This window comes from Ranitomeya variabilis, chromosome 5 (assembly GCF_051348905.1).
Source record: "Ranitomeya variabilis isolate aRanVar5 chromosome 5, aRanVar5.hap1, whole genome shotgun sequence".
Lineage (NCBI taxonomy): Eukaryota > Metazoa > Chordata > Amphibia > Anura > Dendrobatidae > Ranitomeya > Ranitomeya variabilis.
The window spans coordinates 39,975,880-40,096,788 of record NC_135236.1 but is presented as its reverse complement, the minus strand read 5'-3'; the positions used below and the strand labels follow the sequence as shown (position 1 = coordinate 40,096,788).

General features: G+C 47.6%; 2 protein-coding genes and 2 non-coding genes across 4 annotated transcripts; 3 read left to right on the top strand and 1 right to left on the bottom strand.

The window, feature by feature from the left end:
• Window positions 1-45,010: 45,010 nt before the first annotated feature.
• TRNAS-GCU (transfer RNA serine (anticodon GCU)) lies at window positions 45,011-45,092 on the bottom strand. Its single transcript has one exon. It is a non-coding gene; the product is annotated as a tRNA-Ser (tRNA).
• A 433-nt stretch (window positions 45,093-45,525) lies between these two features.
• LOC143777264 (U8 small nucleolar RNA) lies at window positions 45,526-45,659 on the top strand. Its single transcript, XR_013216060.1, has one exon. It is a non-coding gene; the product is annotated as a U8 small nucleolar RNA (small nucleolar RNA).
• A 433-nt stretch (window positions 45,660-46,092) lies between these two features.
• On the top strand, window positions 46,093-52,204 carry AURKB (aurora kinase B). The gene is made up of 9 exons (XM_077261681.1): window positions 46,093-46,304; window positions 46,570-46,606; window positions 46,693-46,762; window positions 46,879-46,933; window positions 50,054-50,251; window positions 50,407-50,545; window positions 50,890-51,038; window positions 51,118-51,292; window positions 51,376-52,204. The coding sequence occupies exons 2-9, from the start codon at window positions 46,571-46,573 to the stop codon at window positions 51,544-51,546; spliced, it is 993 nt and encodes a 330-aa protein (XP_077117796.1). The 5' UTR covers window positions 46,093-46,304; window position 46,570; the 3' UTR covers window positions 51,547-52,204.
• An 18,274-nt stretch (window positions 52,205-70,478) lies between these two features.
• On the top strand, window positions 70,479-101,240 carry VAMP2 (vesicle associated membrane protein 2). Its single transcript, XM_077261682.1, has 5 exons — window positions 70,479-70,666; window positions 97,846-97,960; window positions 98,055-98,213; window positions 99,221-99,272; window positions 99,841-101,240. The coding sequence occupies exons 1-5, from the start codon at window positions 70,479-70,481 to the stop codon at window positions 99,855-99,857; spliced, it is 531 nt and encodes a 176-aa protein (XP_077117797.1). The 3' UTR covers window positions 99,858-101,240.
• The last annotated feature ends 19,669 nt before the right edge of the window (window positions 101,241-120,909 follow it).

Genomic DNA, 120,909 nt, shown 5'->3' with positions numbered 1-120,909 from the left:
GGACAGGATTAGATACACGGCTCAGCAGACAGTATCACACAGGAGAGGATTAGATACACGGCTCAGCAGTCAGTATCACACAGGACAGGATTAGATACACGGCTCAGCAGACAGTATCACACAGGAGAGGATTAGATACACAGCTCAGCAGTCAGTATCACACAGGACAGGATTAGATACACGGCTCAGCAGTCAGTATCACACAGGATAAGATAAGATACACGGCTCAGCAGACAGTATCACACAGGAGAGGATTAGATACACAGCTCAGCAGACAGTATCACACAGGATAGGATTAGATACACAGCTCAGCAGACAGTATCACACAGGATAGGATTAGATATACAGCTCAGCAGTCAGTATCACACAGGATAGGATTAGATACACGGCTCAGCAGTCAGTATCACACAGGATAAGATTAGATACACGGCTCAGCAGACAGTATCACACAGGATAGGATTAGATACACAGCTCAGCAGACAGTATCACACAGGACAGGATTAGATACACGGCTCAGCAGTCAGTATCACACAGGACAGGATTAGATACACGGCTCAGCAGACAGTATCACACAGGAGAGGATTAGATACACGGCTCAGCAGTCAGTATCACACAGGACAGGATTAGATACACGGCTCAGCAGACAGTATCACACAGGAGAGGATTAGATACACAGCTCAGCAGTCAGTATCACACAGGACAGGATTAGATACACGGCTCAGCAGTCAGTATCACACAGGATAAGATTAGATACACGGCTCAGCAGACAGTATCACACAGGATAGGATTAGATACACGGCTCAGCAGTCAGTATCACACAGGACAGGATTAGATACACGGCTCAGCAGACAGTATCACACAGGATAGGATTAGATACACCGCTCAGCAGTCAGTATCACACAGGATAAGATTAGATACACGGCTCAGCAGACAGTATCACACAGGATAGGATTAGATACACAGCTCAGCAGACAGTATCACACAGGACAGGATTAGATACACGGCTCAGCAGTCAGTATCACACAGGAGAGGATTAGATACACGGCTCAGCAGTCAGTATCACACAGGACAGGATTAGATACACGGCTCAGCAGACAGTATCACACAGGAGAGGATTAGATACACAGCTCAGCAGTCAGTATCACACAGGACAGGATTAGATACACGGCTCAGCAGTCAGTATCACACAGGATAAGATTAGATACACGGCTCAGCAGACAGTATCACACAGGATAGGATTAGATACACGGCTCAGCAGTCAGTATCACACAGGACAGGATTAGATACACGGCTCAGCAGACAGTATCACACTGGATAGGATTAGATACACAGCTCAGCAGTCAGTATCACACAGGACAGGATTAGATACACGGCTCAGCAGTCAGTGTCACAGGAGAGGATTAGATACACGGCTCAGCAGTCAGTATCACACAGGACAGGATTAGATACACGGCTCAGCAGACAGTATCACACAGGACAGGATTAGATACACGGCTCAGCACACAGTATCACACAGGACAGGATTAGATACACAGCTCAGCAGACAGTATCACACAGGACAGGATTAGATACACAGCTCAGCAGACAGTATCACACAGGACGGGATTAGATACACTGCTCAGCAGACAGTATCACACAGGATAGGATTAGATACACGGCTCAGCACACAGTATCACACAGGATGGGATTAGATACACTGCTCAGCAGACAGTATCACACAGGATGGGATTAGATACACTGCTCAGCAGACAGTATCACACAGGATAGGATTAGATACACGGCTCAGCACACAGTATCACACAGGACAGGATTAGATACACGTCTCAGCAGCCAGTATCACACAGGAGAGGATTAGATACACGGCTCAGCAGACAGTATCACACAGGATAGGATTAGATACACGGCTCAGCAGTCAGTATCACACAGGACAGGATTAGATACACGGCTCAGCAGCCAGTATCACACAGGAGAGGATTAGATACACAGCTCAGCAGACAGTATCACACAGGACAGGATTAGATATACAGCTCAGCAGTCAGTATCACACAGGAGAGGATTAGATACACCGCTCAGCAGTCAGTATCACACAGGATAGGATTAGATACACAGCTCAGCAGTCAGTATCACACAGGATAGGATTAGATACGTGGCTCAGCAGTCAGTATCACACAGGATAGGATTAGATACACAGCTCAGCAGTCAGTATCACACAGGATAGGATTAGATACACGGCTCAGCAGTCAGTATCACACAGGATAGGATTAGATACACGGCTCAGCAGTCAGTATCACACAGGACAGGATTAGATACACGGCTCAGCAGTCAGTGTCACACAGGAGAGGATTAGATACACGGCTCAGCAGTCAGTATCACACAGGAGAGGATTAGATACACAGCTCAGCAGACAGTATCACACAGGATAGGATTAGATACACAGCTCAGCAGACAGTATCACACAGGAGAGGATTAGATATACAGCTCAGCAGACAGTATCACACAGGAGAGGATTAGATACACGGCTCAGCAGTCAGTATCACACAGGAGAGGATTAGATACACAGCTCAGCAGACAGTATCACACAGGATAGGATTAGATATACAGCTCAGCAGTCAGTATCACACAGGATAGGATTAGATACACGGCTCAGCAGTCAGTATCACACAGGATAAGATTAGATACACGGCTCAGCAGACAGTATCACACAGGATAGGATTAGATACACAGCTCAGCAGACAGTATCACACAGGACAGGATTAGATACACGGCTCAGCAGTCAGTATCACACAGGACAGGATTAGATACACGGCTCAGCAGACAGTATCACACAGGAGAGGATTAGATACACGGCTCAGCAGTCAGTATCACACAGGACAGGATTAGATACACGGCTCAGCAGACAGTATCACACAGGAGAGGATTAGATACACAGCTCAGCAGTCAGTATCACACAGGACAGGATTAGATACACGGCTCAGCAGTCAGTATCACACAGGATAAGATTAGATACACGGCTCAGCAGACAGTATCACACAGGATAGGATTAGATACACAGCTCAGCAGACAGTATCACACAGGACAGGATTAGATACACGGCTCAGCAGTCAGTATCACACAGGACAGGATTAGATACACGGCTCAGCAGACAGTATCACACAGGAGAGGATTAGATACACGGCTCAGCAGTCAGTATCACACAGGACAGGATTAGATACACGGCTCAGCAGACAGTATCACACAGGAGAGGATTAGATACACAGCTCAGCAGTCAGTATCACACAGGACAGGATTAGATACACGGCTCAGCAGTCAGTATCACACAGGATAAGATTAGATACACGGCTCAGCAGACAGTATCACACAGGATAGGATTAGATATACGGCTCAGCAGTCAGTATCACACAGGACAGGATTAGATACACGGCTCAGCAGACAGTATCACACAGGATAGGATTAGATACACCGCTCAGCAGTCAGTATCACACAGGATAAGATTAGATACACGGCTCAGCAGACAGTATCACACAGGATAGGATTAGATACACAGCTCAGCAGACAGTATCACACAGGACAGGATTAGATACACGGCTCAGCAGTCAGTATCACACAGGAGAGGATTAGATACACGGCTCAGCAGTCAGTATCACACAGGACAGGATTAGATACACGGCTCAGCAGTCAGTATCACACAGGAGAGGATTAGATACACGGCTCAGCAGTCAGTATCACACAGGACAGGATTAGATACACGGCTCAGCAGACAGTATCACACAGGAGAGGATTTGATACACAGCTCAGCAGTCAGTATCACACAGGACAGGATTAGATACACGGCTCAGCAGTCAGTATCACACAGGATAAGATTAGATACACGGCTCAGCAGACAGTATCACACAGGATAGGATTAGATACACGGCTCAGCAGTCAGTATCACACAGGACAGGATTAGATACACGGCTCAGCAGACAGTATCACACTGGATAGGATTAGATACACAGCTCAGCAGTCAGTATCACACAGGACAGGATTAGATACACGGCTCAGCAGTCAGTGTCACAGGAGAGGATTAGATACACGGCTCAGCAGTCAGTATCACACAGGACAGGATTAGATACACGGCTCAGCAGACAGTATCACACAGGACAGGATTAGATACACGGCTCAGCACACAGTATCACACAGGACAGGATTAGATACACAGCTCAGCAGACAGTATCACACAGGACAGGATTAGATACACAGCTCAGCAGACAGTATCACACAGGACGGGATTAGATACACTGCTCAGCAGACAGTATCACACAGGATAGGATTAGATACACGGCTCAGCACACAGTATCACACAGGATGGGATTAGATACACTGCTCAGCAGACAGTATCACACAGGACGGGATTAGATACACTGCTCAGCAGACAGTATCACACAGGATAGGATTAGATACACGGCTCAGCACACAGTATCACACAGGACAGGATTAGATACACGTCTCAGCAGCCAGTATCACACAGGAGAGGATTAGATACACGGCTCAGCAGACAGTATCACACAGGATAGGATTAGATACACGGCTCAGCAGTCAGTATCACACAGGACAGGATTAGATACACGGCTCAGCAGCCAGTATCACACAGGAGAGGATTAGATACACAGCTCAGCAGACAGTATCACACAGGACAGGATTAGATATACAGCTCAGCAGTCAGTATCACACAGGAGAGGATTAGATACACCGCTCAGCAGTCAGTATCACACAGGATAGGATTAGATACACAGCTCAGCAGTCAGTATCACACAGGATAGGATTAGATACGTGGCTCAGCAGTCAGTATCACACAGGATAGGATTAGATACACAGCTCAGCAGTCAGTATCACACAGGATAGGATTAGATACACGGCTCAGCAGTCAGTATCACACAGGATAGGATTAGATACACAGCTCAGCAGTCAGTATCACACAGGACAGGATTAGATACACCGCTCAGCAGACAGTATCACACAGGATGGGATTAGATACACGGCTCAGCAGTCAGTATCACACAGGATAGGATTAGATACACAGCTCAGCAGTCAGTATCACACAGGATAGGATTAGATACACGGCTCAGCAGTCAGTATCACACAGGATAGGATTAGATACACGGCTCATCAGTCAGTATCACACAGGAGAGGATTAGATAAACGGCTCAGCAGTCAGTATCACACAGGAGAGGATTAGATACACGGCTCATCAGTCAGTATCACACAGGAGAGGATTAGATACACGGCTCAGCAGTCAGTATCACACAGGATAGGATTAGATACACGGCTCAGCAGTCAGTGTCACACAGGAGAGGATTAGATATACCGCTCAGCAGTCAGTATCACACAGGATAGGATTAGATACACGGCTCAGCAGTCAGTATCACACAGGATAGGATTAGATACACAGCTCAGCAGACAGTATCACACAGGAGAGGATTAGATACACGGCTCAGCAGTCAGTATCACACAGGAGAGGATTAGATACACGGCTCAGCAGACAGTATCACACAGGATAGGATTAGATACACGTCTCAGCAGCCAGTATCACACAGGAGAGGATTAGTGTCACGATATGGTATGAAATATCATAAGTTTAGTTCTCTTGTCAGCCCAGGATGTGGGCTAAGAAACCCCCCTTGTCTTTTACTTCAGAGTAGAGCTGCCTTGCCAATGTATGTGAGAGGGGAGTTTTATTGAAGAAAGGCATTTATGACCGGCATTTCCTGCCGCGTACGCTCTTGTCCAGCTATCCGTGGACTAGAAGCTTCTAGAATCATGAAAGTCTTTTGTTCTGTTTTTGGAAGATATTAGGCAAACGATTTAAAATACGAACACAAAAATATATCGTCATAATCACACTCGGAGGATCTACCCATCCCTCGAAACACAGGTTTCTAGCTCCATCTGGTACACAGGTAGGGATTTCTGTTATGACCCCAGTGGACAGGGTCTCAGAGGAACGTGTAAGTCTGCAAGATACAAAAATCCAGCTCATAGGACTGTGGTAACTGGGTTGACCAAATAGCTACTCCTAACGCCAACACTAGAAGTAGCCGGGGATCATGCCTACGGTGATCGCTAGATGACTCGCGCCAGCCGGAGAATCTAACTACCCCTAGGAGAAGAAAACAAAGACCTCTCTTGCCTCCAGAGAAAGGGACCCCAAAGCAAGATACAAGCCCCCCACAAATAATAACGGTGAGGTAAGAGGAAATGACAAACACAGAAATGAACTAGGTTCAGCAAAGAGAGGCCAGCTTACTAATAGCAGAATATAGCAAGATAACTTATCTGGTCAACAAAAACCCTATAAAAATCCACGCTGGAGATTCAAGAACCCCCGAACCGTCTAACGGTCCGGGGGGAGAACACCAGCCCCCTAGAGCTTCCAGCAAAGGTCAGGATACAGATAGGAACAAGCTGGACAAAAATACCAAACAAAACAAAAGCAAAAAGCAAAGAAGCAGACTTAGCTTGAACAACAGGAACCAGGATCAGAGGACAAGAGCACAACAGATTAGCTCTGATTTCAACGATGCCAGGCATTGAACTGAAGGTCCAGGGAGCTTATATTGCAACGCCCCTGAACTAACGGCCCAGGTGAGGATATAGAAAAAGACAGACGCTCCAGAGTCAAATCACTAATGACCACTAGAGGGAGCAAAAAGCAAAATCACAACAGTACCCCCCCCTTAGTGAGGGGTCACCGAACCCTCACCACGACCACCAGGGCGATCAGGATGAGCGGCGTGAAAGGCACGAACTAAATCGGCCGCATGAACATCAGAGGCGACCACCCAGGAATTATCTTCCTGACCATAGCCCTTCCACTTGACCAGGTACTGAAGCCTCCGCCTGGAGAGACGAGAATCCAAGATCTTCTCCACCACGTACTCCAACTCGCCCTCAAAAAACTCCGGAGCAGGAGGCTCAGCAGAAGGAACCACAGGCACAACGTACCGCCGCAACAAGGACCTATGAAACACGTTGTGGATAGCAAACGACACAGGAAGATCCAGGCGAAAGGATACAGGATTAAGAATTTCCAATATCTTGTAAGGACCAATAAAACGAGGTTTAAATTTGGGAGAGGAAACCTTCATAGGAACAAAGCGGGAAGAAAGCCACACCAAATCCCCAACACGTAGTCAGGGACCCACACCGCGGCGGCGGTTGGCAAAGCGCTGAGCCCTCTCCTGTGACAACTTCAAGTTGTCCACCACAAGATTCCAGATCCGCTGCAACCTATCCACCACAGAATCCACCCCAGGGCAGTCAGAAGGTTCCACATGACCCGAAGAAAAATGAGGGTGGAAACCAGAGTTGCAGAAAAACGGCGAAACCAAGGTGGCGGAACTAGCCCGATTATTAAGGGCAAACTCAGCTAACGGCAAGAAGGTCACCCAATCGTCCTGATCAGCAGAGACAAAACACCTCAAATAAGCCTCCAAAGTCTGATTAGTTCGCTCCGTCTGTCCATTAGTCTGAGGATGGAAAGCAGACGAAAACGACAAGTCAATGCCCATCCTACTACAAAAGGATCGCCAGAATCTGGAAACGAACTGGGATCCTCTGTCTGACACAATATTCTCAGGTATGCCGTGCAAACGAACCACGTTCTGGAAAAACACAGGAACCAGATCGGAAGAGGAAGGCAGCTTAGGCAAAGGAACCAAATGGACCATCTTGGAGAAGCGATCACATATCACCCAGATAACAGACATGCCCTGAGACACCGGAAGATCAGAAATGAAATCCATGGAGATATGTGTCCAAGGTCTCTTAGGGACAGGCAAGGGCAAGAGCAACCCGCTGGCACGAGAACAGCAAGGCTTAGCTCGAGCACAAGTCCCACAGGACTGTACAAATGACCGCACATCCCTAGACAAGGAAGGCCACCAAAAGGATCTGGCCACCAGATCTCTGGTGCCAAAAATTCCTGGGTGACCTGCCAACACCGAGGAATGAACCTCGGAAATGACTCTGCTGGTCCACTTATCAGGCACAAACAGTCTGTCAGGTGGACAAGAATCAGGCCTATCAGCCTGAAATCTCTGCAACACACGTCGCAGATCTGGAGAAATAGCTGACAAGATAATACCATCCTTAAGAATACCAACAGGTTCAGCGACTCCAGGAGCATCAGGCACAAAGCTCCTGGAAAGAGCATCGGCCTTCACATTCTTTGAACCTGGTAAATACGAGACAACAAAGTCAAAACGGGAGAAAAACAATGACCAGCGGGCCTGTCTAGGATTCAGGCGTTTAGCAGACTCGAGATACATCAGATTTTTGTGATCAGTCAAGACCACCACACGATGCTTAGCACCCTCGAGCCAATGACGCCACTCCTCAAATGCCCATTTCATGGCCAACAACTCCCGATTGCCCACATCATAATTTCGCTCCGCAGGCGAAAACTTCCTAGAGAAAAAGGCGCAAGGTCTCATAACAGAGCAACCAGGGCCTCTCTGCGACAAAACGGCCCCTGCTCCAATCTCTGAAGCATCCACCTCAACTTGAAAGGGAAGCGAGACATCAGGCTGGCACAAAACAGGCGCCGAAGTAAACCGACGTTTCAACTCCTGGAAAGCCTCCACGGCAGCAGGAGCCCAATTAACCACATCGGAGCCCTTCTTGGTCATATCCGTCAAAGGTTTCACAATGCTAGAAAAGTTAGCGATAAAACGACGGTAGAAGTTAGCGAAACCCAAGAACTTCTGAAGACTCTTAACTGACGAGGGCTGAGTCCAATCAAGAATAGCTCGGACCTTGACTGGGTCCATCTCCACAGCAGAAGGGGAAAAAATGAACCCCAAAAAGGGAACCTTCTGTACACCAAAAAGACACTTTGAGCCCTTGACAAACAAAGAATTTTCACGCAAAATTTTAAAGACCATCCTGACCTGCTCCACATGCGAGTCCCAATTATCAGAAAAAACCAGAATATCATCCAGATAAACGATCAGAAATTTATCCAGATAGTTCCGGAAAATGTCATGCATAAAGGACTGAAAAACTGAAGGGGCATTAGAGAGCCCAAAAGGCATCACCAAGTACTCAAAATGACCTTCGGGCGTATTGAATGCGGTTTTCCATTCATCCCCTTGCTTAATGCGCACAAGGTTGTACGCACCACGAAGGTCTATCTTGGTAAACCACTTGGCACCTTTAATCCGGGCAAACAAGTCAGACAACAGCGGCAAAGGATACTGAAATTTGACAGTGATCTTATTTAAAAGCCGATAGTCAATACAAGGCCTCAAAGATCCGTCCTTTTTAGCCACAAAAAAGAATCCCGCACCAAGAGGGGAAGAAGACGGACGGATGTGTCCTTTCTCCAGAGATTCCTTGATATATGAACGCATAGCGGTATGTTCAGGTATCGACAGATTAAACAGTCTTCCCTTAGGAAACTTACTGCCTGGAATCAAATCTATTGCACAGTCACAGTCCCTATGAGGAGGCAATGCACTGGACCTGGACTCGCTAAAGACATCCTGATAATCAGACAAGTACTCCGGAACTTCCGAAGGCGTAGAAGAAGCAATAGACACAGGCAGGGAATCCTCATGAATACCACGACAGCCCCAACTAGACACTGACATAGCCTTCCAGTCAAGGACTGGATTATGGGTCTGTAACCATGGCAGCCCCAAAACAACCAAATCATGCATTTTATGTAGAACGAGAAAACGTATCACCTCGCGGTGTTCAGGAGTCATGCACATGGTAACCTGTGTCCAATACTGCGGCTTATTTTCTGCCAATGGCGTAGCATCAATACCCCTAAGAGGGATAGGATTTTCTAATGGTTCAAGAATAAAACCACAGCGCTTAGCAAATGAGAGATCCATAAGACTCAGGGCAGCACCTGAATCTACAAACGCCATGACAGGATAAGATGACAGTGAGCAAATCAAAGTTACAGACAGAATAAACTTAGGATGCAAATTACCAACGGTGACAGGACTAACAACCTTAGCTATACGTTTAGAGCATGCTGAGATAACATGTGTAGAATCACCACAGTAGTAGCACAAGCCATTCCGGCGTCTATGAATTTTCCTCTCATTTCTAGTCAGGATTCTATCACATTGCATCAAATCAGGTGTCCGTTCAGACAACACCATGAGGGAATTTGCGGTTTTTCTATCACATTGCATCACATCAGGTGTCTGTTCAGACAACAACATGAGGGAATTTGCGGTTTTGCGCTCCCGCAACCGCCGGTCAATTTGAATAGCCAGGGACATGGTATCATTCAGACCTGTGGGAATGGGAAAACCCACCATAACATTCTTAATGGCCTCAGAAAGGCCATTTCTAAAATTAGCGGCCAGTGCACACTCGTTCCAATGTGTCAGCACGGACCATTTCCGAAATTTTTGGCAATACACCTCAGCCTCGTCCTGGCCCTGAGACATAGCCAGCAAGGCTTTCTCTGCCTGAATCTCAAGATTGGGTTCCTCATAAAGTAAACCGAGCGCCAGAAAAAACGCATCGATATCAGCCAATGCCGGATCTCCTGGCGCCAACGAAAAAGCCCAATCCTGAGGGTCACCCCGTAAGAATGAAATAACAATTTTTACTTGTTGAGCAGAGTCTCCAGACGAACAAGGTTTCAGGGACAAAAATAATTTACAATTATTCCTGAAATTCCTAAACTTAAATCGGTCTCCTGAAAACAGTTCAGGAATCGGAATCTTGGGTTCAGACCTAGGATTTCTGGTAACATAATCTTGTATACCCTGCACACGAGCGGCAAGCTGGTCCACACTTGTAATCAAGGTCTGGACATTCATGTCTGCAGCAAGCTTAAGCCACTCTGAGGTAAAGGGGAAAAGAAAAAAAAAAATGAGAGAGGGGAAAAAAAACCTCAAAATTTTCTTTCTTATAATCCCACTTCTGCAATGCATTAAACATTTAATACTGGCCTGGCATACTGTTATGACCCCAGTGGACAGGGTCTCAGAGGAACGTGTAAGTCTGCAAGATACAAAAATCCAGCTCATAGGGCTGTGGTAACTGGGTTGACCAAATAGCTACTCCTAACGCCAACACTAGAAGTAGCCGGGAATCATGCCTACGGTGATCGCTAGATGACTCGCGCCAGCCGGAGAATCTAACTACCCCTAGGAGAAGAAAACAAAGACCTCTCTTGCCTCCAGAGAAAGGGACCCCAAAGCAAGATACAAGCCCCCCACAAATAATAACGGTGAGGTAAGAGGAAATGACAAACACAGAAATGAACTAGGTTCAGCAAAGAGAGGCCAGCTTACTAATAGCAGAATATAGCAAGATAACTTATCTGGTCAACAAAAACCCTATAAAAATCCACGCTGGAGATTCAAGAACCCCCGAACCGTCTAACGGTCCGGGGGGAGAACACCAGCCCCCTAGAGCTTCCAGCAAAGGTCAGGATACAGATAGGAACAAGCTGGACAAAAATACCAAACAAAACAAAAGCAAAAAGCAAAGAAGCAGACTTAGCTTGAACAACAGGAACCAGGATCAGAGGACAAGAGCACAACAGATTAGCTCTGATTTCAATGATGCCAGGCATTGAACTGAAGGTCCAGGGAGCTTATATAGCAACGCCCCTGAACTAACGGCCCAGGTGAGGATATAGAAAAAGACAGACGCTCCAGAGTCAAATCACTAATGACCACTAGAGGGAGCAAAAAGCAAAATCACAACAGATTTCTCTGTCAGTGTGCGTGACAAATAGGACATATTTGATCTCATCGGAATGCCCACGATACTACGAGATGAATGATGGGTATGGTGCGATTATTTTATGTTCTGTAGCGAAGTTACGGGCATCAGATATATTTAATGCCCAGTGAGTAATACTGAAGAAGTAGGAGGGGTTGGAAAAACCAGCCCTTTCTGTGAGGTCACAGGCTGTAGGTTATAAAGTTGCTGGCAGGCTTCCAGGGGGGAGTTGTGAGTTTTTACCTGAAGCGACCAGACTGCGAGTGCAAATGCACTGGGATAGATGGAAAGCTATCATAGCCTGTTGCCTGCAATGCAATGATCTGAGAATATGTGAGTGTTACCTTTTCTTCATTTAATCCTTTTATTTTTATAATTACCTTGTACATATTTGCAATTGTCTCATTTGTAACATCTTTGTAAAATATTTTATAAACACTGCCTAAAAATCATTTATGGGGTATAATATTTAATACCAGTTCGTTCTTCCTGCCCTAAACCGTACCCTGTCTCTGAAGGGAATTACGCTACTGTTTTGGGGTTGGCTCCAGACCCGTTCAATTGGAGCTGGTGGCAGCGACCGTGTGCCGGCTTTTGGGGGTCCCTGTAGCGACTGCGGCTTGATAATTATTGTTCCTGCCTGAGTGGGAGTAGTTATCGCGTCGCTGCAGCGCACCCAATAGCCAGTACATAGCAGGCAGCCATTCTGGCGACTAATTACCCTAGGTGCAGTACCTAATCTGACCTGAGAGTAAGGGGGGCGCCAGAGAGCTGCAAGTGTTAAGGGGAACTGTAAGCGGGATACACAAATCCCTGCAGTTCATGGTATATTGGAGAGCAGTGGGATACCTAAAATAAGCCCCTGCTGTAACCTAAGAGGTAAATAAACTTGTGTGTGTTCTTCTCATCACATTGTGGCAGTGGAGGGATAACTAGGATAAGCCCCCCCTGCACCTGTGATAGCCGTCTGCTGGTCTAAAGTCACCCCAATCCGTGACATATTGTGGGCAGCGGCTAAGGGATCTTGACAAGTGGTGACAGTCACGGTGTGAATCGTGACATATTGGTGGCAAGGCGGTGGGATATTAGAGCATTAGTGATTTGGTTTGAGCAATCATTCCTCTCACTAAAAACTTGCAGAAAGTTCTTGTGAGAACTCTGCGCAAATAAGTTTGGAGAACGAACTCAGTGTTAATTAGTTGTGAGACAATTGTGTACTGGTAATTATCCCTTCCCTTTCTCTTCGTTTTTCTATCCTATCTTTTATTTGGCAACCATGGCTACGAAAGGAGAAGCCTGGTACACCCAGCAGAAGAAAGACACTCTTGCTGGGATATGCATGTACCATGGCCTGAACCCCCAGAACAAGACCAAGACTCAAATGGTCGCTGAACTGGTGCAATGGGAAGCCGCTCTAGACCACTCAGAGCGCCCAGAAGCCGCAGATGCCAGCACCAGCGAACATGGTGCTGCAGCAGAGGTCCAACCACTGAACGCTGGCCCTGTTAGCAATCTGGGCGAATTGGACCCCCACCTGCAGGCGGCCTTGAAAGAATTCCGCACTGACGACCATGAGGGACGGCGGCAGCTGATTCAGCAATACCGGCAGGAGGCTGAGGCCCGAGCTGAGCGAGAGGCCCAGCGAGAGGCAGAGAGAGCCGAGCGAGAGGCCCAGGCCCAGCGAGCCGAGCGCCAAGCCCAGCGAGAACATGAACTGGAGATGCTCCGGCGGGGGGGGACGCCTTCCACTGCCCAGAGCCGTGAGCCCAGCAGCGCTCAGACACCAAAGCCCCGGCCCGACCACTTTCCTGTTATGGAAAAGGATGGGGACTTGGACACTTTTCTGCGGGCCTTTGAGAAAGCCTGCAGACAGTACCAGCTGCCTACACAAGAATGGGCCCGATACCTGACACCAGGGCTGAGAGGAAAAGCTCTGGAGGCGTTTGCTGCCCTCCCTCAAGAACAAGATGGTGACTATGAGGCTATCAAGCAGGCCCTCATAGCCAAGTACCAGCTTACACCCGAGGTGTACCGTAAAAAGTTTCGGACCCTCCAACGTGGCCCACACGACAGTTACAGTGATGTGGTGCATGGACTGGGGACCCACTTTGACCAGTGGACCCAAGGACTGTCAGTGACCACCTTTGCACAGCTGCGAGACCTGATGATCAAAGACCAGTTCTTCCGTCTTTGCCCAACTGAGGTGCGACAGTTCGTGATGGACAGAGAACCCAAAGACGTGACGAAAGCAGCGCAGATTGCCGATGCCTATGAGGCCAACCGTAGATCGGAAGTGCGGAAGCCAGTCACCTCCAGCTGGAGAGGGGGTAAGCCTGCATCCAACGCCAGTACCCCTGCCAGCCAACACACCAGAGGTCCTGTCCCCGTGGCCAACAGCCCCAGACCTACCACCGAACTTCGCCAGTGTTACCACTGCAGGCAGACTGGACACCTCAGTCACCGATGTCCAGCCAAGCAGAAGAACCCCTCATCCCAGGCCCCAGGGCCTAATGCAGCAGTTCTTTTGGTGGGTGGTGTGGCTGGGAGGGGGTGTGATAACGTACAGCATGTCATTGTGGGAGGTCATGTTGCTACAGGCCTCAAAGACACCGGGGCTGAACGAACCCTCATCCGACCCGAACTGGCGGCCCCTGAAGAAATCATTCCGGGGAAAACCCTAACTGTCACTGGGATTGGGGGCATCAGCTGTCCCTTACCGATGGCCCGGGTTTTTATTGATTGGGGTGCCGGGAGCGGGGTGAAGGAAGTGGGGCTGTCTGATAATTTGCCCACTGATGTTTTGTTGGGGACTGATTTGGGGAGGTTGGTTGCATACTTCGTGGATGACCCTCCTCCCCAATCTACTAATGAGGGTAAAGTTAACCCTAATGATGATGATGATGATGGGAAATCGCATGTGTTACCTGACCATGCTTTATCTCGTAATGATGCATCTCTTAACCATTTTTTCCCTAGGATTGATGGTGAAAATGTTGTACCTGTGCCAACTGTACCTGATAATGATGTTTCTGTGAAAGTTGATGTGTCCATAGGTACAGGAGTGCTCAGCCCAGTCGCTCTGCGGAGTGAGACGGCTGAGGAACCCCTAGCAGGGGCAAGTGTCGGTGCTACAAGAAATGGGGAGATACATGGGAACCGTGAGCAAGGTGATGCCATGCAATTGACCAGTGCCACCGAGGAAGGTAACTGGCCCATAAGTAGCAATGCTCCTGAGGTAATGGGGGTGGATGGGGAGGTAGAGCCCATAGCAGCGTCGGCTGTTGGGTCTGTAGAAATCCCCAGGGAGACAGCCTACGTAGCTGCTGTCACCCGCAGTCAGAGTGCCCAGAACGCAGATACCTGTCTGCCTTCCGGACCCTCCTCAGTCATCAGTGTGACTGAACCAGAGGTGGACCCAGAGCAGGTCCCAGAGGGCTCCCGTGGGGAAGGGACCCTGACGTCGCTTCTGGCTTCCCCTAGCCAGGAGTTTCAGGCCGCTCTGCACACAGATGCGAGCCTAGAGAGTTTGAGACAACTCGCCGGGACGTCATTCTCCGAGACCGATAAGGAGAAGGTGTTCTGGGAAGGAGGAAGGTTGTACCGGGAGACAGTACCCGGAGAATCACAAAAGGAGTGGTTGAGGGAAAGACAGCTGGTCGTCCCGCAGCAATTCCGGGGTGAGTTGTTGCGGATTGCCCATGAGATCCCGCTAGCTGGACACTTGGGGATCAGCAAAACTAAGGCCCGGCTGTCTCAACAATTCTATTGGCCTAAGATGGGGACAGATGTGTCAAACTACTGCCGCTCCTGTGTCACCTGTCAAAGAGTGGGGAAGGCGGGGCCTGCTCTTAAGGCTCCCCTGATCCCTTTGCCAGTGATAGAGGAGCCTTTCCAGAGGATTGCGGTGGACATTGTGGGCCCGCTGGCCGTCTCCAGCCGCTCTGGAAAGCGATATATTCTTACTGTGGTAGACTACGCTACCCGGTACCCAGAGGCAGTAGCTCTGTCGTCAACTAGGGCAGATAAGGTGGCGGATGCCCTGTTGGCCATCTTTTCACGTGTAGGATTTCCCAGGGAAATGCTTACTGATCGAGGGACCCAATTTATGTCTCACCTAATGGAGGCTCTCTGTAAGAAAATGCAGGTGAAGCACCTGGTATCGAGTGCGTATCACCCACAGACCAATGGCTTGTGTGAACGCTTCAATGGTACCCTCAAACAGATGCTACGCATGCTGGTTGAGACACAAGGGCGCGACTGGGAGCGGTACCTCCCACACCTGCTATTCGCTTACCGAGAGGTTCCGCAGGCCTCGACGGGGTTCTCCCCCTTTGAGCTCCTGTATGGCAGGCGAGTCCGGGGACCCCTTGGGTTGGTAAGAGAATCCTGGGAAGAGGAGCCGAACCCTTCTGAAGTGTCCATAGTAGAGTATGTCATGCGCTTCCGTGACAAGATGCAGACCTTGACGCAGTTGGTGCATGACAACATGACGCAGGCTCAGGCTGATCAGAAGCACTGGTACGACCAGAACGCCCGTGAGCGGACCTACCACGTGGGTCAAAAGGTGTGGGTGCTGGTTCCTGTACCAACGGATAAGCTTCAGGCAGCCTGGGAGGGCCCGTACGTCGTCCACCAACAGCTCAACCCGGTCACCTATGTGGTCACACTTGACCACACTCGGGGTAGGCGAAAGGCCTTTCACGTCAACATGATGAAGGCTCATCACGAACGTGAACCTTTCGTCCTACCGGTCTGCAGCGCACCCGAAGAAGGGGAGGAAGACACCCTCCTGGACCTGCTGGCCCAAGCCAAGGCCCATGGGTCCATTGAGGACGTGGAGGTAAGCGCCTCGCTAGATGAACCACAGCGGTTGCAGTTGCAAACCATGCTGGAACCCTTCCGGGTCGTGTTCTCCAACCGGCCTGGAAGGACTGAGTTAGCCGTCCACGAGGTGGACACCGGAAATCACGCCCCACTACGGCGAACACCCTATCGAATCTCTGACCAGGTGCAGCAGATTATGCGCCAGGAGATCGATGAGATGTTACAGCTGGGAGTGATTCGACGGTCAAAGAGCGCGTGGGCCTCACCTGTAGTTCTCGTGCCAAAGAAGGACCGGACCACACGGTTCTGCGTGGACTACAGGGGGCTCAACGCCATTACAGCCTCTGACGCGCACCCAATGCCGCGCATCGAGGAGCTGCTTGAGAAGTTAGCTGGCGCAAAATACCTGACAATAATGGATCTGAGTCGCGGATACTGGCAGATTCCCCTGAGCCCCGAGGCGCAGGAGAAGTCCGCCTTTATCACACCCTTTGGACTGTACGAGTCCACGGTCATGCCCTTCGGCATGAAGAATGCCCCTGCCACTTTCCAGCGGATGGTCAATCTCCTGCTTCAGGGACTGGAGAAGTACGCTGTGGCGTACTTAGATGACATTGCCATCTTCAGTCCTTCCTGGGATGAACACCTGCAGCATCTCGAGGAGGTGCTCGGGCGAATTCACCGAGCAGGACTGACTATCAAGCCGGGAAAGTGCCAGATGGGCATGAGGGAGGTTCACTACCTGGGGCACCGGGTAGGTGGAAACACCCTAAAGCCAGAGCCTGACAAAGTGGGCATGATCGTGAACTGGCCCACTCCCAGGAACAAGAAACAGGTGATGTCCTTCCTGGGCACTGCAGGGTACTATAGGCGCTTCGTGCAGCACTATAGTAGCCTGGCAAAACCTTTGACGGACCTCACCAGGAAGAAGCTACCCCACATCGTCAACTGGACAGATGGCTGTGAGGGGGCCTTCCAGGCTTTGAAGACAGCACTGTGCAACGCCCCTGTGTTGAAAGCAGTCGACAGCAGTCGACCATTCTTGGTACAGACCGACGCCAGCGAGTTTGGCCTTGGTGCTGTGCTCAGCCAGGTTGACTCGGAGGACCAAGAGCACCCCGTGTTGTACCTGAGCCGGAAACTTTTGCCGAGGGAAGTGGCCTACTCCACCATTGAGAAGGAGTGCCTGGCCATAGTCTGGGCCCTGCAGCGCTTGCAGCCCTACTTGTACGGTCGCACCTTCACGGTGGTGACCGACCACAACCCTCTGCGCTGGCTAAGCACCATGTGTGGAACCAATGGCAGGTTGCTACGCTGGAGCCTTGCCCTTCAGCAATTTGACTTCACCATTAAACACAAAGCGGGCAAAGAGCATGGGAATGCAGATGGACTCTCCCGCCAGGGTGAACCCACGGAGGTGCGCATGGAGGCATACCGAGAGGTTCTGCCACCGTAGCGCACGCAAAAAGGGGGAGGTGTCACGATATGGTATGAAATATCATAAGTTTAGTTCTCTTGTCAGCCCAGGATGTGGGCTAAGAAACCCCCCTTGTCTTTTACTTCAGAGTAGAGCTGCCTTGCCAATGTATGTGAGAGGGGAGTTTTATTGAAGAAAGGCATTTATGACCGGCATTTCCTGCCGCGTACGCTCTTGTCCAGCTATCCGTGGACTAGAAGCTTCTAGAATCATGAAAGTCTTTTGTTCTGTTTTTGGAAGATATTAGGCAAACGATTTAAAATACGAACACAAAAATATATCGTCATAATCACACTCGGAGGATCTACCCATCCCTCGAAACACAGGTTTCTAGCTCCATCTGGTACAGAGGTAGGGATTTCTCTGTCAGTGTGCGTGACAAATAGGACATATTTGATCTCATCGGAATGCCCATGATACTACGAGATGAATGATGGGTATGGTGCGATTATTTTATGTTCTGTAGCGAAGTTACGGGCATCAGATATATTTAATGCCCAGTGAGTAATACTGAAGAAGTAGGAGGGGTTGGAAAAACCAGCCCTTTCTGTGAGGTCACAGGCTGTAGGTTATAAAGTTGCTGGCAGGCTTCCAGGGGGGGAGTTGTGAGTTTTTACCTGAAGCGACCAGACTGCGAGTGCAAATGCACTGGGATAGATGGAAAGCTATCATAGCCTGTTGCCTGCAATGCAATGATCTGAGAATATGTGAGTGTTACCTTTTCTTCATTTAATCCTTTTATTTTTATAATTACCTTGTACATATTTGCAATTGTCTCATTTGTAACATCTTTGTAAAATATTTTATAAACACTGCCTAAAAATCATTTATGGGGTATAATATTTAATACCAGTTCGTTCTTCCTGCCCTAAACCGTACCCTGTCTCTGAAGGGAATTACGCTACTGTTTTGGGGTTGGCTCCAGACCCGTTCAATTGGAGCTGGTGGCAGCGACCTTGTGCCGGCTTTTGGGGGTCCCTGTAGCGACTGCGGCTTGATAATTATTGTTCCTGCCTGAGTGGGAGTAGTTATCGCGTCGCTGCAGCGCACCCAATAGCCAGTACATAGCAGGCAGCCTGTTGTGATTTTGCTTTTTGCTCCCTCTAGTGGTCATTAGTGATTTGACTCTGGAGCGTCTGTCTTCTTTTTCTATATCCTCACCTGGGCCGTTAGTTCAGGGGCGTTGCTATATAAGCTCCCTGGACCTTCAGTTCAATGCCTGGCATCGTTGAAATCAGAGCTAATCTGTTGTGCTCTTGTCCTCTGATCCTGGTTCCTGTTTTTCAAGCTAAGTCTGCTTCTTTGCTTTTTGCTTTTGTTTTGTTTGGTATTTCTGTCCAGCTTGTTCCTATCTGTATCCTGACCTTTGCTGGAAGCTCTAGGGGGCTGGTGTTCTCCCCCCGGACCGTTAGACGGTTCGGGGGTTCTTGAATCTCCAGCGTGGATTTTTATAGGGTTTTTGTTGACCAGATAAGTTATCTTGCTATATTCTGCTATTAGTAAGCTGGCCTCTCTTTGCTGAACCTGGTTCATTTCTGTGTTTGTCCTTTCCTCTTACCTCACCGTTATTATTTGTGGGGGGCTTGTATCTTGCGTTGGGGTCCCTTTCTCTGGAGGCAAGAGAGGTCTTTGTTTTCTTCTCCTAGGGGTAGTTAGATTCTCCGGCTGGCGCGAGTCATCTAGCGATCTCCGTAGGCATGATCCCCGGCTACTTCTAGTGTTGGCGTTAGGAGTAGCTATTTGGTCAACCCAGTTACCACAGCCCTATGAGCTGGATTTTTGTATCTTGCAGACTTACACGTTCCTCTGAGACCCTGTCCACTGGGGTCATAACAGCAGCCATTCTGGCGACTAATTACCCTAGGTGCAGTACCTAATCTGACCTGAGAGTAAGGGGGGCGCCAGAGAGCTGCAAGTGTTAAGGGGAACTGTAAGCGGGATACACAAATCCCTGCAGTTCATGGTATATTGGAGAGCAGTGGGATACCTAAAATAAGCCCCTGCTGTAACCTAAGAGGTAAATAAACTTGTGTGTGTTCTTCTCATCACATTGTGGCAGTGGAGGGATAACTAGGATAAGCCCCCCCTGCACCTGTGATAGCCGTCTGCTGGTCTAAAATCACCCCAATCCGTGACATATTGTGGGCAGCGGCTAAGGGATCTTGACAACTGGTGACAGTCACGGTGTGAATCGTGACAATTAGATACACAGCTCAGCAGACAGTATCAGTGTTCTCCCCCCGGACCGTTAGACGGTTCGGGGGTTCTTGAATCTCCAGCGTGGATTTTTATAGGGTTTTTGTTGACCAGATAAGTTATCTTGCTATATTCTGCTATTAGTAAGCTGGCCTCTCTTTGCTGAACCTGGTTCATTTCTGTGTTTGTCCTTTCCTCTTACCTCACCGTTATTATTTGTGGGGGGCTTGTATCTTGCTTTGGGGTCCCTTTCTCTGGAGGCAAGAGAGGTCTTTGTTTTCTTCTCCTAGGGGTAGTTAGATTCTCCGGCTGGCGCGAGTCATCTAGCGATCTCCGTAGGCATGATCCCCGGCTACTTCTAGTGTTGGCGTTAGGAGTAGCTATTTGGTCAACCCAGTTACCACAGCCTTATAAGCTGGTTTTCTGTGTTTGCAGACTTAGCAATTATTCCTGAGACCCTCTGCCATTGGGGTCATAACAGTATGCCAGGCCAGTATTAAATGTTTAATGCATTGCAGAAGTGGGATTATAAGAAAGAAAATTTTGAGTTTTTTTTTCCCTCTCTCATTTTTTTTTTTTCTTTTCCCCTTTACCTCAGAGTGGCTCAAGCTTGCTGCAGACATGAATGTCCAGACCTTGATTACAAGTGTGGACCAGCTTGCCGCTCGTGTGCAGGGTATACAAGATTATGTTACCAGAAATCCTAGGTCTGAACCCAAGATTCCGATTCCTGAACTGTTTTCAGGAGACCGATTTAAGTTTAGGAATTTCAGGAATAATTGTAAATTATTTTTGTCCGTGAAACCTTGTTCTTCTGGAGACTCTGCTCAACAAGTAAAAATTGTTATTTCATTCTTACGGGGTGACCCTCAGGATTGGGCTTTCTCGTTGGCGCCAGGAGATCCGGCATTGGCTGATATTGATGCGTTTTTTCTGGCGCTCGGTTTACTTTATGAGGAACCCAATCTTGAGATTCAGGCAGAGAAAGCCTTGCTGGCTATGTCTCAGGGCCAGGACGAGGCTGAGGTGTATTGCCAAAAATTTCGGAAATGGTCCGTGCTGACACATTGGAACGAGTGTGCACTGGCCGCTAATTTTAGAAATGGCCTTTCTGAGGCCATTAAGAATGTTATGGTGGGTTTTCCCATTCCCACAGGTCTGAATGATACCATGTCCCTGGCTATTCAAATTGACCGGCGGTTGCGGGAGCGCAAAACCGCAAATTCCCTCATGTTGTTGTCTGAACAGACACCTGATGTGATGCAATGTGATAGAAAAACCGCAAATTCCCTCATGGTGTTGTCTGAACGGACACCTGATTTGATGCAATGTGATAGAATCCTGACTAGAAATGAGAGGAAAATTCATAGACGCCGGAATGGCTTGTGCTACTACTGTGGTGATTCTACACATGTTATCTCAGCATGCTCTAAACGTATAGCTAAGGTTGTTAGTCCTGTCACCGTTGGTAATTTGCATCCTAAGTTTATTCTGTCTGTAACTTTGATTTGCTCACTGTCATCTTATCCTGTCATGGCGTTTGTAGATTCAGGTGCTGCCCTGAGTCTTATGGATCTCTCATTTGCTAAGCGCTGTGGTTTTATTCTTGAACCATTAGAAAATCCTATCCCTCTTAGGGGTATTGATGCTACGCCATTGGCAGAAAATAAGCCGCAGTATTGGACACAGGTTACCATGTGCATGACTCCTGAACACCGCGAGGTGATACGTTTTCTCGTTCTACATAAAATGCATGATTTGGTTGTTTTGGGGCTGCCATGGTTACAGACCCATAATCCAGTCCTTGACTGGAAGGCTATGTCAGTGTCTAGTTGGGGCTGTCGTGGTATTCATGAGGATTCCCTGCCTGTGTCTATTGCTTCTTCTACGCCTTCGGAAGTTCCGGAGTACTTGTCTGATTATCAGGATGTCTTTAGCGAGTCCAGGTCCAGTGCATTGCCTCCTCATAGGGAATGTGACTGTGCAATAGATTTGATTCCAGGCAGTAAATTTCCTAAGGGAAGACTGTTTAATCTGTCGATACCTGAACATACCGCTATGCGTTCATATATCAAGGAGTCTCTGGAGAAAGGACACATCCGTCCGTCTTCTTCCCCTCTTGGTGCGGGATTCTTTTTTGTGGCTAAAAAGGACGGATCTTTGAGGCCTTGTATTGACTATCGGCTTTTAAATAAGATCACTGTCAAATTTCAGTATCCTTTGCCGCTGTTGTCTGACTTGTTTGCCCGGATTAAAGGTGCCAAGTGGTTTACCAAGATAGACCTTCGTGGTGCGTACAACCTTGTGCGCATTAAGCAAGGGGATGAATGGAAAACCGCATTCAATACGCCCGAAGGTCATTTTGAGTACTTGGTGATGCCTTTTGGGCTCTCTAATGCCCCTTCAGTTTTTCAGTCCTTTATGCATGACATTTTCCGGAACTATCTGGATAAATTTCTGATCGTTTATCTGGATGATATTCTGGTTTTTTCTGATAATTGGGACTCGCATGTGGAGCAGGTCAGGATGGTCTTTAAAATTTTGCGTGAAAATTCTTTGTTTGTCAAGGGCTCAAAGTGTCTTTTTGGTGTACAGAAGGTTCCCTTTTTGGGGTTCATTTTTTCCCCTTCTGCTGTGGAGATGGACCCAGTCAAGGTCCGAGCTATTCTTGATTGGACTCAGCCCTCGTCAGTTAAGAGTCTTCAGAAGTTCTTGGGTTTCGCTAACTTCTACCGTCGTTTTATCGCTAACTTTTCTAGCATTGTGAAACCTTTGACGGATATGACCAAGAAGGGCTCCGATGTGGTTAATTGGGCTCCTGCTGCCGTGGAGGCTTTCCAGGAGTTGAAACGTCGGTTTACTTCGGCGCCTGTTTTGTGCCAGCCTGATGTCTCGCTTCCCTTTCAAGTTGAGGTGGATGCTTCAGAGATTGGAGCAGGGGCCGTTTTGTCGCAGAGAGGCCCTGGTTGCTCTGTTATGAGACCTTGCGCCTTTTTCTCTAGGAAGTTTTCGCCTGCGGAGCGAAATTATGATGTGGGCAATCGGGAGTTGTTGGCCATGAAATGGGCATTTGAGGAGTGGCGTCATTGGCTCGAGGGTGCTAAGCATCGTGTGGTGGTCTTGACTGATCACAAAAATCTGATGTATCTCGAGTCTGCTAAACGCCTGAATCCTAGACAGGCCCGCTGGTCATTGTTTTTCTCCTGTTTTGACTTTGTTGTCTCGTATTTACCAGGTTCAAAGAATGTGAAGGCCGATGCTCTTTCCAGGAGCTTTGTGCCTGATGCTCCTGGAGTCGCTGAACCTGTTGGTATTCTTAAGGATGGTATTATCTTGTCAGCTATTTCTCCAGATCTGCGACGTGTGTTGCAGAGATTTCAGGCTGATAGGCCTGATTCTTGTCCACCTGACAGACTGTTTGTGCCTGATAAGTGGACCAGCAGAGTCATTTCCGAGGTTCATTCCTCGGTGTTGGCAGGTCACCCAGGAATTTTTGGCACCAGAGATCTGGTGGCCAGATCCTTTTGGTGGCCTTCCTTGTCTAGGGATGTGCGGTCATTTGTACAGTCCTGTGGGACTTGTGCTCGAGCTAAGCCTTGCTGTTCTCGTGCCAGCGGGTTGCTCTTGCCCTTGCCTGTCCCTAAGAGACCTTGGACACATATCTCCATGGATTTCATTTCTGATCTTCCGGTGTCTCAGGGCATGTCTGTTATCTGGGTGATATGTGATCGCTTCTCCAAGATGGTCCATTTGGTTCCTTTGCCTAAGCTGCCTTCCTCTTCCGATCTGGTTCCTGTGTTTTTCCAGAACGTGGTTCGTTTGCACGGCATCCCTGAGAATATTGTGTCAGACAGAGGATCCCAGTTCGTTTCCAGATTCTGGCAATCCTTTTGTAGTAGGATGGGCATTGACTTGTCGTTTTCGTCTGCTTTCCATCCTCAGACTAATGGACAGACGGAGCGAACTAATCAGACTTTGGAGGCTTATCTGAGGTGTTTTGTCTCTGCTGATCAGGACGATTGGGTGACCTTCTTGCCGTTAGCTGAGTTTGCCCTTAATAATCGGGCTAGTTCCGCCACCTTGGTTTCGCCGTTTTTCTGCAACTCTGGTTTCCACCCTCGTTTTTCTTCGGGTCATGTGGAACCTTCTGACTGCCCTGGGGTGGATTCTGTGGTGGATAGGTTGCAGCGGATCTGGAATCTTGTGGTGGACAACTTGAAGTTGTCACAGGAGAGGGCTCAGCGCTTTGCCAACCGCCGCCGTGGTGTGGGTCCCCGACTACGTGTTGGGGATTTGGTGTGGCTTTCTTCCCGCTTTGTTCCTATGAAGGTTTCATCTCCCAAATTTAAACCTCGTTTTATTGGTCCTTACAAGATATTGGAAATTCTTAATCCTGTATCCTTTCGCCTGGATCTTCCTGTGTCGTTTGCTATCCACAACGTGTTTCATAGGTCCTTGTTGCGGCGGTACGTTGTGCCTGTGGTTCCTTCTGCTGAGCCTCCTGCTCCGGTGTTGGTTGAGGGCGAGTTGGAGTACGTGGTGGAGAAGATCTTGGATTCTCGTCTCTCCAGGCGGAGGCTTCAGTACCTGGTCAAGTGGAAGGGCTATGGTCAGGAAGATAATTCCTGGGTGGTCGCCTCTGATGTTCATGCGGCCGATTTAGTTCGTGCCTTTCACGCCGCTCATCCTGATCGCCCTGGTGGTCGTGGTGAGGGTTCGGTGACCCCTCACTAAGGGGGGGGTACTGTTGTGATTTTGCTTTTTGCTCCCTCTAGTGGTCATTAGTGATTTGACTCTGGAGCGTCTGTCTTTTTCTATATCCTCACCTGGGCCGTTAGTTCAGGGGCGTTGCTATATAAGCTCCCTGGACCTTCAGTTCAATGCCTGGCATCGTTGAAATCAGAGCTAATCTGTTGTGCTCTTGTCCTCTGATCCTGGTTCCTGTTTTTCAAGCTAAGTCTGCTTCTTTGCTTTTTGCTTTTGTTTTGTTTGGTATTTTTGTCCAGCTTGTTCCTATCTGTATCCTGACCTTTGCTGGAAGCTCTAGGGGGCTGGTGTTCTCCCCCCGGACCGTTAGACGGTTCGGGGGTTCTTGAATCTCCAGCGTGGATTTTTATAGGGTTTTTGTTGACCAGATAAGTTATCTTGCTATATTCTGCTATTAGTAAGCTGGCCTCTCTTTGCTGAACCTGGTTCATTTCTGTGTTTGTCCTTTCCTCTTACCTCACCGTTATTATTTGTGGGGGGCTTGTATCTTGCTTTGGGGTCCCTTTCTCTGGAGGCAAGAGAGGTCTTTGTTTTCTTCTCCTAGGGGTAGTTAGATTCTCCGGCTGGCGCGAGTCATCTAGCGATCTCCGTAGGCATGATCCCCGGCTACTTCTAGTGTTGGCGTTAGGAGTAGCTATTTGGTCAACCCAGTTACCACAGCCCTATGAGCTGGATTTTTGTATCTTGCAGACTTACACGTTCCTCTGAGACCCTGTCCACTGGGGTCATAACAGCAGCCATTCTGGCGACTAATTACCCTAGGTGCAGTACCTAATCTGACCTGAGAGTAAGGGGGGCGCCAGAGAGCTGCAAGTGTTAAGGGGAACTGTAAGCGGGATACACAAATCCCTGCAGTTCATGGTATATTGGAGAGCAGTGGGATACCTAAAATAAGCCCCTGCTGTAACCTAAGAGGTAAATAAACTTGTGTGTGTTCTTCTCATCACATTGTGGCAGTGGAGGGATAACTAGGATAAGCCCCCCCTGCACCTGTGATAGCCGTCTGCTGGTCTAAAGTCACCCCAATCCGTGACATATTGTGGGCAGCGGCTAAGGGATCTTGACAAGTGGTGACAGTCACGGTGTGAATCGTGACAATTAGATACACAGCTCAGCAGACAGTATCACACAGGATAGGATTAGATACATGGCTCAGCAGTCAGTATCACACAGGACAGGATTAGATACACGGCTCAGCAGCCAGTATCACACAGGAGAGGATTAGATACACAGCTCAGCAGACAGTATCACACAGGACAGGATTAGATACACTGCTCAGCAGACTGTATCACACAGGACAGGATTAGATACACGTCTCAGCAGCCAGTATCACACAGGAGAGGATTAGATACACGGCTCAGCAGACAGTATCACACAGGATAGGATTAGATACACGGCTCAGCAGTCAGTATCACACAGGATAGGATGAGATACACTGCTCAGCAGACAGTATCACACAGGATAGGATTAGATACACGGCTCAGCAGACAGTATCACACAGGATAGGATTAGATACACAGCTCAGCAGTCAGTATCACACAGGATAGGATTAGATACGTGGCTCAGCAGTCAGTATCACACAGGATAGGATTAGATACACAGCTCAGCAGTCAGTATCACACAGGATAGGATTAGATACACGGCTCAGCAGTCAGTATCACACAGGATAGGATTAGATACACAGCTCAGCAGTCAGTATCACACAGGACAGGATTAGATACACCGCTCAGCAGACAGTATCACACAGGATGGGATTAGATACACGGCTCAGCAGTCAGTATCACACAGGATAGGATTAGATACACAGCTCAGCAGTCAGTATCACACAGGATAGGATTAGATACACGGCTCAGCAGTCAGTATCACACAGGATAGGATTAGATACACGGCTCAGCAGACAGTATCACACAGGAGAGGATTAGATACACGGCTCAGCAGTCAGTATCACACAGGAGAGGATTAGATAAACGGCTCAGCAGACAGTATCACACAGGATAGGATTAGATACACCACTCAGCAGACAGTATCACACAGGATAGGATTAGATACACGGCTCAGCAGACAGTATCACACAGGATGGGATTAGATACACGGCTCAGCAGACAGTATCACACAGGATAGGATTAGATACACGGCTCAGCAGTCAGTATCACACAGGAGAGGATTAGATATACCGCTCAGCAGTCAGTATCACACAGGATAGGATTAGATACACGGCTCAGCAGTCAGTATCACACAGGATAGGATTAGATACACAGCTCAGCAGACAGTATCACACAGGAGAGGATTAGATACACGGCTCAGCAGTCAGTATCACACAGGAGAGGATTAGATACACGGCTCAGCAGACAGTATCACACAGGATAGGATTAGATACACCACTCAGCAGACAGTATCACACAGGATAGGATTAGATACACGGCTCAGCAGACAGTATCACACAGGATAGGATTAGATACACGGCTCAGCAGACAGTATCACACAGGATGGGATTAGATACACGGCTCAGCAGACAGTATCACACAGGAGAGGATTAGATACACGGCTCAGCAGACAGTATCACACAGGATAGGATTAGATACACAGCTCAGCAGTCAGTATCACACAGGATAGGATTAGATACACAGCTCAGCAGTCAGTATCACACAGGATAGGATTAGATACACGGCTCAGCAGTCAGTATCACACAGGATAGGATTAGATACACGGCTCAGCAGTCAGTATCACACAGGATAGGATTAGATACATGGCTCAGCAGTCAGTATCACACAGGATAGGATTAGATACACAGCTCAGCAGTCAGTATCACACAGGATAGGATTAGATACATAGCTCAGCAGTCAGTATCACACAGGATAGGATTAGATACACGGCTCAGCAGTCAGTATCACACAGGAGAGGATTAGATACACGGCTCAGCAGACAGTATCACACATGATAGGATTAGATACAGGGCTCAGCAGACAGTATCACACAGGATAGGATTAGATACACAGCTCAGCAGTCAGTATCACACAGGAGAGGATTAGATACACGGCTCAGCAGACAGTATCACACAGGAGAGGATTAGATACACTGCTCAGCAGACAGCTTCACACAGGATAGGATTAGATACACTGCTTAGCAGACAGTATCACGCAGGATAGGATTAGATACACAGCTCAGCAGACAGTATCACACAGGAGAGGATTAGATACACAGCTCAGCAGTCAGTATCACACAGGATAGGATTAGATACACAGCTCAGTAGTCAGTATCACACAGGATAGGATTAGATACACGGCTCAGCAGAGAGTAAGACAGGATAGGATTAGATACAAAGCTTAGCAGACAGTATCACACAGGAGAGGATTAGATACACAGCTCAGCAGTCAGTATCACACAGGAGAGGATTAGATACACAGCTCAGCAATCAGTATCACACAGGATAGGATTAGATACACGGCTCAGCAGTCAGTATCACACAGGACAGGATTAGATACACGGTTCAGCAGTCAGTATCACACAGGATAGGATTAGATACACGGCTCAGCAGTCAGTATCACACAGGATAGGATTAGATACACTGCTCAGCAGACAGTATCACACAGGATAGGATTAGATACACAGCTCAGCAGTCAGTATCACACAGGATAGGATTAGATACACGGCTCAGCAGTCAGTATCACACAGGAGGATTAGATACACCGCTCAGCAGTCAGTATCACACAGGAGAGGATTAGATACACGGCTCAGCAGTTAGTATCACACAGGAGAGGATTAGATACACAGCTCAGCAGACAGTATCACACAGGAGAAGGATTAGATACACGGATCAGCAGACAGTATCACACAGGACAGGAGTAGATACACCGCTCAGCAGTCAGTATCACACAGGATAGGATTAGATAGGTCTGGGGGGCAGTGATAATGTTCAAATGGATGGGCGACGTGCTGAACGGAAGAACAGCATGGAGAAGACCCCTGGAAGCCTCTCTGACCCCCAGATCGCTGCTGAGAACAATGGGGTCACAGTTTTACTTCACTTTAAGGAGGGACAATAAAACATCTCAAACCCATGAGAAATGTGAGGAAAAAAATTGTTTTTTTTATTTTCACGGCTCTACGTTTTAAGCTTCTGTGAATCACTTGTGGGTTCAAAGTTCTCACCACACATCTAGATAAGTTTCTTGGTGGGGTCTAGTTTCCAAAGTGGTGTCACTTGAGGGGAGTTTCCACTGTGTAGGCACATCAGGGGCTCTGCAAACACGACATGGCGTCCGCTAATTGCTTCAGCAAATTTTGCATTCAAAAAGTAAAATGGCGCTCATTCCATTCTGAGCCCTGCTGTGCGCTGAAAAAGTAATTTTCCCCCACATACGGGGTATCGGCATGCTCAGGAGAAAGTGCACAACAAATTGTATGATTCAATTCCTCCTATTAGGCTGCCGTCCCACTAGCAGTATTTGGTCAGTATTTTACATCAGTATTTGTAAGCCAAAACCAGGAGTGGGTGATAAATACAGAAGTGGTGCATATGTTTCTATTATATTTTTCCTCTATTTGTTCCACTCCTGGTTTTGGCTACAAATACTGATGTAAAATACTGACCAAATACTGATAGTGTGATGGCGGGGGGGGGCAGCCGGGGCATGTGTCCCGGGCACAGCCGACAGGGGGGCGCCAGCGGGCCGCCTGATGCGGCGGTCCAAGGAGGCTCCTCGTCCTGTACTGAGCGGTCACATGGTACCGCTCATTACAGTAATGAATATGTGGCTCCACCTCCCATATGGGTGTAGCCGCATATTCATTACTGTAATGAGCGGTAACGGTGACCGCTCAGTACAAGAAGAAGCTGCCGGCGCTGGGGAAGCAGGGACTGCACCGCGCCAGGAGCAGGTGAGTATAAAGGGGAGGGGAGCGCAGCGCGATATTCACCTGCTCCTCGTTCCAGCCGCCGCTCCATCTTCAGCAGTGACGCTCAGGTCAGAGGGCGCGGTGACGTAGTTAGTGCACGCCCTCTGCCTGAACGCATACCTCTCAACTTTTGGGGAAGGGAAACAGGGACAGAGATAGCGGCGCAGCGTGCCGCGGCAAATTTTAGGCCACACCTCTGACCACACCCATTTCACAACTAGTCACGCCCCAACCACACCCATTTAGCACTTCTGATCGCAATGTTTCATAAACAATAATTATAAACAAAAAAAATATGGCCACACAGTGCTCCATGCTGTGTAATGGCCACACATGACGCTCCATACTGTATAATGACCGCACATGACGCTCCATACTGTATAATGGCCACACAGGATGCTCCATACTGTATAATCACACTACCTTGAGAAAGCGGCCTCTAGCTGCCGCGAAACGCACGTCGGGACCCTCCATCCACCCCCCTCCTTGTTTCCACTCATCTGTTGGTAAGCGCTGCATTTCTTGCCATGCACTATTGCACCTTAGATGTTAGATAGACGGGTGTAACTTTATTCCCGATCATCTGGTTCATGCATGCTGCTTCCCTGACATCCATGTTTGGACGCACTATCTTTTCCTTGAGTTATGGTCTTTGGACCTTTATTTATTTATTTTTCCAGGGATTGAAGTGTATATGTGGGGTGGGGATAGGTGTGGGTGGGGTTCATAACAGTCTGCATTGTTTTTTGGTGTTCTATATATTGTTGGGACCTTTTACCTTTTCTATGATATAATAAAATGATATGACATTTTTTAGATATAATCAGTTTGCTCTTTTTGTCCTCCTGTTGTTATCTGATACTGTTTGGAGCTGATTTTTGATTTGGGTTTGCAGACAGATATTCTCTGCCACCCTGGTCTCTAAGTATGTACATGGTATTTTGGTTGCTCCATACTGTATAATGGCCACACATGACGCTCCATACTGTATAATGGCCACACATGATGCTCCATACTGTATAATGGCCACACATGATGCTCCATACTGTATAATGGCCACACATGATGCTCCATACTGTATAATGGCCACACATGAATCTCCATACTGTATAATGGCCACACATGACGCTCCATACTGTATAATGACCGCACATGACGCTCCATACTGTATAATGGCCACACATGATGCTCCATACTGTATAATGGCCACACATGACACTCCATACTGTATAATGGCCACACATGATGCTCCATACTGTATAATGGCCACACATGACGCTCCATACTGTATAATGGCCACACATGACGCTCCATACTGTATAATGGCCACACAGTACCCCATACTGTATAATGGCCACACATAATGCTCCATACTGTATGTGTATAATGGCCACATTATGCTCCATACTGTATAATGGCCCCACATGATGCTGCGTACAGTATACTTGCCCCACGTGATGGTCCATACAGTATAATGGCCCCACACAATGCTGGGTACAGTATAATGGCCACACATGGTTATCCCACCCCCATCATTGCCTTCTCCATCACTACACACACACCTTTCACCGCGCACCCTCGCAGCAGCCGGCAGCTTCCACTCCCACAGCGCTGAATGGTGTCATCCAGCTGCGCCGCTGACTGCTCACGTTGCTGCAGCTGTGATACGCCACTGATAAAGACCTCTCCGTGTCTCCTGTGCCAGTCAGTGTCAGAGCGAGGAGCAATATCTGCTCCGATCCGATACAGCCAGCGTCCGCTCCGTACACCTCGTACACATGCGACTCCGCTCAATACGCCTCATACACACACAACTCCGCTCCGTACACCTTGCACATGCGGCTCCGCTCCGTACACCTCGTACACACACGGCTCCGCTCCGTGCACCTCATACACACACGGCTCCGCTCCATAAACCTCCTACACACACGGCTCCACTCCGTACACCTTGCACATGCGGCTGCGCTCCATACACCTCGTACACACATGGCTCCGCTCCGTACACCTCATACACACACGGCTCCACTCCGTACACCTGGCACATGCGGCTCCACTCCGTACACCTCGTACACACACGGCTCCGCTCCGTGCACCTCATACACACACGGCTCCGCTCCATAAACCTCCTACACACACGGCTCCACTCCGTGCACCTCGTACACACACGGCTCCGCTCCATACACCTTATACACACACGGCTCCGCTCCATACATCTCGTACACACACGGCTCCGCTCCATACACCTCATACACACACGGCTCCTCTTCATACATCTCGTAAACACACGGCTCCGCTCCATACACCTCGTACACATACGGCTCTGCTCCATACACCTTTCACACGCTGCTCCGATCCATACACCTTGTACACACATGGCTCTGCTACATCCACACTGTAAACACCTCCTGACCTCACACATATGCTTACCCTCCTCCAGCGCCATGACAACCAGCAGAGTCCTGTACACGGAGGTCCTCCCGATCATGTGCCCCCTGACTCCTCCCATCCTGTGACCTCTTCACAGGTCCTGTGCGCACAGAGCAGCCAATATGTGGTGTGCTGGTGCAGGGACTCAGGGAGCTGACCGGGTGATATATACACCTCCCAACCAGTGCGGGACAACTAATGTCCCGCCCGGGATCACGGGGCTGACTGTCAAAATCGGGACAGTGCCGCTGGATCTGGGACGGTTGGGAGGTATGCTGAACGTCAGTGCTGAAGATGGAGCGGCGCCGGAATGAGGAGCAGGTGAATATTGAAAGTGCCGGGGGCCTCAGCGACCAGAGGTGAGTATGTGATTTTTTTTATCGCAGCAACAGCAAATGGCGCAAGTGTCTGTATGGAGCATCTTATGGGGCCATAACATTTGTGCAGCACTATAACGGGGCAAATGTGCCTATGGAGCATCTTATGGGGCCATTATTAACCTTTATGCAGGATTATATGGTGCTCCTGATTCAATATGGATATTCAAAAACACTTAACCTACTGATGTCTCAATTAATTTTGCTTTTATTGGTATCTATTTTAACATTATTGGGATTCAGGAATGTACCTTGGCTGGGTCATACAGTTTCAATAGAGCTAAGGTTCAAATGGGGGGGGGGGGGGGGGGCGCCAAACTGATCCTTTGCCCCGGGTGCAGGAAAGGCCAGATACACCTCTGCAGCAGCCTAACTCTTGTGAAAGTTTAAAAAAGATGAATCTGAAGAAAATTGTTGTGAAAAGAGTTAAATGTTTATTTTTTCCTTCCACATTCCATTAATTCCCATGAAGCACCTGAAGGGTTAATAAACTTCTTGATTGTGGTTTTGAGCACCATAAGGGGTGCAGTTTTTAGAATGGTGTCATTTTTGGTATTTTCTGTCATATAGACCCCTCAAAGTCACCTCAAGTGTGAGGTGGTCCCTAAAAAATGGTTTTGCAAATTTTGTTGCAAAAATGAGAAATCGCTGGTCAACTTTTAACCCTTATAACTTCCTAACAAAAATAGTTATGTTTCCAAAATTGTGCTGATGTAAAGTAGGCATGTGGGAAATGTTACTTATTAACTCTTTTGTGTGACACCACTCTCTGATTTAAGGGCATAAAAATTAAAAGTTTGAAAATTGCTAAATGTTCCCCAATTTTTTCACAAACAGAGAAGTCATATCAAAGAAATGTTACCACGGTCATGAAGTACAATATGAAACTAAAAACCATCTCAGTGGAATCCGTTGAAGCGTTCCGGGGTTATGACCTCATAAAGTGACAGTGGTCAGATTTGAAAAAAAATTGACCTGGTCAGGAAGGTGAAAACAGGCTTCAGGATGAAGGGGTTAAAGCTGTATGGATGAGTCATTAAATCCATAACAAGATTTTGAATGAAAATATTTTGAAAGTGTGGTTTAAGTACTGCTACACTCATAAAGGCTTTGCGGAAAGTGCAAAGCCAGACAAAAAATTGAGAGGAGGGTCATCCATTGACCCCTGAAAGGCAACAACTGACATGCCTCATTCAAATATTTTAAAAGTGTGCTTGCAGTACTCCTACATAAAGGCTTTGCCCAAAGTATCATGCCAGGAAAAAATATAAGCAGGGCAGTATGGTAATTCTCTTCAGATGTCTGCTTCTTCTCCTTCCTACTGAGGCTGGGGGACTGCCTCTACCTGCTTCCTGGAGCCCAATTCCCAGGTGTCTGGGCTGTAAGTGACCTGGCTTCAGGTAGTGCCAGAGTGACAGATATAGAAATGGGCAACAGCCCCCTGTGTCACATGCATCATTGGCTGCTCACGCATAAGATGTAGCCCTATCTCAAGCCACCTCAAGGAGCCTCTCCCAGACCCATTCATTTCTCAAGAAGGGTTCATCATGCTCCATTCCTTCTGGGATCACACCCACTGCATAACATAGATGTTGAGCCTCCATTTTGAGAAATGTGACCCATACTTTCAGCTGTCCTCTTTTGCAGCTTTCAAGGCAAGTGGACCCCTTCTTAGTTACTACCACCCCCCAAGATGCTAACTCTCGGTACCTTGCAGCTAGGAGGCCCGATAACATTTGCCCAGACCTAGTCCTGATTCGCCTCCTTGTCGCTTCTGATCAGCCTAGGCCCCCCATTCCATTTTATAGATTACAGGAAATGTACCCCAGACTACAGAATAGTGTATGGAGGAGAACTGTAATCCAGACAATTTTTTTAATGCTTTTTTGGAGTGTTAGATAATATCCCAGAAATTTATCCCAGACCACGGAATAGTGTATGGGTGAGGAATGTAATCCAGCTACTTGTATTAACACTTTTTTTGAGTGTTAGATATCACAGAAAAGTACCCCAGAAAACGTGAAACTGTATGGATGAGAAATTTAACCCTGAAATATTTTTGAATGCTTTTTTAAGCTTTATAGATCACAGGAAATATACCCCAGACCACTACTGTATGGCTGACAAATTTAGCCCTTCCAAATTTTTAAATGCTTTTTTGGAGTGTTATATATAAACTAGATGGTGGCCCGATTCTAACACATCGGGTATTCTAGAATATGCATGTCCACGTAGTATATTGCCCAGGCACGTAGTATATTGCCCAGGCACGTAGTATATTGCCCAGTGACGTAGTATATAGCCCAGTGACGTAGTATATTGCCCAGTGACGTAGTATATAGCCCAGTGACGTAGTATATTGCCCAGTGACGTAGTATATAGCCCAGTGACGTAGTATATTGCCCAGCCACGCAGTATATTGCCCAGTGACGTAGTATATTGCCCAGTGACGTAGTATATTGCCCAGTCACGTAGTATATTGCCCAGTGATGTATATTGCCCAGCAACGTAGTATATTGCCCAGTCACGTAGTATATTGCCCAGCCACGTAGTATATTGCCCAGCCACGTAGTATATTGCCCAGTTACGTAGTATATTGCCCAGTGACGTAGTATACAGCAGAGAGCCACGTAGTATATTGGCCAGTCACATAGTATATTGCCCAGCCACGTATGTCACAGGTTAAAAAATAAAAAATAAACATATACTCACCTTCCGAGGGAGCCCTTGTAGTTCTGTCGCCTGTGTGTGGTGCAGGCAGCAGCTCCCGTTCCCAGGGTGTGATGGTGTCGCGGTCACATGACCGTGACGTCATGGCAGGTTCTTGTCGCACACCATCCTTAGCACTTGAACCAGCCGCTTGCATGGAGCGGTCACCGGAGCGTCGCGAGGAGCGGGAAAGGCGGTGGAAGGTGAGTATATAATGATTTTTATTTTTTTTATTATTTTTAACATTAGGCATAGGCAGCATCAATAGTAAAAACTTGGTCACACAGGGTTAATAGCGGCGGTAACGGAGTGAGTTACCCTCAGCATAACGCGGTCCGTTACCACTGGAATTAACCCTGTGTGAGCTGTGACTGCGTGGAGTATGGAGCGGGCGCTGGGCACTGACTGCAGGGAGTAGGGAGGGACTAATCGGACTGGATTCTGTCTCTCTCCCTGCTCCTGCCACTCTCTCTCTTCCTCCCTAGACTAAATGCAGATTGTATGTGATACAAGCGATTAGCCCTTAGAAGGACTGTTAGTATGATGGCTCAGCCTCAGCACCAGTATCTACACTACAGGCCTCTGAATCGTTATACTGTGCACACACAGGCCTAGACAAGCACTCTGTCCATCCAATACAAAGTGTCACAGCGCTGTACAAATCCAGTGACCAGACCAGTGCCGATTTCATCCAGTGGTGACCGGTGCGGCGCTGGTGCTCATACCTGGTGATCACTCACTGGTCGTTAATGTGATCTAAGTAGAGTCGTCATGTCATTCTGGTGCTCAGATCCCAGTAGTGACCAGTGAGTGCTCACCAGATCTGGGCACCAAACCTGCCCTGAGATCCCAGTAGTGACCGGACTATATCCGGACACCAGTCCTGTACCGATTTCAATTAGCAGTGATTCCACATTACTGTATGATGTCACTGCCGCAGCGCTGATGCTCATACCTGGTGATGACTCACTGGTCATTACTCTGATGGGAGTAGAGCCATCATGTCATTGTGGCGCTTAGATCCCAGTATTGACCAGTGAGTGCTCACTAGATCCGGGCCTCAGATCAGCGCCAATTTCATCCAGTGGTGAATCCACGTTACTTTATTACGTCACCGTTGTAGCAATGGCGCTTACACCTGGTGATCACTGACTGGTCGTTACTGTGATCAGAGTAGAGCCGTCATGTCATTCTGGCACTCAGATCCCAGAATTGACCAGTGAGTGCTCATTAGATCCGGGCACCAGATCTGCGCTGATTTATTCCTGCGGTGAGTCCACATTACATTATGATGTCACCACCGCAGCACGGGCGCCTACACTTGGTGATGACTCACTGGTCATTACTGTGATCAGAGTAGAGCCGTCATGTCACTCTGGCTCTCAGATCCCTGTATTGACCAGTGAGTGCTCATTAGATCCGGGCACCAGATCTGCGCCAATTTCATCCAGTGGTGAGTCCACGTTACTGTATGACGTCACGGTCGCAGCGCCGGTGCTCACACCTGGCGATCACTCACTGGTCGTTACTGTGATTGGAGTAGAGCCGTCATGTCACTCTGGCTCTCAGATCCCAGTATTGACCAGCGGTGAGTCCACGTTACTGTATGACGTGACGGCCGCAGCGCCGGTGCTTACACCTGGCGATCACTCACTGGTCGTTACTGTGATTGGAGTAGAGCCGTCATGTCACTCTGGCTCTCAGATCCCAGTATTGACCAGCGGTGAGTCCACGTTACTGTATGACGTCACGGTCGCAGCGCCGGTGCTCACACCTGGCGATCACTCACTGGTCGTTACTGTGATTGGAGTAGAGCCGTCATGTCATTCTGGCTCTCAGATCCCAGTATTGACCAGCGGTGAGTCCACGTTACTGTATGACGTCACCGTCGCAGCGCCGGTGCTCACACCTGGCGATCACTCACTGGTCGTTACTGTGATTGGAGTAGAGCCGTCATGTCACTCTGGCTCTCAGATCCCAGTATTGACCACCGGTGAGTCCACGTTACTGTATGACGTCACGGTCGCAGCGCCGGTGCTCACACCTGGCGATCACTCACTGGTCGTTACTGTGATTGGAGTAGAGCCGTCATGTCACTCTGGCTCTCAGATCCCAGTATTGACCAGCGGTGAGTCCACGTTACTGTATGACGTCACCGTCGCAGCGCCGGTGCTCACATCTGGCGATCACTCACTGGTCGTTACTGTGATTGGAGTAGAGCCGTCATGTCACTCTGGCTCTCAGATCCCAGTATTGACCACCGGTGAGTCCACGTTACTGTATGACGTCACGGTCGCAGCGCCGGTGCTCACACCTGGCGATCACTCACTGGTCGTTACTGTGATCGGAGTAGAGCCGTCATGTCACTCTGGCTCTCAGATCCCAGTATTGACCAGCGGTGAGTCCACGTTACTGTATGATGTCACGGTCGCAGCGCCGGTGCTCACACCTGGCGATCACTCACTGGTCGTTACTGTGATTGGAGTAGAGCCGTCATGTCACTCTGGCTCTCAGATTCCAGTATTGACCAGCGGTGAGTCCACGTTACTGTATGACGTCACGGTCGCAGCGCCGGTGCTCACACCTGGCGATCACTCACTGGTCGTTACTGTGATTGGAGTAGAGCCGTCATGTCATTCTGGCTCTCAGATCCCAGTATTGACCAGCGGTGAGTCCACGTTACTGTATGACGTGACGGCCGCAGCGCCGGTGCTCACACCTGGCGATCACTCACTGGTCGTTACTGTGATTGGAGTAGAGCCGTCATGTCACTCTGGCTCTCAGATCCCAGTATTGACCAGCGGTGAGTCCACGTTACTGTATGACGTCACCGTCGCAGCGCCGGTGCTCACACCTGGCGATCACTCACTGGTCGTTACTGTGATTGGAGTAGAGCCGTCATGTCATTCTGGCTCTCAGATCCCAGTATTGACCAGCGGTGAGTCCACGTTACTGTATGACGTCACCGTCGCAGCGCCGGTGCTCACACCTGGCGATCACTCACTGGTCGTTACTGTGATTGGAGTAGAGCCGTCATGTCACTCTGGCTCTCAGATCCCAGTATTGACCACCGGTGAGTCCACGTTACTGTATGACGTCACGGTCGCAGCGCCGGTGCTCACACCTGGCGATCACTCACTGGTCGTTACTGTGATTGGAGTAGAGACGTCATGTCACTCTGGCTCTCAGATCCCAGTATTGACCAGCGGTGAGTCCACGTTACTGTATGACGTCACCGTCGCAGCGCCGGTGCTCACATCTGGCGATCACTCACTGGTCGTTACTGTGATTGGAGTAGAGCCGTCATGTCACTCTGGCTCTCAGATCCCAGTATTGACCACCGGTGAGTCCACGTTACTGTATGACGTCACGGTCGCAGCGCCGGTGCTCACACCTGGCGATCACTCACTGGTCGTTACTGTGATCGGAGTAGAGCCGTCATGTCACTCTGGCTCTCAGATCCCAGTATTGACCAGCAGTGAGTCCACGTTACTGTATGATGTCACGGTCGCAGCGCCGGTGCTCACACCTGGCGATCACTCACTGGTCGTTACTGTGATTGGAGTAGAGCCGTCATGTCACTCTGGCTCTCAGATTCCAGTATTGACCAGCGGTGAGTCCACGTTACTGTATGACGTCACGGTCGCAGCGCCGGTGCTCACACCTGGCGATCACTCACTGGTCGTTACTGTGATTGGAGTAGAGCCGTCATGTCATTCTGGCTCTCAGATCCCAGTATTGACCAGCGGTGAGTCCACGTTACTGTATGACGTGACGGCCGCAGCGCCGGTGCTCACACCTGGCGATCACTCACTGGTCGTTACTGTGATTGGAGTAGAGCCGTCATGTCACTCTGGCTCTCAGATCCCAGTATTGACCAGCGGTGAGTCCACGTTACTGTATGACGTCACCGTCGCAGCGCCGGTGCTCACACCTGGCGATCACTCACTGGTCGTTACTGTGATTGGAGTAGAGCCGTCATGTCATTCTGGCTCTCAGATCCCAGTATTGACCAGCGGTGAGTCCACGTTACTGTATGACGTCACCGTCGCAGCGCCGGTGCTCACACCTGGCGATCACTCACTGGTCGTTACTGTGATTGGAGTAGAGCCGTCATGTCACTCTGGCTCTCAGATCCCAGTATTGACCACCGGTGAGTCCACGTTACTGTATGACGTCACGGTCGCAGCGCCGGTGCTCACACCTGGCGATCACTCACTGGTCGTTACTGTGATTGGAGTAGAGCCGTCATGTCACTCTGGCTCTCAGATCCCAGTATTGACCAGCGGTGAGTCCACGTTACTGTATGACGTCACCGTCGCAGCGCCGGTGCTCACATCTGGCGATCACTCACTGGTCGTTACTGTGATTGGAGTAGAGCCGTCATGTCACTCTGGCTCTCAGATCCCAGTATTGACCACCGGTGAGTCCACGTTACTGTATGACGTCACGGTCGCAGCGCCGGTGCTCACACCTGGCGATCACTCACTGGTCGTTACTGTGATCGGAGTAGAGCCGTCATGTCACTCTGGCTCTCAGATCCCAGTATTGACCAGCGGTGAGTCCACGTTACTGTATGACGTCACGGTCGCAGCGCCGGTGCTCACACCTGGCGATCACTCACTGGTCGTTACTGTGATTGGAGTAGAGCCGTCATGTCACTCTGGCTCTCAGATCCCAGTATTGACCAGCGGTGAGTCCACGTTACTGTATGACGTCACGGTCGCAGCGCCGGTGCTCACACCTGGCGATCACTCACTGGTCGTTACTGTGATTGGAGTAGAGCCGTCATGTCATTCTGGCTCTCAGATCCCAGTATTGACCAGCGGTGAGTCCACGTTACTGTATGACGTCACGGTCGCAGCGCCGGTGCTCACACCTGGCGATCACTCACTGGTCGTTATTGTGATTGGAGTAGAGCCGTCATGTCATTCTGGCTCTCAGATCCCAGTATTGACCAGTGGTGAGTCCACGTTACTGTATGACGTCACGGCCGCAGCGCCGGTGCTCACACCTGGCGATCACTCACTGGTCGTTACTGTGATGGGAGTAGAGCCGTCATGTCATTCTGGCTCTCAGATCCCAGTATTGACCAGTGGTGAGTCCACGTTACTGTATGACGTCACGGTCGCAGCGCCGGTGCTCACACCTGGCGATCACTCACTGGTCGTTACTGTGATTGGAGTAGAGCCGTCATGTCATTCTGGCTCTCAGATCCCAGTATTGACCAGCGGTGAGTCCACGTTACCGTATGACGTCACCGTCGCAGCGCCGGTGCTGACACCTGGCAATCACTCACTGGTCGTTACTGTGATTGGAGTAGAGCCGTCATGTCATTCTGGCTCTCAGATCCCAGTATTGACCAGCGGTGAGTCCACGTTACTGTATGACGTCACGGTCGCAGCGCCGGTGCTCACACCTGGCGATCACTCACTGGTCGTTACTGTGATTGGAGTAGAGCCGTCATGTCACTCTGGCTCTCAGATCCCAGTATTGACCACCGGTGAGTCCACGTTACTGTATGACGTCACGGTCGCAGCGCCGGTGCTCACACCTGGCGATCACTCACTGGTCGTTACTGTGATCGGAGTAGAGCCGTCATGTCACTCTGGCTCTCAGATCCCAGTATTGACCAGCGGTGAGTCCACGTTACTGTATGACGTCACCGTCGCAGCGCCGGTGCTCACACCTGGCGATCACTCACTGGTCGTTACTGTGATTGGAGTAGAGCCGTCATGTCACTCTGGCTCTCAGATCCCAGTATTGACCAGCGGTGAGTCCACGTTACTGTATGATGTCACGGTCGCAGCGCCGGTGCTCACACCTGGCGATCACTCACTGGTCGTTACTGTGATTGGAGTAGAGCCGTCATGTCATTCTGGCTCTCAGATCCCAGTATTGACCAGTGGTGAGTCCACGTTACTGTATGACGTCACGGCCGCAGCGCCGGTGCTCACACCTGGCGATCACTCACTGGTCGTTACTGTGATTGGAGTAGAGCCGTCATGTCATTCTGGCTCTCAGATCCCAGTATTGACCAGTGGTGAGTCCACGTTACTGTATGACGTCACGGTCGCAGCGCCGGTGCTCACACCTGGCGATCACTCACTGGTCGTTACTGTGATTGGAGTAGAGCCGTCATGTCATTCTGGCTCTCAGATCCCAGTATTGACCAGCGGTGAGTCCACGTTACTGTATGACGTCACGGCCGCAGCGCCGGTGCTCACACCTGGCGATCACTCACTGGTCGTTACTGTGATTGGAGTAGAGCCGTCATGTCATTCTGGCTCTCAGATCACAGTATTGACCAGTGGTGAGTCCACGTTACTGTATGACGTCACGGCCGCAGCTCCGGTGCTCACACCTGGCGATCACTCACTGGTCGTTACTGTGATTGGAGTAGAGCCGTCATGTCACTCTGGCTCTCAGATCCCAGTATTGACCAGCGGTGAGTCCACGTTACTGTATGACGTCACCGTCGCAGCGCCGGTGCTCACACCTGGCGATCACTCACTGGTCGTTACTGTGATTGGAGTAGAGCCGTCATGTCACTCTGGCTCTCAGATCCCAGTATTGACCAGCGGTGAGTCCACGTTACTGTATGACGTCACCGTCGCAGCGCCGGTGCTCACATCTGGCGATCACTCACTGGTCGTTACTGTGATTGGAGTAGAGCCGTCATGTCACTCTGGCTCTCAGATCCCAGTATTGACCACCGGTGAGTCCACGTTACTGTATGACGTCACGGTCGCAGCGCCGGTGCTCACACCTGGCGATCACTCACTGGTCGTTACTGTGATTGGAGTAGAGCCGTCATGTCACTCTGGCTCTCAGATCCCAGTATTGACCAGCGGTGAGTCCACGTTACTGTATGACGTCACCGTCGCAGCGCCGGTGCTCACATCTGGCGATCACTCACTGGTCGTTACTGTGATTGGAGTAGAGCCGTCATGTCACTCTGGCTCTCAGATCCCAGTGTTGACCACCGGTGAGTCCACGTTACTGTATGACGTCACGGTCGCAGCGCCGGTGCTCACACCTGGCGATCACTCACTGGTCGTTACTGTGATCGGAGTAGAGCCGTCATGTCACTCTGGCTCTCAGATCCCAGTATTGACCAGCGGTGAGTCCACGTTACTGTATGACGTCACGGTCGCAGCGCCGGTGCTCACACCTGGCGATCACTCACTGGTCGTTACTGTGATTGGAGTAGAGCCGTCATGTCACTCTGGCTCTCAGATCCCAGTATTGACCAGCGGTGAGTCCACGTTACTGTATGACGTCACGGTCGCAGCGCCGGTGCTCACACCTGGCGATCACTCACTGGTCGTTACTGTGATTGGAGTAGAGCCGTCATGTCATTCTGGCTCTCAGATCCCAGTATTGACCAGCGGTGAGTCCACGTTACTGTATGACGTCACGGTCGCAGCGCCGGTGCTCACACCTGGCGATCACTCACTGGTCGTTACTGTGATTGGAGTAGAGCCGTCATGTCATTCTGGCTCTCAGATCCCAGTATTGACCAGTGGTGAGTCCACGTTACTGTATGACGTCACGGCCGCAGCGCCGGTGCTCACACCTGGCGATCACTCACTGGTCGTTACTGTGATTGGAGTAGAGCCGTCATGTCATTCTGGCTCTCAGATCCCAGTATTGACCAGCGGTGAGTCCACGTTACTGTATGACGTCACGGTCGCAGCGCCGGTGCTCACACCTGGCGATCACTCACTGGTCGTTACTGTGATTGGAGTAGAGCCGTCATGTCATTCTGGCTCTCAGATCCCAGTATTGACCAGCGGTGAGTCCACGTTACCGTATGACGTCACCGTCGCAGCGCCGGTGCTGACACCTGGCAATCACTCACTGGTCGTTACTGTGATTGGAGTAGAGCCGTCATGTCATTCTGGCTCTCAGATCCCAGTATTGACCAGCGGTGAGTCCACGTTACTGTATGACGTCACGGTCGCAGCGCCGGTGCTCACACCTGGCGATCACTCACTGGTCGTTACTGTGATTGGAGTAGAGCCGTCATGTCACTCTGGCTCTCAGATCCCAGTATTGACCACCGGTGAGTCCACGTTACTGTATGACGTCACGGTCGCAGCGCCGGTGCTCACACCTGGCGATCACTCACTGGTCGTTACTGTGATCGGAGTAGAGCCGTCATGTCACTCTGGCTCTCAGATCCCAGTATTGACCAGCGGTGAGTCCACGTTACTGTATGACGTCACCGTCGCAGCGCCGGTGCTCACACCTGGCGATCACTCACTGGTCGTTACTGTGATTGGAGTAGAGCCGTCATGTCACTCTGGCTCTCAGATCCCAGTATTGACCAGCGGTGAGTCCACGTTACTGTATGATGTCACGGTCGCAGCGCCGGTGCTCACACCTGGCGATCACTCACTGGTCGTTACTGTGATTGGAGTAGAGCCGTCATGTCATTCTGGCTCTCAGATCCCAGTATTGACCAGTGGTGAGTCCACGTTACTGTATGACGTCACGGCCGCAGCGCCGGTGCTCACACCTGGCGATCACTCACTGGTCGTTACTGTGATTGGAGTAGAGCCGTCATGTCATTCTGGCTCTCAGATCCCAGTATTGACCAGTGGTGAGTCCACGTTACTGTATGACGTCACGGTCGCAGCGCCGGTGCTCACACCTGGCGATCACTCACTGGTCGTTACTGTGATTGGAGTAGAGCCGTCATGTCATTCTGGCTCTCAGATCCCAGTATTGACCAGCGGTGAGTCCACGTTACTGTATGACGTCACGGCCGCAGCGCCGGTGCTCACACCTGGCGATCACTCACTGGTCGTTACTGTGATTGGAGTAGAGCCGTCATGTCACTCTGGCTCTCAGATCCCAGTATTGACCAGCGGTGAGTCCACGTTACTGTATGACGTCACCGTCGCAGCGCCGGTGCTCACACCTGGCGATCACTCACTGGTCGTTACTGTGATTGGAGTAGAGCCGTCATGTCACTCTGGCTCTCAGATCCCAGTATTGACCAGTGGTGAGTCCACGTTACTGTATGACGTCACGGCCGCAGCTCCGGTGCTCACACCTGGCGATCACTCACTGGTCGTTACTGTGATTGGAGTAGAGCCGTCATGTCACTCTGGCTCTCAGATCCCAGTATTGACCAGCGGTGAGTCCACGTTACTGTATGACGTCACCGTCGCAGCGCCGGTGCTCACATCTGGCGATCACTCACTGGTCGTTACTGTGATCTTAGCGCCGCAGTGATGTGACAGCTCTGCTCAGATCCCGGCCATTACAGCTCCTGGCTACAGTAACATGGTGCCAGGCTCCACCTACAGCTGTCACCTGGCTGCACACCATGACGTGCCTGCATAGGACACAGCTCCTATGGTACAGGGGCGCCCACCTTTGCTACGTCACACTCTGCCATTTATACACCAGCAACTAAAAATGTCCGCCCCAGGCAGCCGAGAAGAAGGAATGCAATTCCATAGGTGTACAAATCAACTTAACATTAAAATATGTAGTGCGGCCTCCTCTGCACTGTCTGGCGGAGTGATCCCACTGCTGTATGTGACGTCATGGCACTCTATACAAAGGTGGAAGGATAAAATGACGACGAGGATGGGATTCGAACCCACGCGTGCAGAGCACAATGGATTAGCAGTCCATCGCCTTAACCACTCGGCCACCTCGTCTCCTTATATGGTGAGGCCTCTGGTGCTGCTATTTCTAGGGGGAGCTCAGGCTACGACAAGATGGCGGCCCAAAGCAAGAGAAATACCCACGTCCGACGCCATTTTGCTTTTCGCGCCGACCATGTTGTGCTGGTGACGTTGTAGAGGCGTGATTATGTGAAGGAGCAATCTAGCCGTCCAATCGCTTGTCTTCTACAGCCAGCCAATCATGGCCCTGTATGCTAATGAGCGCCGCAGTGCATCCTGGGTGAAGCACAATCGCTAGTCACAATCGAGGAATTAGTAATATTCTTATTACTATTATAAGCGCCGGCGTCACGTGGGCGCCTCATTAGCATAATACACATATTAATGAGCCGGTGCCGCAGCGCTCTCCCTCAGGTGGTCCGGGTGAGGCCGCGGGGTGGGCGCCGGTGGTGACCGTCACTCACTATCGTCAGTGAGGTTAATCCTTACCTGTTCCTCCTCCGGGAGAAACAGACATGATGAATGGAGGAGGCTGAGTGTGTGATTACACCGAGCTCCGCACCGCCCTGACCGACAACTCAGGGTGCGTGACATTCTGAGACGATCACAATTTGTTTACAAAAAGCAGTAATAAAGTTATGAACTTTTGAATGGTTTGTTGTTTTACTTAGCAATAAAGTTGCATTCTCTTGAATTGTGCAAGGCATGATGGGACATGTAGTTTTATTTCACCAGCTCCCCGTACTACGCCGCTGATTTATCTGGTTGTTCTGCGGCCCTGAGTCATCGGCGCGCCGTGTTTACTTTCCTCAGCCCCGCCGCTACACGTCCTCTCACTCCCCCGCCCCGGACTAATAACCTCCATTTCATTCAGCAACAAAATGGCGGTCAGCGCCTCCTTCCCCCCATCCTCCCATCTCTATAACAACAGCAGCGTCACAAGCCCTATCGACCAATCAAGGCAAGAGAGCGCATTAACCAATCAATACTCGCCTTGTTTCTGCCAAAAAAAACACGCCGGCCAATCAGAATTGTTGACGTCACGGCCAATGATGAGATGAGCGGCGGCTTTTAAACTGCTGTCCACCAATCCGCGGGTAGTTTAGCTGTCCTCCCTTCTTGACCAATCAGAGGCGGGAGCGTGGGTCAGGTGACCGGTTGTGGCGGTTTTTGTTTGAATTGAGCGAGGGAGCGTTCAGTGCAGCAGAGGTGCGCGGAGGGAGAGGAGCGAGCGTGGACGAGCAGGTAACCGGCGGGGGCGGCCTTTCTGGGGGCGCTCAGGACGGGACGTGGCGGCTGCTGTGTATTGTGCGCATAGCTCCCCGTATTGCAGCATTTAGCGTTACTTTATGGCAGTGGTGTTCAGCCGCTGCTATAGACTACACCTCCCAGCATGCACTGACACCCCACAGAGCCGTTCAGGTGTGTGTGGCTGTCTGGGCATGCTGGGAGTTGTAGTTCTGCTTCTCTAAGCTCCTGACTGCCCTTTGTCCCTTTGTGCTCCTCACAGGATGTCTTACAAGGAGAACCTGAACCCTTACTCCAAGGTGGGTCCCGGGGCGGGGGGCGCGTTCCTGCACCAGCTCCTGTCCCCCATCCTTCTTATTAACCCCATGTGTCCTGCTTTCCACAGTTCGCCACCCCGACCACTGCGTCCGGGCCCCACCGTGTCCTGCGGAAGGATCCCGGCTCCTCCATCTCAGGTGTGGTATGCGGGGCCAGCTCTTCTCACAGCTGAGGCTTCGTAACAATGTATCCAGCCTACACAAGTCCGACCAAGCTGTGCGGGGTCAGTAATGGCTGCTGTTCTCTCCTGCAGTGATGGCCGGCCGAGTGACAGCGACTGACAGCCAGGGGGAGAAGGCGATGGACTGGTGAGTGCTCCTGGCCGTCCATACTCCGCTATGTGGAGCAGATTAGTGGGCGAGGCACTGACACGGGGGCAGCGGGACCCTTCTGGCTGCACCCTCTCTGAGGTAGCCGTCACTTCATCTTCTGAGTGCCCGTCTAATGCACAAGAATGACGTGTGCGGGTACTAGCGGTGTTCCTCTGCCAGCACTGCTGTGATCGGGACTAGCGCTGAGTGCTACAGTTTAGCGCCTCAATCGTTCCTGCAGCATCTAAGTGGTTAGGAACAGAGGTGGAGGGGGCGTCTGTTTACCGCCCATTGTTTCGCTCTCTCCCATGTTGCATTGCCGGGTGCCTAAAAATTGCAGTCAGCCAATTTCACATGACCGCCTCCCTTAAAGGGAACCTGTCACCCCCAAAATCGATGGTGAGGTAAGCTCACCGGCATCAGAGGCTTATCTACAGGATTCTGTAATCTTGTAGATAAGCCGCTGATGTATCGTGAAAGATGAGAAAAAGAGGTTAGATTATACTCACCTGGGGGGGTGGTCCGGTCCGGGGCCTCCCATCTTCTTGCGATGACGTCCTCTTCTTGTCTTCACGCTGCGGCTCCGGTGTACTTTGTCCTGTTGAGGGCAGAGCAAAGTACTGCAGTGCGCAGGCTCCGGGAAAGGTCAGAGAGGCCCAGCACCTGCGCACTGCAGTACTTTGCTCTGCCCTCAACAGGATAAAGTACGCCTGCGCCGGAACCGCAGTGTGAAGACCAGAAGAGGACGTCATTGTAAGAAGATAGGAGGCCCCGGACCGCGACACCATCGGATCGGACCGCCCCTGGGTGACTATAATCTAACCTTTTTTAATTATCTTTTAGGATACATTGGGGGCTTATCTACAGCATTCCAGAATGCTGTAGAGAAGACCCTGATGGCGGTGGGCTTGGCTCACCCTCGATTTTGGGGGTGACAGGTTCCCTTTAAACCAAGCTCCCCTCATCCAGGAGAATTGAGCATGATGGGAGGGCTGAGCGTGCGTGTGTGACTGGAGGGAGGGGTGAGCGTGCGTGTGTGACTGGAGGGAGGGGTGAGCGTGCGTGTGTGACTGGAGGGAGGGGTGAGCGTGCGTGTGTGACTGGAGGGAGGGGTGAGCGTGCGTGTGTGACTGGAGGGAGGGGTGAGCGTGCGTGTGTGACTGGAGGGAGGGGTGAGCGTGCGTGACTGGGGGGAGGGCTGAGCGTGCGTGACTGGGGGAGGGCTGAGCGTGCGTGACGGGAGGGATGAGCGTGCTCACTGAATAAAATGGTATAAAATATATATTTGAAACAAATGTAGATACTCCAGCTCCAGCGGAATAGGTAAAATAGTATAAGCTTTATTTGTCCATAATGATAGTAAAAACAGAAAAAATATTCCTTACATAGGTGAATCAAAACAGGGAATTGTGCATATACGGCTACGCGTTTCGACCTGTAGTGGTCTTACTCATGCCTATATCACTCTAGGAATGAGCGAGATATATATCCTTGATCGGCCCAAAAAAAAAAAAAAAAAAAAGAGGCCCGCCCCCATGTCACATGACAGATTTGTAAGGTCCTAGAGCTACATATAAAGAGACATTTAAAATATTAGAAAAAACATGTTAAAACATTAACAATAATGATACATAATTTCATTTTTCTTGTTCATGCCTGCAGGATAGCGAGTATTTAGGTTATAGATCCAAAACGCCTCTCGTGAGTAGGCGTCTCCTTGAATCTCCTCCTCTGTGCGACATATATACTTTCTCAATACCATGTACCTTTAGATTAGTAATATCCCCGTTGTGTTGTATGTTAAAATGTTTTGATACCATGGAAATGTTTTTATTTCTCATGTTGAGATTAGTGGCATCTCTAATGTGTTCAGTTAGACGGGTTTTTAATTTTCGTGACGTACATCCTATATATGAGATGCGGCATTCCATACAATCCACTTTATATATTACGTTTTTTGTGTGGCAGTTTATAAAACTATTTATTTTATACTCTTTAGTGTTATTTGAGTTTTGAAAACTATTAAATTAAATTAAAAACCCGTCTAACTGAACACATTAGAGATGCCACTAATCTCAACATGAGAAATAAAAACATTTCCATGGTATCAAAACATTTTAACATACAACACAACGGGGATATTACTAATCTAAAGGTACATGGTATTGAGAAAGTATACATGTCGCACAGAGGAGGAGATTCAAGGAGACGCCTACTCACGAGAGGCGTTTTGGATCTATAACCTAAATACTCGCTATCCTGCAGGCATGAACAAGAAAAATGAAATTATGTATCATTATTGTTAATGTTTTAACATGTTTTTTCTAATATTTTAAATGTCTCTTTATATGTAGCTCTAGGACCTTACAAATCTGTCATGTGACATGGGGGCGGGCCTCTTTTTTTTTTTTTTGGGGCCGATCAAGGATATATATCTCGCTCATTCCTAGAGTGATATAGGCATGAGTAAGACCACTACAGGTCGAAACGCGTAGCTGTATATGCACAATTCCCTGTTTTGATTCACCTATGTAAGGAATATTTTTTTCTGTTTTTACTACCATTATGGACAAATAAAGCTTATACTATTTTACCTATTCCGCTGGAGCTGGAGTATCTACATTTGTTTCAAGTACTACTGCTGGACGTTGTGATCAGGACGGGTCTCCGTGCTTCGTGGTGAATTGTCTGGTTGGTGAGCTGGCTGCGACTTTTATAGTCGCTTACTTTTTTTCATTCTATAAAATATATATGTCATGGACACAAATAGCGCGTGGTTGGTGGTGACTGCAGAGCTTGGTGCGAACGTCCATCGCTGCTGTTATCTGCCCGGAGCGCTGTGCACGGCAAACCACCCTCCATGATGTAGGGATCACTCTTGGAGCATTGCGGGGTTTAAGAATATAAAATTACCATTTTTGTAAAGGAAGAAGCAAAAATAAAGAAAAACCCCAAAGTAAAATGCCGCTGGTCTCTCAGGTTCTGTGTGTGGCCACAAAATAACATTCCGGGTCTTGGAGGAAAGAGCCAGGACAATCCCAGAGGTGGAGCCCGGCAGATCAGGGCGCGTCTTTCTCTTGCTCCACAGCTCACACAATGTGTTTCTTGTCTGAACAGCCCCAAGAGGAAATTCACCATCGAGGACTTTGACATCGGACGACCTCTGGGCAAAGGGAAATTTGGCAACGTGTACCTGGCCCGGGACAAGCAGAACAAGTTCATCATGGCCCTGAAAGTCCTGTTCAAGTCGCAGCTGGAGAAGGAAAGCGTGGAGCATCAGCTGCGGAGGGAGATCGAGATCCAGTCCCACCTCCGGTACGTCGCCCCGGTGTATCACGCGCCCACCCCGGGGAGCTGCTGTAACTCTCGCCTGCAGCCATATTACATGATGGGAGTGACACCGTCTGACCCCGAGTTTGGGGCAGGAGTTATCGCCATGTCTGATCTCCCTCTGCCGATTCCTTCCGCAGACACCCGAACATCCTGCGCATGTACAACTACTTCCACGACAAGAAGCGCATCTACCTGATGCTGGAGTACGCCCCCCGAGGGGAGCTGTACAAGGAGCTGCAGAAATATGGCCGCTTTGATGAACAGAGAAGTGCCACGGTGAGTTCTCCTCCATGTTGGAAGCCTGACGCCATCAGGGGTTGTCCATTGATGATCTATCCAAAATAACGGTGGTGTGTATCAGATCAGGGGTGTTTCCATCAGCTGCTCTCATAGTGTGTGTAACATGCGGTCTAGTGGCCGTTCATGGGTACTGCAGCTCTGATCCCGTTCACTTCAGTACGAGCTGAGCTGCATTGTTCAGCCTCTATAGCTGCAGCAATGTGGTGGAGGCGTCGGACCCCCATTGATCTGGACAACCCCCTTAATATCCATCCTATTGGTCGTCGTTAAGGTCTTTGTGGGTCCCTGATGTAGAAATGAAGGCTTCTGGTTCTTTGCAGTTCATTGAGGAGCTGGCGGACGCCCTCCATTATTGTCACGAGAGGAAGGTTATTCACAGGGACATCAAGCCTGAGAACCTGCTGATGGGATACAAGGGGGAGCTGAAGATCGCGGACTTTGGCTGGTCTGTCCATGCCCCCTCACTCAGGTATGTCGGCCGATGGGTACTGATGATGGGTGGGCCGCTCGCGGGTCCCGGTACTGATAATATGGTTTATGGCCACCAGGCGTCGGACAATGTGCGGGACTCTGGACTATCTACCCCCGGAGATGATTGAGGGGAGGACCCATGATGAGAAGGTGGACCTGTGGTGTGCGGGGGTCCTCTGCTATGAGTTCCTCGTGGGTGTGCCCCCATTCGAGAGCCCCTCCCACTCAGAGACCCATCGCAGGATAGTGAAGGTATCTGGACCTCATTTCTACATGTGTTTTTAGTCCTCCGTATGGAAGATGGAGATCACAACTTTCTGTTTCTGGTCCCTTAGATCGACCTTAAGTTTCCGACTTTCCTATCAGAAGGATCCAAAGATCTCATCACCAAACTGTTGCGGTACGTTCCAGCGCAGCGCCTCTCGCTCAAGGGCGTCATGGAGCACCCATGGGTGAAGGCCAACTCTCGCCGGATCTTGCCTCCCGCCTACAGCCAGACAAAGTAATCCCGGGCCTGGGCTCTACTGTGAGCCCACACACCTCCGAGCGACTGTACGAGTGCACCTGGAAACTCACGTCTTCAGCCCTCTGAGCTTTGTGTCCTTGTTTCACCCCTGCCGGGGAGAAATGACGACACAGGGCCGAGAAGTCCGTGGTCGCAGTTTAGAGCCATAATGACAGGCTCCTCTTGAAGAGGCGGTCTACTCCTTGGACAACCCCTTAACTTTTACAGCCCCCCCCCCTGTGTAACAAACAGCCTTCCACACCGCCACTGATTGTCTGCAGGGCTCATGTGGCAAGGCCTGGGGAAGGGGGGTGCGGACACCTTCTGTCTTGCACTGGAGACTTCACCTATGGGGCTGTCGGAGTAGTGGACAATTACCTTTAGTCGTGTCTGTGACTTACTCCTCACCATCTTCTATCCTGTCACTACACGTCAGGAGCTGGACAGACGCTTATAGCAAGAGCTCGTCAGGACTGCTTCTGGTTGGAAGGCCATGCTGGGAGTTGTAGTACTTCCTGGGCGGTGTGTAAATATGCTGTGTTGTATAAAGGTCTTGTTATGGGGGGTCTATTTATACACTCGGGGTTTTAGGGTCTCATCCTCACTAATATTTGTTTTTGTTTTTTCTTTTTCTTGTAAATAAATTGTGTATTTTTAACCATTGTATTTTTATTACTGAAGCTCCTTTCATCCCATCCCAACTAATATAACGTTTTGTGAGTGGGGGTCTGTTGCCTGTCGGGGTGGGATTTCTTGCCTCGTCCCCACAAACTACTCTTTGCAGCTGCCATAAAGTGCACTGTACAGCCCGATGCCAGGAGATCAGGCACGGACGAGCTGGGGGTCTGTCCACGTGTTTACAGAAGGGGGAAGATGCTGAGCTCCCGTCCAAAGTGTTCACAGCCAACCTTCCCTGCGAAGAGGTATTCTCTTGTTTGGGCGTTCTCCCCTATCCTCGGCTGCTCTTCTGCCCTCCCATGAGTGACTGGAGCAGCGGTCTGTGTGATCGATCACTGCACTACACAGACGTGCTGAGTCTTGGGGTTGGTGGGGGTCTCTGCAATCGGGAAGTGGTCCCTCATCAATACCTCTTTATCTGGCAAGTGAGTGTTCAGGGCTGATACCTTGTCATTAGGGATGAATATCTGGTGATGGTGCAGGCTGTGGTCATACAGTCAGCATCGCTAGAGGGGGCTGCACCCTGGATGTTACCATCCCATGTACTACCCCCAGTCCTCGTGTCCAGCATATAACCTCTGCTGACAGCTAAACTCCCACGAATATTTCACTATCCAGGAGCGATTGCCAGTTTCTCCTTCACCAATCATCCTCAAAGCTTCTCTCATCGATTTCTGATCATCCAGCACCACCATCGATCAGTTGTTATTGGTGTCGGTGGTCACTGCTGGAAGTGCTTACTTCTGGAGCTTGTGTGGAGATGGCGGCACAGCGGAGTTTAGCTGTATCACATCACAAACCCTCCGCCAGCTCCTCTGACACATCTCTGTACATGTAGTGTTGGGGATGGGCAGTACAGTAGAGGTGACAGTGTAATGAGAGGAGGAAAGCTGATAGAAGGGTTTGTAATGTGATACAGCTAACCTCTGCTGTACTGCCCCTGCCTTCTACGAGGTCGACATCAGAAAAGTGTTTTCTGTGCTGTCTAATCGTGCAGGAGGTGAGACCAGGAGATCAGAGCGGTGTCCTTACGTCTCGCACACACTGAGAAATCTGCTTTCTGCTATGGTGGGTGTGTTCTTTGCTACTTGCTTGCCTATGATTGGTCATTATCATACAGGGGTAACATAAGACCTATAAATATGATACACAACTAAAAAAAAAAAAAGAGAGAACAAGGGGAAGACCCAAACAGGTGGAAAACGTACAGGAAAGTGCAGAGTAAGTATAGGCACAAATCTATTGATACAACACCAACATGATCCAATAGTGAGCATCGTACCGGGTACAGAGTCAGTGTGACTGTCTTCACAGATAATTAAATATGATTATAGGAAGAGAACAAGACGGGTAAAAAGAGCATCAAGGGAACAGCATCTATGTAGATAAAAAAATTCAAGGTGTATAAGGTAAATGTGCAAAGTTGGCAATAATCAATCAGCTGCTGTAAGGGCAGCTAAATAGCCTATGTGTAGCAGAGGCAACGGTGTAGCAGATGGTTAGCAAAGTCCGACTCCATTTGAATAGGAACCCATGATCGCAAAAAGCATCTCTGGGTAGCCAGCTAGGAAGAAAAACTACTATATAATTGTCTAAGGGTCACTTCTGTCTGTCATGGAAATCCCAAGTCGCTGATTAGTCGCGGCAAAACGGCTGCGACCAATCAGGGACGGGCACAGTCCAGCGGCAAAATGGCCGCTCCTTCCTCCCCGCAGTCAGTGCTCACAAAGGGTTAATGGCAGTGGTAACGGACCGCGTTATGCCGCCATGTAATGCACTCTGTTAACGCTGCTATTAACCCTGTGTGACCAACTTTTTACTATTGATGCTGCCTATGCAGCATCAATAGTAAAAAGATCTAATGTTAAAAAAAAAAAAAAAAAATCATTATATGCTCACCCTCCGTTGGCCCCCTGGATCCAGCAGAGGCCTTTCCCACTCCTCGTTACACTCCGGTGACCGGTCCATGCATTGCGGTCTCGCAAGATGATGACGTATTGGTCTCACGAGACCGCTACGTCATAATCTTGCGAGACCACAATGCATTCTTGGGACTGGAGCGTCTCGAGGAGCATCGGTAAACGCCTCGGCTGGATCCGGGGCCAACGGAAGGTGAGTATGTAACTATTTTTTATTTTAATTTTTTTTTTTTTTAACAGGGATATGGTGCCCACATTGCTATATACTACGTGGCTGTGTTTATATACTACATCTCTGCTATATACTATGTGGTATATATTACGTGGCTGGGCAATATACTACATTGCTGTGCTCTATACTACGTGGCCTGGGTTATATACTGCATAGGCAGTGTTATATACTACATCTCTATGTATTACGTGGCTGTGCAATGTATTACGTGGCTGTGCAATGTATTACGTGGCTGTGCAATGTATTACGTGGCTGTGCAATGTATTACGTGGCTGTGCAATGTATTACGTGGCTGTGCAATGTATTACGTGGCTGTGCAATGTATTACGTGGCTGTGCAATGTATTATGTGGCTGTGCAATGTATTATGTGGCTGTGCAATGTATTACGTGGCTGTGCAATGTATTACGTGGCTGTGCAATGTATTACGTGGCTGTGCAATGTACTACGTGGCAATTTGAACCACGCTTCGCTAATTAGTCGCGGCCGGCCGTATCCTATGTGTAAATTCCATTATTCTGAAAACTTCATAAATAAACTACATACAGATTCTAGAATACCCGATGCGTTAGAATCGGGCCACCATCTAGTAGCCTATAAAGTGCATATGCAAGGAAAAGCAGCAGTATACTAAGGAGCCCCGTAACAGCCTGCACCTGCCCCGACGTGCGTTTCGCTGAGCTTTGACGAGGGGCTTTCCCTTGTTCTTTCTTTTAAAATTTTTATATAGAATAATATCATCAATTTAGTTGTGTACCATATTTTAGGTCTCATGTTTATTCTAGTGGAGACACAACCCCTATAATATCGGTTCTGAATTTTATAATGTCATACAGGGGGGGGGGGGAAGTACAAGCCCCAAGTGAAAACTGTCTCACACCCACTTGGACCTAACAAAATGTAACTCATAAGGTGCCAAATACTCATGTCTTCATTGTGGTGATATTGGCAGGAACATTTTTTTTTTTTTATAGCTCTGGGGCTACTAATACATCGTGTTTCAGTTCAACATGAAAAATTTGTCTAGGTCGTCAGTCACCAAAGTCTTCTCTGGTGCTGCCTCTTCTTATCTCTTCTTCATCTCTACCACCCTCGGTTGATGTATTATGCTCCCTCACCAGTCTTTCTCGCATCCCCAAAGGCTTCTCTCGTGCTGCCCCTTCGTATAGCGCTCTTCCTTCTCTCACCCTACACGTGCTGGCTTATTCCCATTATTCTCTATCGCAGCCTCTTACATTCCTAAAGACTTCTCTTGTGCTGTGCCTCTCACGCCTGTCTACCACTCTAAGCATGTTATTCCATTATCCGACAACCGGTCACTAGTTTCACCCTCGTCCGATACGTTTAGAGGAGGCCATCTGTTTTGCAGGATCTTCTGTCGTCGTAAAGGAAATATGGGAAGAATGGCCATTCTGGTTGTCAACTCTATGGTGGAATGGGAATAAATCCATGGAAGGGTCCATCATTCTATGCTGGATGGACACCTGGAGATTTTTAGGCCTTCTCAGACTGTTACCTAAATTATCGCATCCTGTGTTGATGATCTCCATTGTCTCACTGCTCTTACTGGAAAGAATCCCATCTGTGATGCTGGTGAAACCTTCAGTGATACGCTGAGATATGTCGAGGCCTTAGACATACTGACTTTACGAGAACATAAGTCGGCCTGTTGCATTTATGTTTCCCTTTGATCGGCCTCTTACACTATGGGGCTGAGTTACGTTGGAAAATTAACTCTCTTCACTATCGCAACCAATCGTTTTCAAGAGCACTACAAGAAATGGAAGCTGGGGTCGGTTTCTACAGCACAGTAGTTTCTTTTAAACATCTTTATAACTTTCCTCCATTATTTCATGTGTGATTGTCGTAGAGAAAACGTAAAAACCTTTCCAGATAGGGCACATATGACCCTCACTGTGCATATGTGATTAATTATAACTGGGGAAGTGAGAAAGCTGACATTTCAACCTCCATTGAAGTAGGACCTCCTGCAGTGACCCCATAATTACAGCTGGAGATTTGCTCTGAGAACCAGATGCTAAGCCTAGGATTTATATATTCAGAAGCAGAGAAGTACACTTCCGAGGCAAAAGTTTCTGCTGTTCAAAAGACTGAGGCCAGTGGAAAGTGATGAATATTGGGGTTTGCATCTAGCTGATATTTATGGGCGATATGTTTTTGGCATCACAGCGAAGGTACAAACCTAACTCATTTACTCACATCATCGTAAGGTCATTCTAGCCCCTCCAACTTAATATCGGTCACATGGATGATGCTATCCATGCCATGTTACCTCTCTATAGCTAGGTAAATTCGCAATAAGAAATTTGAAGACAACATTCCTCGCCTCGGACCTCCAGGGGCGAAGATATTTTTCCTTGGCAGAAGCTGCCTGGCATCGGTTGGTTCATTTATATACTGTGATCTAGAGGAACCAGCGCTGTGTGGTTTTAGGATGCACTGGGCCAGGCAAGCGTCTACTCGGACATCCTTCATGCACCTACTGACCATTACCATGGGCTTCTAAAGTTAGGGTTCATAAAGGGAATTTCTTTTTATCTTTTTAATTGTTCCTGTGGTTTATATGCTTATATCAGGGTGAGGATTGTCATAATGTGTAAATATACAGTTAGCGTAACTGCCCTTTAAGTCTCCTCAACCTACTGAACCGCCGCCCAACCAGCTCTACCCTCTCCTAGTGTATCCTCACCCATCCCCTGCAGACTGTGAGCCCTTGTGGGGCTGTGTGCCTTGTTTTTTTTGCTCATGTTTAATGTATTTGTCTATATTTTTTCCCCTTTTTCACATGTAAAGCGCTATGAAATAAATGGTGCTATATAAATGTGTAATAATAACAATAAATTGGTACAAAAGTAAAGTTGGGGTATTGCCTTTAGCAGCTAATCAGAATTTTGTTTTACTTTAGTGTAAGTAATAAAACTACTATTCAATGTATAAAAATATAAATAATATTGCTATACAATGTATGCAAATAAATAATATTGCTATACACTATAAAAATATAACTAATACTGGTATACAATGTATAAAAATATAAAACAGCTATACAATGTATAAAAATAAATAATACTGCTATACAATGTATAAAAATTAATACTGCTACACACTGTATAAAATTATAAATAATACTGCTATACACTGTATAAAAATATAAATAATACTGGTATACAATGTACAAAAAATATACATAATACTGCTATGTGATGTCTAATAATATAAATTATACTGTTATGCAATGACTGATAATATAAATAATACTGCTATATAATGTCTAGAAATACAGTGAATATAAAAAGTCTACACACCCGTTAAAACGCCAGGTTTTTGTCATGTAAAGAAAATCCTACCAAGAAGAGACATTTCAGAACTTTTTCCACTTATACTGCCTCCCATAATTAAAAATAAACTAAAATCTTTTCAGGTGGATAGAGAAAAAGTAAAATTATGTGATTGCATAAATCTGCACACCCTTACACAAATGCTTTATTGAAGTTATGACCGCATTCAGTCTTTTTGGATACAAGTTGATCATCCAGAATTGGTGATGATTGCGGGGACATCTCCTGTGTACAGCGCCCTCTTCAGGTCACCACAGATTGACACTTGGATTCAGATCTGGGTTTTGGGTAGGCAAGTAAAAAACACTGATCTTCTGGTGAAGCTGTTCTTTTTGTGATTTGGAGGTCGTTGTTTTTCTGAAAGCTGAAATTCATCTTCAGCATTTTAGCAGAGGCCTGAAGATTTTGTTTGTGCGAAACTGACTATTTGGAAATGTTCATAATTCCCTCCAACTTTGACTAATGCCCCAGTTCCAGGTGCCAGAAAAGAGTCCCAAAGCACAATGCTGCCTCCGCCGTGCTTCACTGTGGGTATGATGTTCTTTTGTTGTTGGCTTTTTTACCTATTGAAATTATAGCCTAAAAAGTTCCATCTTGGTCTCAGCAGATATAACACGTTTTCCCGCATATTTTTGACCGACTTAATATAGATTGTGGTAAATCATAGCTGGGCTTGGATGTTTTCTTTGTAAGAAAAGGCTTCCATCTTGCCACCCAACCTCACAGGCCAGACATGGGAAGCATATTGGAGATTGTTGTCACATGTAATACACAGCTAGCACTTGCCAGAAATTCCTGCAGCTCCTTTATTGTTGCTGTCGGCCTCTTGAAAGCCTCCTAGACCAATTTTCTTCTTTTCATCAATTTTTGAGCGATGTCCAGTTCTAGGTAATATTACCATTACGCTAGAGTTAAGCCCCTTCTTGATGACATCTTCACAGTTTTCCATGGTATATGTGGTATATGTAATATCTTGGAAATTTTTTTGTACCCTTCTCCTAAATGATAACGTTCAACAATAAGATCCCTTTGCTGTGTTGTCGGCTGTTTACATCTTTTACTGTAGAATGCAGGTAAGAAATGTCAGGAAAATCCTCATAAAACAGCAAAACTTTCTATGGGGGTTAATGCGAATAATTGTAACTAATGGTGACTGTGCACTGACTACTATGTAACATGAGTGTAAATGTGATTGGTTAATTCTGAATGCAACCACATCCCCAATAGTAAGAGGCTGTTCATACTTATGCAACCACATTATTTTAGTTTTATTTCAATGGATTTATACAAATTATGGGTGATATTAAATGTGGAAAAAGTTCTGACATTATTTTTCTCGGAATTATTTTTTTTTTGCAGGACAATAAAAACTGGAATTTTAGCATGGGTGTATAGATTTTTTGTGTCCACTGTATAAATAATACTGCTATACAGTGTCTGATAATGTATAATACTGTTATACGATATTTATTAATATATATACTAATGCTATAAAATGTCTAATAATATAATACTGCTATGCAATGTCTGATAATAAAAATAATACTGCTGTAGAATGTCTAATAATATAAATAATGCTGCTACGCAATGTCTAATCAAAGTGTTGTATAACATAAACCCACAGCGACCGCGAAGGAACAATACGATCAAAATAAAGTAGAATGACAATTTTATTGTAAATATATTACAAAAGATTGATTATCCACAATGTAGAAGATTACAAGAAAACCATGAAAACATTATTACTGTGTTATAGCAGATGTATAGGTAACAAGGTAATATTACTATACAAGGTATAATAATATAAATAATACTGCTATACAAGGTATAATAGCAGACCCAGATTAAAAAAAACACACCACAAAATGTTACTTTTTCATCGTACTGACTCACAAAAAAAGCGATCAAAAAGTCGTATGTACAATAAAACGGTATAAATGAAAACGCCAAACCGTCCCACAAAAAACAAGCACTAATATGGCTCTTTCGACAAAAAAATAAAAAAGTTACAGTTCACAGAATATGCAAAAACAAATTAATTTTTCTAAAATATTGTTTTTAGTGTGTAAAAATAGCAAATCATAAAAAAATAGATAAACCTGGTATCGCTGTAATCGTATCAACATGATGAACAAATCCGTCTTATCACTTTTGGTGTACGGTGAACCGCACAAAAAAAAAATAAAAGAAAAACAATAACGGAATTGCTGGGTTTTTGTTCATTCTGTGTCTGAAAAATCTGAATAAAAAGTGCTATAAAAACTTATGTGCCCCAAATTGGTACCCAAAAAAATCTGCAACTCATCCTGCAAAAAAATAAGCCCTTGTACAGCTCTGTTCGACAAAAAAATAAAAAAGTTACAGCTCTAATAATAATAATAATAATAATAATTTTTATTTATATAGCGCCAATATATTCTGCAGCACTTTACAATTAAGCGGGGACTTATACAGACAAATTCAATACAAGTTAAGACAATTTACACAGTGACATTAGGAGTGAGGTCCCTGCTCGCGAGCTTACAATCTACAAGGAAATGGGGGGACACAATAGGTGAAAAGTGCTCGTTATTTCAGGTCTGGCAATTATAATAAATAGGGATATTCATGTAAAGCTGCATGATCCGGTCATCAGCCCGTGTGTTTAAGTGCAATAGTCAAGTATCAAGTGCAGTTATCATGTGCACGGAGGGTGTGGAGACAGATGAATAGTAGGGTGCAGATTTAGAATAATATTTGGAAGGAGGGAACAGGGCAAAGTTAGTTTACTGAGTAGTTGATGTGGTAGGCTTGTTTGAAGAGATGGGTTTTTAGAGCGCGCTTGAATAGGTTGGGGCTAGGTATCAGTCTGATCGTCTGGGGAAGTGCATTCCAGAGAGCTGGCGCAGCATGAGAGAAGTCTTGGAGATGGAGGTGTGAGGTTCGGATTATGGGGGATACTAGTCTTAGGGGGTTTGTAGAACGGAGGGCACGTGTAGGGCGATAGACAGAGATGAGAGAGGAGATATAAGGCGGTGCAGAACTGTGGAGAGCTTTGTGGGTGAGAGAGATGAGTTTATACTGGACCCTGTAGCGAATGGGTAGCCAGTGTAATGACTGGCACAAGATGGAGGCATCAGTGAAGCGGCTGGACAGAAATATGACCCTGGCTGCCGCATTCAAGATGGATTGGAGAGGAGAAAGTTTGGTAAGAGGGAGACCGATCAGAAGAGAGTTGCAGTAGTCCAGACGAGAATGAATAAGAGCGACAGTAAGAGTCTTAGCAGTTTCAACGGTGAGAAAAGGTCGGATTCTGGAGATGTTTTTAAGATGCAGGTGACAAGAGCGAGTGAGTGATCGGATATAGGGAGTAAAGGAAAGTTCGGAGTCGAATATGACCCCAAGACAGTAGGCATGCTGCTTGGGAGTTATGGCTGAACCCTCCAGGGTAATTTCGATGTTGGGTAGAGAGAGGTTAGTAGAAGGGAGAAACACAAGAAGTTCAGTTTTGGAGAGAATTAGTTTCAGATAGAGGGAGGACATGATGTTAGAGACAGCAGACAGACAATCCTTGGTTTTTTGAATTAGGGTAGGGGTGATGTCGGGGGAAGAAGTGTATAATTGGGTGTCATCAGCATAGAGATGATACTGGAACCCAAATCTGCTGATTGTTTGTCCAATAGGGGCCGTGTAAAGAGAGAAGAGGAGGGGGCCTAGGACTGAGCCCTGCGGAACCCCGATAGTTAAAGGGACGAGGAGAGGAAGAGGAGCCAGCAAAAGATACAGTGAAGGAGCGGTCAGAGAGGTAGGAGGAGAACCAGGAGAGGGCTGTGTCCTTGAGGCTTATAGAGCGGAGCATAGTGAGGAGGAGCTGATGATCCACAGTGTCGAATGCGGCCTAGAGATCCAGGACAATCAGCAGAGAGCAATGACCTTTGGATTTAGCTGTTATTAGATCATTAGAGACTTTAGTGAGGGCAGTTTCAGTGGAGTGTAAAGAGTGGAAACCAGATTGTAAGGGGTCGAGAAGAGAGTTATCCGACAGATAGAGGATTAGACGGGAGTGGACCAAGCGTTCCAGGAGGTTAGAGATGAAGGAAAGGTTAGAGACAGGTCTGTAGTTAGCAGTGCAGTTCTGGTCCAGGGATGGCTTTTTAAGTAAAGGGGTTATGATGGCATGTTTAAATGAGGAGGGAAAGATACCTGAAGAAAGAGAGAGGTTAAATATTTTAGTAAGGTGAGGGGTGACCACTGGTGAGAGAGACTGCAGGAGATGTGAAGGAATGGGTCACTGTTGCAGGTTGTAGACCGAGCAGAAGCGAGGAGCTTGGAGACTTCTTCTAATACAGGCTCAAAGATGTCTAGTGAGCTTGAGGTGCGGCAGGGAAGGGGATCCAGGCACTGAGCACTACGGAGGACACAGCATGAACATCAACCAAATATTGCGGCCAGCATGCAGCCAGCGGGTAAGGAAAGGGTGAATCAAACACCCGAAAACCCCGCCCATATGACGGCAAACCTGTCCCGCCAAATTCAGGTGACAGGTTCCCTTTAAGGGACTAATAGACAAATATTGGCCTAGCTAAATAAAGGCACTTCCAAACCTAAATATCATCCTTAACACAAGGAAGCACATGCCAAGTAAAAACAAAATATTATAATTTTTATTAAACAAGTTAAATACACTCAAGTTAAAATTCCTTGGGATACAAAAATACAAAAAGGAGCTGCAAACCCAGGACAAAGTAAACCTTATACACTCATCTAAACCTCCAAGATCATAAACTGCTCTTTAAGAGATGTGCAAAATGCTATAGTCAGGATTAAAAGAGCCGATAATACATAAGAGGCCAAAAAAATGGACCTATGCTTCACAAACTACAATTAGAGAGGGCCAAAGATAGTTTCAATCCTAGTTCCAAATGGAATTGTAACAAGGAGTAGTCCCTGGGATAAAGCCCAACTAGCCTGAGATATGAGGTGTGCTCATAAAGGGACTATCAGTGCTACCACCAAATAAAGTAATGGGAGAGAGGAGGAGAAAGCTCTAAGGTAAAGAGGAATACATGACCTGGTTGCAGGATGACGCCCCGACGCGCGTTTTGCGTTAGCTTCTTCCTTAGGGAATATTGCAAACGTCATATCGAACAAATGTTACCACTATTATGAAGAACAATATGTCATGAAAAAAACAATCTCGGAATCAGTGGGATCTGTTGAAGCGTTCCAGAGTTAATAACCTCATAAAGTGACACTGGTCAGATTTTTTAAAAATTGGCTCGGTCACTAAGAGGTTAAATTAAGGTTCTTTATTATTAAGAGAAAAAGAAATCCAAACCTACAGGGCCCTGTGTGAAAAAGTGATTGCCCCCTAAGCCTAATAACTGGTTGGGCCGCCATTAGCAGCAACAACTACAATCAAGCGTTTGTGATAACTGGCAGTGAGTCTTTTACAACGCTCTGGAGGAATTTTGGCCACTCATCTTCACAGAATTGTTGTAATTGAGACACATTGGAGGGTTCCTGAGCATGAGCCGCATTTTAAAGTTCATGCCACAGCATCTGAATCGAATTAAGGTAGGTCAGGACTTAGACTAGTCTACACCAGAGTCTTAATATTGTTTTTCTTAACCATTCAGAGGTGGGCTTGCTGGTGAGCTTTGGATCATTTTCCTGCTGCATAACTGAAGTGCGCTTCAGCTTGAGGTCACGAATAGATGGACATTCTCCTTCAGGATTTTTTGGTTCCATTTACCACAGCAAGTCTTCCAGGTCCTGAAGCAGCAAAACATTTCCAGACCATCACACTACTACCACCATATTTTACTGTTGGTATGATGTTTCTTTTCTGAAATGCTGTGTTACTTCACCAGATATAATGGGACATACACCTTCCAAAAAGTTCAACCTTTGTCTCATCAGTCCACAGAGTATTCTCCCAAAAGTCTTAGGTATCTCCAAGATATTTTCAGGTAAAAAACTGAGATGAGCCTTTATGTTCTTGTTGCTCAGCTGTGGTTTTCGTCTTGGAACTCTGCCACACAGGCCATTTATTCCCAGCCTCTTGCTTATGGTGGAGTCATGAACACTGACCTGAACTGAGGCAAGTGAGGCCCGCAGTTCTTTTGATGTTGTTGTGGGGTCTTTTGTGACCTTTTGGATGAGTCGTCTCTGTGCTCTTGGGGTAATTTTGTTCTGTAGACCACTCCTGGGAATGGTAACCACTATCCATGAAGGCAAAAACATGGAACAATGGCTCTCACTGTGATTCGCTGGTGTCCCAAAGCTTTAAAAATGGCTTTATAACGTTTTCCAGACTGAGAGATCTCAATTACTTTGTTTCTCATTCGTTTCAGAATTTCTTTGGATCGCGGCATGATGTCTAGCTTTTGAGGATCTTTTGATCTACTTTACTTTGGCAGGCAGGTCCTATTTCAGTGATGTCTTGATTCAGATCACGTGTGGCAGTAATCAGGCCTGCGTGTGGCTAGGGAATTTGAACTCAGCTTCCCAAATATGTGATCAACCACAGTTTATTTATGTTTTTAAAACTGCATTTTGTGATTACTTGTGGCATCTTTGTCTATTATTTACATTTCTTTGGTGATCTGAAACATTTAACTATAACAAACATGCAAAAGAATAGGAAGGGGGCAAATACTTTTTCACACAACTGTAAACTCTAATCAGATAAATACTGCTATATAATTTCTAATGATATAAATAATACTGTTATACGGTATTATTTATATTATATTATTAGACATTGTTATACTATGTCTAATAGTATAACATAAACAATACTGTTACATCAAATTTGATCATATAAAACATACTGCTATACAATGCCTAATAATATAAATAATGCTGTTATACATTGTCTAATAATATATAGTACTGCTATACAATATTCATATTATTAAACATTGTATAACAGTATAATTTATCTTATAAGACATTACAGTAAATAGCAGTATTTATATTATCAGACATTGTAAGACACTGTATAACAGTATTATTTTTATTGCTAGACATTTTATAATAGTATTATTTATATTATTAGACATTGTATCACAGTATTATTTGACAATGTTTAATAATATAATATAACATAATCATGCTATATAAGGTTTATTCACTGAAAAAATCTGCTATGCAATGTCTGATAATATAAATAGTACTGTTATACAGTGTCTGATATAAATAATACTGTTATACATTGTCTGATAATAAAAATAATACTGTTATACAGTGTCTGATATAAATAATACTGTTATACATTGTCTGATAATATAAATAATACTGTTATACAGTGTCTGATATAAATAATACTGTTATACACTGTCTGATAATAAAATAATACTGTTATATATTGTCTGATAATATAAATAATACCATTATACATTGTCTGATAATATAAATAATACCATTATACATTGTCTGATAATATAAATAATACTGTTATACAGTGTCTGATATAATACTGTTATACATTGTCTGATAATATAAATAATACTATTATACATTGTCTGATAATATAAATAATACTGTTATACAGTGTCTGATATAAATAATACTGTTATACATTGTCTGATAAAATAAATAATACCATTATACATTGTCTGATAATATAAATAATACCATTATACATTGTCTGATAATATAAATAATACCATTATACATTGTCTGATAATATAAATAATATGGATATACAGTGTCTGATAATATAAATAATACTGTTATACATTTGTCTGAGCAGTATTTATATTATCAGACATTGTAAGACGCTGTATAACAGTATTATTTTTATTGCTAGACATTTTATAATAGTATTATTTATATTATTAGACATTGTATCACAGTATTATTTGTCAATGTTTAATACTATAATATCGTCGTGTTACAGCAGTTATTTCATGGCAGTTAGTCAGGGCAGGAGTCAGGTAACCCACACTCTGCTCTCCCTTCTCACCATGTGCTTTATTCCTATCCTCCTATGCTCCCTTGCAATCCACATTCACCGCCCAATCCTCCCTCCATCACGACTCATATACATCAGCTCCTCTCTCCTTCCCTCTCCCATGTTCAGCTCTCATGCACTTCTCACCTTCCAGAAAAACCTCAGCCCATCTTCCTCAAACACACTGCACAAAAAAACTTCATACACTTCCAAAAACTATTTGCTTTTTATCTTCCTACTCCTACTGATTTCGGGGGACATCTCCCTCAACCCCGGTCCCCCATCCCCCAACCTCAACCGCTACCCTACCTCATATCAAAACCGTACTAACCTTATTAATATTACTTGCACTCCCTCATCTCTCTCTTTCAATTGTGCCCTTTGGAATCCACGGTCTGTATGTAACAAGCTTCCTTTCCTGCACAACTACTTTCTGAACAACTCTCTGAATCTGTTGGCCCTCACTGAAACCTGGATCCAGGACTCTGACACTGTCTCCCCTGCTGCCATTTCCCATGGTGGCTTACAATTCTCCCATTCCCCAAGACCCACTAAGACCTGGTGGTGGAGTCGGCATACTCTTGTGCCCACAATGCACGTTCCAGGTTATACCCCCAGTCCCATCACTCTCATTCCCTTCTTTTGAGGTCCACACCATCAGGCTCTTCCGTCCCCTCTCCCTCAGAGTAGCGGTCATATACCGGCCCCCAGGCTCACCCACCCACTTCCTGGACCATTTCTCTGCCTGGCTGCCGCACTTCATGTCCTCAGAACTCCCAACCCTTATCCTGGGAGACTTCAACATCCCCATTAACAGCCCCAATTCAACATCTGCATCCCAGCTTCTATCACTAACCACTTCTCTAGGCCTCTCACAGCTGTCAACCTCTGAAACACACAAAGACGGTAACACCCTGGACCTGGTCTTTGCCCGACTCTGTTCAATCTCCTACCTAGATAACTCACCGCTTCCCCTCTCTGACCACAACATTCTCTCCTTCACACTCACAATTCCTCGCTCACCCCAGCACTCTCCTACCTACCACACATTCAGAAATCTACATGCCATTAACCCTCATACACTTTCAGACTCCTTACACTCATCATTGTCCCCAATCTCTTCTTTTTCCTGTCCTGATCTGGCTGTACATCACTACAATGACACTCTTAGAAGCACCCTAGACCAAGTAGCGCCCCTCACCCTCAGAATCTCCAAACACAGAGTGAAACAGCCCTGGCTCACATCGCAAACCCAATTCCTCCAGTGATGCTCTAGGAGTGCTGAACGCTTATGGAGGAAAACACGCACACCAGAAGACTTCATCCACTTCAAATTTATGTTAAGGACCTATAACTCTGCCCTTCACCTCGCCAAACAGACCTACTTCACCACCCTCATCTCCTCACTATCCAACCCCAAGAAACTTTTTAACACCTTTCACTCCCTCCTCAGGCCAAAAGCACAAGACCCTATCACAGACATTTGTGCTGATGACCTGGCCTCCCACTTTATAGAGAAAATAGACAATATCCGTCAGGAAATCCGCTCCCAGCCACTAAGTGCAGTGACTCCCATTCCTCCCTGCATCTCCCCTGGCTCACTTTCCACATTCGATCCCATCACAGAAGAAGAAGTCTCCAAGCTCCTCTCCTCTTCTCGTCCGACTACATGCACCACCGACCCCATTCCCTCACACCTCCTCCAGTCTCTCTCTCCAGTCGTCACAACTCACCTAACTACAATTTTTAATCTCTCCCTCTCCTCTGGCATTTTCCCCTCCTCCTTCAAACACTCTATCATTACTCCATTACTAAAAAAAATCACCCTCGACCCGTCATGCACAAACAACTACAGACCGGTCTCCAATCTCCCATTCATCTCTAAACTCTGGGAGCGCCTAGTCTTTTCCCGACTTACCCGTTACCTCTCCACTCACTCCCTCCTAGACCCTTCACAGTCCGGTTTCTGCCCCCTACATTCGACAGAAACTGCACTCATCAAGGTGACCAATGACCTTCTGACAGCAAAATGTAACGGTGACCACTCTCTGCTCATTCTCCTCGACCTTTCTGCAGCTTTCGACACTGTTGACCACCCTCTCCTACTCTCTAGGCTCCAGTCACTAGGCATTAAGGACACTGCTCTCTCCTGGTTCTCCTCCTATCTTTCTGACCGCTCCTTCAGTGTTCTGTTCTCTGGCTCCACTTCATCTCCTCTTCCTCTCACTGTCGGGGTACCTCAGGGCTCAGTCCTTGGCCCCCTTCTCTTCTCCCTCTACACGGCCCCAATTGGACAGACCATCAGCAGATTTGGCTTTCAGTACCATCTTTATGCTGATGACACACAGCTATACACATCATCCCCTGACCTTACCCCCGCTGTGCTACAGAACGCCACTGACTGTCTGTCTGCAGTCTCCAACATCATGTCCGCTCTCTATCTGAAACTCAACCTCTCCGAAACAGAACTTCTTCTGCTCCCGCCATCTACTAACCTCCCTAAACCTGACATTTCCCTCTCCGTGGGTGGCACCATAATAACACCCTGGCAGCAGGTGCGCTGTCTGGGTGTTATGTTTGACTCCGATCTCTCCTTTACATCCCATATACAATCTCTTGCCCGCTCGTGCCACTTACACCTAAAGAACATCTCTAGAATCCGGCCTTTTCTCACCATGGAGACAACAAAAACTCTCACTGTCGCCCTAATCCACTCCCGCCTGGACTACTGTAACACTCTATTAATTGGCCTCCCCCTTACTCGACTTTCCCCTCTCCAGTCTATCCTTAATACAGCAGCCAGGGTCGTCCATCTGGCTAATCATTACTCGGACGCGTCCGCTCTTTGCCAGTCAATACACTGGCTGCTCATTCATTACAGGATACAATTCAAAGTACTTGCTCTCACCCACAAAGCTCTCCACAGTGCGGCACCCCCTTACATCTCCTCCCTCATTTCTATCAGCCTAGCCGACCGCTGCGCTCTGCAAATGACTTTCGACCTCTGCACTAATCCGTACCTCCCACTCCCGACTCCAAGACTTCTCCCGTGCTGCACCAATCCTCTGGAATGCTCTACCCCAAGATATTAGGACCATCCACAACTTGCATAGTTTTAGGCGCTCCCTCAACACACATTTGTTCAGAGCGGCCTACCACGTTCTCTAATCAGTCATTTTATATTTGTGTGTGTGTAGCCCATTCACTATCTCCATCTACCCCCCACCCCCTGAAGATGGCTGGACCATCATTGTAAATACATCATTGTAAATACACACCTGTACTTTGTATCTCCCCACCTTACTGTAGATTGTAAGCTCTCATGAGCAGGGGCGGCTTATTGTGCTTTAATTATTGTATTGTTAACGTTGTTACCTATGACTATTGTGTTTGAAACTGTTAAACTGTAAAGCGCTGCGGAATATATTGGCGCTATATAAATAAAGATTATTATTATTATTATTATTATTATTATAATATAACATACTCATGCTATATAAGGTTTATTCACTGAAAAAATCTGCTATACAATGTCTGATAATATAAATAGTACTGTTATACAGTGTCTGATAATATAAATAATACCATTATACATTGTCTGATAAGATAAATAATACCATTATACAGTGTCTGATAATATAAATAATACTGTTATGTATTGTCTGATAATATAAATAATACCGTTATACATTGTCTGATAATATAAATAATATTATTATACATTGTCTGATAATATAAATAATACTGTTATACATTGTCTGATAATATAAATAATACCATTATACATTGTCTGATAATATAAATAATACCATTATAAGTTGTCTGATAATATAAATAATACTGTCATACATTGTCTGATAATATAAATAATACCGTTATGTATTGTCTGATATAAATAATACCGTTATGTATTGTCTGATAATATAAATAATACCGTTATGTATTGTCTGATAATATAAATAATACCGTTATGTATTGTCTGATATAAATAATACCGTTATGTATTGTCTGATAATATAAATAATACCGTTATGTATTGTCTGATAATATAAATAATACCGTTATGTATTGTCTGATAATATAAATAATACCGTTATGCAGTGTGTGATATAAATAATACCGTTATGTATTGACTGATATAAATAATACTGTTATACATTGTCTGATAATATAAATAATACCGTTATGCAGTGTCTGATATAAATAATACCGTTATGTATTGACTGATATAAATAATACTGTTATACATTGTCTGATAATATAAATAATACCGTTATGTATTGTCTGATAATATAAATAATACCGTTATGTATTGTCTGATAATATAAATAATACCGTTATGTATTGTCTGATAATATAAATAATACCGTTATACATTGTCTGATATAAATAATACTGTTATGCAGTGTCTGATAATATAAATAATACCGTTATGCAGTGTCTGATAATATAAATAATACCGTTATACATTGTCTGATATAAATAATACCGTTATGCGCTGTCTGATAATATAACGAATACATTATAATGCTAGCTGATGTAACATGATATAATATTATCTGACGCCGTGGAATCACGGTAGACGGTTAAGCCCAGTGATGAGCCCAGGAGCTGACGGTCCACCCTGAGTGACACGGGTGACTGTACGGTGTAATGTGCTGCTATCAGGCAGCCATTTACTGCCATGTCGCTGATTTCTTCCTGACGTGGGGCTGAGGGGTGCAGTGATGGGTCACAGCCTCTGCCCCGCAGGGACCCCATCCCCAGCACTGTACAGGGGCGCCTGCTATGGTATAATAGTGCTATAATGTGTATACATCGTATGTCTGATAATACATGGCTGCCGGCCTCCGCCCATCCCCCTCCGTCATCCCCTCCCGGCCCCCTCCCCCTCTGCAAAGCCCCGGATGTTGGTGACGTCATTGAGAGCCATCTTTTGTCAGAAGCTGGTGAAGAAGGAACTGCAGCAGCACCAGAGCAAGCGACCTGCAAGATGTGAGTGTCCTTCCCCATCCCCCTCCCTGCACCCCGCACCTGCACGCTGCACCCCCACACACGGCCACGCACCCCGTGCACACTGCCGCACACTGCACCCAGCCCGGGTCCCAGCCCCGCACCCACCGCAATGTGCTGTGTGTCACCCACTGCAGGGAAGCACCACAGGCAGGAGACACTGCACCCACAGGGGCCACACATGGACCCACGGTATACACCCACGGTGTACACCCACCCTGCAATCTACAGATACGTGCACTGCAGCCGGCGACAGGCCCGAGTCACCCCGGCCGCACTGCAATCTGCTGCTGTCACATGCTGCAGCCGGCCGGGAGGTTGTGTGACACACACCGTCACTGCACCCCACCACTGACACACACCGTCACTGCACCCCACCACTGACACACACCGTCACTGCACCCCACCACTGACACACACCGTCACTGCACCCCACCACTGACACACACCGTCACTGCACCCCACCACTGACACACACCGTCACTGCACCCCACCACTGACACACACCGTCACTGCACCCCACCACTGACACACACCGTCACTGCACCCCACCACTGACACACACCGTCACTGCACCCCACCACTGACACACACCGTCACACACTGCACCCCACCACTGACACACTGCGCCCACCACACACCGTCACACACTGCACCCCACCACTGACACACACCGTCACACACTGCACCCCACCACTGACACACACCGTCACTGCACCCCACCACTGACACACACCGTCACTGCACCCCACCACTGACACACTGCGCCCACCACACACCGTCACACACTGCGCCCCACCACTGACACACACCGTCACACACTGCACCCCACCACTGACACACACCGTCACACACTGCACCCCACCACTGACACACACCGTCACACACTGCGCCCCACCACTGACACACACCGTCACACACTGCACCCCACCACTGACACACACCGTCACACACTGCGCCCCACCACTGACACACACCGTCACACACTGCGCCCACCACACACCGTCACACACTGCGCCCCACCACTGACACACACCGTCACACACTGCACCCCACCACTGACACACACCGTCACACACTGCACCCCACCACTGACACACACCGTCACACACTGCGCCCCACCACTGACACACACCGTCACACACTGCACCCCACCACTGACACACACCGTCACACACTGCACCCCACCACTGACACACACCGTCACACACTGCACCCCACCACTGACACACTGCGCCCACCACACACCGTCACACACTGCACCCCACCACTGACACACTGCGCCCACCACACACCGTCACACACTGCGCCCCACCACTGACACACACCGTCACTGCACCCCACCACTGACACACAGTCACACACTGCACCCCACCACTGACACACTGCGCCCACCACTGACACACTGCGCCCACCACACACCGTCACACACTGCGCCCCACCACTGACACACACCGTCACACACTGCACCCCACCACTGACACACACCGTCACTGCACCCCACCACTGACACACACCGTCACACACTGCACCCCACCACTGACACACACCGTCACACACTGCGCCCCACCACTGACACACACCGTCACACACTGCGCCCCACCACTGACACACACCGTCACACACTGCGCCCCACCACTGACACACACCGTCACACACTGCACCCCACCACTGACACACTGCGCCCACCACACACCGTCACACACTGCACCCCACCACTGACACACTGCGCCCACCACACACCGTCACACACTGCGCCCCACCACTGACACACACCGTCACTGCACCCCACCACTGACACACAGTCACACACTGCACCCCACCACTGACACACTGCGCCCACCACACACCGTCACACACTGCGCCCCACCACTGACACACACTGCACCCCACCACTGACACACACCGTCACTGCACCCCACCACTGACACACACCGTCACACACTGCACCCCACCACTGACACACTGCGCCCACCACACACCGTCACACACTGCGCCCCACCACTGACACACACCGTCACACACTGCACCCCACCACTGACACACACCGTCACACACTGCACCCCACCACTGACACACACCGTCACACACTGCGCCCCACCACTGACACACACCGTCACACACTGCGCCCCACCACTGACACACACCGTCACACACTGCACCCCACCACTGACACACTGCGCCCACCACACACCGTCACACACTGCACCCCACCACTGACACACACCGTCACACACTGCACCCCACCACTGACACACTGCGCCCACCACACACCGTCACACACTGCACCCCACCACTGACACACTGCGCCCACCACACACCGTCACACACTGCGCCCCACCACTGACACACACCGTCACTGCACCCCACCACTGACACACACAGTCACACACTGCACCCCACCACTGACACACACAGTCACACACTGCACCCCACCACTGACACACTGCGCCCACCACTGACACACTGCGCCCACCACACACCGTCACACACTGCGCCCCACCACTGACACACACCGTCACACACTGCACCCCACCACTGACACACTGCGCCCACCACTGACACACTGCGCCCACCACACACCGTCACACACTGCGCCCCACCACTGACACACACCGTCACTGCGCCCCACCACTGACACACACCGTCACACACTGCACCCCACCACTGACACACTGCGCCCACCACTGACACACTGCGCCCACCACACACCGTCACACACTGCGCCCCACCACTGACACACACTGACACACTGCGCCCACCACGGTCACACTGTGCCCCACCACTGACACACACCGTCACACACTGCGCCCCACCACTGACACACACCGTCACACACTGCGCCCCACCACTGACACACACCGTCACACACTGCGCCCCACCACTGACACACACCGTCACACACTGCGCCCCACCACTGACACACACTGACACACTGCGCCCACCACGGTCACACTGTGCCCCACCACTGACACACACCGTCACACACTGCACCCCACCACTGACACACACCGTCACACACTGCGCCCCACCACTGACACACACTGACACACTGCGCCCACCACGGTCACACTGTGCCCCACCACTGACACACACCGTCACACACTGCGCCCCACCACTGACACACACCGTCACACACTGCGCCCCACCACTGACACACACCGTCACACACTGCGCCCCACCACTGACACACACCGTCACACACTGCGCCCCACCACTGACACACACTGACACACTGCGCCCACCACGGTCACACTGTGCCCCACCACTGACACACACCGTCACACACTGCACCCCACCACTGACACACACCGTCACACACTGCGCCCCACCACTGACACACACTGACACACTGCGCCCACCACGGTCACACTGTGCCCCACCACTGACACACACCGTCACACACTGCACCCCACCACTGACACACTGCGCCCACCACTGACACACTGCGCCCACCACACACCGTCACACACTGCGCCCCACCACTGACACACACCGTCACACACTGCACCCCACCACTGACACACACCGTCACACACTGCACCCCACCACTGACACACACTGCGCCCCACCACGGTCACACTGCGCCCCACCACGGTCACACTGCCCCCCACCACGGTCACACTGCGCCCCACCACGGTCACACTGCGCCCCACCACGGTCACACTGCGCCCCACCACGGTCACACTGCGCCCCACCACGGTCACACTGCGCCCCACCACGGTCACACTGCGCCCCACCACGGTCACACTGCGCCCCACCACGGTCACACTGCGCCCCACCACGGTCACACTGCGCCCACCACGGTCACACTGCGCCCACCACACACCGTCACACACTGCGCCCCACCACTGACACACACCGTCACACACTGCGCCCCACCACTGACACACACCGTCACACACTGCGCCCCAACACTGACACTGCGCCCCACCACGGTCACACACTGCGCCCACCACTGACACACAACAACACACACTGCACCCCACCACTGACACACACTGTGCCCCACCACTGACACTGCGCTCACCACATACCTTCGCACGCTGCGCCCCACCACTGACACACTGCGCCCCACCACTTACACACTGCGCCCACCACACACCGTCACACACTGCGCCCCACCACTGACACTGCGCCCACCACATACCATCACACACTGTGCCCCACCACTGTCACACTGCGCCCCACCACTGACACTGCGCCCACCACATACCGTCACACACTGCGCCCACCACACAATCCGACCCACCACCGACACGCTGTGCCCCACCACCGTCGCACACTGCGCACCAACTAGTCCCTAATGTCACCATCTATGTACAGTGCTCCCAACTAGGCCTAATGTCACCATCTATATACAGTGCACCCAACTAGAGCCTAATGTCACCATCTATATACAGTGCACCCAACTAGGCCCAAATGTCACCCATCTATATACAGTGCACCCAACTAGGCCCTAATGTCACCATCTATATACAGTGCTCCCAACTAGGGCCTAATGTCACCATCTATATACAGCGCACCCAACTAGGCCCTAATGTCACCCATCTATATACAGTGCACCCAACTAGAGCCTAATGTCACCATCTATATACAGTGCACCCAACTAGGCCCTAATGTCACCCATCTATATACAGTGCACCCAACTAGGCCCTAATGTCACCATCTATATACAGTGCACCCAACTAGGCCCTAATGTCACCATCTATATACAGTGCACCCAACTAGGCCTAATGTCACCATCTATATACAGTGCACCCAACTAGGCCCTAATGTCACCATCTATATACACCGCACCCAACTAGGCCCTAATGTCACCATCTATATACAGTGCACCCAACTAGGCCCTAATGTCACCCATCTATATACAGTGCACCCAACTAGGGCCTAATGTCACCATCTATATACAGCGCACGCAACTAGTGCCTAATGTCACCATCTATATACAGCGCACCCAACTAGGCCCTAATGTCACCCATCTATATACAGCGCACCCAACTAGGCCCTAATGTCACCCATCTATATACAGTGCACCCAACTAGGGCCTAATGTCACCCATCTATATACAGTGCACCCAACTAGAGCCCAATGTCACCCATCTATATACAGTGCACCCAACTAGGCCCTAATGTCACCATCTATATACAGCGCACCCAACTAGAGCCCAATGTCACCCATCTATATACAGTGCACCCAACTAGGCCTAATGTCACCATCTATATACAGCGCACCCAACTAGAGCCTAATGTCACCATCTATATACAGCGCACCCAACTAGGGCCTAATGTCACCCATCTATATACAGCGCACCCAACTAGGGCCTAATGTCACCATCTATATACAGTGCACCCAACTAGGCCCTAATGTCACCCATCTATATACAGTGCACCCAACTAGGGCCTAATGTCACCATCTATATACAGCGCACCCAACTAGAGCCTAATGTCACCATCTATATACAGCGCACCCAACTAGGGCCTAATGTCACCCATCTATATACAGCGCACCCAACTAGGGCCTAATGTCACCAATCTATATACAGTGCACCCAACTAGGCCCTAATGTCACCATCTATATACAGTGCACCCAACTAGGCCCTAATGTCACCCATCTATATACAGTGCACCCAACTAGGCCCTAATGTCACCTATCTATATACAGTGCACCCAACTAGGCCCTAATGTCACCATCTATATACAGTGCACCCAACTAGGCCCTAATGTCACCATCTATATACAGTGCACCCAACTAGGGCCTAATGTCACCATCTATATACAGTGCACCCAACTAGGCCCTAATGTCACCCATCTATATACAGTGCACCCAACTAGGGCCTAATGTCACCCATCTATATACAGTGCACCCAACTAGGCCCTAATGTCACCATCTATATACAGTGCACCCAACTAGGCCCTAATGTCACCCATCTATATACAGTGCACCCAACTAGGCCCTAATGTCACCCATCTATATACAGTGCACCCAACTAGGCCCTAATGTCACCCATCTATATACAGCGCACCCAACTAGGGCCTAATGTCACCATCTATATACAGTGCACCCAACTAGGCCCTAATGTCACCATCTATATACAGTGCACCCAACTAGGGCCTAATGTCACCATCTATATACAGTGCACCCAACTAGGGCCTAATGTCACCATCTATATACAGCGCACCCAACTAGGCCCTAATGTCACCCATCTATATACAGTGCACCCAACTAGGCCCTAATGTCACCCATCTATATACAGTGCACCCAACTAGGCCCTAATGTCACCCATCTATATACAGTGCACCCAACTAGGCCCTAATGTCACCATCTATATACAGTGCACCCAACTAGGGCCTAATGTCACCTATCTATATACAGTGCACCCAACTAGGCCCTAATGTCACCCATCTATATACAGCGCACCCAACTAGGCCCTAATGTCACCTATCTATATACAGTGCACCCAACTAGGCCCTAATGTCACCCATCTATATACAGTGCACCCAACTAGGCCCTAATGTCACCATCTATATACAGTGCACCCAACTAGGGCCTAATGTCACCATCTGTATACAGTGCACCCAACTAGGCCCTAATGTCACCTATCTATATACAGTGCACCCAACTAGGGCCTAATGTCACCATCTTTATATAGCGCACCAAACTAGAGCCTAATGTCACCATCTATATACAGTGCACCCAACTAGAGCATAATGTTACCCCTCTATATACAGAACTCAACAAATGTTTTGGCAGCTGTGGAAAAAATTCTGTGATAATACTTTTAAAAATAGAAGTGTTAATATTTTTTATAACTTATCAATATCCCAAGCCAAGGAATAAAAAAAGATTTGTAAATCCCCTCAGTATTTGGCGACCTCTCTGTACTGCGTCACTTTCCCTCAGTACTTGTCACATGTACAGTTTGTGAAGGAACTCGGCAGGAGGTTGTACCAAACATCTTGGAGGACTGACCCCAGATCTTCTGTGTATGAGGCTTGTGCGGATCCTTCTGTCTCTTCATGTGATCCCAGACGGACTGGATGATGTGATATCAGGGCTCCGGGGTCTGGTCATCACCTCTAGGACTCCTCTTTGTTAATGACATTGGCTGGATGTTTGGGGGTCGTTACCCGGCTCTAGAATATACGTTTGGCCAATCAGACGCCTCCTGATGGTATCACATGATGATTAAGTTTCTCTCTGTATTTCTCAGTATTGAGAACACCATAATCCAGATAGAATTCTCATCTCCTTTTGCTGGAATGTCTTGATTCCATGTAGAAGGTATGGTATTTTTTAGTCCTAATTTATCCATGAAGACCATTTCTGGACAGACTTCTCCGAACAGGAGATGGGTGTAGCTGAGTCACAGGGGTGGGCCAGTTCTGAGCTGATGGCACTGCTGGACATCTTCCTATTTCGAAGGGAAGCAGCATGTGTCTTTCAGCTGCTGCACTAAGTTTCCTTGTCCGAGCAATGTGTCTACCATCTACCTATTTCTTGGTGTCCTCATTGCTGAGAAATGCAGGCATATGCTTATTTATCATGTAATATCATCAGGAGGCGTCTGATCGGCTCCAAATTTATTCTTCAATAGGACAACGGCCTCAAACATCCGGCCAATGTGAATAATAACGAGGAGTCCTAGAGGTGATGATCCGACCCCCACAGAGCCCTGATCTCACATCATCCAGTCTGTCTGGGATCACATGAAGAGGCAGAAGGATCCTCACAAGCCTCATACATAGAAGATCTGGGGTCAGTCCTCCAAGATGTTTGGAACAACCTTCATTCAAAAACTTGTTCAAGTGACACGTGAACTTAGAGGAAGTGATTGAGACGACGGGCGGTCACCAGATACTCATGGGCTTTATGCTTCTCTTTTGTTCACTCAGTTTACTTTTTATTAAATCTTAAAAAATAAACTATTAACACTTCAATTTTTGAAAACATTCTTTCTTTGCAGCATTTTTCCACGCATGCCTAAAACTTTTGCACAGTGCACAAATCTAGAGCCTGTTGTCACCCATCTATATACAGTGCATCCAACTAGACACGCCGGATACAGAATACACCCTTCATGGTGTTTCCTGTGGCATAGTGTAGGGGCGTTCACAAGGGCTGTTGACCCGGGTGGCAAATTCTATAGAGGTGCAAACTATTGCCCCGACCCCCACTGATTCTTATTGTTGGATTGGCGCAGTGAGTACTTATATGATTCACCAGTGGCTGATTTGATGTCTAAATCGGTGCCGCAGGGTCCTATGCAGAGAGCAGCCATCATGATGAGCCTTTAATCGACTGTGACCGAGATAACATAGCTCTGGTGTTGATGGAGCGCTTTATCATCTTGGTCGGTGCCAGTGCAGAGCGCAGCAGCTCATTGTGACTGCTGCGCTCTGCACTGGTAATTTTGCTAAAGGAGAGACAAAGCTGCTGGAGGATCTGTCCCTAAGTTTTTTTTTTTTAAAACGTGTCCTTTGTTAAAAAAACAAAAAACAAAACAAAAAAAACACTAACGAGTTTGTGGTATGTGGTGCGCGCAATATCAGTCTGCGGGGGAGAGGGGTTGGAGCTCATTTGCCCCAACTTTTGCATTTTTTTAAAAGTTGCAATTAGTGAATTAGCCAAAAACAGCTGAAAGACCAAAGCCCTTCCATAATGGCGAGATGAAAACAAAAAAACGGGTGAACACATAGAAAATAGAGTTTAAGAAAGGCGCAAATTAAATTAAGAATTAGACGAAAATGGAGAACAGGTTAAAACACTTTAGACATAAAAAAAAGCACAAATGCAATAATGAATCTGGCGTTAAGACTACAGTGAGGTTAGCGCCAGGGATAGGAGTAGGGTCAGGACTAAGGTAAGGGTTAGGAATATGGCTTGGGCTGGGGTTAGGGCTAAGAGTAGGGTCAGGACTAAGGTAAGGGTTAGGAATATGGCTTGGGCTGGGGTTAGGGCTAAGAGTAGGGTCAGGACTAAGGTAAGGGTTAGGAATATGATTTGGGCTGGGGTTAGGGCTAAGAGTAGGGTCAGGACTAAGGTAAGGGTTAGGAATATGGCTTGGGCTAAGGCTAGGGTTAGGGCTAAGAGTAGGGTTAGAAATATGATTTGGGTTGGGGTTAGGGCTAAGAGTAGGGTCAGGACTAAGGTAAGGGTTAGGAATATGGCTTGGGCTGGGGTTAGGGCTAAGAGTAGGGTCAGGACTAAGGTAAGGGTTAGGAATATGGCTGGGGTTAGGGCTAAGAGTAGGGTCAGGACTAAGGTAAGGGTTAGGAATATGGCTTGGGCTGGGGTTAGGGCTAAGAGTAGGGTCAGGACTAAGGTAAGGGTTAGGAATATGGCTGGGGTTAGGGCTAAGAGTAGGGTCAGGACTAAGGTAAGGGTTAGGAATATGGCTTGGGCTGGGGTTAGGGCTCAGAGTAGCGTCAGGACTAAGGAAGGGTTAGGAATATGGCTTGGGCTGGGGTTAGGGCTAAGAGTAGGGTCAGGACTAAGGTAAGGGTTAGGAATATGGCTGGGGTTAGGGCTAAGAGTAGGGTCAGGACTAAGGTAAGGGTTTGGAATATGGCTTGGGTTAAGGTTAGGGTTAAGAGTAGGGTTAGGAATATGGCTGGGGTTAGGGCTAAGAGTAGGATCAGGACTAAGGTAAGGGTTTGGAATATGGCTGGGCTAAGGTTAGGGCTAAGAGTAGGGTCAGGACTAAGGTAAGGGTTAGGAATATGGCTGGGGTTAGGGCTAAGAGTAGGGTCAGGACTAAGGTAAGGGTTAGGAATATGGCTTGGGTTAAGGTTAGGGTTAAGAGTAGGGTTAGGAATATGGCTGGGGTTAGGGCTAAGAGTAGGGTCAGGACTAAGGTAAGGGTTTGGAATATGGCTGGGCTAAGGTTAGGGCTAAGAGTAGGGTCAGGACTAAGGTAAGGGTTAGGAATATGGCTTGGGCTACGGTTAGGGCTAAGAGTAGGGTTAGGGCTAAGAGTAGGGTTAGGAATATGGCTTGGGCTGGGGTTAGGGCTAAGAGTAGGGTCAGGACTAAGGTAAGGGTTAGGAATATGGCTGGGGTTAGGGCTAAGAGTAGGGTCAGGACTAAGGTAAGGGTTAGGAATATGGCTTGGGCTTGGGTTAGGAGTAGGTTTAGGACTAAGGTAAGGGTTAGGAATATGGCTTGGGTTAAGGTTAGGGTTAAGAGTAGGGTTAGGAATATGGCTGGGGTTAGGGCTAAGAGTAGGGTCAGGACTAAGGTAAGGGTTTGGAATATGGCTGGGCTAAGGTTAGGGCTAAGAGTAGGGTCAGGACTAAGGTAAGGGTTAGGAATATGGCTTGGGCTACGGTTAGGGCTAAGAGTAGGGTTAGGGCTAAGAGTAGGGTTAGGAATATGGCTTGGGCTGGGGTTAGGGCTAAGAGTAGGGTCAGGACTAAGGTAAGGGTTAGGAATATGGCTTGGGCTCGGGTTAGGAGTAGGTTTAGGACTAAGAGTAGGGTTAGGAGTATGGCTTGGGCTGGGGTTAGTGCTAAGAGTAGGGTCAGGACTAAGGTAAGGGTTAGGAATATGGCTTGGGCTATGGTTAGGGCTAAGAGTAGGGTTAGGAATATGGCTGGGGTTAGGGCTAAGAGTAGAGTCAGGACTAAGGTAAGGGTTAGGAATATGGCTTGGGCTCGGGTTAGGAGTAGGTTTAGGACTAAGAGTAGGGTTAGGAGTATGGCTTGGGCTGGGGTTAGTGCTAAGAGTAGGGTCAGGACTAAGGTAAGGGTTAGGAATATGGCTTGGGCTGGGGTTAGGGCTAAGAGTAGGGTCAGGACTAAGGTAAGGGTTAGGAATATGGCTTGGGCTAAGGTTAGGGTTAGGGCTAAGAGTAGGGTCAGGACTAAGGTAAGGGTTAGGAATATGGCTTGGGCTAAGGTTAGGGTTAGGGCTAAGAGTAGGATTAGGAATATGATTTGGGCTGGGGTTAGGGCTAAGAGTAGGGTCAGGACTAAGGTAAGGGTTAGGAATATGGCTTGGGCTAAGGCTAGGGTTAGGGCTAAGAGTAGGGTTAGAAATATGATTTGGGTTGGGGTTAGGGCTAAGAGTAGGGTCAGGACTAAGGTAAGGGTTAGATATATGGCTTGGGCTAAGGTTAGGGTTAGGACTAAGAGTAGGGTCAGGACTAAGGTAAGGGTTAGGAATATGGCTTGGGCTAAGGTTAGGGTTAGGGCTAAGAGTAGGGTTAGGAATATGATTTGGGCTGGGGTTAGGGCTAACAGTAGGGTCAGGACTAAGGTAAGGGTTAGGAATATGGCTTGGGCTAAGGCTAAGGTTAGGGCTAAGAGTAGGGTTAGAAATATGATTTGGGTTGGGGTTAGGGCTAAGAGTAGGGTCAGGACTAAGGTAAGGGTTAGGAATATGGCTTGGGCTAAGGTTAGGGTTAGGGCTAAGAGTAGGGTTAGAAATATGATTTGGGCTGGGGTTAGGGCTAAGAGTAGGGTCAGGATTAAGGTAAGGGTTAGGAATATGGCTTGGACTGGGGTTAGGGCTAAGAGTAGGGTCAGGAGTAAGGTAAGGGTTAGGAATATGGCTTGGGCTGGGGTTAGGGCTAAGAGTAGGGTTAGGAATATGGCTTGGGCTGAGGTTAGGGCTAAGAGTAGGGTCAGGACTAAGGTAAGGGTTAGGAATATGGCTTGGGCTAGTGTTAGGGCTAAGAGTAGGGTCAGGACTAAGGGAAGGGTTAGGAATATGGCTTGGGCTGGGGTTAGGACTAAGAGTAGGGTCAGGACTAAGGTAAGGGTTAGGAATATGGCTTGGGCTAAGGTTAGGGTTAAGAGTAGGCTTAGGACTACAGTTAATGATAATGGTAGCTTTAGGGCTAGGATTAGTGCCAGGGTAATAAACAAACTTTTTCTAATTAGATTAAGACTAGGTTTAGTGGTAGGATTATCGCTAAGACTAGGGTTAGGGATAGGATTAGGTTTAGTGCTAGAGCAAAAATAATTCCATAAAAATAAATACAAAAATGTAGTAAAAAAATATAAGAATGCATCACTTATTTTTTATTATGTTATATCTAATGGTCCACTGGGGGCCCAAACTACTTGTCTTGTCTTTGTCCTGCAGCCCCTTATCGATATGGAGACCACCCTATAGGTGCCGCAAACACTGACTCCACCTCACTGCATTTACAGCTCACTACACAGGACGGTGTCAGTGTCCCAGGACCTTATAGATATAGCCATGTACATGGTGTGAATGACACTATCAGTGAAAAGCGGTGATCACACATGGTCACATCTACACAAATCCGTCATACACTTGCACTAGGACTGGTTTTGGTGCGGCACATGCAGGTCCGGGGCCGAGCTGTGGGGCTACAGCTGCCCATCCCTCACACACAGCACTGTGCAAAACTTTTAGGCAGGTGTGGAAAAAAATGTCGCCTCCATCATCAGTATCTGGTGACCACATGTCTCCTCCATCATCAGTATCTGGTGACCACACGTCTCCTCCATCATCAGTATCTGGTGACCACACGTCGCCTCCATCATCAGTATCTGGTGACCACACCGTCGCCTCCATCATCAGTATCTGGTGACCACATGTCTCCTCCATCATCAGTATCTGGTGACCATCTGTCACCTCCATCATCAGTATCTGGTGACCGCATGTCTCCTCCATCATCAGTATCTGGTGACCGCATGTCTCCTCCATCATCAGTATCTGGTGACCGCATGTCGCCTCCATCATCAGTATCTGGTGACCGCATGTCGCCTCCATCATCAGTATCTGGTGACCATCTGTCGCCTCCATCATCAGTATCTGGTGACCACATGTCTCCTCCATCATCAGTATCTGGTGACCATCTGTCACCTCCATCATCAGTATCTGGTGACCACATGTCTCCTCCATCATCAGTATCTGGTGACCGCATGTCGCCTCCATCATCAGTATCTGGTGACCGCATGTCGCCTCCATCATCAGTATCTGGTGACCATCTGTCGCCTCCATCATCAGTATCTGGTGACCACATGTCGCCTCCATCGTCGGTATCTGGTGACCATCTGTCGCCTCCATCATCAGTATTTGGCGGGCAGTCATCAGATACATAGACTGAAGGAATCCAGAGGTTTAGAAAATCAGTTTTTCCATCAGTTGCAGATCAGTGACGTCTCCATCTGGTGATTCCCATCATTCCACCACTTTCCTTCACAGGAATACGCAGTATATGCCACAGTACATGTGTACGGGGCTGTATACACCTTGTGTACTCCTTACACCTCACGTTGCACATATACGAGGCTGTATACACCTTGTGTACTCCTTACACCTCACGTTGCACATATACGAGGCTGTATACACCTTGTGTACTCCTTACACCTCACGTTGCACATATACGAGGCTGTATACACCTCGTGTACTCCTTACACCCCACAGTGCATGTGTAAGGGGCTGTATACACCTTGTGTACTCTGTGTACGCCACAGTGCATGTGTACGGGGCTGTATACACCTTGTGTACTCCGTATACCTCACAGTGCATGTGTACAGGGCTGTATACACCTTGTGTACTCCATACACCCCACGTTGCACATATACGAGGCTGTATACACCTTGTGTACTCCTTACACCCCACAGTGCATGTGTAAGGGGCTGTATACACCTTGTGTACTCCTTACACCCCACAGTGCATGTGTATGGGGCTGTATACACCTTGTGTACTCCTTACACCTCACGTTGCACATATACGAGGCTGTATACACCTTGTGTACTCCGTATACCTCACAGTGCATGTGTACGGGGCTGTATACACCTTGTGTACTCCGTATACCTCACAGTGCACATATACGAGGCTGTATACACCTTGTGTACTCCTTACACCCCACAGTGCATGTGTACGGGGCTGTATACACCTTGTGTACTCCTTACACCCCACAGTGCATGTGTACGGGGCTGTATACACCTTGTGTACTCCGTATACCTCACGTTGCACATATACGAGGCTGTATACAGCTTGTGTACTCCGTATACCTCATGTTGCACACATACGAGGCTGTATACACCTTGTGTACTCCGTATACCTCACAGTGCACATATACGAGGCTGTATACACCTTGTGTACTCCTTACACCCCACAGTGCATGTGTACGGGGCTGTATACACCTTGTGTACTCCGTATACCTCACGTTGCACATATACGAGGCTGTATACAGCTTGTGTACTCCGTATACCTCATGTTGCACACATACGAGGCTGTATACACCTTGTGTACTCCGTATACCTCATGTTGCACATATACGAGGCTGTATACACCTTGTGTACTCCGTATACCTCACAGTGCACATATACGAGGCTGTATACAGCTTGTGTACTCCGTATACCTCATGTTGCACACATACGAGGCTGTATACACCTTGTGTACTCCGTATACCTCACAGTGCACATATACGAGGCTGTATACACCTTGTGTACTCCTTACACCCCACAGTGCATGTGTACGGGGCTGTATACACCTTGTGTACTCCGTATACCTCACAGTGCATGTGTACAGGGCTGTATACACCTTGTGTACTCCATACACCCCACGTTGCACATATACGAGGCTGTATACACCTTGTGTACTCCTTACACCCCACAGTGCATGTGTAAGGGGCTGTATACACCTTGTGTACTCCTTACACCCCACAGTGCATGTGTATGGGGCTGTATACACCTTGTGTACTCCTTACACCTCACGTTGCACATATACGAGGCTGTATACACCTTGTGTACTCCGTATACCTCACAGTGCATGTGTACGGGGCTGTATACACCTTGTGTACTCCGTATACCTCACAGTGCACATATACGAGGCTGTATACACCTTGTGTACTCCTTACACCCCACAGTGCATGTGTACGGGGCTGTATACACCTTGTGTACTCCTTACACCCCACAGTGCATGTGTACGGGGCTGTATACACCTTGTGTACTCCGTATACCTCACGTTGCACATATACGAGGCTGTATACAGCTTGTGTACTCCGTATACCTCATGTTGCACACATACGAGGCTGTATACACCTTGTGTACTCCGTATACCTCACAGTGCACATATACGAGGCTGTATACACCTTGTGTACTCCTTACACCCCACAGTGCATGTGTACGGGGCTGTATACACCTTGTGTACTCCGTATACCTCACGTTGCACATATACGAGGCTGTATACAGCTTGTGTACTCCGTATACCTCATGTTGCACACATACGAGGCTGTATACACCTTGTGTACTCCGTATACCTCATGTTGCACATATACGAGGCTGTATACACCTTGTGTACTCCTTACACCCCACAGTGCATGTGTACGGGGCTGTATACACCTTGTGTACTCCGTATACCTCACGTTGCACATATACGAGGCTGTATACACCTTGTGTACTCCGTATACCTCATGTTGCACATATACGAGGCTGTATACACCTTGTGTACTCCGTATACCTCATGTTGCACATATACGAGGCTGTATACACCTTGTGTACTCCGTATACCTCATGTTGCACATATACGAGGCTGTATACACCTTGTGTACTCCATACACCCCACAGGGCATGTGTACGGTCGGGGCTGCATACCCCACTTTGGGGGTTGTGTATTATTTTGGGTGAGCTCTATGGGCCGCAGACCTGACGTTGGATGTATAGTATAGAGAATGTTGACTACTGTATGTACATTAAATATTCCCCTTTGCATCACATTTCTGGAGTGTGCCAATTATAAATTATCTGACGTTGGATGTAGTCACATTAGCAGCGTCTCCCTTTCCTGCCAATAACTGAGATCCATCATGGCTGCCGGTTTTGCAGCACGTCCGTCCTCTAGCTGCCAGATCTAAGGGTCTGTTCCTCCAGTAAGTCAGGGGTGTATTGAGGTTAGCCATTGAGAAGCCTGTGGTCGCCGGGCGGCGCCTCATGTGGGCAGCGAGGTCTTTATGAAATATATATGGCTGCCATCACAGCTCCATATCTGTCTGACATGATGACCTCGGTGGGAGTTATGCCCATGGACTTATTTGCTGTCATCCAAATTTCCCCAAAACAGGAAAAAATGTTCCTGAATTCAGTGTTTTGGGGAAAGCTGAGTGATAGCCGACATTCACCATCACCATAGAAACGGAAGGCTACTGAGGAGAGTGGCCATTTTGTGTAGGCTGGACCAATACTAGCAATACGAGCAAACAATATCCCACCCCGGCCGTATAAGATGATTAATAAGTCGCAGTCGCACGCCTGCAAATCAATACTAAGATGCTGATGGCTCACAAAATGGCCGCCTCCTGAGGTGAAGGCATGAAATACGAGGATGTGGCAGCGGAGGTCCGGACATCCTTCGCTTTGTCATAGGGCCCGTGCTCCAATAATGCTGGCTGTGATCGTATCTAATGGGGCGTTACACATTGTATAATAGCGGCCGAGACCTGTTTGGCTGCCGCCACATTTTCCCTTTCACAAGCCCTGGGTAGCCATGTTTATTTGGTAGCTCCCAGATAGATCCCAGCAAGGTGGTCACCCATCTTTTCCAGGGTTGTAAACAGCAAAAATGTCTGCTTATGCTGCAATTGGATGTGTAATTAGATTGTTACCGACTTTTCCCAATAATAGATAGAACTAAGTGATAGTAATACATGACAGATCAGAGCTTGTTCTCTAGGCACAAGAATCAGTGCTTGTGGTCTAGGCACCGGGATCAGTGCTTGTTCTCTAGGCATCGGGATCAGTGCTTGTTCTCTAGGCACCGGCATCTGTGCTTGTTCTCTAGGCACCGGCATCTGTGCTTGTTCTCTAGGCACCAGGATCAGTGCTTGTTCTCTAGGCACCAGGATCAGTGCTTGTTCTCTAGGCACCAGGATCAGTGCTTGTTCTCTAGGCACCAGGATCAGTGCTTGTTCTCTAGGCACCAGGATCAGTGCTTGTTCTCTAGGCACCAGGATCACTGCTTGTTCTCTAGGACCAGGATCACTGCTTGTTCTCTAGGCACCAGGATCACTGCTTGTTCTCTAGGCACCAGGATCAGTGCTTGTTCTCTAGGCACCAGGATCAGTGCTTGTTCTCTAGGCACCAGGATCAGTGCTTGTTCTCTAGGCACCAGGATCAGTGCTTGTTCTCTAGGCACCAGGATCACTGCTTGTTCTCTAGGACCAGGATCACTGCTTGTTCTCTAGGCACCAGGATCACTGCTTGTTCTCTAGGCACCAGGATCAGTGCTTGTTCTCTAGGCACCAGGATCAGTGCTTGTTCTCTAGGCACCAGGATCAGTGCTTGTTCTCTAGGCACCAGGATCAGTGCTTGTTCTCTAGGCACCAGGATCACTGCTTGTTCTCTAGGACCAGGATCACTGCTTGTTCTCTAGGCACCAGGATCACTGCTTGTTCTCTAGGCACCAGGATCAGTGCTTGTTCTCTAGGCACCAGGATCACTGCTTGTTCTCTAGGCACCAGGATCACTGCTTGTTCTCTAGGCACCAGGATCACTGCTTGTTCTCTAGGCACCAGGATCACTGCTTGTTCTCTAGGCACCAGGATCACTGCTTGTTCTCTAGGCACCAGGATCACTGCTTGTTCTCTAGGCACCAGGATCACTGCTTGTTCTCTAGGCACCAGGATCACTGCTTGTTCTCTAGGCACCAGCATCAGAGCTTGTTCTTTAGGAACCAGGATCACTGCTTGTTCTTTAGGCACCAGGATTAGTGCTTGTTCACCTAAGTTCTCCATAAACCGATATAACATACATCAGTGCTTGATCTCTAGTCACCAGCCCTCTTTTGTGCTGAAAATACTTTTCTTCAAGTATCCCCCTAGCAAAACGTCCAACTTATGATCCCCCAGCAGCTCAGTGTTGTCACAGGGTTCTTTTCGGCAGAAGGTTTTACCCCCTATTTAGTGGGTAGGATAACAGGCCCGTCTCTAAGGGTAGCTGAGCCCCAAATGTCCAGTTCTATAATAGACAATAAGAGGCTGTCACAGCCCCACCCCCACAGTAATAGCTTAGGTGTTTTTTTATTCCTCCTTACCCTGCTTAAAGTGGATCCATCATTTGCCATAAACATACAGGAAAGCTATATATGTCTGTACCGTGTTAGCCAGTGGATAGAAAAATATTTAGAATTGAGAGTCCTCAGTGGCTGATACCTTTTAATGGCTAACTGAAAAGATGGTAACAAATTGCAAGCTTTCGAGACTACACAGGTCTCTTCATCAGGCATAGACTAATACAAATTCTGAAGAACAGGGGCGTAACTACCGCGGTCGCCATTGCGACCGGGCCCCGCAGGTCAGGGGCCCCGGGCCGGCAGGTCTGAGCAGGGCCGGGCTGGCCATCGGGCACTTCTGGCAAATGCCAGAAGAGCCGATGCCAGTAGTGGGCCGCTGCACTGTTCCTCCCCCAGTGCCGCCGCCGCCGCATTTAACTATACCGGCGTCTATGACACCGGTATAGTTCAATGCAATGATGGAGGAGAGAGCGTCACCTGACGCTCCCTCTCCCATCATTCCCCGCTCTGCCTCTGACAGTACACTGCGGGTGCGCGATGACGTCATATCATCGCGCACCTGCAGTGTCCTGGGCAGACTGCAGCCGCCAGGAGCAGCGCGGGCAAAAGGAAAGGTGAGGAGAGTTTTTTTTTTTCTTTTTAACCGGACTGTGGGGCCATTATCGGGGGGGGGGGGGGGGGAGATGAGATGTGGGCTGTGCTGTATATACCCCTGTGCGGGCTGTGCTGGATATACCACTGTGAGGGCTGTGCTGGATATACCACTGTGTTGGCTGTGCTCTATATACCCCTGTGTGGGCTGTGCTGGATATACCACTGTGAGGGCTGTGCTGGATATACCACTGTGTGGGCTGTGCTGGATATACCACTGTGAGGGCTGTTCTGGATATACCACTGTGTTGGCTGTGCTCTATATACCCCTGTGTGGGCTGTGCTGGATATACCACTGTGAGGGCTGTGCTGGATATACCACTGTGTGGGCTGTGCTGGATATACCACTGTGCGGGCTGTGCTGGATATACCACTGTGTGGGCTGTGCTGGATATACCACTGTGAGGGCTGTGCTGGATATACCCCTGTGCGGGCTGTGCTCTATATACCACTGTGAGGGCTGTGCTGGATATACCACTGTGCGGGCTGTGCTGGATATACCACTGTGCGGGCTGTGCTGGATATACCACTGTGCGGGCTGTGCTGGATATACCACTGTTCTGGCTGTGCTCTATATACCACTGTGCGGGCTGTGCTGGATATACCCCTGTGCGGGCTGTGCTGGATATACCACTGTGAGGGCTGTGCTGGATATACCACTGTGTTGGCTGTGCTCTATATACCCCTGTGTGGGCTGTGCTGGATATACCACTGTGAGGGCTGTGCTGGATATACCACTGTGTGGGCTGTGCTGGATATACCACTGTGAGGGCTGTGCTGGATATACCACTGTGTTGGCTGTGCTCTATATACCCCTGTGTGGGCTGTGCTGGATATACCACTGTGAGGGCTGTGCTGGATATACCACTGTGTGGGCTGTGCTGGATATACCACTGTGCGGGCTGTGCTGGATATACCACTGTGTGGGCTGTGCTGGATATACCACTGTGCGGGCTGTGCTGGATATACCACTGTGCTGGCTGTGCTGGATATACCACTGTGAGGGCTGTGCTGGATATACCCCTGTGAGGGCTGTGCTGGATATACCACTGTGCGGGCTGTGCTGGATATACCACTGTGTGGGCTGTGCTGGATATACCACTGTGCGGGCTGTGCTGGATATACCACTGTGCTGGCTGTGCTGGATATACCACTGTGAGGGCTGTGCTGGATATACCACTGTGCGGGCTGTGCTGTATATACCACTGTGCGGGCTGTGCTGGATATACCACTGTGCGGGCTGTGCTGGATATACCACTGTGCTGGCTGTGCTGGATATACCACTGTGCGGGCTGTGCTGGATATACCACTGTGCTGGCTGTGCTGGATATACCCCTGTGCGGGCTGTGCTGGATATACCCCTGTGCGGGCTGTGCTGGATATACCACTGTGAGGGCTGTGCTGGATATACCACTGTGCGGGCTGTGCTGGATATACCACTGTGCTGGCTGTGCTGGATATACCACTGTGCGGGCTGTGCTGGATATACCACTGTGCGGGCTGTGCTGGATATACCACTGTGCGGGCTGTGCTGGATGTACCACTGTGCGGGCTGTGCTGGATGTACCACTGTGCGGGCTGTGCTGGATATACCCCTGTGCGGGCTGTGCTGGATATACCACTGTGCGGGCTGTGCTGGATATACCACTGTGCGGGCTGTGCTGGATATACCACTGTGAGGGCTGTGCTGGATATACCACTGTGCGGGCTGTGCTGGATATACCACTGTGCGGGCTGTGCTGGATATACCCCTGTGCGGGCTGTGCTGGATATACCACTGTGAGGGCTGTGCTGGATATACCACTGTGTGGGCTGTGCTGGATATACCACTGTGCGGGCTGTGCTGGATGTACCACTGTGCGGGCTGTGCTGGATATACCACTGTGCGGGCTGTGCTGGATATACCACTGTGCGGGCTGTGCTGGATGTACCACTGTGAGGGCTGTGCTCTATATACCCCCTGTGCTGGCTGTGCTGGATATACCCCTGTGCGGGCTGTGCTGGATATACCACTGTGCGGGCTGTGCTGGATATACCACTGTGCGGGCTGTGCTGGATGTACCACTGTGCGGGCTGTCCTGGATGTACCACTGTGCGGGCTGTGCTGGATATACCCCTGTGCGGGCTGTGCTGGATATACCACTGTGCGGGCTGTGCTGGATATACCACTGTGCGGGCTGTGCTGGATATACCACTGTGCGGGCTGTGCTGGATATACCACTGTGCTGGATGTACCACTGTGCGGGCTGTGCTGGATGTACCACTGTGCGGGCTGTGCTGGATGTACCACTGTGCGGGCTGTCCTGGATGTACCACTGTGCGGGCTGTGCTGGATATACCACTGTGCGGGCTGTGCTGGATGTACCACTGTGCGGGCTGTCCTGGATGTACCACTGTGCGGGCTGTGCTGGCACCCAACACCATGTTGCAGTGCAGGAGATTCCTGCAACAGTCCGAGGCGTATCTAGGGGAAGGTGGGGGGGGGGTAGGGCGGGGGAAGGTGGGGGCCCCATTTGGAAGTTCGCACTGGGGCCCATAACTTTGTAGTTACGCCACTGCTGAAGAATCACATATTTATGCACAACACAGCACAGAAAAATGCCATAGATAAGACAGGTGACGTGAAGGAGAATTACCATGAGTGATAAACAGTTATGTCCATAAATATTGGAACAGTTCATAGATAAGGAATGTTTTATTGTCCTCTGATTGGGGTTGGTTCTGTGTTGTGATGCCTCCACAATGTCTGAGGAGCAAATTCCTTAACTGATGTAAGTTGACATAAATCCATGCGACACATTCATTCCTGCACTGAGTGTCAAAGGTGATCATCAGGTTATACTCACAGACCCTTGTGTCTCAAGACAGAAGACAGAAGAGTCTGGGAATATAACCTGTGCCTGATATTTTTCGGTAAAAGTCGCTGTTCGGTGCAGGCCTTGTAATAAGATGAGGCAGATACTGACACAGGTAGTCAGCACTGGTCCCGGCAGATTATTTATAACAATGGACAATTTTTTTTATTCATTACACAGCAAAAATGATCATTTTTTTCCCCTGACTCATTAGAAATTCGTTCTTTCTGGCAGCGCGTCGCCCTCCTGATTCAGCTGTCGGCAGCCGTAGCCAATAATGAGTAATGCAGATCTCTGCGCTGTAATAACGCACTGAGCCACCAGAGGGAGCTCCAGACTGCAAAATAGATCAACAGTAAGGGCCTAGTGGTGGGGAAAGCCACCTTGTAGTACTGTCAGCTTCTGGGAAAGCTGGGTGATGACTCGTGTGTATATTACTACAGGGAACGGTCGCTCCAACTATCCCAGACACCCTGAGTGACCGGGATATGTGTCAAAGGTGTATAAGTGTATGTGCCATTCTGGAGTCTGGGAAAGCTGGGTGATGACTCGTATTTTACTATAGAAAGGGTCACCCCATCTATCCTAGACTCCCCAAGTGACCGGGATGTGTGTTGGAGGTGTGTCAGTGTATATCTAGGCCATTCGGGAGTCTGGGAAAGCTGGGTGGCAGCTGGCGTAGCCCAGTATGGCAGCCGTTGTCTTTCCTCCCCACGCCGTGGCTTCCGCTGCGTCAGGCTGTCACACAAGCTGCTCTGCAGTCAGATGAATCACATCCTACACCATGAAGGATAGTTTTGCTCCGTTTTAGTGACACTCACCGACATTTATGGGCTCCGGATCACAGACGTGGAGTCAAGGACTTGTGGCCGAGATCGTCCTAATCGTGTGTCATTATTGTCACCAGAAGGTTTATCATTCCCCCGAAGGAGGTCCGCACCCAGCTTTCCTGGGATCCTGAATGGCAAATGTTCCCATGACAACGCTTAATGTTTTACCATAAAGAACGCTAGGCCTCGGAGCAACCAATCAGAATCTGTCCTTTTAGTAGTTTGCTAATCATCTCGCCTCCAGGATTATAGGACAACTGGCTCCTTCTGGAGATGATCTCATTTGCATACCTTTTTTTCCCATGAAGCTTTGCTCAGGAATAAGATTCCCCCAAAAGGACTAAAAATGAAAACTTGAATCCCTATGACAACACTTAAATGCCAGTGTATTGGAGCGAGGAGCACGAGACGTCCTCTGCTGGGGTCAGTCAGTGTTATCATGGGGACACTACGGAGCGCTCGGCTCCCAGCCTGATCTCTGCCGTCATTCCATCATAAAGCAGGAAGTGTTGTCGTAGGGACATAACATGATGTATTCCTACTATTGTTTATGAAGAGGCTTTAATATAGAATATCTGGATGTCTCCTCTCACGTCACAGCGATGAGGCCGACTGCGAGATATAATGCATCTGCTCGTAACCGCACAGCGCTGATTATAGGATTAACCCCTCAGTGGGAAGAGGTTCTCCAGCTATAGCTGCACTAATGTATGCAGGACATAGATAACAGATAGATAGATGATGGATAGATGATGGATAGATGATGGATATATGATGGATAGATGATGGATAGATGATGGATAGATGATGGATAGATGATGGATAGATGATGGATAGATGATGGATAGATGATGGATAGATGATGGATGGATAGATGATGGATGGATAGATGATGGATGGATAGATGATGGATGGATAGATGATGGATGGATAGATGATGGATGGATAGATGATGGATGGATAGATGATGGATGGATAGATGATGGATGGATAGATGATGGATGGATAGATGATGGATAGATGATGGATGGATAGATGATGGATGGATAGATGATGGATGGATAGATGATGGATGGATAGATGATGGATGGATAGATGATGGATGGATAGATGATGGATGGATAGATGATGGATGGATAGATGATGGATGGATAGATGATGGATGGATAGATGATAGATAATAGATAAATTATATCTTATTCGCATTGTTCTGTTTTCTTGTGTTCATCTTCACTTCTCTTCTACTTTGTCTTGTCATTTTCTTCTTGTCTTCCTTGCTCCCATCTTCTGTCATATTTTTCTGCACCATCTTTATCATTGTCTTGTCTTTTTCATCTATATGATCTTCTTCGTTGACTTTCTATTGTTTTTATTTTTTCTTCCTCTATCGCTTTTCTCTTTGTCATCCTTTTTTTGGTTGACCTTCACTTTCTTTTACCTTTCCGTGGTTTCATCTTCATCATCTTTCCTTCTGTTTCCTCATTTTCTTTGTTGGCTTTCTATTCCTTGTATATTTTATGTCTTGTTCTTTTCTACACTGCTCAAAAAAATAAAGGGAACACGTAAACAACAGAATATAACTCCAAGTAAATCAAACTTCTGTGAAATGAAACTGTCCACTTAGGAAGCAACACTGATTGACAATCAATTTGACATGGTGTTGTGCAAATGGAATAGACAACAGATGGAAACTAGATGGGCATTTCCTGAAGGAAATACATGGTGCTTGAACAGCGCTGCCAGCTTTACAGCAGCACTTTCCACACCCGGGACCAGGGGAGCACTTACTTTTCCACACCCGGGACCGGGGCGCACTTACTTTTGCACACCCGGGGCCGGGGGCGCACTTACTTTTGCACACCCGGGGCCGGGGGCGCACTTACTTTTGCACACCCGGGGCCGGGGGCGCACTTACTTTTGCACACACGGGGCCGGGGGCGCACTTACTTTTGCACACGGGGCCGGGGGCGCACTTACTTTTGCACACCCGGGGCCGGGGGCGCACTTACTTTTGCACACGGGGCCGGGGGCGCACTTACTTTTGCACACCCGGGGCCGGGGGCGCACTTACTTTTGCACACCCGGGGCCGGGGGCGCACTTACTTTTGCACACGGGGCCGGGGGCGCACTTACTTTTGCACACGGGGCCGGGGGCGCACTTACTTTTGCACACGGGGCCGGGGGCGCACTTACTTTTGCACACGGGGCCGGGGGCGCACTTACTTTTGCACACGGGGCCGGGGGCGCACTTACTTTTGCACACGGGACGAGTGAGTGTCATAGTCACTTTATTCTGATGTTTGACTTTGATAAATGATCATGTCCTAAAATGGACACCGTACATTTGCATAGCTGCCATCTTTGGAAGGTCAAGTTGGGGGTAATGGAAAGTTCGCCATTATTTCCTATGGGAATTTTTTGTATTTAAAATGCGATTTTTAAAAAAACTACATATCGGATAGACTATAAAAGTCATAGCACACCTGTCCCCACCGAGGGCTTCGAAACGCCACCTGAACGGGGTCTCTGCGCCGAGCGGTTCGGGCCGCATTAATTGCGGAAAACGCGGAGAAGAATAATAAAATATAAGAAATCGGATCACAATATGTTGCTTGAACCTAGGAGATTCAAGCACCATAATTATTGGCAATTATCAAGCCCCCCTCTATAAAGGAGTGGTTCTGCAGGTGGGGACCACAGACCACATCTCAGTACCAATGCTTTCTGGCTGATGTTTTGGTCACTTTTGAATGTTGGTTGTGCTTTCACAGTTGTGGTAGCATGAGACGGACTCTACAACCCACACAAGTGGCTCAGGTAGTGCAGCTCATCCAGGATGGCACATCAATGCGAGCTGTGGCAAGAAGGTTTGCTGTGTCTGTCAGCGTAGTGTCCACAGGCTGGAGGCGCTACCAGGAGACAGGCCAGTACACCAGGAGATGTGGAGGGGGCCGTAGGAGGGCAAGAACCCAGCAGCAGGACCGCTACCTCCGCCTTTGTGCAAGGAGGAACAGGAGGAGCACTGCCAGAGCCCTGCAAAATGACCTCCAGCAGGCCACAAATGTGCATGTATCTGCACAAACGGTTAGAAACCGACTCCATGAGAATGGTGTGAGTGCCCGACGTCCACAGATGGGGGTTGTACTCGCAGCCCAACACTGTGCAGGACGATGGCATTTGCCACAGAACACCAGGATTTTTCTTCCTCCTCCTCATAGATTACTTATCTCTTTTTTGTCTTCCTCTTCTGTGTTTTTTTTTTCCGTCATCTTTTTTTGTTAACCTTCTTGTAGTTTTTAGTTGCATTTTTTCCTTGTTTTCATGTTCACCAGCTTCATGTCATTTTTTTCTTTACTTTTGTTTCGTCATTCATCATCTTTTTCATTGACTTACTATTCCTTTTCTTGTCTTCCTCTTTTCCACCATCTTTTTCTTCTTCACTTATTTTTGCTTGATCTTCCTTTTTTGTGTTTTTTTTGTTACCTAGTTTACCTTGTGCTCATCTTCATTAATAATGTCCTTTCCATCTTTATTATCTTTCCTTCTTTATCATTTTCTCTGCAGTTTTTTTCCTTTTTGTCTTCCTTTTCTAAATTGACTTTCTCTTCCTCTTTTTAATTTTTGACCTTTTCTATAAATTTTTTCTTTGTTTTCATCTTCACCATCTTCATGTCACTTTCATAATCTTCATTGACTTAATATTCATTTTATCTTTTTTTTTTTCTTTTTCTTCTCTATCATCTTTCTCTTTGTCAAAGTTTTTTTGTTGACCTTTTTCTTTTACTTTTTTTGGTCTTGTTTTCATCTTTATCATTAATGTAATTTCTATCTGTATTATGTTTCCTTCTTTCTTCAGCATCATCTTTGTGGAGTTTTATCCCTTTTTCTCTTTTTTTTGCTTCATTTATGTCTTTTACTTTTTTGTTGTTACATCTTCCTTTTGTTCAACTTCATCTTTAATGTAATTTAAATCATTATCTTTCTTTCTTCATCATTTTCGTTGTAGAGCTTTTCTCTTTTTTTGTCTTAATCTTCTTTTTCTGTCTTAATCTTCTTTTTCTTCACATTTTTTTCAGCTGATTTTTTTTTTTGTTAATTTACCTTGTTGGTGCCTTTTTTCCTTGTTTTCATCTTCACCTTCTCCTTGCCTTTTTTTAATCTTTTTTTTTCTTATTTATCATCTTCTTTTGTTGACTTTGTAATTGTTTTAGCCTTTTTGTCTTTTATTATCTTTATCTTTTTTCGGCTTGATCTTTTCTTTCTTTTTTTGTCTTTTTTTTTTCCTTGTTTCCTTCCTCATCCTTCTTTTCTTCCTCGTGCCTTTTACCGTTTCATCACCTTCTTGTGGTTTTTGAAGTTTCCTTCTTTTTTATGTTTTTATAATAACGTTAGTGCAGAATCGGATGTTATAGGTGTATACTGTGTTTGTAAATCCTCCTCCTCGATGGCCAGCATCGGCCTCGGCTAAAGTCACAACATTCCTCCTCTGATAAGTGCCCCGACGTCCATTGCTGTACCCTCCATCTGCAAATCCTATACCTCGTGGATTTACAGGACGGATATAACCCTGTTTGTAAATGTGGGCAGATGATCCAGATTACATATATTTAGATCTTATTTATTTATACCTTAAACTCAAACCCGCGGCTATTTTTCCTCCTGCTGCAAACCCCCGTGCCCTCATTGCCCCAATAAAGATTGTAAATGATTGGCTCCAAAGTTGACTCCATATTGGGTTACCTTCTGAGGGAGCCATGGCAGACATTGTCATGGGCTAGGCCCACCGGACATGGTAATATGAGGCAGTCAAAGTTTTCTCTCTCTCTTTTAGGTCTGCCCCAGCTGCTGGTCCCCCCGCTGCCCCCGGTGAAGGTGGAGCACCCCCAGCTCCCCCCAACCTTACCAGCAACAGGAGGCTCCAACAAACCCAGGCACAGGTCGATGAGGTGAGTCCTGAGGAGACGAGGTTGGAGATACACCATGAAGATACATCCATACGACGGACAGAGTGCGCTCAATGTCTGTTCTCCTCCCCTACAGGTGGTGGATATTATGCGTGTGAATGTAGACAAGGTTTTGGAACGAGATCAGAAGCTGTCCGAGTTGGATGACCGCGCGGACGCTCTGCAGGCCGGAGCCTCGCAGTTTGAAACCAGCGCGGCCAAACTTAAGCGCAAGTACTGGTGGAAGAACCTCAAGGTGTGTATAAAGGCTGTCTACCTGATCCTCCAAAACTATGGCCACCACTGCTATGGCCTCGAAATCTATGGCTTAGATTGGGATGCTCTGGAGGGAATGGGTGGAGTTGTTGGGTCGAGAGATAAATTAAGGTTCAGCTCATTTAGACATTAGATACATCACAAGCCCACTTCTGCCACAGTAGCCACAACTGAAGTCCATGGCACGAAAAGTACCAGTCGTTGTTGGTCCAAAACACTTTGAAGATATGACATTGGATTGTCTGTTTTGGGTCGTCGAGAATGGGCCAATCCATTAGATCAACCAATACACTGGTTCGAGATTGGGCCAATCAGCCGGATGGAGATTTGACTGATCTGCTGGATTGACATCGGCTTGATCTACTGGACTGAGATTAGATCAATCCAAAGTCTCAAGATTTGGTCATTCTACCGGATTAAGATTATACTGATCCACCGGAATGAGATTACCCCAATCCATCGTGTTGAGATTGGGACGATCCTCTAGACTGAAATTTGGACAATCCACCGGTTTGAGATTGAGGCGATCTACCGGATTAAGATCGGTCTAAATGAGATTACCTTGATCTGTCAGGTTGAGATTTGGCCTATCCACTAGACTGAAATTGGTGCTATCCACCGGTTTGAGATTGAGATGATCTTCTGGATTAAGATCGGTGTGATCCGCCGAAATGATATTGCCTCGATCCATCAGGTTGAGATTGACTGATCCACTTTACTGAAATTGGGACAAAGCCACCAGTTTGAGATTGGCCCAATCTCAATCTGGCAGATCGGCTCAATCTACTTGATCGAGAGAGGGTTGATTTGCTGAGTTGAGATTTGTCCCGATCTGCTGAATCGGGATTGGGCCCAGCCATAGGTGTTGAGTGCCGTACGACCTATTTGTACTGCCATTTTGCCCTTTTTCTATTAAAGTCCTCACATTGACGATCCTTTGTTGGCTCAGCCATGGCTAACTTTCTCCATTTTTTTTTCTCCCCTCAGATGATGATCATTATGGGAGTGATATGTGCTATCATCCTCATCATAATTATTGGTGAGTGCCGCGTGTGTTATTGGCGTGTTTATATGTAGTGTGTGTATATGTAGCGTGTGCATATATAGTGTGTGTATACCCGCTTCTGTGATCTGTGCTGTATATATATACATGGCTGACTGTACTAACCTCTTTTTCTCTTTTGCTTTTTTTTCTCTCTTCCTCCCATCACCTCCTCCCTTTCCATCTCATCATCTATGACCCTTGTCCCGCCTTTCTGCACTCCATGCCTTTTTCTTATAACACCTCGGCCTTCCCACCCCTCGCCTTCTGTCTGCCCTCGCCTTCTGTCTGCCCTCGCCTTCTGTCTGCCCCGCCTTCTGTCTGCCCTCGCCTTCTGTCTGCCCTCGCCTTCTGTCTCCCCTCGCCTTCTGTCTCCCCTCGCCTTCTGTCTCCCCTCGCCTTCTGTCTCCCCTCGCCTTCTGTCTCCCCTCGCCTTCTGTCTCCCCTCGCCTTCTGTCTCCCCTCGCCTTCTGTCTCCCCTCGCCTTCTGTCTCCCCTCGCCTTGCCTACTGTCTCCCCCGACATTTTGTCACCCCCTATCTCTGTGTTTCCTTTTTCCAACCAGTTTACTTCAGCACCTAAGGACCGCGTATCTCTCCCCCCACCGTCTCTCTGTCTAATTTTTCTCCCCTCCTTCGCCGGATCTATCATCATCTCTACCCCCCAGCTGGGACCAGACAAAAACTCGACATAATTCCCTCCTTTTTTCCCGCCTCTCCCGCCCCCCTGCCCTCCGAACACAGGGAAGTGGGGACATGTTGTGTAGAAGCCGTCCCTTCTCGCTCTCTCCCATGTAAATACCCGATGACTGGAGACCCCCTAACTTATATATATACACACACATATACATATATATATATTTAATTTGTCCGTGTGCAGGTTTTTCTGTTCCCTCGTTTTCCCGTGACGCTGTGTGTCTGTGATGTTTATACACTTACCCCCCCCAGCCCCACGGGGGGAGGGAGGGGCAATTACCCCCAAACTGGTCTCTTATATACCCCCCTCCTCTGCCCTCTCAAAATATTTTTTTTTCCATTTTTTTTTTTAAGTTAATTTGAGGATTTAATGGAGGAGAATTACGTGTGTGTGTACAGTATGTGTGTAATAAAAAATAAATAAAAATAAAATAAAAATATATATATAATATATGAATCCTCACATCCCTGCCCCTACCCCCCATCCCGGTATGCCAATAGATAAGGTTGAAGCAATGGACCCCTGGCTCTTGGATTTCTCAGAAGGCTCCACCATGCGGCTGGTCGGGCACTTAGGGAGGGGACCCCCTTTTGCTTCCGCTGATCTGGAGGGATATGGTGTAAGGATTTGGGGCGACGCTTCCCCCACTCCCGTGCCCTCGTTTTTTCTGCCTTGCAGGGGGCAGAACCGGCAGGTGGAGACCCAGAGAGGGTCAGGAGATTATAGCGAGGGCAGGTTAGCTTCCTAGCCGCCCCCTTGCCACATTAGGAGGGAAGTGGCACTGCGAGGTGGCATGGGATGCTTTGTATTACCCCTCCCCCGATGGGGGTATACTTCCTAAATTACACTGCCCCTCGTAACCATATATGCCATGATGGGTAACTGTGTCAAATCCCAACTTTTACTACCCCCATAACTGAAATAAGAGAGGACGCCATTTATCCCGAGGACTCACCTTCTTACACCCGTGACATCCAAACCCCTGCATGGGAACGGCCATTATGTAGCTGCAACCAGCCGGGCAACGAGGCACATACCAAGCTGAGACTGCCCCCCAAATTCCTACCCCGCCACCCCTCTGCAGAATCCCCCCCCATGTGCCTGGTTGCCCTGTGAATCATTAGGAGGGAGGGGGGCGAGTGTGTCCAGGGGCAATAGGGTAAATCTCCCCCTCTCTCCTTGTTACCCCTCCACCTTCTGAATTTCCCCTCCCCTCCTCCTAACCCACAACATAAATATTAAAATAAATGTTGTTTAACCAAAAAAAAAGTGGTGTTCTGACTGATTATTTCGGAGGAAGGCATGGAGACGGGAGTCCCATATACATCGCCTATCGAAAAGGGCATTCACCTGGGAGCCCGTGTATGAATGGAGCTGCGGTGAGCATGTGCAAACTCGGCTCCGCCTACTGTCTATAGCGCTGGTCACTGCACATGCTCACTACCGCTCAGGAGCCCCCTGTACTCGACAGTGGCGGGGTTCACAGCCTCCAAACTCCACATCTCTCATCTACTCCGCGGGTAAGTAATACATATTGAATATGGGACAAGTCGTCTACGTATCGAAGCGATAATAGGAAACCATCTGCTTTACATGAGACTTCATGTCCGCCATACACAGACTTGTTTTAGATTCCTCCCACTTGGGAAGTGAGAAGATGGCACAAGAAACAACAAAGACCCAAAGGCTAGGGGAAGGAGACATAACGTAAACTCCCCTTGTGGGTTCGGGTAATGAGATAACGCTCAGTGCGAGACTAAATCAGGGAAAGAACTCTCGTGTTCACTGCGCATGCGCCATATAACGCTCCCATCTGTGAAAAAATGCCAAAAAACCCCACCAAAGAACTCTAAAAAAATCCCTCTTCTCCGGTGTTTCCTCTCCAGGACAAGCTGTGGCCTGTAACGGCCCAGTCAGAGAGCTCCGCATAAGGTATAAACCATGCTTTGTCCTATCTGTATGGCAGCTCTTATTACCTTCGCGCATGCGTGAATCCAGCTACTCTGGGTCTGCGCATGCGCATTGTGCGCAGCCACAACCTCGGACATGTGACTGGTAGACATGAGCTCTCGCCGTATCCGGATCACTCGCGTCACGTGACCGAAGCCGAGAACTCGGAACGGAATGTTAGAACTCCAAGGAATCATGTTTAACCCATTTCAGCCCACATGAGGCTTTTCTTAGCTTGTGTGGGAGCAACAGAAGAAGAGATGTGAAAAAGAATAAAAAACAATAAAAAAAAAACGCTGTGACCGGCTTGATATCACCAGGACGACCCACGCAGAATGTAGGATATCATTACTCTGTACCTCGCCTCCCCCGTCACTGACTCAGAGCCTGATCATCCCGGAGACCCCCGACACCCCCACATTCTCCAATGCGTTAGTTTCCTCTTGTCTCGTAAGTACATTCTATATTTTACACTTTTAAACCATGATTTTTATTTTATACATTTTGTATAAAAATCTTCTCTATTTCCATTGTTAATTTGTATATTTTCTTTTTTTTTTTTTTTTTTTTTCAGCATATACATCATTTTTTATTTATTTCTGAATCTTTTTTTTATCCATTTGTAAAATATTATTTTTGTTGAAACCCCTATTTTTCATTTTTCTTGTTAATCTCTTTTTTGCAGATTTTTTTTTTTTTTTCTTTTTTAGATGTCTTTTTTTTTCAATCTGGTTTTTATTTTTTCCTTTATTCTGTTATACTTTTTTGTTTTGGCAATTTTATTTTTCATGCGCACTTTCATTTCACACACACCTGTGAATGTATTTTAATGCACACCTGAAACACACTGCTTCTTTGTGTAACATCATGGGAAAGTCTCAAGAAATCCGCGAAGATATCAGAAAGAAAATTGTGTCTGTTGTTTACATATGTGGTCAGTCCGTGTTTTTTGCACATACCCATTATAATCTATGAGGCAGTTGACATGTCTGTATTTATTTTTCTGAGACTGTCTGCAAAAAAATTAAATAAAAATGGAGACTTTTTTTTGAGTCCCGAATCAAAATTGACCTTTAAATCAATCAGTCCGTAAAAAAAAAAACATGTGGATAGATAAATAAAAAAATAAAAACTATAAAAAAAAATTACACATTAAAAAAAAGAGCAACAAAAAAAAATAAAAAGACAAAACAAAAATAATAAAATGTTTGTGAAAATGGACAAGGACCAAAAATGGATGAAAATCGGATCCTGGACACTGATAAAAAGTGGTCCTTTTTTCTTGAGCACCAAAAAAATGGAGGTTTGCAAAAAAAAAAAGTCTTTTTTTTTCCCTCTATATAGCGTTTGCAGGCCTTTGTCTTCCTGGATGGCTGCATCACCTCTCACACTCCCGTCCGTGTGTTTCCAGCTGACGGCCGGCGCGGCTGGTTGGTCGTCGCTTGGCACCGGTACACAATCGCTCACTGTGACGCATCCTGCAGCTGTGAGTCATCAGGTAATATTCTCGCTGCCGGAGACTCGCTTATTTCCCAGTCATTTGTCTATTATTATGTCATTTGTTGCAATCACCCAGGAATTTTTTTTTTTTCTGTCAAGGTTATATAACCGAGTACGAGAAAAAAGGATTTTTTATAGAGATACTTTTTTTTTCTTCCTAGATTTAGCTGTGGTTTCCGGGGTTATATAACTACCGGGAGGGGCAGCCTCGTTAGCAGATGCAGGGTAATTAGTGCCACTAAATAGGCCAATTATACAGATACACTGAGTGGCCGAATAATAACAGACACCCGTCCAGCAGAAGGTTGGACTTCCTGTGGCTTCCAAACCTCGATCCTCCGGTATCAGAGGAGGCAGAGTGTGGCAAAGAATATTCTCCACACCGTACTTCACCTCTACCAACCTGATGGTAAGGGATCATCCATCAACATGTATCAGAGGAGACAGAGTTTGCCAAAAAATATACTCCACCTCTACCAACTTGACGATAAGGGAGAATCCATCAACATGTATCAGAAGAGGCAAAGTGTACCAAAAAAATATTCTCCACACCGTACCCTACCTTTACCAAACAAACCGTAAGGGAGCAATCATCAACATGTATCAGAGGAGGCAGAGTGTGCCAAAAATATTCTCCACACTGTACCCTACCTCTACCAACCTGACAGGGAGCATCCATCAACATGTATCAGAGGAGGCAGAGCAAGCCAAAAAAAATGATTCACACCATACAAAATATATTCTCCAAACCGTACTCATCTCTGCAAACCTGACAAGGGATTTTCCAGGTCACCACCTGGCAGCACACTGGAGGACGTCCTTCTTATCCATGATGGGACAGGAAACACGAGAGGTTAAAAGGACCCTCCCCCTACCACCCTTCAGTGTTTTTCCTGTCCCATTATGGATAGGAACGGACGAGAGGAAGCTACCGTTCTGTGCGGGGGGGATGTGGATCGGGGGGGCTTTGCCTCACCCTTCCCTCCATGAGGCACCCGCTGGCCGACACCCGCCCGAGGGTCCCTCTGCCTACCAGTGTAGCGCTGCTCCTGGTATGAGGATCGCTTCTCCCTGCCGGGGGCTCTCGATCCTTCCGTCGCGCCCCCTGGTGCATGCCATCCCAGCGGCGGCCTCTGCTGATATCGGCGTCTCCATGCGGCCGGCATGGGGAAGCAAATCCTCGCTGCACCATCCTCTCTTTCCGGCCGCGCATCACTTCCGGTTGGCGGCTGAGGGGGGCGGGCGGCGTCTCTGCAACAGGAAGCGGTAGTGAGCGCAGGAGCGCTGTACAGATGAACAGAGGAACAGAAATATAAAGGTATGTGCGGGAGCAGTATGCGATCTCCAGTGCATCATGGAGGACGCAGCTAGAGCAGAGGGGCAGGAGTCCACGGCGCTAGTAAGTAGAGCAGGGGCCCTGTATTATGGATATCTTTAAAAGAAAATAAAAAATGGGGCATTATGCTAGAATTTGTTATTCCCTATAGGCGGCCTCATTACCTGGAAAACCGTTAAAGAAGCCTGGCAAAAGCAAAAGGTGTCCTATTTGTGCAGACAAGCTGAAAGATACCTGGCAGAAACCCCTATGTGAAGCGTGCACCTGCAGAATCATAGGAGAGGAGCAGGCTTCTCTTATGTCAAATATGAGAGCCATGATAGGAGGTTCAGGCTTCCATATCAGGTCTGGTACTACCTCAAGCCTCACCTTCGGAGAGACCGAGCAAAAGGCAGAGGGTCGATTACTCTTCAGGAGACCCGTCATCTTCTGTGTCCGATATAGAGGAGGAAGAGGAGAGCAGAGACCCTCCGGAGAAAGGGAGAAGATACTTATTCTCCGCGGCGGACACAGGAGAACTGTTGGAGGCTGTTCGGCATACTATGCAAATTGAGGAACCACAACCATCTTGTTCGGTTCAGGATGAAATGTTTGGTGGCTTGCGCTCACAGACTGCGAAGGTGTTTCCGGTAAATTCCCATATCAGATCCATGATTCTGGATGAATGGGAGGAGGCGGAGAAGAGACTGACTATCCCTAAAGATTTCCGACTCCGCTTGCCGTTTGACCCGGATGAAGTTAAAGAATGGGTCGACATTCCTAAAATAGACATTCCATTGGCTAAAGTATCCAGAAGAACCTCAATCCCTTTTGAGGACTCTTCCAATCTGAAAGAGCCCATGGATAGGAAAGCAGATGGCCTTTTAAAAAGGGCCTGGGAGAGTTCTTCGGCAGTTATTGGAGCAAATATTGCAGCGACATCAGTGGCTCGCTCCATGGACCTGTGGCTAAATGATCTTCAGAATCAATTAATAGCCAAAACTCCTAGGGATACTATCCTGAAATCCCTGCCTCTGTTAAAATTGGCGACCACCTTTTTGGCAGACGCATCCGCAGAGACGGTTAGGTTTGCGGCTAGAGGTCAATCTCTATCTAATGCAGCCCGAAGAGCTATCTGGCTCAAAAGCTGGTCGGGTGATATGCACTCCAAAAATAAATTGTGTTCCATACCCTTTTCTGGGGGCAGGGTCTTCAGACCGGTCCTCGACGATATCTTAGAGAAGGCCTCAGATGTAAAAAAGGGGTTCCCAGAAGAAAAGCCTAAAAAATTCCAGCCCTTTCGGAGACCCCGCTATAATCAAAAACCAGATTACAGGGGTAAAGGAAAACAAGGTAGATGGAGCTACCAGAAAGGGGGGGATAGTAGACCCAAAACCAAAGACTCGAGTTACTCAGGTCCGAGGTCTAGCTACCATAGAAAATGACGCCGTCAGTGTAGGGGGTCGTCTAGCCGGATTCCTAGAAGGTTGGAGGGAAATAACAACAAGTCCTTGGGTGTTACAAGTGGTGTCCCAGGGATACAAAATCGAATTTACCTCCCTTCCGCCCGAAAGGTTTCTGGTGTCCAGCTCACATCTAAAATCATCATCCCCAATGTGGTCGGATATACAGGACCTCCTAAAAATGGCGGCAATTCTTCCGGTCCCCTCTCAAGAAGAGTACAGAGGTCATTACTCGAATCTCTTCTCGATAACAAAACCATCGGGAGAATCGAGAACAATAATAAATCTGAAGCACCTAAACAATTGGGTGGTATACAAAAGATTCAAAATGGAGTCAATTCGGTCTACCATTCCTCTGTTGGGAAGGGGTATGGTGATGTGCACTCTAGATCTAAAGAGTGCATATTACCATGTTCCCATTTACTTAAACCACCAGAAGTTTCTGCGGTTCGCGGTAAACATGGAAGGGAAGATCTACCACTTTCAATTTCGCTGTCTCCCCTTCGGCCTGGCGTCGGCTCCCAGGGTTTTTACAAAACTTATGGTAGAGGTGGTCGCTTATCTGAGAAATCAGGATTTGATGGTAATCCCTTATTTAGACGACTTTTTAGTCGCGGCAGAGTCAGTAGACCAGCTCAGGATCAACTGTCAATCCCTCATTTCCACACTAGAGAGTCTCGGATGGATTATAAATTGGAAGAAATCAGATCTAATACCGAAATCCAGAATAAAATTCCTAGGAGTCATGCTCGATTCAGAAACAAGAATGTCCTACCTTCCGGAAGACAGGCTAAAGGGTATAGTAAAGAAGGTCCATCACTTCTCCCGAGGCCGAAATACGATCAGAGACGGGATGATAATACTGGGGTTAATGACGGCCTGCATCCCTTGCGTGAGATGGAGCCAGTTTCATTCCCGGCAGCTTCAGCAGGGAGTTCTGAGGAGCTGGAACAGAAGACAGAACTCTCTAGATCAAAGACTGAATCTTTCATTTCAGATCAAGAGATCTCTGGTGTGGTGGACTCTCTCCGAAAATCTCCGGCTGGGGGTACCATGGCTTCAAACCCCCAGTGTGTCAGTCACGACAGACGCAAGTCAGCAAGGTTGGGGAGGTCATGTCCTAGGAAGATATTTCCAAGGTCGTTGGGAAAGAAAGGACAGCAAGAAGTCATCAAACCACAGAGAGTTGCATGCAGTTTGGAAGGTCTTAACGGTGGCACAACATTTGCTGAAGAACAAGTATGTAAAGGTCTTCTCGGATAATACGACGACGGTAGCCTTCCTTCGACATCAGGGGGGCCCAAGACATTTGGCATTACAAGATCTGGCGGAACAGATCTTCAGGTGGGCAGAGAAGTCGGTACTGTCAATCTCGGCTGTACATCTGGAGGGATCCAAGAACCAGTTGGCGGATTTCCTGAGCAGGAAAAGTGTATCCCCTACAGAGTGGGAACTGAACAGCGAAGTATTCAGGGGTCTTTGTCATCGTTGGGGGAAGCCGACTGTGGATCTATTTGCTACAAAGCAAAACGCAAAGGTCAAAACCTTTTACTCCCTAAACCCCTGGGAAAGCCCAGCTGCGATCGATGCCCTGTCACAACCCTGGAACAACGGTCTTCTGTATGCGTTTCCGCCTCTGGCAATGATTCCAAGAACACTCAGGAAAATCTGCGAGGACGGGGCCAAAGTCATTCTCATAGCTCCTCACTGGCCGAAACGAAGTTGTTTTCCGTTGTTAAAAAAATTATCAGTGGAAGAACCCCTCCTGTTACCAGAAAGAGAGGATCTTCTTCTACAGGGTCCAGTTCTACACCAAAACCCAGGAGCACTTCAGTTGGCAGCCTGGATCCTGAACGGACGGTCTTGAGGGCAAAAGGTCTTTCGGATGACGTCATTTCTACCCTTCAAGCCAGCAGAAAGCCGGTAACATCTGCTATCTACACAAAGATATGGAAACGATTTTGTGGATTCTGCGGGGAGATGACAGTTGATACTGACCATCCAGATATCCCGAAAATTCTTGACTTCTTGCAGTCAGGATTTCAAAAAGGTCTTAGACCAAGTACATTAAGAGTCCAGATAGCGGCCCTGAGTGTATTTTTTGATTTTTCTCTATCTACCCACCCCTGGATTAGTCGATTCTCTAGAGCAGTCCAGAGGCTAAGGCCGTTAATTAGGAAATCAGTCCCGCCGTGGGATCTTAATCTGGTCCTGAATTTTCTGTGTGATCAGTCCTGGGATGTAACTGGAGACATAGATATTAACAAACTCTCTCTTAAAACCGCGTTTTTAGTTGCGATCACATCGGCAAAAAGATTAGGGGAACTACAGGCTCTTTCGGTACAGAACCCGTATTTACAGATCTTTGAGGATAAAATAGTACTAAGGCTTGATCCGGCCTTTCTCCCTAAGGTCGTCTCAGATACTAATATGAATCAGGAGATTGTTTTACCGTCGTTTTGCCAATTCCCTAAAAACCAAAAAGAAAGATTTTACCATAACCTTGATGTAAGAGAGTCAGTACTCAGGTACCTTGATTTATCTAGACCCTGGAGACGGGACAATAACTTGTTCGTTCAGTTCAGGGGTCCAAATAAGGGGAAAAAAGCGTCTAAAGCGACTATCGCACGGTGGATAAAATCTACAATTAATTTAGCCTACAAAGCTAAAGGTCTGAATTCCCCAGTTAATCTTAAAGCCCACTCATCTAGGGCCATGGCCACATCATGGGCGGAGAAAGGGGGGGCTACGGCAGACCAGATCTGTAGAGCTGCATCATGGTCTAATCTTAGTACCTTTTCTAAACACTACAAGTTAGATGTGGTTTCGCCTCAGTTGGCCTTTGGTAGAAAGGTACTTCAAGCAGTGGTCCCACCCTAAATACCATTCTCTTTTGGTATTTCTCCAGTGTGCTGTCAGGTGGTGACCTGGAAAACAGTAATTAGACTTACTGGTAATTGTATTTCCAGGAATCCATCCTGACAGCACTGTTAGTTTTGATCTTTATACTTATGTGATGTAACATTTGTATGATTGATTATTTTGTTGGAATAAAACTTGTTTTTTGCATCCATCCAGATGTGTTACTTTGGAAAAACACTGAAGGGTGGTAGGGGGAGGGTCCTTTTAACCTCTCGTGTTTCCTGTCCCATCATGGATAAGAAGGACGTCCTCCAGTGTGCTGTCAGGATGGATTCCTGGAAATAAAATTACCAGTAAGTCTAATTACTGTTTTTTTACACTATTACTCCACCTCCACCAGCTAGACAGTAAGGGAGCATCCATCCATATGTATCAGAGGAGGCAGAGTGTGGCAAAAATATTCACACCGTACACTACCTCTACCAAACTAACCGTAAGGGAGCATTTATCAACATGTATCAGAGGAGGCAGAGCGTTAAAAATATTTTCCACACTGTACCCTACCTCTACCAACCTGACATTATGAGATCATCCATCAACATGAATCAGAGGAGGCAGAGTGTGCCAAAAAAATCTCCACACCATACTCTACCTCTACAAACCTCACAATAAGGGATTATTTATCTACCCGTATCAGAGGAGGCAGAGCGTGCCAAAAAAATGATTCACACCATACAAAATATATTCTCCACACCATATATCTCTGCAAACCTGACAATAAGGGATTTTTTACACTATTACTCCGCCTCCACCAGCTAGACAGTAAGGGAGCATCCATCCATATGTATCAGAGGAGGCAGAGTGTGCCAAAAAAACTTTTCCCACATGCACTACTCTGACAAACGTATCATGTGAGTCCGCTTGTGCAAAGAAAACCTCTACAACATTACTCGCCTCCATTAACTTGAGAGGAACAAGTCATCTGCCTGTTTATCAGAAAAGATTCTTTACATCCGCCTCTGATCTTGGTTGTCCGAATGATTCTTTACATCCTCTTCTGATCCTTTCATCAGAATGATTCTTAACCTCTTCCACTATTTACTCAGAATAATTATTCACGTTTTCCTCTGCTTTTTATCTGATTCATAACATCCTCCTCTGATCCTTTCATCAAAACAATAATTTGACTCCTCCTCTAATCCTGTCTTCAAGAAAAATGTTCACATCCCTCCCCAACCTTGTACATTAAAACGATTTTAAGTCCTCTTCTTGTTTCGTCAGAACTATCCTTCAAATCCTCCTCTGATCCTTTTCTCAGATTAATTCTTCACTTCTTCCTATGATACTTTTATCATAAAAATTCCTCTTATTTTTTCAGAAATACTTTACCCCCTCCCTCCTCTGCTCCTGTCTTCAGAACAATTGTTCACATCCGTTCTAATACTGTTCAGCAAAATGATTTTTCATTTCCTCCTCTGATTCTTTAATCAGAACGATACTTCACATTGCACTTTATTACATTTAGCAGAATGATTTTTCAAATTCACCTTGGATCCTTTCTTCAGAATGATTATTTAAATTCTCCCCTTAACATGTTAATAAGAACCGAGTCTTCACATTCTCCTGATTTTTTTGCTCGGGACAATTCGTCATATCCTTGACACGAGTGTGTCACGCCACCCTGGGAGATCTGTGGGTAGAAGATCACTGTGTATTGTGAATCACAGATCTTCCATTTAGCCTGTTGGATCCCATATTAAATTAATTTGGTTTGCGGAAGAAGTTAACGATCCTTTCTATGCTGGTCAGAAACATGCAGCTCCATTTTCAGCTGCTTCTGATCTGGTCATTACCTCTTCCTATAAAATCTGTCCAGACCTTCTCTGTCCTGCTGGTGAAAGCTTTGCTTCCTTGCACTTAGGAGACATTGTGCTGAATAGGAGTTTGTTGTTGCTATTGGAGATTCGTCTTCTTGTGCTAAGGATAAGTACCTTAAGTTTGGAGTTGCGGCATTCTGTGGTTTGCTGTAGTACGTGTGTGTTTATCTCCCGCTCCCTTTTCCCATTTAGTTTATTCCTCCCAGTCCCGATTGCTGGTTAGTGCTGTTGTATGATAGAGGTTTTCTTTTATCCCTGCTTTGTCTTTGTGTCTGGTTTATCTAACATTTCTGTCCCTGGCCTCATGGGGTGGGGGAGGGGACAGATTAAGGTTTACCAGGAGTATAGTAAGGTCGGAGACTCGGGCATCTCTATCTTTAAGAGTACCCCCCCGAGACAGGGATAGTTAGGGTCCCAGCTCCAGGGACAGTTTGAGGCCTCTGTGCCTTACTGAACACCATCGCAGCGTGGCAGTCCTCCTCTAATCCTTTCATCTGAATGATTCTTCACATCCTTCTCTGATGCATTAATGCTTTCCTCAGAATTGTTCTTCAGTTCGTCCTCTGATCATGTTCATAAGAAAGATTCCTTATATCCTCCTCTGATACGTTCATCAGAACAATTCTTTACATCCTCTTCTGATCCTTTCATGAGAATGATTCTTTACATCCTCCACTGATCAATTAATCATAATGATGCTTCACATCCTTTTCTGATCTTTTCATCGAAAGAGTTTTTTTTCACATATCCCTCTGATCCTTTCCTTACAAAAATTCTTCACCTCCTCCTCTGGTACTTTCATCCAAATGATTCTTCACATCCTTCTGTAATGCTTTCCACAAAAAATGTTAACTTCCCACTCTGATCCTGTTCATGAGAACATTTCTTCACATCACCCTCAGATGCTTTCATTTGAAGGGTTTTTTCACTTCTTTTTCTGACCTTTTCATCAGCCTAAGGCTGCCGTCACACTAGCAGTATTTGGTCAGTATTTTACATCAGTATTTGTAAGCCAAAACCAGGAGTGGAACAATCAGAGGAAAAGTATAATAGAAACATATGTACCACTTGTGTATTTATCACCCGCTCCTCGTTTTGGCTACAAATACTGACGTAAAATACTGACCAAATACTGCTGGTGTGATGGCAGCCTTAAGGGTATGTGCACACGTTGCGGTTTTTGCTGCGGATCCGCAGCAGTTTTCCATGTGGTGTACACATACCTCCCAACCGTCCCGGATCCCGCAGGACTGTCCTGATTTTGACAGTCAGCCCCGGGATCCCGGATGGGACATTAGTTGTCCCGCACTACGTGCCTAGGGCAGGGACAATGCAGGGGGTGGCACCTGAGTAACTTAGGTTTGTGGCTTTTTTTTATTTTTATAAAAGCTGCCCCCCCCCGCCCCCTGTGCGGCGCTGCCACGCTGAGGGAGAGAGCCAGCAGCAATCAAGATGAAAGGTCAGCGACTCAGCATACCTCCTGTGTGTGCACGGAGCTCCGGCTTCTCCTGCTCTTATCTGGTATCCCGGCAGAGAAGGAGAGATGGGGAGGTGCCGGGACAGTGCAGAGCTGTGAGCAGGAGAAACTGAAGAGCTGCACATGGGCATCAGCCGCCCCTGCACCACAGAGATTGTGTGTGATGCTGCATGTGTGTGTGTGTGATGCTGCATGTGTGTGTGTGTGATGCTGCATGTGTGTGTGTGTGTGATGCTGCATGTGTGTGTGTGATGCGTGTGTGTGTGAGATGCTGCATGTGTGTGTGTGAGATGCTGCATGTGTGTCGTGTGTAAGGTATCTGGTGTGTGTGTGATGGCTGCGTGTGTGTGATGGCTGTGTGCGTGTGTGTGATGGCTGTGTGTGTGTGTGTGATGGCTGGGTGTGTGTGTGATGGCTGGGTGTGTGTGTGATGGCTGCGTGTGTGTGTGATGGCTGCGTGTGTGTGATGGCTGTGTGTGTGTGATGGCTGCGTGTGTGTGATGGCTGCGTGTGATGCATTTGTGTCAAAGCTGCATGTTTGTGAGCTGCGTTTGTGATGCTGCGTGTGTGTGATGCTGCCTGTGTGTGTGTGATGCTGCGTGTGTGTGAGATGCATGTGTGAGCTGCGTGTGTGTGAGCTGCGTGCCTGTGTGTGAGCTGCGTGCCTGTATGTCATACAGTATGGAGAGTGTGGCCATTATACAGTATGGAGCATCATGTGCAGTCATTATACAGTATGCAGCATCATGTGCGGTCATTAGACAGTATGGAGCATCATGTGTGGTCATTATACAGTATGGAGAATCATGTGGGGCCATTATACAGTATGGAGCATCATGTGCGGTCATTATACAGTATGGAGAATCATGTGGGGCCATTATACAGTATGGAGCATCATGTGCAGTCATTATACAGTATAGAGCATCATGTGTGGCCATTATACAGTATTGAGCATCATGTGCGGTCATTATACAGTATGGAGCATCATGTGCAGTCATTATACAGTATGGAGCATCATGTGTGGTCATTATACAGTATTGAGTGTTGTGAATTCTGCTTTTGGGCTCCCTCCGGTGGTTGTAGGTGGTAATGCAGTTGTCCCTGGGTTGCAGCCCTGTTCAGGTGTATCTGCTGATTGCAGTTCTGACTGGGGTATTTAGGCTTGCAGGATTCATTAGTCCTTGCCAGTTGTCCATTGTTTTTGGAGGTTTTTCATTGCCTGGTTCCTTCTGCCTTGCTGCCAAGTCTGCAAAGATAAGTGTCTGGTTTTTGTAGCACACATGCTGTGTGATTAATAGTGCTATTCATTGTTTTTTTTGTCCAGCTTAGACTGTATCAGAATTTTCTCAGTCTTGTTGGATTCTCAGGAGTGGCAGATATACATTCCATGTCTTCAGTTAGATTGTGGAACTTTTTGTATTATCTGCTGTCGATATTTTTAGAGTTTTAATACTGACCGCTTAGTATTCTGTCCTATCTTTCCCTATTTAGCTAGAGTGGCCTCTTTTGCTGAAATCTGTTTTCTGCCTGTGTGTGTCTTTCCTCTCTTATTCACAGTCAATATTTGTGGGGGGCTGCCTATCCTTTGGGGTTCTGCTCTGAGGCAAGATAGTATTCCTATTTCTATCTATAGGGGTATTTAGTCCTCCGGCTGTGTCGAGGTGTCTAGGGTTTGTTAGGCACACCCCACGGCTACTTCTAGTTGCGGTGTTAGTTCAGGGTTTGCGGTCAGTACAGGTTCCACCTACTCCAGAGAAAGTTCCATGCGGCTCCAAAGTCACCGGATCATAACAGTACAACTGGCCCACAATGAGTTAAATGCATCTCAGAAGAAGCGAAGGTGTTGAGTCATTTTTTTTTTTTCTCTGTAGTGTTTTGCCTGTTCCTCCCTCTTTTTCTTTGGGTGGCTGAGGAGTCTTGTGTTAGCATGGATGTTCAGGAATTAGCTTCTCGTGTAGACCAGCTTGCTGCTAGGGTGCAGGGAATTTCTGATTATATTGTTCAGACTCCTGTCTTGGAGCCGAAGATTCCTACTCCCGATTTGTTTTTTGGTGACAGGTCCAAATTTCTGAGTTTTAAAAACAACTGTAAACTGTTTTTTGCTTTGAGACCTCGATCCTCTGGTGATTCCATTCAGCAGGTTAAAATCAAATCATTATTTCCCTGCTGCGTGGCGAACCACAGGATTGGGCATTTTCCATGGAATCTGGGAGTCCGGTGTTGTGAATTCCGCTCTTGGGCTCCCTCTGGTGGTTGTAAGTGGCACTATTGTGAGTTCTGTTCTTGGGCTCCCTCCGGTGGTTATAAGTGGTACGGCTGCTCCTTGGATTTAGCAGTAAGCAGCTGCTTCCACTGATTGTCTATTCTGGCTCGGCTATTTAGCCTGGCTCTATCCTTCAGTTAGTGCCAGTTGTCAATTTTCTTGGTTGGATTCACATCTCTGCATGGATTTCTCAGCTATTCTGACCAGATCATCAAAGATAAGTCCTGGCTTGGTTCTCTGCAGTCCATATGTTGTGGACTTAATAGTTCAGTGCATTCTATGTTTTTTCTAGTCCAGCTTGTCAGTATGGATTTATTCAGTTAAGCTGGAAGCTCTGGAGAAGCAGATTTATCCTCCACACCTTTAGTCAGGTGGTGAAGATTTTTGTAAACTCTGGTGGATTTTTCTAGTATTTTAATACTGACACAGTATTCTGTCCTATCTATCTAGCTAGACTGGCCTCCTTTGCTACATTGGTTTCATTCTGCGTATGTCATTTCCCTCTCCACTCACAGTCAATATTTGTGGGGGGCTGTCTATCCTTTGGGGATTTTCTCTGAGGCAAGATAGCTTTCCTGTTTCTATCTTTAGGGGTATTTAGTCCTCCGGCTGTGACGAGGTGTCTAGGGAGTGACAGGAACATCCCACGGCTACTTCTAGTTGTTGTGTTAAGTTCAGGGTCTGCTGTCAGTATAGGTACCACCTCCTCCAGAGCACGTCCCATGTTGCTCACTAAATGGAATGAGGATGCTCTGGCTGCAATTTTCAGAAAGGGTCTTTCTGAAGCCATTAAAGATGTTATGGTGGGGTTCCCTACGCCTGCTGGTCTGAGTGATTCTATGTCTCTGGCCATTCAGATTGATCGGCGCCTGCGCGAGCGCAGAGTTGTGCACAATATGGCATTGTCCGCTGAGCAGAGTCCTGAGCCTATGCAATGTGATAGGATTTTGACCAGAGCAGAACGGCAGGGATTCAGACGTCAGAATAGGCTGTGTTTTTACTGTGGTGATTCTGCTCATGTTATTTCTGATTGCCCTAAGCGTACTAAGAGGGTCGCTAGGTCTTTTACCATCAGTACTGTACAGCCTAAATTTCTCTTATCTGTGACCTTGATTTGCTCATTATCGTCATTTTCTGTCATGGCATTTGTGGATTCAGGCGCTGCCCTGAACTTAATGGACTTAGAATTCGCCAAGCGTTGTGATTTCTCCTTGCAGCCTTTGCAGAGACCTATTCCTTTGAGGGGCATTGATGCTACACCGTTGGCCAAAGATAACCCTCAGTATTGGACACAGCTGACTATGTGCATGGCTCCAGCACATCAGGAAGATTGCCGTTTTCTGGTGTTGCATAATTTACATGATGTTGTTGTACTGGGTTTTCCATGTTTACAGGTACATAATCCTGTGCTCGATTGGAAATCTATGTCTGTGACTAGTTGGAGTTGTCAAGGGGTTCATAGTGACGTTCCTTTGATGTCAATTTCCTCTTCCCCTCTTCAGAAGTTCCTGAGTTTTTGTCGGATTTCCAGGATGTATTTGATGAGCCCAAGTCCAGTTCCCTTCCTCCACATAGGGACTGTGATTGTGCTATTAACTTGATTCCTGGCTGTAAGTTCCCTAAGGGCCGACTTTTCAACCTGTCTGTGCCAGAGCATGCCGCCATGCGGAGTTATGTTAAGGAGTCTTTGGAGAAGGGGCATATTCAGCCGTCTTCGTCACCATTGGGAGCGGGATTCTTTTTTGTTGCCAAGAAGGATGGCTCCTTGAGACCCTGTATTGATTATCGCCTTCTTAATAAGATCACGGTCAAATTTCAATACCCTTTACCTTTGCTTTCTGATTTGTTTGCTAGGATTAAGGGGGCTAGTTGGTTTACTAAGATTGACCTTCGAGGGGTGTATAATCTTGTTCGTATTAAACAGGGTGACGAATGGAAAACTGCATTTAATACGCCCGAAGGCCATTTTGAATACCTTGTGATGCCTTTCGGGCTTTCTAATGCTCCATCTGTATTTCAGTCCTTCATGCATGATATTTTTCGCAATTATCTTGATAAATTCATGATTGTATATTTGGATGATATTTTGATTTTTTCCAATGATTGGGAGTCTCATGTGAAGCAGGTCAGGATGGTGTTTCAGATCCTTCGTGATAATGCTCTGTTTGTGAAGGGGTCTAAGTGCCTATTTGGAGTTCAGAAGGTTTCTTTTTTGGGTTTCATTTTTTCTCCCTCGTCTATAGAAATGGATCCTGTTAAGATCCAAGCCATTCATGATTGGATTCAACCCACATCTGTGAAGAGCCTTCACAAATTTTGGGGCTTTGCTAATTTTTATCGCCGTTTCATTGCCAACTTTTCCAGTGTGGTTAAGCCCCTAACCGATTTGACGAAGAAAGGCGCTGATGTGACGAATTGGTCCTCTGCGGCGGTTTTTGGGCTCCCTCCGGTGGTTGTAGGTGGTAATGCTGTTGTCCCTGGGTTGCAGCCCTGTTCAGGTGTATCTGCTGATTGCAGTTCTGACTGGGGTATTTAGGCTTGCAGGATTCATTAGTCCTTGCCAGTTGTCCATTGTTTTTGGAGGTTTTTCATTGCCTGGTTCCTTCTGCCTTGCTGCCAAGTCTGCAAAGATAAGTGTCTGGTTTTTGTGGCACACATGCTGTGTGCTTAATAATTTAGTGCTATTCATTGTTTTTTTTGCCCAGCTTAGACTGTATCAGAATTTTCTCAGTCTTGTTGGATTCTCAGGAGTGGCAGATATACATTCCATGTCTTCAGTTAGATTGTGGAACTTTTTGTATTATCTGCTGTGGATATTTTTAGAGTTTTAATACTGACCGCTTAGTATTCTGTCCTATCTTTCTCTATTTAGCTAGAGTGGCCTCTTTTGCTGAAATCTGTTTTCTGCCTGTGTGTGTCTTTCCTCTCCTATTCACAGTCAATATTTGGGGGGGCTGCCTATCCTTTGGGGTTCTGCTCTGAGGCAAGTTAGTATTCCTATTTCCATCTATAGGGGTATTTAATCCTCCGACTGTGTCGAGGTGTCTAGGGTTTGTTAGGCACACCCCACGGCTACTTCTAGTTGCGGTGTTAGTTCAGGGTTTGCGGTCAGTACAGATTCCACTTCTCCTGAGAAAGTTTCATGCGGCTCCAAAGTCACCGGATCATAACAATTGAGCATCATGTGCGGTCATTAGACAGTATGGAGGATCATGTGGGGCCAATATACAGTATGGAGCATCATGTGTGGTCATTATACAGTATGGCGCATCATGTGCAGTCATTATACAGTATGGAGCATCATGTGTGGTCATTATACAGTATGGAGCATCATGTGTGGTCATTATACAGTATGGAGCATCATGTGCAGTCATTATACAGTATGGAGCATCATGTGCGGTCATTATACAGTATGGAGCATCATGTGCAGTCATTATACAGTATGGAGCATCATGTGCGGTCATTATACAGTATGGAGCATCATGTGGGGCCATTATACAGTATGGAGCATCATGTGGGGCCATTATACAGTATGGAGCATCATGTGTGGTCATTATACAGTATGGAGCATCATGTGCCCGGCATTATACAGTATTGAGCATCATGTGGGGTCATTACAGTATGGAGCATCATGTGCGATCATTATACAGTATGGAGCATCATGTGCGGTCATTATACAGTATGGAGCATCATGTTCGGTCATTATACAGTATGGAGCATCATGTGCGGTCATTATACAGTATGGAGCATCATGTGCAGCCATTATACAGTATGGAGCATCATGTGGGGCCATTATACAGTATGGATCATCATGTGCCCGGCATTATACAGTATTGAGCATCATGTGCGGTCATTATACAGTATGGAGCATCATGTGCAGCCATTATACAGTATGGAGCATCATGTGGGGCCATTATACAGTATGGATCATCATGTGCCCGGCATTATACAGTATTGAGCATCATGTGGGGTCATCATACAGTATGGAGCATCATGTGGGGTCATCATACAGTATGGAGCATCATGTGTGGCCATTATACAGTATGGAGCGTCATGTGTGGCCAGTATACAGTATGGAACGTCATGTGTGGTCATCATACAGTATGGAGCATCATGTGTGGTCATTATACAGTATGGAGCATCATGTGCAGTCATCATACAGTATGGAGCATCATGTGCGGTCATTATACAGTATGGAGCATCATGTGCGGTCATTATACAGTATGGAGCATCATGTGCGGTCATTATACAGTATGGAGCATCATGTGCGGTCATTATACAGTATGGAGCATCATGTGGGGCCATTATACAGTATGGAGCATCATGTGGGGCCATTATACAGTATGGAGCATCATGTGGGGGCATTATACAGTATGGAGCAGCATGTGGGACCATTATACAGTATGGAGCATCATGTGGGGCCATTATACAGTATGGAGCATCATGTGTGGTCATTATACAGTATGGAGCATCATGTGCCCGGCATTATACAGTATTGAGCATCATGTGGGGTCATTACAGTATGGAGCATCATGTGCGATCATTATACAGTATGGAGCATCATGTGCGGTCATTATACAGTATGGAGCATCATGTTCGGTCATTATACAGTATGGAGCATCATGTGCGGTCATTATACAGTATGGAGCATCATGTGCAGCCATTATACAGTATGGAGCATCATGTGGGGCCATTATACAGTATGGATCATCATGTGCCCGGCATTATACAGTATTGAGCATCATGTGGGGTCATCATACAGTATGGAGCATCATGTGGGGTCATCATACAGTATGGAGCATCATGTGTGGCCATTATACAGTATGGAGCGTCATGTGTGGCCAGTATACAGTATGGAGCGTCATGTGTGGTCATCATACAGTATGGAGCATCATGTGCGGTCATTATACAGTATGGAGCATCATGTGCGGTCATTATACAGTATGGAGCATCATGTGCGGTCATTATACAGTATGGAGCATCATGTGCAGCCATTATACAGTATGGAGCATCATGTGGGGCCATTATACAGTATGGAGCATCATGTGCCCGGCATTATGCAGTATTGAGCATGTGGGGTTATCATACAGTATGGAGCATCATGTGTGGGCATTATACAGTATGGAGCATCATGTGGGGCCATTATACAGTATGGAGCATCATGTGCCCGGCATTATGCAGTATGGAGCATCATGTGTGGTCATCATACAGTATGGAGCATCATGTGTGGCCATTATACAGTATGGGACACTGTGGCCATATTTTTTTGTTTATAATTATTGTATATTAAACAGTGTGATCAGCAGTGCTAAATGGGTGTGGTTGGGACATGGATATGGGTGTGACTAATTATGAATGGGTGTGGTCAGAGGCGTGGCCTAAAATTTGCCACGGCGCGCTTTGCGCACCGCAAACTGTCCCTCTTTCCCGTCTTCAAAAGTTGGGAGGTATGGGTGTACAGTACAATGTTAACCTATGGAAAACAAAAACCGCTGTGCACATGCTGCGGGAAAAAAACCGCGCGTTAACGCTGCTTTTTTTTTTTTCCCGCAGCATGTCAATTCTTTGTGTGGAATCCGCAGCGGTTTGACACCTGCTCCATATTAGAAAACCGCAGGTGTAAAACCGCAGCAGAATCTGCACAAAAACCGCGGTAAATCCGTGATAAATCCGCAGGAAAAATGCAGTGTTTTTGCCCTGCGGATTTATCAAAATTAGTGCGGAAAAATCTGCACACCAGGACGCAGCGTGTGCACATACCCTAATACTTCACATCCTCCTCTGATCCTTTCTTCAGAGTGATTCTTCAGTTTACAAGTATAGTGTATACGGCGGTAATACAGTATACAGGGCTGTAGATCAACAGTCTAAAAATAAAGCCGACAAATGACCCTGACCTCCTGGGACCTGCAAATGCCAGAAGGGCTGATGGCAGTAGTGGGCCGCTCGAGTGTGCCGCTGTCGGCACACTCCCCACGCTGTCGCGGCACACTCCCGGCCCCGCATTCAACTATACCGGCGTCATAGACGCCGGTACAGTTGAATGCAATGATGGAGGAGAGGGCGTCTGCTGACGCCCCCTCTCCCATCATTCCCCGCTCTGCCTGCCGCTGACACTGCGGGTGCGCGATGACGTCATATCATTGCGCACCTGCTGTGTGACCGGGTGGGCAGACTGCAGCTGCTGAGGCCGGAGCCAGGAGCAGCGCGGGGCAAGAGGAGAGAGGTGAG

What these genes read in the sequence shown, in the direction of transcription:
- AURKB (XM_077261681.1), top strand. Translation starts at nt 46,571, where the DNA reads ATGTCTTACAAGGAGAACCTGAACCCTTACTCCAAG. An exon ending in ACCTGAACCCTTACTCCAAG is followed by an intron (nt 46,607 to 46,692) that starts GTGGGTCCCGGG and finishes TGCTTTCCACAG; the next exon opens with TTCGCCACCCCGACCACTGC. An exon ending in TCCCGGCTCCTCCATCTCAG is followed by an intron (nt 46,763 to 46,878) that starts GTGTGGTATGCG and finishes TCTCTCCTGCAG; the next exon opens with TGATGGCCGGCCGAGTGACA.
- VAMP2 (XM_077261682.1), top strand. Translation starts at nt 70,479, where the DNA reads ATGTGTATACATCGTATGTCTGATAATACATGGCTGCCGGCCTCCGCC. An exon ending in CCCAGGCACAGGTCGATGAG is followed by an intron (nt 97,961 to 98,054) that starts GTGAGTCCTGAG and finishes CCTCCCCTACAG; the next exon opens with GTGGTGGATATTATGCGTGT. An exon ending in ACTGGTGGAAGAACCTCAAG is followed by an intron (nt 98,214 to 99,220) that starts GTGTGTATAAAG and finishes TTCTCCCCTCAG; the next exon opens with ATGATGATCATTATGGGAGT.